At 58.2% G+C, this 119,393-nt stretch overlaps 9 protein-coding genes across 10 annotated transcripts; 3 read left to right on the top strand and 6 right to left on the bottom strand.

Moving 5' to 3' along the window:
* Positions 1 to 11,247: 11,247 nt before the first annotated feature.
* On the bottom strand, positions 11,248 to 12,345 carry LOC141471896 (chemerin-like receptor 1). The gene has a single exon (XM_074158627.1). It carries the CDS (start codon positions 12,331 to 12,333, stop codon positions 11,248 to 11,250), a length of 1,086 nt encoding a protein of 361 aa, XP_074014728.1. The 5' UTR covers positions 12,334 to 12,345.
* Positions 12,346 to 15,167: 2,822 nt separating this feature from the next.
* Positions 15,168 to 20,331, top strand: SHMT1 (serine hydroxymethyltransferase 1). Its single transcript, XM_074158282.1, has 11 exons — positions 15,168 to 15,286; positions 15,820 to 15,965; positions 16,284 to 16,399; positions 16,488 to 16,648; positions 16,810 to 16,891; positions 17,124 to 17,336; positions 17,607 to 17,723; positions 18,079 to 18,201; positions 18,474 to 18,590; positions 18,774 to 18,884; positions 19,402 to 20,331. Exons 1-11 carry the CDS (start codon positions 15,185 to 15,187, stop codon positions 19,569 to 19,571), a joined length of 1,458 nt encoding a protein of 485 aa, XP_074014383.1. The 5' UTR covers positions 15,168 to 15,184; the 3' UTR covers positions 19,572 to 20,331.
* Positions 20,332 to 24,674: 4,343 nt separating this feature from the next.
* SMCR8 (SMCR8-C9orf72 complex subunit) lies at positions 24,675 to 29,664 on the bottom strand. Its single transcript, XM_074158712.1, has 2 exons — positions 27,311 to 29,664; positions 24,675 to 25,128 (listed from the first exon to the last, which is right to left on the bottom strand). Exons 1-2 carry the CDS (start codon positions 29,662 to 29,664, stop codon positions 24,675 to 24,677), a joined length of 2,808 nt encoding a protein of 935 aa, XP_074014813.1.
* A 489-nt stretch (positions 29,665 to 30,153) lies between these two features.
* On the top strand, positions 30,154 to 41,883 carry TOP3A (DNA topoisomerase III alpha). Its single transcript, XM_074158613.1, has 20 exons — positions 30,154 to 30,237; positions 30,620 to 30,873; positions 32,062 to 32,121; positions 32,544 to 32,617; positions 33,218 to 33,293; positions 33,828 to 33,936; positions 34,243 to 34,386; positions 34,927 to 35,097; positions 35,325 to 35,425; positions 35,563 to 35,637; positions 35,752 to 35,834; positions 35,948 to 36,155; positions 36,328 to 36,513; positions 36,954 to 37,083; positions 37,489 to 37,602; positions 37,683 to 37,848; positions 38,284 to 38,427; positions 38,705 to 38,827; positions 39,144 to 39,880; positions 40,955 to 41,883. Exons 2-20 carry the CDS (start codon positions 30,688 to 30,690, stop codon positions 41,131 to 41,133), a joined length of 3,066 nt encoding a protein of 1,021 aa, XP_074014714.1. The 5' UTR covers positions 30,154 to 30,237; positions 30,620 to 30,687; the 3' UTR covers positions 41,134 to 41,883.
* A 1,174-nt stretch (positions 41,884 to 43,057) lies between these two features.
* On the bottom strand, positions 43,058 to 47,551 carry MIEF2 (mitochondrial elongation factor 2). The gene is made up of 3 exons (XM_074158555.1): positions 46,935 to 47,551; positions 46,244 to 46,421; positions 43,058 to 45,411 (listed from the first exon to the last, which is right to left on the bottom strand). The coding sequence occupies exons 1-3, from the start codon at positions 47,079 to 47,081 to the stop codon at positions 44,357 to 44,359; spliced, it is 1,380 nt and encodes a 459-aa protein (XP_074014656.1). The 5' UTR covers positions 47,082 to 47,551; the 3' UTR covers positions 43,058 to 44,356.
* A 243-nt stretch (positions 47,552 to 47,794) lies between these two features.
* FLII (FLII actin remodeling protein) lies at positions 47,795 to 58,232 on the top strand. Of its 2 annotated transcripts, XM_074158658.1 has the most exons (30): positions 47,795 to 47,857; positions 48,575 to 48,685; positions 49,867 to 49,938; positions 50,111 to 50,191; positions 50,688 to 50,773; positions 50,892 to 51,053; positions 51,159 to 51,262; positions 51,367 to 51,542; positions 51,629 to 51,786; positions 51,925 to 52,009; positions 52,310 to 52,457; positions 52,600 to 52,733; positions 52,850 to 53,062; positions 53,144 to 53,323; positions 53,398 to 53,480; positions 53,560 to 53,634; positions 53,888 to 53,971; positions 54,038 to 54,209; positions 54,293 to 54,397; positions 54,599 to 54,790; positions 54,941 to 55,129; positions 55,230 to 55,369; positions 55,487 to 55,712; positions 55,911 to 56,065; positions 56,194 to 56,254; positions 56,344 to 56,472; positions 56,576 to 56,682; positions 56,942 to 57,047; positions 57,160 to 57,225; positions 57,400 to 58,232. In XM_074158658.1, exons 1-30 carry the CDS (start codon positions 47,795 to 47,797, stop codon positions 57,532 to 57,534), a joined length of 3,798 nt encoding a protein of 1,265 aa, XP_074014759.1. In that variant the 3' UTR covers positions 57,535 to 58,232. The 2 variants fall into 2 exon arrangements, with proteins under 2 accessions (XP_074014759.1, XP_074014760.1); XM_074158659.1 differs by lacking the exon at positions 50,892 to 51,053.
* A 1,475-nt stretch (positions 58,233 to 59,707) lies between these two features.
* On the bottom strand, positions 59,708 to 70,590 carry LLGL1 (LLGL scribble cell polarity complex component 1). The gene is made up of 22 exons (XM_074158657.1): positions 70,510 to 70,590; positions 67,705 to 67,802; positions 65,526 to 65,607; positions 65,308 to 65,438; positions 64,754 to 64,912; positions 64,514 to 64,676; positions 64,280 to 64,415; positions 64,148 to 64,202; positions 63,895 to 64,039; positions 63,584 to 63,820; positions 63,401 to 63,468; positions 62,935 to 63,088; positions 62,424 to 62,528; positions 61,918 to 62,210; positions 61,675 to 61,828; positions 61,443 to 61,596; positions 61,059 to 61,342; positions 60,555 to 60,819; positions 60,329 to 60,443; positions 60,152 to 60,222; positions 59,893 to 60,058; positions 59,708 to 59,786 (listed from the first exon to the last, which is right to left on the bottom strand). Exons 1-22 carry the CDS (start codon positions 70,588 to 70,590, stop codon positions 59,708 to 59,710), a joined length of 3,195 nt encoding a protein of 1,064 aa, XP_074014758.1.
* A 1,495-nt stretch (positions 70,591 to 72,085) lies between these two features.
* Positions 72,086 to 90,338, bottom strand: ALKBH5 (alkB homolog 5, RNA demethylase). Its single transcript, XM_074158391.1, has 5 exons — positions 90,277 to 90,338; positions 89,192 to 90,032; positions 82,989 to 83,069; positions 78,376 to 78,531; positions 72,086 to 76,689 (listed from the first exon to the last, which is right to left on the bottom strand). Exons 2-5 carry the CDS (start codon positions 89,914 to 89,916, stop codon positions 76,506 to 76,508), a joined length of 1,146 nt encoding a protein of 381 aa, XP_074014492.1. The 5' UTR covers positions 89,917 to 90,032; positions 90,277 to 90,338; the 3' UTR covers positions 72,086 to 76,505.
* A 1,012-nt stretch (positions 90,339 to 91,350) lies between these two features.
* On the bottom strand, positions 91,351 to 115,474 carry MYO15A (myosin XVA). Its single transcript, XM_074158321.1, has 64 exons — positions 115,307 to 115,474; positions 111,683 to 115,243; positions 110,680 to 110,762; positions 110,395 to 110,458; positions 110,179 to 110,288; positions 109,868 to 109,942; positions 109,557 to 109,647; positions 108,973 to 109,076; positions 108,405 to 108,468; positions 108,205 to 108,318; positions 107,841 to 108,002; positions 107,623 to 107,736; positions 107,460 to 107,518; positions 107,068 to 107,191; positions 106,884 to 106,979; positions 106,662 to 106,793; positions 106,098 to 106,223; positions 105,841 to 105,918; positions 105,293 to 105,447; positions 105,109 to 105,154; positions 104,874 to 104,998; positions 104,520 to 104,637; positions 104,262 to 104,437; positions 104,108 to 104,192; positions 103,770 to 103,823; positions 103,503 to 103,584; positions 103,283 to 103,413; positions 102,456 to 102,551; positions 102,130 to 102,365; positions 101,405 to 101,583; positions 101,209 to 101,281; positions 100,839 to 101,030; positions 100,588 to 100,682; positions 100,382 to 100,470; positions 100,164 to 100,287; positions 99,943 to 100,004; positions 99,740 to 99,803; positions 99,500 to 99,638; positions 99,149 to 99,239; positions 98,973 to 99,069; positions 98,581 to 98,702; positions 98,395 to 98,454; positions 98,146 to 98,221; positions 97,617 to 97,732; positions 97,414 to 97,532; positions 97,189 to 97,330; positions 96,836 to 96,947; positions 96,613 to 96,687; positions 96,030 to 96,235; positions 95,825 to 95,958; positions 95,679 to 95,745; positions 95,456 to 95,528; positions 95,145 to 95,218; positions 94,981 to 95,063; positions 94,627 to 94,757; positions 94,421 to 94,515; positions 93,911 to 93,988; positions 93,552 to 93,648; positions 93,311 to 93,471; positions 93,084 to 93,217; positions 92,846 to 92,979; positions 92,030 to 92,163; positions 91,560 to 91,700; positions 91,351 to 91,452 (listed from the first exon to the last, which is right to left on the bottom strand). Exons 1-64 carry the CDS (start codon positions 115,472 to 115,474, stop codon positions 91,351 to 91,353), a joined length of 10,500 nt encoding a protein of 3,499 aa, XP_074014422.1.
* Between the last annotated feature and the right edge of the window lie 3,919 nt (positions 115,475 to 119,393).

Here is a 119,393-nt window from a genome sequence, read left to right as displayed (position 1 = left end):
CCAATCCATCATCATCCGCTTTAGTATTATGTAGGAGACTGAAAATACCAAATACAAGTGGCATAATTCAAAACAAAGTAAATAGAAGTTTGGATAAATCAGTAACTTCCTTTCTGGCAAACTTCTCCCTGCTGAGAAACATAATTTGCTAAGAGTCACACATAATCTGTTACAAAAAATTGATGGTAAATCAACTATTAAGTACTCCAATAGCATCTAAAAGAAAACCAACAGTTTTCATACTTACAGGAACAGCTGTGTAGCCCTATAAAGAAACTCATTCAGCCCACCTTTGAAACTAGACGTACTCTTACTCAGTTTGACCTCATCACAGAAACTGTACCTGACTCACTCTCAACTAAGAGCCAAAGTCAAGTCAGGAACTTCCTAACATCATCTTCCTGAAGCATCTATGCTATGCTCAATTGCTTTGTACAAAAACCTGCCTGCCGTTAAAACTTTCAAACTGTGCAGAAAGAGAGCACAAATAGCAACAATTTCAGCAACAGAATTTGAACACCTAGATGTTTTGACTCTGCTAGAACCTGGTGTGCCCCTCTATACCACCAAAGCAAGACCCCACCCCTTCCAGCCTTTGCCTACAGATAGGAAGATTATTTTTAAAAAAAAATCCCAGAAGGCAGCATGGTTACAGACACCCTGTCTAAAACTCAACTACATTCCTCCCAAAGTAAGTAATCAACAATTTAAGCAGAACTAAAAACCTGTTTCTTAGCTGATACTTCTTCCTTTGTTCTGCTGTGCACTTACTCCCAGCTGTTAACTAATGGCCATCATCTGTCACATACTCATAAGTGTTAAAGATACACCTTAAATTCAACAAAGTGAGCATGACTAGAAATGCTTTTAGGTCTCTAACACCACCTGAAAACACTCTGTTTGTGTGACTGGATGGGAACAATGCAGAGGCAACTTTCAGTGTTACTAAAAATATCCACATGGCGTCTTGAAGACATAGGGTTTTTTCCCCCCAATTGTGTTACCTTCTTTGCTCCATGGACTAGGAAATGAGGAGCGTTAAGAAATCAGCTGAAAGTTAAGAGTTGTTGGTTCACGACTATTGTTCATGGTGCATTTCACACCACAGTAACATACTGACATATTCACAAGCAACACTGAACACAGCTCTCCACATAACCATAGGTCAAGGACTTTCTTGCAGATGTACTTTAACAGCAACAAGTGCGCTACAGAGTGTGTGTCACGGGAGAAGCTGCATTTGTAGAGTAAGATTGATGTCTCAGCCTTGAAACAGGTGTTGGGATGACACAAGCTCACAAAACTTTATTAGATGTGTAAAGACATGACTCCACAAGGGTACATGGGACTATAACCCCCTGGCTTGAGGCGGACAAGTCTTCCAAGCCTGCACCAGATTTGGGAGAACACACGCACCACAGTAGGATGCAGCCCAAAAACCCCTATCCTTTCTTTTGGGCTGAACACAATTACACAGACACATCATGATGAACACAACAATTACTGGAATGGGTACACATGATGCCCTGCTCCCACTGGCTTTACACCTCCACGAACTGACCATGTCCACACAGAAAGCAACAGAGGCAGGAACAACTATGGGATAACCATAGTGCTAAAGAATTGATCCCCCCGGGCTGGAGGGAAGCTGAACCCTCTCAATCCATCTCCCCACAGGGAATTTCCCCTGCCCTCATGGGCCCTCCACACTAACCTGGGCGAAACGGCTGAGGGTCGACCCTTCCACCCCACGCCTCCCTAACAAGTCCTTCAGCTGCTCCAGGTAGGTTACACACGCCCTGGGAGGGGAAGCCCGCCCAGGCACTCCAGGGTACCTGAGGATCCCTCCTCTCGGGGGAGAGGCCTGGGCACGCCGCAGCGCTCAGCGTGGCAGCGGGCACGCCGCTCCCCTTCACCTGTCGGGCTGGCGGATGGAGAGGAGCCCCCGGCAGCCCAGGAAAGGGGCCGCCCAGGAGAAGCCCCCTCCGCTCTCACAGGGCCCCTGAGGAGAGGGCGACGAAGCCCCTTCCTCAGGCGGCGGCACCCTATGTGGGGAAGGGGAGAGGGCGCTGGGGAAGGAAGAGGGGGATGTCCTGCCCTCACACAGCCGGCTTGCAAGTGGGCTGAGCGGGCGGGCTTGCCCCTTTCTGAAGGCCTTACCTGCCGGCTCCGGCCCCCCGGTCCCGGGAGAAGGCAGCCCGGCCGGAGGGGAGGGGGAGAGGCAGAGGCAACGGCAGAGCTCAGCCCCTCCGGTTGTCCGCTGGCAAGATGGCGGCGCCGAGCGAGGGAGGGAGGGAGGGAGGGCGGGCGCGCGAGGGGCGGGTGCGAGGCGACGCCCTCCTCCCCCCGCCCCTTGCCTCGCGGCACGGCTGAGGGGAGTCACCGCCGGCGCCATCTTTCCCCCCGGCCCCAGTGATGCTGGGGGGGGATACTGTGAGGACCCCAGTACCAACGCTGGATTTCAGCATTCCTCCCCCACAAAAAAAAGAAAAGGAACACCATGGGTGGGTGACGGCCCCACCAGGGTTGCGAGAGCTCCGGTGTAAAGGCCACAGGGCATAAACCAGCAGGTGTCTGCGTGGTGCCAGGTTTGGGAGCTCCTGCACCTCCATCCATGTCAGAGGGACAGAGAGCTGCTGTGCTGCTCTGGGCACCAACACCACAGCGGTGGGTCCTCGCCATCCCTGCCGGTCATTCACCTTTGCCGTCGGACCAAGCAGTGTTTGTAGAGAAGGAAGCTTTTCTGGAAAGTAAATAAAAAAAACCCAAACAATTAGTGGTCTCTCAGTTCCCTTATACTGTCAAGACCGTATGCTATCTGTCCAGGGTCCCCTATTGGGGCCCTCCTTGCAACATCCACTTTAACCTATGTATGAGGATGCATTTGGCATCTGCAGGCAAGATGCTGATTTTAGCCACCCGCTTTAAAGCCCAGCTTTGCCACAGGACAGCACCTGTGGCAAAAGTTGTGTTCTTTCACTGCTCTGACAAAGTTACAGTCATCCTGCACAGACTCAGGAGGATGAAGCTCTTGCCAGGTACCCCCCCCGCCCAGTAAATAAACAAGCACCATGTTTTCCTACTAACTGGGTAGCTACAAGCTGTTTTAAATTAAGCTTTTAAGTATGCCCCAAATCAACAGCATTTTATGGATCAGAATTTTAGGGTTTAGCATAAAGGTACAAATCATTTTTCCTGCAGCTTTTGTCATTAAAAAAAAAAAAAAAAAGCAATTAAACTTAATTATTCCTGGACCACAGGGTGCATTGGAGCAAGACCTTGAGCACTCCAGCGGGTACTTGTGGCTGTGCTGTCCTTACCATGAAAGAGGAAGAAAAGCCACAGCTGCCGGGATGGCTCACCAAGCGTGCCTGCAAAAGGATGACATGTAGATTCATATTTCTGCCATTACGAGGTGTATTTTTCCATTTTAAATATCCTCAGGCGCAGTGTTTCCCTGTATTTCACAACATTTGTGTATTGCATTCCAACGCTCCATCGATTGTCTCCTTTTTCCCCCCATTCTTTTGACAGATACGGAGCTGGGGAAGGAGAGCGATTTAACCTGGAGCCGCGCAGCAGCTGCCAGATGTAGAGCACTCCACTGGCAGCCCTCCCACAAAGCAAAGACATCTGTTTGAAATATGTGACCAGAGAGGCCATAAGCCTGTTTGTACCCTCACTGAGATGCAGCAACGTCCCTCTGCCTTTCCGAGAGTCCCTTCCGAATTACACTTAAGCATAAAAGAATAAACCTCTCCTACCACCTCTGTTCAGTCTGTATTTTTCTGCTTACAGGCTGGTGCTTCCACAGTTGATTCAGGGGTCGTTTACCCTACTGGCTTCTTTCTTTTTTTTGTTTTGTTTTGGGGCTTTTAGGACAAAGGGGAAGTGGGTTTTGAGCTTTTTGTTAGCTCCTTGGCGGAGCAGCAGAGATTTCTCCATTAACACCAGCGTTCGTCGCAGGATTTCACTACAGGCTGGCGGGGCAGAGCAGTGTAAGGCAGACCAGCTAGAAACAACACATGGTGAAGCACTGACCCATATTGCAATGAGCAGCCTTCCCCAGAAGCATTTTTCAATACCCCAGGGCACCCAGAATTTGCTGACTATTTGATTTGTGCTGCCCCAAATTCCTGACATTGCTTAAGCAAACCACAGGACCAGGAACTAAAAGATTCTGTCTTCCGATCCTTTTTATAAGGCTACTGCCTTTGTTTTCTTAGAGCAAATCAATTTCTTTCCCGCCTCTGTTCTCCTGGTCAGAGGAATGTTAAGTTTAAAGCTCAGCTCACAAGGGGGAGGGATTTGTTCATTTTACAGTATGCTATCCAAATGCTAAGAGTTTAACAAATAGTTGCTGCAAAATGAGCACCCGGATCTCATTTCATTTACAGTGATTCAATTAGCAGTCGTCTAAGCAATTCTGAAAAACTGCTGGGTGTGAATATACTGGCTCTCAGAGATTTGTTGTTCTTAATCCAGATGCAGCCCTGGCAAGCAGAGATGAGCAAAAACAACCCCACACCTAGTCCAGCCAAGGTGAAGGGCGCTGCTCATCCAGTGTTTGGCGGGACGACAGCCTGCATCCATCACCTGAGAGAAGACAAATGCTGCTGTCATCCAATCTCCTGAGCTCCATCCATCACTGCTCAGCCAGGTTGGCTTTTTTTCTTTTATTTTGGGTTAGGGTTTTTTTTGGGGAAAAAAAAATGGATGTTAAAACTAACCTGCCAAACTACCTGACAGGGAGAATTATCAGAAATGGTACACCAAAGAAGACTTTTGATTTGATCCCAGCGGAGCCCTGTGAGTAGTTTTGGTCTCTCCCAGTGGTTGGTCCTTCGAGGCATCACAAAAGCATCCTCTAGCCTACATCCTACAGCCCCTCTGAGCCTGCTGGGAGGTTCTGCAGTGCACAGGCACCTCCACACCGAGCACAGCCTCAAGGCCACCACCTCCATCCCCTGCCTTCAGCTTTACTGCCTTGGGAGAGACTCTGTCTGATTTCCAGAAGATGCTGGCTTGGATATTACCCAGCTAGGAAGGGAGGATTCAAAACAGCTGTAAATGCGTTTCAGAATCAAGGGAAGGGGGAGTCATTTTATCATTTCTTAGGAGCGATCTGGAAAATAACATTCCCCATGTCTGGGAACCAAATTGCCTTAAAAAGGCCCCAGAGCAGAGAACATGTCTTATCTATGTGAAGGGCTATGTAAGTAGAGAGCACTCTGTTATTGTTTTATCAAATATTACTGCCGAGCCACGGCTTGGCTGTCTGGTGGAAATAGGCACCGACTCATTTTGTTACAGCCCTGTTCATCCTGAGTCACGAAGCTTTGACTGAAAGACTCACTGGGTTCAGTTTGTTTTCCTGTTTCTAACCACGCTCTCGGTTCCGGGTCACTCTGCAATGACTCACAGATCTGCCGCATCAGCTTTGGCGTGGCGTTATCTCCAACCAGCCCTCAAACAAAGAGATGGGCGGCTTGTTGGAATACACAACATTTAACAGGCCACTGCACAGACAAACATCTCAAGCTGGATGAGAGGGCGAGGGTTCGAGCAAACACGAAACAAGAACCAGCAGTGGCACCTTTTGCTTTGTTTCCAGATTCCCTTTGCTTTGCTGTGTTTGCGTGCAGTTCTGTCCTGCAAAGCCTGCCTAACATCCAGTTAACATCCATCACCGCCTGTTTACCGACGTGGTTTGCCCTTCAAGTGGCCTTTAGACAAAAGCAGTTGAACTAGACGGGGAAGTCCTGTCATTTCAGGGACTTTGAACACAGTTAGTGCCAAACGACCCATTCCTCTCCATCCTACCTCCTGGGTCCTAGCTTGACTTGCTATTTACTGCACTAAGGTACAGCTCCTCTACAAACAGAGAGAGAGAATATGCATCATACCCCATACAGGCACTTAGTGAACATACAGGAATGGCTTGAGTTAGTCACAGGTCACTACAGAGCAGGCTTGCAGAATTCAGTACAGGAGAAAGGATCCCATGCTTGGCATACACAGCTGCACAGGGATAGACTGTGGGGGTGTAAAGAAAGATATGGTACCAACCCTGCCCCATACAGCTAAGCAGAAGCTGGGAGAGGTGCAGGGAAGGACCAAAGTGGAACCAGCAAAGAGCACCCTGTTCCCTTCCCAGTTTGCTGCCCATCAGGACAGACCCTGGATCAGCAACAGCAGGTTAACTCCAGTGCTGGGTGGGACCCTCACCCGGCTGCTACACCAGGAAAGGCTGGGGAGACCCGGGTAAGGCCTGGCCTGCACCACTTACTAACACTATTAGCAATACCTCTGCTTCACAGAGAAACTTTTACCAATACCAGTCCTCTAACTTGTATTGTTTCCTGCCTGATTTCAGCAAGCTCTGGAAGAGGTTCTGCTGTCAGACTTCCATGCGCTGCCTTTTGCTTGACCTTGTCTAACAAGTCCATTCCCAAGAGTGGCACACAAAAATTTTACTCACCAGGGAAGTTTCACCAGAGGGAAGGCATTAGGACTGCTAGGTTTCACGGAGGCTTTTATTGTCTCATTAAGCTCTCCTTAATGAGAACTTCCTCACCTGCTGCAGTCTCCCTCCCATTTGTTTGCACCCACCATCATGCTTCTGGTACTTTCAAGCCTGTCTCAGCTCCCACTCCTTCCTCCCTCTTTCCTCTCATCTATTCTGAGCCCAGTTTCTATTTCCATGCTCTTATCCAGGTCCCAAGGAGAAAATATCTTCTGCTCTTGAGCTACTCCTGGCCACATCCTCCTTGGCTAGTTTACTCCCTGATATCCCTGCAGCTTCTCCCAGTTCCAGAGTTACCTGCTGTACTTTCTCCTCCAAAGCAAGGCAGTGACAGCTCCTGTTGAGATCCCTGACTTACGTGCTTGCTAAAACAGTGTAGAACTGCCGGGCATAGCAATAATCCACAGCTGTCGAGGACCTGCTGTGTGCTGCAGTTCACCCCAGGCTTTAACTCCTTGAAACTCTTGATACATCTTCGTCTAAGATCCTGTCTTCATTACAGAAGCAGCTATGTCACAAGACCCAGTTACACCATGGCTGTCCCTCAGCATGGTTACAACACCACAGTTATTTTCTCTTGCACTCAAGATATAAGAACATCTTACCATCCTGCTAGACCCTAGTCTGACCAAAACCATAACGCTGACCCAGTGCCACTTTAGACCTGTGACTGAATAAGGACAGGACACAACCGGGCTGCAACTGGATTCTGCCAACTCTCTTTCCAGCACACACAGGTCTGTCATCCCTCACCCAAACTGTCCCCATGGCATAGTGCTTCCCATCCACACCAGCTGGTGAAGTATCACCGTTCCTTGCTACTTTCATTGGAGGGCAGCTCTGGACCACAGCTCCAGCCAGCACAGTTTCTGCACACGGAAGGCACAGCCTGTGGCAAAACCTGTAGCCAAAAATCACCTGCCAAGTCTTCCTGAGCTCTTCACCAAGATGTTTTGGTGATTCCGTATTTACCTTGCCCAACACCAAAGTATTAATGACCTCATCAGACTGCTCACCCTGCTCTGCTAATTCATACCAAACGCTCTGACTATCCAAACTTGCTTATTCTCTCAGCTAAGGCTACCCCGTGCACAGCCTGAACCCCACACGCCCCAATGGCTCTGCCCGACCCAGCCCGTCCCAGTTTGTAGGAGCGGGGCTGTCGGATCGGCCCCTCTGCAGGACCAATGAGGGCCTCACGCCAGCGGGGCAGTGGGGTCAGCACCTTTCTCAATAACTGCAAATACTGCGGGGTTCAGGCTGTTCCTCCCATCCCATGGCATTTGAAAGAGCCTTGAGAGCAAAGCTGCGTCAGAGGGGGACACAGCTGCCAAAAGAGTCGTTCAACCTCTTTGGATTCTTTGCATGCCTTTGGATAAAAATTTTCCTTAGCTTTTTTTCATTCAAGCTTTTCTAGATAAACGCATGACAAACACAAGTGTCCAGAGAGAATGAACAGCCTGCCTCCTAGTTGGGAATGAGGGACTATAACAATTAGCGCTGTGATAATGAGATAGTCTGAACATGAGGGAACTCGATACAATGGGAGATTTATCTTGGAACTGGTCCCTTGGCAGCCTGACCCCCTGTTGATGTCAGCGTGGTTTCTCGTTGCAGAAAGAGTAGGGACCAGACTAGGGGAGTTGGACTAGATGATCTATATGGTCCCTTCCAACTCTAAAAAAAATTCAGTGAAATTCAGTGAAATTCAGACCCAGAATGACAGACCCATCTCTATCTCAAGCTCATCCTGTTGTAACACAGCAATGGCCATTACCATCGATAAAACATTCACTTCCCCCTTTTTTCGCCCAACAGTATTTTGACAAGTATTCTCAGGAATGGCTGTCTGAAAGCTTTCTCAGCCCCTTCCCCATTATGCAGGGAGACGTTCAGCTTTGTAAAAACACACTGTAAAGACTCGTAATAACACGCTGCTTAGAGTGGAAGCAACTTCTGTGTGGGATATTGCAAGAGAGAGGGAGAGAAAGAGAGAGAGAGAGACAAGCTTTGTCTTGGGTCTGGAGTTGAATGGTGTTAACTGGTGAAACAGAGCTGCTATGCAAAAGGCATGCTGGGCTTGGCTGGGATATCAGGGAGGAGGTGGTGCTCTGTGGGTTAGTTACCTACTGGTATTCCAGTGGTAGTTCCTTAGGTCACCCAGACACTCTGCTTCACTTAAATTGTGTTGTCCCATGGCAATCTTTTACCCACTTTGGATGTTCAAATGACCCAGAAAATTGCTTTCTTTCCTACCACAAACCAGGTCAAGACTTCAAATCCTGACCTTCAAGGGTGCTGGGGTGATGCGAGAGGCATGACAGGAGTCCAAGGCCTTGGTCCAACACTCTCGGAGACTCTTGTCACAAGGAATTACGTGGGCTCTGCAAACAGATAAGGAAAACCATAAAGAGCAAACGCCGGTCTGCACAACCTTGACACTGCAATCGATGCCGTAGTTTACCACCAGGAGCAAGTCAATAGCCCCGGAGCTGCGTGCTGCATAGCAAACATTGCAGCTTTGTCTGGGTGACAGACAGCAATCTGTGGCAAAGGGCAAATCTCTCTGTTCGCTCACGCTTGACATATGGATGGTGTCGTTACATTCCCTGTTCTCGGCGGGTTTATGCATGGATTTAAGGTTAAGTACATGCATGCCTGTAGGATCACGACCTTCATTTAATATTGCATGGCCCAGCAGACCCATAATTAATCCCTAACATGTTTAAGTGACAGCTCTCGCTTGGTAGTGTCATCCATGCGGAATAGTGAGGTACACGTAAATTTGTACGTTCAGGCTGGGAGTCAGAGATTTTCCAGCCATTGGAGCAGTGGGGCTCCAAGGCAGGTTTCTGGCAGGATGAACGGGATAAATGGCAGCTCAGGCCGTTTTGCAGGCTAACTGGGCAGGCCAGGAGAGGGAGGTGTGATACACTCACCTGCTCGCTCAGCTGCCTAGGATGGGCTGGGAATGACGGCACCTCAACGCTGCCTGTCCCTTTTACGTGACCAACATTTTCTACTGATGAAAATTAAAGTGACTCAGAGGCTGATCAAGCCTGGGAAGAAACCCCCCACCATCTTCATCCTGGGCAGTTTGCACATGTGAAACTTGACCAGACCCAGCTCAGCCCCACTTGCTCTTCTTTCTACTCCAAACCACTGGTTTTCAAATATACCAAAAGGTCTGAAACCCAACCAGAACTGCAGGCTGGCAGTCAGATCCACAGGGACAGAGTGCCCCAGGCGAGTCCACACACCCAGGTCAAGTCCTGTCTACTTCAGTGATGAGAGTGGCTGCTAATGCCAGTGGTTTGTTTCCAAATTCTGGGTATTTAGTCTTTTTATCTAGTTGTCCTTTTACCAAAGATGAGCATGTTTGGTCAGGTTGGATGAACAAGTGTTTTATCACACAGGCAGCACAACAGGCTGGGTGTGTTTTATGTAAGTTTATTGAGATTTAATATTCATTCAACAACAGTACAAAATTTCAGATCTCCACTACTTAAGGGCCAGAACCACGTCAAACATGACCACAGACAAGCCTTGCTCAAAGACAGTTATGCTGTACCTCAAACCTGAGTAACTGGAGCACAACCAATAATTTGTCCTGCCACATATCTGGGGAGAGAAAAGATGAGTGTCTCACCAGCTATTCCACACCCTATAAAAATACACATAGCCATTTCATTTAACCCTGTTTCTTTGAAAGATGCATGTGTAAGAGTGTCTCTGGATGGATCCCACTGCGCGTTCAAGCCGCTTTTTGTGAATTTTTTTCTCCATGAGCTTTAGGAGCCCGTGCATCAGATTGGAGTGATCCATGGGAAAGGACCTTTGTATTTTCTTTACTGTTTTAATTACAAGGGACTTATGGAGTAGCTCACCCCTCCCTCGTTTTCTCCCCTGGACAGACAAAATGCTGGCACAGCCATACACCCCTGGCACAGCCGTACACCTCCAGCACAGCCGTACACCTCCGGCACAGCCGTACTCCACTGGTGCAGCTGCACCCAATTTTGCTCCCTGGTGGAAGCCCAGAAAAGATGAGCTGCCAGGAAAGTCTGGCAAGTGCAGGGAACAAATTCTCCCCTCGGCTCGCCATGTGGAAATGCACTGCAGGCAGGTGAACCCAACAGAGACGCAAACAGGATTTGTCCCCAAATGCCTCCCCAGGGCATGTACAAGGTGACCTTGGGCTGGGCGGCAGCATGGAGAACACCTGAGAGCTCCCTCCTTGGGAGGCAGGAAGAGACGAAAGTAAAGGAAGCTCTGCCAGCGGAGTCACAAACCCAGCAAATTTTATAAAGGGTCCCCTGTTAAAAACTGGAAGCTGTAACAGATCAGAAGTGCCGAGGCAGCCAAGTCTGACGACTGGCAGCCACCACCCAAGCTGTGGTCACCCTCTCAGCCCATCCAGCCAGCGAGACGTTTTGCCAGGTATGATGGACCATAGGAGATGGAAAAGCTCCAGGGAAACAAGGCAGCCAAGGAAGGGGCACAAGGAGCAAAACATACTTTGACTTTCCCACTCTGCTGCAGCTCCAGATGGTTGTTTAATTTCCGTAGTATATTAAATCATAGTAGGTTTGAGATACCTCCAAAAGGTCAAATCACACTTCGTTAGCACAACCCTTTGCAGCCCCCCATCCTGCGATTATAGCTGTGAAACAAAGGGAAATATCAGAGAAAAGAACTTCCTCCTCCACACCAGGACCCACTCAGATCCTCGGAACCTCTGCTTCCGAAGCAGACCTGGACTTTCGCCTGCTGGTCAGGCTGCCCAGGACCGACTCCTCGCTGAAGGCCCCTTCGAAGGTCGACAGGATGGACTGGCGAAACTTCTCCTTGAAATCCGGCCCCACAAACACGTACAGGATGGGGTTGATGCAGCTGTTGAAGAAAGCGAGGCTGGAAACCAGGGGGATCCCTATGTAAAGGGCCATTTTCATCTCATGACTGGTGGAGTTTTTGGATATTTCCAGCAAGGAGAAGACGTGATAGGGGAAGTAACAGAGGAAAAAAGAGACTGTGACAGCAATGATAATTCTGTATGGTTTGGCAGAGTTGGCTAACTGCCTTCTCTTCAGCTTGACAGCAACGATGCTGTAGCAGATGAGAATGACCGTGAAAGGGATGAGGAACCCGCATAAGAATCGCGTTATGATCATCGCTTTGTGCCGCATCCTCCACAGCCTCCGCGTTGCCTCGGAGGTGTAGTCATCGGAGAGTGCAAAATTATTATAGCAGCTGGTTACGTTCCTGGAACTGACCACAGTGTCCCGAAAGACGAGGTACGGGGAGCTGAGGAGCAGAGCCAGGACCCACGTCCCCAGTGCAATCCTGGTCGCCAGCTCCGGACTCCTGCGGTTGTGAGACCAGACGGGAAAGGCCACAGAAACGCAGCGGTCCATGCTGATGACCGTCAGGAGGAAGACGCTGGCGAACATGTTGAGGAACGCGATGGTGCTGTTCAGCTTGCACAGGAGCTTCCCAAACGGCCAGTGGAAGCCCAGGGCGGTGTAGGCGATGCTGAGGGGCAGGAAAAAGGTGAAGATGAAGTCAGCAATGGCAAGGTTGAGGAACCAGATGGAATTCACCGTCTTCTTCATCTTGAAGCCTGCAATCCAGATGACCAGGCCATTCCCTGTCACCCCCAACAAACAGGCAATGCTGTACACCACCATGGAGAGGACGTGCATGCTCTTCTGGAGGCTGGAGTAGTGGTCGTGGGCAGTGCCGTTCTCAGACTGCACGGTGGGGAAACTGGTGGAGAAGGGCCACGGGGAAGAAGAGACGCTCTCCATCACCAGCAAGCTGGAGTCTTGAAATCCTAACAGCACACCCCGCGGTGACCTGCAGCTCCTGCGGCTCAGGGGAGGTGAAAATCTTTGCTAGCAGCTGTACACAAAACGTGGATGCAAAGCCAGATTATATTAATTAATATACAATTAATATAAAGTCCTTCTCCTGCAGCATCTGCATGTCACAGAAACCACCGCAACCAGAGAAACCACCCCGGGTTTTGCTGCTGGTGTGGGCGCTGTCAGAACACCACATCCCTGACCGGCCTACAACAGCGATCCGAGGTGGACCAGCAGCAGAACCACGGGAACCCAGATCCCACAGCTGTGACGGGTCCTCTTCGGATGACCAACCACACGTTAAAAGAAGCCAAAACCATCTAGACCGATAAAGATTAACTTAAAAGATGGTTCGACAAGTACCTTCCAGGGCCGAACGGTGCCCGAGGTGTGTTCCGGTGTAACCCTCAGCCCGTTACCCACCACCCACGACCCACCTCGACCCGCTCCCCGCCTCGCCCCGGTGCCGGCAGGACTCACCGCCGGCAGGACTCTCCCTCGCCGCTCTGGCCGACCCCCTGAGAGACGCTGCTCTTCTCCCGTGAGTGACTCACGCCGCCTCGTTCCATTTTCCCCTTGGCTCGGGATCACGAGGAATTTAGTGGGATCCCTTATTCCCTAATCTTGTTCCTTAATCTGCAGGGCGTTGGATTTAACCCCTGAGGCCCCAGCGGTCACCGTGCCGCCGCCTGGCACGCCTGCTCCCCTGGAGACATGGCTTCGGCCGCCCTGGGGAGTGATTGGAAGCGCTTCCAGCCGGGTGGCCGGGGGGCTCCTCTCCTCCGGAGAGAATCCCCCCCTGGATGGTGGGGGTGCTGGGAACACCCCAGGGCTGGGGGAGAGGACCCCTGGGGAGCAGGGCGGGGTGACAGCAGGGTGATGGCAGAGGAGGGGTGAGGGCAGCATGGTGACAGCGGAGGAGGGGTGACGACAAAGGAGGGGTGACGGCAGAGGGGTGACGGCAGAGGAGGGGTGACGGCAGAAGAGGGGTGACGGCAGCGGAGCCCCCGCCCAGCCTCCCCGGCCAAGGTCACCCGCGCCCCGGTCGCCACGTGCTGGCAGCGCCGCCGGCCCCGCCCCGGCGCGGGCCAATAGAGGTGCGGGGAGGGGAAAGAGCACGGCGCTGATTGGACCAGGCACTCGGAGCGTGTTCCCCGCCGCCGGCCTACCGAGGCGCTGATTGGGCGGTGCGTGGAGGGGTGTGTCTGAGCAGTCTATGCTAGGCGCGCGGGCTTCCGCGCGGTGGCGGAGCGGGACCAGGACCGGGACTCGGTGCGGCGGGTGAGTAGGGGCCGTGCGGGTCGGGGGAGGTCCGGGCAGGAGATGCTGCGGGGCGAGAGTCGGGCAAGCAGCGCTATTCCCCACCACCAGTGTCAGGGGAGGAGGAGCGCGACAGCGGGAGCCTCTCAGGGATGCGGGAGGCGATGGAGCCTGTGTGTGTGTGTGTTTGTGTGTGTGTGCGCGCGTGTGTGCGTGCAGAGCCGGGATATAGGGGTGTGAGGGGGACAGTGTGCAAAGCCAGGTGAGGATGGAGCCTCAGGACTGGGGTTCATCCCTACAGCAGGTGAACTGCCAGGTTGTCCCACCACAAGGGTGGAAATGGGAGTCTCATCTTGGGCAGGGAACAGGGTGCTCTCTCCCCCCTTAACCCTTCTGCAGGTCTGTGAAAGCGCTGGGTGCAAGCACCACTGCCACCCACACAAGGGGGACACGCCGGACCCAGCTGTCCTGCCCAAAGCCAGAGCGCTGCACCCTGCCCTTTCTCTATCCCAGTCCAGCTTTTCTGACAGTGGGGTTTCCCTCCCTGCCAGTGAAGCCCCGGGCTCAGGGAGGAGAGCAGCCGGATGTCCCTGCTCAGCAAAGGCAGCGCGCAGCAGGCCTGCGCTGAATGGACTTCAGCATCTTGGCACAAGCAAACCAAGTGCGATTGCTTAATAACCTGCTCACGGCCCTTTGCTGGCCTTGCAGGGTTAATGGGTAAAAAGATGCATTGTTTTCAGCCAAGGCAGAAGCTGGGCTGTCACGCCTGCCCAGGAGCTTGTGCTCTGCATTATAATGCAAGCAGCAGTTGCATGGATGGGGCCAGAGGGCTGCTGCCAGGCCTGGGCATCACACGTGCTGTGGAGTCGAGCTGAGGCAAAACTGCTGCCTATCGGGGCCCTGATCCACAAGCCATGCTTGCTTCAATTAAGGTTTGGGGCAGGACTCCAACCTGCTGGTACTTTGCCCTCATGGCTACACACCTCATGGCTATGCACAAGGGAAAGCAGCCGAGAGGTCTAAGCTTGCTGGTGTATGCAACTCACATTAAAATTGAGATCTTGTGGGTACGAACACTTCACTGAAATTAAACAGCAGTTTTAATGAGACACCCTTGTGTCCATGAAGGCATTTGCTAGCATTTCCTAGAAGCCTAAGACTCACGGATACATGGGAGTGAGAAGGAAAGACATTGCTCGTGTTGCTGATGCAGTTTGGTTCATGTGCAGGTTCACCACATCCAAGTATCTGCCAGGCACTGCAGAGCTGGGTTGGGGGAGCCCAGGCAGGGCAGTGATGGGAGACTGCCAGAAATGATCAAAGAACTATAATTAATGAACTGGTCTTAGTCAGTGGGGAAAACCTGAGAGCTGTTGGTATTTTCCTCACCTAGTGGGCCCCAGTCCGTGGCTGGTCCCTGTTTCCAGGGAAGACATGGGATAGGAGCAGGCAGGGTGTAGAGAGGCACCCAGCCCCGCTGCCATCCCGCAAACTCCCTTCTCTGCTGGCAGGTGACATTGGACCCAGCAGGAGGATGGCAAACTCAGTGCAGGGTGACGGGGCCCTCCCCAGTGCAGAGCTCTGGGCCTCCCACAACAAGATGGTAATGGAGCCTCTCGACAGCAACGACCCGGAGGTGAGACCCCCTTCCTGGCCCCAGCCCAGCAGCTACGGGGATGCTGACCTCCTTGAGCTAGGGATGTGGCAGGGAGATAGCCCAAGGCTGAGCTTGTGAGGTCCATCCATGCTCCATGCCCTCTCTGCCTGCAGCAAGAGGTGGAGAGGGAGGGCGTCTTCCAAGCGTGTGCCCATAACACGGTCATAACTTTGCATCTATTGTTCATACCCCTCTGCTTGAAGCTCTACTGCCCACACCAGAGAAGCTGGCCCATGAGGCCACGTGGCAGTTGCTTTTCACTCCAGCCCAAATGACAGCTGAGTTATCTGGCAGCTTTCTGCCAGGTAGAAACCCAAAACCTGTGACTAGACATGAACATATGAACAGTTTGGGGTCAGCTGCACAAAGAAGGGATCTCTCTCCCTTCTCTACCACCTTTCCAGACCCCTGTCCGTGCCCTATCCCCTCTGAGGGTGCATCCCCTACCATAGAGCATCCATGTCTCCATGCAGAACCGGCACGGGTGAAGCTGTTTCTTTTCCCTCCCAAAGGTATACAGCATCATCAAGAAGGAGAAGCAGAGGCAGAGGCTGGGGCTGGAGTTAATTGCATCGGAGAACTTTGCGAGCCGAGCAGTCCTGGAAGCCCTGGGATCCTGCATGAACAACAAATACTCTGAGGGCTACCCAGGACAGAGGTACAGGGCTGGGGCTGAGTCCTACCCAACCTTGCAGGGAGTGCGGAGGAACCACCCACACTGCCAGACCTTACCTCTGGAGAGGAAGCAATGTCCTGGTGCTGGCAGCCAAGGTCCTCCAGGGCAGGATCCGACCTTCTCAGCTTCTATCCTTGGCCACATATGGGACAATCTCAGCAGGGTCACATCTGTTGCAGCTGCTGTCCTGGTGGCTGCCGCAAACATGGCATCACCCCAGCTTCTCCCCAGCTTGGTCACAGGGACTGTTCTCGGAGTAATGAGTTTGGTTTGAACCCCTGCCCTGTCGTTTACCGGCAGGTACTATGGTGGGACGGAGTTCGTAGACGAGTTGGAAAGGCTGTGCCAGAAGCGAGCCCTGCAGGCATACCAGCTTGATCCCCAGAAGTGGGGCGTCAATGTCCAGCCCTACTCAGGTAACGGGGTGCTCAGGAGAGCCAGGCCATCTGCCTGGCCTCTGTGCATCCCAGCACCCATAACCGGCCCACTGTGGTCTTGCTGCAGGGTCACCCGCAAACTTTGCGGTGTACACAGCCCTGGTGGAGCCCCACGGCAGGATCATGGGGCTGGACCTGCCTGACGGGGGCCACCTCACCCATGGATTCATGACGGACAAGAAGAAGATCTCTGCCACCTCTGTCTTCTTTGAGTCCATGCCCTACAAGGTAGAGACCTGCTCCAGCCAGAGCCATCATGTGGTCATCATGTTGGTGCCTCTTAAAGTTAAAAGTACCGGCAATCCGGCTCCCGGCATCCTCACCTGCAGGATGGCACTGCGGCTGATCTTCACCCACGCCAAGGTGGCTGAATCCTCTTCCTCTCCCAGGTCAACCCCAAGACCGGTTACATCAACTATGACCAGCTGGAGGAGAACGCCCGCCTCTTCCACCCCAAGCTGATCATAGCAGGTAAGGATCAAACTCTTACCAACCTTCCTGGGTTGTGGTGGCTCCCTGAAGCCAGTAGCACCCTGGTAAGCCCATGGGCACTGCAGTGGCAGGAGACCTCAAACACATCCACACTGGCAAAGCTTGTGTGCTGTCCCCAGCTGGGCTGTGCCCGTCACAGGACTGGACCTGGGTCTGTCCCAAGGTCCTTGAGCATCTGCTCCTGTCCCCTCCACGTGCCATCTCCCTGCAGGTGTCAGCTGCTACTCACGCAATCTGGACTATGCCCGCATGCGGAAGATCGCCGACGCCAACGGTGCCTATCTCATGGCTGACATGGCCCACATCAGCGGGCTGGTGGCTGCCGGTGTGGTGCCCTCCCCCTTTGACCACTGCGACGTCGTCTCCACCACCACCCACAAGACCTTGCGGGGCTGCAGGGCTGGCATGATCTTCTACCGCAAAGGTGCCTGACTTAGCCAGGGAGCCAGGAGAAACACTCCCCCCAGGATGGGAGGCTGCAAGTTAAAGCTCCTTCCTGCTCTAGCTGGGAAGGAGGGAGGGCAGGAAGGTCTGAGGCCTCCTGGGAGCATCTGGAGAACTTCCCAGGGCCAACTGTGACCCAGATTTGAAAAGGAACAATTAGCATCCCTGAGAGGCCAGGGGCTGAAAGCAGCTCATGGGAGAAAGGAGGCTGAAGCTGCCTCATGAGTGACCCTACCCTTCCCTCCCACAGGCACCCGCAGCGTGGACCCCAAAACGGGCAAGGAAACACTGTACAACCTGGAGAGCCTCATCAACCAGGCGGTCTTCCCTGGGCTGCAGGGAGGCCCACACAACCACGCCATTGCAGGTACACGTCCAGGCTGGTGGCCAGCTCCAGGATGGCAAAGGGAGCCAGCAAAGGTGTTCTGGCTGAGTCTGACCCCCAGAAGCAGTGAAGGGGGCTCCATGTGCCACAAGGGTCTTGCAACCTGGAGATAACATGGCAAAGAGCAGCCAGCTTGATCCAGCACTGCTTGAGAAGCAACCAGGCTTGTCCCGTCCTGCCTTTTGCCTCATGGCACTACCACCAGCCTGGTTAGGGGAAGGGACTGTCTGTCAGTTTGCTCAGCTTCCAGGATGATTTCTGCTGGCGGTGCCACATCCCCAGCAATTCTCCTGGTGGGAGCCCCCAGAAACTCACCCTGGTCTGCCTTCCTCCCCAGGGATCGCCGTGGCGCTGCGGCAGGCCATGACGCCCGAGTTCAAGGCTTACCAGCAGCAGGTGGTCGCAAACTGCAAGGCACTCTCAACGGCGCTGATGGAGCTGGGCTACGACATCGTCACTGGTGAGGACAGGTCTTGGCTGTGGGATGGGGCTGATCCCTGGGGTCCCAGCCAGGCCATGAGGGCAGCAAGGGCAAGGCTCTGCCACCACAGTTCCTCAGGACATCCACAAAACTATTATGAGGCAGCCCTCCCTTCCCAATGGCAGGTCCCCTTCTGCCCCCAAAACTAGGAATAGGCCCTGGTGCAATCCCAAGCTTTTTTTGCTGAAGTCCTGCGCAGGAGCAGCATTTACCCCGATCCCACGTCCTTCACCAAACCCCTCTCTTCACAGGGGGCTCTGACAACCACCTGATTCTCCTGGACCTGCGCAGCAGAGGCACGGATGGTGGCAGGGCTGAGAGAGTGCTGGAGATCTGCTCCATCGCCTGCAACAAGAACACATGCCCCGGTGAGAGATCCCACAAGCTCTGCTGTGTCCTGCCCCACATGCAGGGCATCTCCCGTGGCCTGTACAGAGCTCCTGCACGGCTCCCAGCTCCTGGTTCACCCCAGGCACTGGGAACCACACCAAGTTCCCACACGTGGCAGTTTTGATACCTGGTTTGGTCATGCGTGACTTGTTCTGGTGCAGGTGATGTCAGCGCCCTGCGCCCCAGTGGCCTGCGGTTCGGGACACCGGCTCTCACCTCCCGTGGCTTCCGACAGGATGACTTCCGCATGGTGGCTCGGTACATCCACAGAGGTGAGGCTGGGGGGTGCGTGTGGGGCCCAGCCTCAGCTCCAGCAGCAGCCTGGGGCCAGGGTAGGTCCTCCAGGCGAGGAGGCACAAGCTGAGAGGCTTCCCCAGCAGCTGGCGAGGGAGCACACACACACAAGTGAGGAGGAACTGTCCCACCTGCACATCTGTATGTGGGAGAGGACATCTGGCCACAGCTGGGACCAGCCAAACCCTCCCCACTGCACTAGCAGCAGGTTAAAAGCCTGGATTAAAACCCAGCCTAGTTCCAGTTGTCCTCAGGGGTCCCACACTAGTTTCCTGGGACAGCAAGTCCCTCACAGCCCTGCTCCTACCCTCCTATGTCTCGGGGAGCAGCCCCAGCGCTGCTGTGGGATGTTGCGGGGCTAAACCCACAGCGCAGCCTCGCAGGCTCCCCGCGGCAGGGCTGGGAGAGGTGCGGGATGCGGCAGCTGCCAGCTGCGGGCACTGGCAGAGGTGCTGCAGCCACCAGGGGTGACCACCACATCTCCCATCCTGGCAGGGATCGAGCTGACGCTGCGCGTGCAGAAGGACATGAGCCCCAAGGCCACGCTGAAGGAATTCAAGGAGAAACTGGAAGAGGAGAAGTACCGGGGGGAGCTGAAGGCCCTGAAGGAAGAGGTGGAGGCCTTTGCAGCGACCTTCCCGCTCCCGGGGCTGCCTGTCCTGTAAGGGGAGGTGCTTGTGCCCGCTCCCCGAGCCATGAAGTACCCAGGATCGTGGCACACTCGCACCTCCAGCCCGAGACCAACGCCCCAGTGCCTTCTCCCAGCACCTCCCCGCTGGCCCTGGCTGTGGTGCTCACCTCTTACCTCTCCCTTCCCATTTGGGGCACAGGACCCCCTGAGCACGCCCCCTCCGTGAGGAAACCAGCCCCTTCACCACTCGGTGTCACAACTGGCACCGAAGCACCAGGGAACCCTCAGCCTCAGGGCCAGGCTGGGGTTTGATCCAGCTCTGGCTGTGGCAGCAGCAGATGAGGTTTAAGCAGCCCTGCCCATGGTCACCCCAACACCCCTTCCCACAGCATCGTGAGGGACCTGGAGGTCCCACCCCCCGTGGCCAGGCACGCTGTGAGACTTCACAGTCGCTAAAAGCCTCCCTGGATTCTGCCTCAAGAATTTCCTTTTTGTACCTTCCAGCTTCCACAGGCTTTGAAAAGGCCCAGCCTTGTCCCAAACCCACGGAGAGCAGCCCTCTCGGGATCACCATCCCGTCCTACCCAGCCTCTCCGGAATTTTCTCAGACCTCTGAGTACAAAGCTTAGGTAGAACCATTTTTTAATAAGCACGGTAAAATTAAGAATTTAACCACAATGTATGACAAGAATTATAAGCTTTAAAAAATACAACCAATTTTTTTTTTTTTTTTGTATTTCAAAAATATCTGAACCCAAATAAATAATTTTTTTTTTTTTTTTTTTTAAAAGTACAATTCTCAGACTAGTCATTTGGTGTTAACATCTGTTAAACTCTTGTGCAGTAACACTTACGGCACGACACTAAGACATGCTTCTTGGGTTTCTCCCGGTCACACTCGCCCTAACTACTGACGCAAGCATTCGGCACGCACAGGCACACACACGGAACTCAACATGCAGTAATAGGATACAGTGCTTTAAAATAAGATGAGAATCCATCGCAGCCTCCTCGCAGCCCTCAGAGGCAGCTCTGAGCCCAGCCCCGGCGGCCAGCGGGGCCGGGTACCCTGTGTTTCTGCCTTCCAGTTAAAAAGTGTCTCGGGGACGGGTGGGTTTGTCACCCCTCCAGTATCGGGGTACTGGTGCTCTGGCGTTGTGCTCCTGGGGCACCGCGTGGAGCTCCAGCTCGGGCAGCTCGCCGTACTTCCCACCCCACCTCACCACAGGAGCCTTCTCACTGCGCTGCCACAAGCCCCAGCTCCCGCCCAGCTCTCCGAGATGCTGAACTGGCAGCGTCGTCACCAAACCGGGGGGCTCAGCGCCCCCCACGCTCGGTGAAAACCAAAGAACAGGCCTGGGGGCACAGAGCCATCGGCTCCCCCTTCCCCTCAGCACCTCTCCCACCCCTGACCACCGGTGAATATTGCTAGAGTAGAGGCAGTACTTCCCTAGGCAAGGCAAGACAGCTTCGGAGCTGCTTGGAAGTGATTGCTACTGGATGAAAGTAAATCCGAGCACTATTCTCTGAGAAACGAGACCTGTGTAGGGTTAATATCACCTACTCCTATGGCTGACCCTCCTCGGGGTGGTCGGGATCGGGAAGCGCCGGGCTATTGCAGCGTAGAGCAGGGGCTGGCGGTTCGTCTCCCAGCGCAGGAGAGCGGAGGAGGAAGAAAAGGGAGACGGCCAGGGGAGACCTTCGCTCTGATGAATTCTCCGTCAGGCTTTAATGCCTCCTCTCCCCGACAGTCAGAGACAGAGAGAGAAGGGAACCGGTGCCACGGTGCGGGAGGTGGGGACGTGCTGGCAGCGCTCACGGAAGCAGGTGACGGCCACGCACAGCACCGCCGGCTCCGGTGCGGGAGGGCTGGGGCGAGTATTGCACTGTGGCTGCGAGGAACCTGCCCTGCTCCCGGTGGAAAGGGATGGCTGGACGGCGGCGCTCGGGCGGCGCGGTGCGAGGCGACGGACACACATGCCAGGGTTGGTTGCGGGAGCCGTTAGTGCGAAGATCGTAACTTGCTGTAAGTCTGCCAATATCAGAAACTAGTGAGGTAACACAGTGAAGATGAGGAAGAAAGTCTTAAAGTGCCGATATAGGGATCTTTACTGTACAGATGCAGATCAGACAGAGAAATTATTGAGCGAAGAGAAGTTTAGCTCCCGAATCGTCAGCTCCACTCAGACTCCCCTCTAAATTCTGCCGCCGTTATGGGTGCCACAAGCAGCGAGGGCAGGCTGGGCACCGGCTGCACCAAGATGTCACAGCCCGATGTCATTACCCCTTTCCTGCAGTCCGAGCTCAGAGGTGACCTTGCAATGACTTTCGGAGGACGAGTACTCCAAGGTGCGTTTCCCCACAGCTCCTGCTTAATCACCGAGTGGCAGATAGTGTAGAGCTCCCGTTGGGAAAGAGGTGAGGGTCCCAGCCAAGCCCCCAGGGCATCCTCCCAAATCAGAGCTGCTCTGTGGCAAAGATGAGGCAGGTCAGACAGGTGGTAGTGCAAGTATTGCTCAACACAGCCTGGAACATCAGATACTGCAGGTTTGATAGAGGGATCGACGAGAAGCGAGTTATTTATCCATTTATGAACGCAGCTGAAGGCCACAGGTAGAGACTGCTGTGACTAAGAGATTGGCCAACACTCATCGTGGGTCCTGCTCCACCGCTCTGCGCTGTCAGCCCGGAGGAAGACGTGAGTGAGTCAGCAGGAAAAAAGTCTGTCCCTCCCTCCTCAAACCCAAACAGCATCAGGTTGTTTTCCAGCAGGAAACAAGTTCCTGCACCGAGCATTCCTCCAGAGCCACGGGTCAGGCAGGACGCAGGGAGCTTCGCTCTGCCTGGTGTCGCCTGCATTACTCCTTCACCGAGGTGCCTCGTCCTCCGGGGAATCTCGCCTCAGCTGTAGAGTGGAAGCCATTCAGGTGCACACACATCGACAAGGGGACACCTCATCACTTCAGAAAACGGGCGTTTTCGATGGACGCCGAAGTCTTTCACCAGCAGGCCCAGTTCACATGCGACAGGAGGGCACAGTTAGGAAAGGAAAAAGCCTTTACAGGCGTGCAGCCCCGCGCACAGGCACACCACACACCTTCAGCGAAGGCGACGCCACGCTGCTTCCCAACTGCGACCTGAAAACACCATCACGAGCAACCCCTGACCTCAGAAATCCCTCTGGAGACTACCAGGAGCTCAGCAGGCCCAGCTGAGCTGGCCCCACTGCCAGCCACCAGAAGCAACACTGACATTTAAAATGGCCTTTCTGCCCTCTTGGTTTACGCCTCCCGCAATACCCCAGAGAGCCCTTTCCAGGCAGTGGTACCGAAGCGTAGATGCTGGTGCCAGACGAGAGCCTCCCCAGGGAGCCTCCTCGCCTTCGGGACACAGGTTTCGGAGCAGTGTGGTTCTCGCAGCAAGTTTCAGGGGGGTCTCAGCCACGCTGACGAACCCCAGTCCCCACACAGAACCTTCCCCAGGCACAGAAGGAACGTCGCATTCATCTCCAGCACCACCTCACACCAGCACAATAAACAGAGATTTAAAAAAAGCCCAAACCAAACAACGCTTCAGCTCATCTTGTAATAATCAGAAGAGTGATAAAAAGAAATAAAACCAAGGCTATCTTTCCCAGCAAGGTTTTTCTTGCTTAGAAGTACCACGGGGGCTGCTACTGCCACACAGCACCGGGCAGAGCAGCCGGGGCCCGGTGGCCAAGGAGCAGCATCTCCTATGAGACTCCGGAGGGAAGCGCTGTGCCCGAGCACAAAGCTTTTGGCACTAACAGGAACAATCTGGGAGTGTCACCACGCCAGCGGCACAACCTTTATGGCACAGGCAGCAGCGTAGAAACTTTGAAAGGAAAACTCTTCGGCATCCAGGCTCAGATTGTGGCAGTTCTGCCCCGTCCAGAGCTACCCAGGGGTGCCCCGGGAGAGGTAGTCGAGACACGACAAAGGCTCAGCCAGAAGCAGCATGCAGTGACGCTGACCCTGCTTTACTGCAAAGCACAAAAGTCAACTACCCAACAAAAAAAAAACAAAAAACAAACCAAAACCAAAACAACTGAATTATTATGGATACAACATGGAATCCAGTACATTCATCCCCGATCTCTCCTGAGCGCTAGTAACCCCCCAGCCCGGCAGCCTGCTCCAACGCCTTGCTGTCTCACAGCGTAACTTCAGCTGAATTGCACTGTTCGTTTCCCCATGACAAAAAGCACCCAAAAATGAGGGTCCTCTCCACTCTGTTCAGTTCCCCTCGCTCCATAAAAGGCCACCCTCGACCTCACGTGATTTGAGGATTCCCAGTCTCCCTCCCACCCTTCTCGAAGGCCGCTCATTCGGATGTGACAAATTAACAAGGCACAGTGCTCTACATTCACAGCAGGGGGTGGGCCATGGTGCTCGCCGGCGTTAAGGAGTCCTTCCACGTTCCAGATTTTAACAAAGCTGAGAGAAACCAGCAAACGCTTTTTGGAGAGAAGCACACGTGCCTCCACTGCTCTCCCACCCGCCTGGGGACAACCCATCCTGGAAAGCCCCAGGCAACACAGAAAAATGCAGGAAGGGTCACCATCCACTACCACTGCGCACAGATGGGTAACTGCAAGCTGCCACCCTGCCAGGGAGCTTCTGAGCTACACTCACACGAGACACTGGTGGGTTAAAAAACTTCATCTGGCCTTTACATCTCCCCTCTGGTCTCAGCCCTGGCTCCAGGGAAGGGACCAACAGCATTTAGGGCTCTGACAGAAGCGTGTGGAGCACTGTGTTATTGTGGGGGCTGCACACTAGTAAGTATTGATCCCCAAGACAGCCCAACTCTCTCCCCATGCCATAATCCCCCTGGGATGCTGCCATGATATGCTTTACAAATTTACAGTGCCCCTTCTAACATTTAAAAACAGAGTGCCCAGTGTTTTATGTGATGGAACATCTATGTTCTTGGCTACAGGGAACCGCACAGAAATCCGGCCCCTCAGACACTGATTTTTGTGGAGCAGAGACAAAACGCATCGGCTTCTTCGCCCCTTCCCGACGTATGAGAGCTACTGCAGACAGCATCAATGTCAAGCACGGATGAGCTTTGTCAGACTCTGAGTACGCAGGCAGACAGCCCACACGCCAGGCTAGATTTTGTACAAAAAGCTGGGGACATAGTCAAATCTGAGCAGAGGGTTCACCCCCTGGCCGGGTTCCTGAATGTACTGCAGCTTCAGCAGCTCAGCTAAATACTGCACGATTTTGACATCTTCATTGGCAAGGCCCAGCTGGAGCTTCAGAAAGTTCATCCTGCGATTCACCACGGACTCTTCCGGTTCCCTTTCACTGATGGGAAGGTGCAAATGATGGCAGAAGGTGAAGAGGAAGGCTTTTGAACACAGCTGGGTGAGGATACTTTGGACGTGCATATAGTAGGTGCTTCCTCGTTTGATCTGCGTGCGGTGGTCTGCCAGCCGGGACACCAAGCTGCCTTTGTAAAGCGGGCAGCGGAGAGTCTTACTGTCGGCGTCCAGAATGCTGACATACCGGCTGTATCGGCTCAGGGCGTGCAGCACGTTCACCCCGGCAGGCGACACCGTCCTGAAACAGCAAGGAGAGAGGTGAGGGCTGGAGGGGACCAGACAGTTAAGCAGCAGACTGTGTCCGTGCCCCTGTATCACACGTACTTTCCCTGTAGTTGACGAGCTGGTACAAGAGCCTCTGTGGGCAAACAAAGCCTGGCATGGAAGAGAATGGCTAAATAGTCTCTCCAGCCTGCCAGATCCAAAAAAATCCACAATCCCCTGGATCCCCACACGCACCGATCTGCTCCATCTGTGCACTACTTCACAAATCACTGTGCTGCAGGGCAGCTTCCTCCCTCGGTGACACACAGAGGGAGTGACAGGACATCTTTGGTGAACAGAAGCAACCCCTGCAGCAGCTGGTGGCTTCTGGATGTGACAAGAAGAACCCAGAAACTCAAACTAGACCCCCCTTGCCAAGAGCTCCACTTTCCCCCCATATCGCTGTTTTGGGAGGGAGCTGCCCTGAGGTGCTCAAAGCCCTGAGCAGAGCAAACCCTTCTGCCCCTCCTTTAAAAAGGGAACCATTCTTAAACCAGAATATTCCCTACATGAGCCTGGACATTTTTCACTCAGCTGCAAATCCACAGCACATTCACAACACACAATTAACCAACAAGCCTAAATTAATGTTATTTAAATGCAAATTACAAGCCTACGCAAACTCTACCTTCTGCTCCTCGGTTCTGCGTGGTTAAAGTCGCTCGGTTGAGATACAGCTCCCACCCTCAAACCAGGAGCCCCAGCTGCTGGTGTCAGGGCTGCCCCAGTGCCCAGGCAGCGTCTGGCCGTAGGAGACACAGCACCCTTAGTAGGATAATTAATTTATCCTCTAAACTCCTTCCCAAAGCCCTTGTACAAATGGTTTGCTGAGAGCACCCACATTAAACTCAACACTTAATTAACATTCCGCGGAGGAGAACTTACATGACTGACACGTTACAAGCAGTTCTTAAAAAAAAAAAAAAAAAAAAGACTTCTGTTTATAAAATTTGCCTCTAACCACAAACATTGAGCAAGGAGTAAACACTCGGAGCTTTTAAAAGCCTCACCGACAGACAGAGAAGTCTGGGAGCAGCTGTTGGCGGAGCCGTCATCCTGCCTCACGAGCACAGAAATAAACTCACAGCTTCGGATAATTTCATCATCCACAAACCCAGCAACACAATACCCAGCAGCCCAAAAACAACAGTTCTGTATTTTGATTTTCATGCTGCTCAGAAACACTTTCAGGAGCTCTTCCAGCTCGCCTCTAAGCAATGGGCTGCCACTCTGACTCATGTTTTCCATGTTGGTGACAGCAACAGCCATTCCCTGTCATACCTGAACCCAAAGCGCCCAACACATCCTGGTAACACACAAAGAAAATCCTTCTCATAACAGCATCAAAGGCAGGGCCAAAATCTTGAGAGCTGAGCAAGCGCTATTTGCTAATATAAACTATGAAGCCACATTTCAGGACCGTGTGTCACCAAAGGGGTGCTTGCTTTTGTGACGGTCCTCACCCTGAGCCGAAGTCTCCTTTGCATCTGAAATGTAATTCCGACACCACAGCCTGCTGAGCTCCGCAGACCCTTTTTCCTGCACTACGGCTGGTTATGAATAAGTCTCTGTCCGTCTGCACCCTCCTCTGCAGGCTCCGTGCCTCCACCCTTCCCCGCAACACCCGGCGGGCACTCCCTCCCCAACACAGCCCAAGGTGCTGGCACTCCAATTTCTGACCTATCTATCTCATCCACAGTGCATCAACTCTTCATTAGGGTCCACAACAAAAAAAAACCTTCCCCATATGAAAGCATGCATTTAAAAACCAAATTTCTAGCTACAAATGTTGGAAGAGTTTTGGCACGAAACGGGGGAAAGCACACAAGGAACTCCAGGAGCACTCTTATCAAATCACAGGTGACTTGGGTGTTTGTTCTCCACTTTTCCAGGCTGAGACCTTAACGAGTGGCCAAATAACTAGTATAAGCCAGGCAGGAAGCGCCCAGCAAATGTTTTAAATATTAACTCTCAAGTGAGGCTAGATATAAAGAGACAGACAAATCTACCAGCCTTCCACAAATACATCCCCTAAGCAGAAATTCATTAGACAGAGACCTTCCCCTTCCTCCCATTCCCCTCTGAAATTCCTGCTTAGGAGAAGAAGTTTTTATCGTACATCTCGACCCCAATAAGCAAACAGATCCTCGATTTACCTCTGGAGCCCGATCAGCTTCCACTTCTGGAAATCCACGACGTGGAGAGGGGAAGTGACCCAGTGCTTCACAGGCTTGGCGTAAAGGCCGCAGTTGGGCACGAAGATGGAAAGCGCCGTCACAAGCTTCTTGACTATCGCTTCCTCTTCACCCAGCACGATCAGGGTCCTCCCGCTGAGCAGGGAGTAGATGGCGGGGTGAGCGAAGGGGTATTGCCTGATGAACCGCAGGGCGTTTTGGCCAGCCTTTTTTTTGTGCCTTTCACTCGCCTGGCAGGCGGGGTGAGCGGGAGAAGGGGTCCTGTCGGAGCAGGTGGAGGCAGCGCTGCTGATATAGCTCGTGGAGTCCGAGCACTCATCCAGGCTGCTCTTACTGACCTCCCTGCTGCCCGTCAGGTAGCGTGAGTCAAGCTCGTAAGGAAGGAGCCCCCCTGAGATGCTGTCGTGGGAGGGGAAGCCCCCGAAGCTCCCACGCAGCCCCGGCTCGACCTGCCGGTATGGCTGCGGGGGGATCCTGACCACCCCATCTTCGTCGCAGGGCTTCTGTCCCAGGTCAGGCAGGGGCTCGAGGAAGCTGGGACTCTCCTTCCCGATACAACAGGCAGAATCAACCTGCATTAAGTTTTCCTGTTTTGAAATGTCTTCCTGCTCGTCGGCGTCGTCCGGGTTTAGTTTGGGGGTGAAACGAAGACCTCCCTCTTCATCATCCAAGTAAGGTTCCTCGTTAATGGCACTTGGGTAGCTCGCTTTAAAATCTTCTGGGATGAGTGCCTCAGAGGGACACGTGCTGAGAACCTCGATGCTGTCCTCGCTGACGGTCCGCCGGCTGCCCACCTTGCTCCTGCCTGCCTGGGGACTGGGGCTGACGGGGAGACTGGTCTGGCTCTCCGATTTCGTCAAGCCAGATGCAGACTTCTCCGTTCCAAGAACCTCGATGCTCTCACCACTGCTGATGCTGCCTTTAATATCTGCATCGAGATAGTCCAGGTTCTCCTGGTGTTCGAACGTGACGGACTCGGCCATTTTGGGTTCTTGGGAGTCCTCAATTTCCTGTTCCATCTTGATGGGCACGGACTCCACACTGGACTTGTAAGATCCCAGGTTGATAACCACTTTAGGAGCGGGGGACTCTTCTAAGCACTTTCTATTGACGGCATCTTGACTGAGCCCCTGGCAGCCTCTGTACTGTTTTTCAGGTGGTTTTTCATCCAGAAAAGACAGGTCCTCAAAGAGGAAGTTAGTTACGCTTTGTTGCTTTAAGAGCGCCCTGCTGATCTGGTCTGTCAGGAGGTAGCACACGTCACCTCTGAAAGTCCTCTCGATCTGATGCAACTGGTCAAGGGTTTGGGTGAAAAAATAAATATCGCAGAGTTCCTCCAGCGTCTTCAGCTTCTTGTCAAAGCATTTGGCGGACTTTGCTTTGATGAGCTTGGGGGTATAGGACGGCACGTGGGCGTAAAGGTGTGTTTCGCCAGGCTCAACCAGCTCGGAGGTAGTCGGGTCCTGATCGCAGCCCGTGTTGGCCTGATCCGGCGCACACTCTGGCTCATAGGGGTGGAAGTCAGACCCCTTCAGCTTCCTGTAGGGATAGGACCTGATTTGCTTCAGCAGATCTTGGTGCTCGATGATAGACTTTTCTACGCTGGCCAGCTCGTTGGCCTTCTCGATGGCTTGGGTTGTGTAATACCCTTTGTCGTTGGCTTTCTTCTGTATCTCAGTTTCGTTGTGCAGGACAGTCCTGGTGTAGTCGAGATCTTTCAATTTCTTTTCCAGTTCGTTAGCAAAAGCTTTCCTGTTCCCCGTTTTTAGGCATTCGGAGGCTTTGGAGAACTCTGCAGAAAGTTCCTGAAACTGCTGCATGATTTTGTGCTCGTCAGCAGAAATGTAGGCCATGCAGAAGGGCCTCACGAAACCCCTGGCTTCGAGGTCGTAGAGAGTCAAGTGGTGCACGTACGCAAAAGCCCCTTCCTTCGAGTCCCCCAGCACCACTTTAGAGTCCTCCACAAAGTTCAGCTTTGGGTAGGCAGAGCCGGGAGGATGCCCCACGAAGGACGCCTGGTAATCCACAGACATGATCCGAAGGGAGAAATAATTGAGATCAAAAGTGCCCGACACTTTGGCGTCATCAGGGATGGTCAGGAGGGGCTGGGGCCCCACTTGCTCGGAGAACTCGGAGATGAGGATGAAGTCCCGGGTGAACTTGGAGCTGGCGACCTTGGCCCAGGGGTTGGCGCCGTGGCTGGCGAAGGGGAAGAGCGGCACCGAGTACTCCTCGGGCAGGGGCGGCTCGCTGTACAGCTCATCCTCCAGCTCCTCCTCCCTGGTGAAGGCCACCACGTCAGGGGCGCTGATCATATTTCCCGCAGGAGGGGACCGACATGGAGCAGCGAGGCCCCCCCGCTATCCCGCGCCACCGCCACCGCCGGGCCCTGCGGGAGGCCCCGCCGCAGCCCCGGCCCCGGCCCGACCGCAGCCGGGCCCCCGCCGCAAACCCTTCTCCCACCGCCGCCGCCGCCTCACGCCTCCGCCATGGCCGGGAGCCGCCGGGCCCCGCTCAGCCGCCTCCCCTCACGGACGCCGCAGCCCCGCAGCCATCTTGGGGTCACATGACGTTGCGACCTCTCACCCCGTCACCCGGAAACGGAGCCGCCGCCTCCCCCTCGCCTTTTGCGGTTTAGTTTGTTTGTTGTTTTTTTTAACAGCCGCCGCCTCATGCTGTTATTTATCCCGGGGTGAGCCCGGCGGCAGGGAGAAGAGGCAAACCGGGTCGGGACTGTGGGCCAAAACTGCTGAAGGGCGCCGCGTGGCATCTTGGGAGTTGTAGTTCTCTCCCGCCCGGACGGCTCTTTACGACAGGACGTAATGGTGTGGGAAAGCGCGCCGCGTCCCGTCGCGCTTTGCGACAGAGCGAGCGCGGGAGTGAGGGAGGTGGGTGAGGAGAGCCCGGCCGGGGGGAAACCCTGGGGGTCGGGGAGGGGGGTGCCCAGGGTGAGGGAGAGCCCAGCCAGCAGGAGAAGGGGCTGCCCTGGGTCGGGGAGTGCCTCGGGGCTGGTGTTGGGGCCTGCCTTGGCCCGGCCGCGGCGGGCGGGGGGGCAGCCCAGCCTGAGGGAAGGCCTTGGCAGGACAGGAGGGGCCCGGGCGGCACCCGCCGGGCAGGTGCTTCTGGCCGGGTATAGGAGCCTTCTGCAGCTCTGAGGGGGCAGCCGGGCAGGGGGAGCCCTGGGCCCTCCCGGGGTCGCCGGTTAAAGGCCGAGCGCGGACATTCTCCCGTGGCGGGGGACATTCAGCGATCGCTCTCCATCCCCAGCAGGATCCGGCCACAGGGCAAGGACGCAGCAGCATGCCTTAACCCCCCGGGAGCTATTGCCATCTCTTGTAATGAACTTTCAAGCAAGGCTCTTTGCTAGCTGCGGGGTCAGGATGCTGCCGCAGCCCTGGCGTTTCTTCTCCCGGGCTGCCGAGGAAATGGCATTACAGAGGATACGGAAGGTCCTGTGTGTGGCTGAGAAGAACGATGCTGCTCGAGGGATTGCAGATCTGCTCTCCAACAGCAGAATGCGACGGGTAGGAGTACACCGCATCTCCTTACTGCCTGCAGGTCTGCCTTGGCTGGAGAGGGTCAGCTCAGCAGGGCCATTGTGCAGCACAGTGAACTCACAGCACAGTCTCAGGTGTAGGCTGTGTCTTGTGTGGTAGCCCCAGCCCGCTCTGCCTGCTTGGCACAGGGCAGTTTGCATCAGCATGTGTGACATGTTGCACTGTTTTTCTCTGTCCACTTCTAACTGTGAGGATTATAAGAACAGTTTTCTTTGGTGGACAAACACCACTTGCCCAAATGTATTTGGGAGTTTTAGACCCTTTTTTCCTTGTGACTTAAGTCTTGTTGAAATGTAGCTCCCCAGCTGTGCTTCCTCTGTCCAGACTGTCTTCTTGGGGTATTGAGCTCTGCGGTGAGGGCTCCCTGTGTTGTTCCTAGCTTTGCAGGGTACATGAAAGGCTTGAGGAACTGAAACCGTCTGCTGGCATGTATTTTCCAGTCAAAAAGCACCTCTTCAGCAGCATCAGCAAGTGTCGGGTTTACTGAAGTTCACATAATAAAGCAAAGATGGTCTGTGGTCTGGAGAAGAGGAGTTCAAAGACCTCTCCTCTCTGCTGCGTTGTTTCGTGACCTTTAACAGTTCGCTTAATTAGTTGGTATTTCCAAGCTCAGGAACTAGAAAATCCTTCTAGACCAGAATTACATTTGAATGAAAGGTGTTATTGAGAACCTGGGGCGCTGGCAGTCCCAATCAAGGAAGATACCATTCTGCTTCTGTAGAAAAAAAAAAAACAAATAGCCAATCTAGAAACTTAGACGAGTCTCAGTTAGGTGGAGGGTAGTCTTGGGGACCGGGAGCTGGCAGAATAATTGTCATTTGCAGCAGGACAGTTGTTTGTCAGGAATATAATTATAATTAGCCAGCCCCATTAAACAAATCTGTTCTTCACTGTTATCACTGTCCATGGGGAGATAACCCTGGCATCCCCTTCAGGCATGGTTTAAAATCCTCTTACGTTGGAAAGCACCGTCTCAATGTCTCCATAAATGATGCAGGCAATTTCCATTCGCCCCACCTTGCCTTTGTGTTCTGGCTACAGTACCTGGTTTTCACTAGCCCTGTGCTCTGCCGTAGCAGCGGGTATAAAGCGAGGCGGAACGCGTTTGGTGTCCCTTAGGAGCCAGAAACTCAGCAACTTTCCTTTTCCTTCTAGCGAGAAGGGTTTTCCAAGTTCAACAAGATCTATGAATACGACTACCAGATGTTTGGCCAGGTAGAGTTTTCTTTCATTCTACTGCTGAATCAGAAAAGTGCAAAATACTAATTACTGAAAGCCATGGGTCAGAAGTTACGAAACACATATCCAGTGACGGGGACGTTTTGTCCAAAGATGAGGAAAAGTCAGATGTTCTTTTCTTGGCTCAACCACTGACTTGTTTTGTTGCTTTAAGTCTTTCAACTTTTTGGTTTTATATCAGTCAAAAATATGTTGCTATTTAGAATTGGGAGCTTTCTACAAAAATTGAGGAAAAGGCCATAGATTTAGCTGTCAGTAGGAGAAGAACTTTTTATGATCCATTTGCAGGAGGGAGGTGTCACTGATTGTGTAAATTGAGTACTGCATCAAGATCTTGGGGTTCTGGATGGTTTTTAGAAAGCAATAGGCGCTAATTAACCTTGCTCTGTCTCTTGCAGAACGTTACTATGGTGATGACGTCCGTGTCAGGACACTTACTGGCTCACGATTTTAAGCTGCCGTTTCGCAAATGGTAAATGCTTAGTAACCCCTGGCAGGAAGGGGGTGTCATCTTCTGCGTCCGACCCTGAGCTGAGTGGGAGCAGGGAGGGTCTCTGGCACCGCCTCTTTGAAAGAGCCACGCAGAGCAGGGGGACGAGCAGCAAATTTTATATAGAATGGCTAAAATACTGTTCCAAATTACTGTCTTCAGAGTGCTAAAAATCCCCCAAATGATAATACTGATTAAAATACATCAAGGCAGATACAAGGAATTAAACTGATTCCAAAACTTGATTGATGTTTTTGTGTCCTTCGTTCAACTAGGATTTGTCCTGGGAAGTGAGCTGCTTTGTCTTCCCTCCTCTTTGTTCTCTGTGCTTGAAATAAGAGAAGTTGCTTGTTTAGGGCTTCCAGATTTGTTGTTTCCTCTGGTTGCTTTTAATTCTACTGCTTTTAAGCGTAACTCAGCATTTCATGTGAGCTCTGAAGTTGTCTAAGATGAGGCCCACAATAAAATTTATTATTAATTCCAGTACTTGAATAGCACTTCCTCACATGACGGCACCAGTTAGCGTCTCACAACATATGTTTCAGGTTTTGTTATGCACACCTTTTATCCTCTGTTTACCAGGCATAGCTGCAACCCTCTAGCTCTTTTTGACGCTGAAATCGAGAAATATTGCCCTGAAAATTACATGGATATCAAGGTAAGTTGTTTTTAAGAGTTTCCCTGAAACTCTGAGCTCAGAGATTAGTTGTACAAATATTGTCTCTGACAGAAGGAGGACTGTACCTTTGTCCTTAATGTCTAAGTTCTAGAGTTTAGCAAATTCCTCCTGCATTTCTCAGGACTATGCGTGTTGTGACATTGAAAGTTTCCTTTTCATGTACAATTAGTGCAGTAAAGGAACGACTGATTTTCTAAAAGTAGAAACGTTTTTCCAATAAGGTGGAATCGGTAACTGCATCTCACTTTTACAAAAAATGACATTTTCAGAAAACAGCCTGTGGTACAATTCGATTCAAGCCATGCTTTTTAACAGAGTTAGATGTAAATAAATGACTCAGTTCTTTTGAAAGCTGCCTAATCTCATGAGAGACACAATTACAAAATGTTATTGCAACAATCTGTCTCTATGGATACACGTCGCATTTCGTGTTCAGTTAGTGAGTCATTCTAAAGTTAAAGGACAAAGCAAGTGGCCTGGTATGTCTCACTCTGGCTTGTTTTCTTACCTCAGAGAACCCTTGAGCGAGAAGTCCAGCAGTGCCAAGCTCTGGTGATCTGGACCGACTGCGATCGAGAAGGAGAAAACATTGGCTTTGAGATAATTCACGTTTGCAAAGCTGGTGCGTAGAGCATCTTCTTCATCAATCTGAGTTCCATTAAAGTGCTGATTTAACAGGTAACGCTGCTCGGAGATCTCGCAACAGAGGCGTATTCTCAGTCTTTCTGTGTCCAGGTGAAATACGTTGAGTGTAGTTCTGATAAATATGTGCCTCTGATAGATCATAAATACATTCAGCTATTGGAAAGCTACAGATGTTGACAGAATACTGTGTTAAAGACAGCTGTTTATTTGTTGCTCCTTTACATTGGTGTTTGAGTCGCTCTTTGATTATTTGGGTATCTGGTTTTTTTTTGGTGTGTGACAGTAAAGCCAAACCTCCAGGTTTTCCGAGCCCGTTTCTCAGAGATTACGCTTCACGCTGTCAGAACAGCCTGCGAGAACCTCACCCAGCCGGATCAAAAAACGAGTGATGCCGTTGATGTCAGGCAGGAGCTGGACCTCAGGATAGGTACGTAAAAACCTGCTGGAGATGAGAGCAGGCTGCCAGGCCTGAGCCACTGCCTGCACCTTTACTGAAGGCAGGTGAGCAAGAGTGTGGCAGGCAGGGAACAGCTTTGTTATCAGTGTAGAGCTTATTATAAATACTTGAACTCCCTCAGACTGCTGTACTGAGAAGACAGCCGGCCATCGGGCTCTTCCTCGCTTCTCGTCTAACCGTACTGAATACACATTGTTAAAGCCCTGCAAGGGGTGCTTAGAAATCATCTGTTACTGTATCCTCAACACAAGACAGAAATGCCCTCTGTAGTGTCATAAATCTGATTTTTCGATCAGATACAACTAAATCACATCTCATGTTTTACTAGAAACATGCTTTTTGAAGCAAATGTTAGGTTTATAGCTCATGCAGCACTGACAGGCAACTGCAACTGAGTATTAAACTAAAGTAAAATTAATAATCAGAGTATTAAAAAGAGTCATCTGAAGTGTTGTGATTATTATTCAACGTTGTTATATTCAGTTCTGGTGTCCTTTTGTGTTTTCTCAGGTGCTGCCTTCACCAGATTTCAGACACTGAGGCTCCAGAAGATCTTCCCTGATATTTTAGCAGATCAGCTGATCAGCTATGGCAGCTGCCAGTTCCCAACGCTGGGGTTTGTGGTGGAACGCTTTAAAGCCATCCAGGCCTTTGTTCCCGAGGCCTTCTATAAAATAAAAGGTATGTCTGGGGAAAGCGAGTCCTGGGCTCCGTCTTAAAGGGCTTGACGAGTATAGAAAGGAAAAACGTCAGGGCAACAAACAAATAACGCTGGAGAGGTGGTTTCCTCTTCCTTTGCCATGACCACTAAGCAGAACTGAAAGATTTCCCAATAGCATGGCCCCTCTGCCTCTGGTGTATTTCCATTGTATTACTACTGTATCACTCAGATCTGTTGTTGAACACAGTGACACACGATCATGAAGACGGCAGCGTGGTCTTCAACTGGAAGAGGAACCGGCTCTTCAATCACACAGCGTGTCTGGTCCTTTACCAGATGTGTATGGAGGTAAGAAAGCTTGTAAATAGTTGTATAATCCCGTATCAGCCAAACATTTCCTGCATCTGTCTTGCTCAAGACCTTTAAAGAACAGTTTGTGTAAACTCTTAAAGGAGATTTTTGTGTTTTCCTTACTCTGTGTTTAGGATCCTGTAGCAACTGTTGTTGAGGTTGGGAGCAAGCCAAAAAGCAAATGGAGGCCCCTGCCCCTGGACACCGTGGTATGTTTGAACTACGCTGAAAGGACTTATTTCAAAGCAGCTTTGAACAGATACTTTACTCACCCCTCTGAATTATGCGCAAATACATTCTTTTTCTGGCTTCTCCCAACGCAGGAACTTGAGAAGTTGGCTTCCCGCAAACTGAAAATAAATGCAAAGGAAACCATGAGAATAGCAGAAAAACTCTATACTCAAGGGTAAGAAAGCAAGACTTGGCTTGTTAATTCTTTCAAAAGTAAATAGTGTTTAGGCCAAAATAGGAACCATCTTGGAGCACCTCTTAAAGTGCTCTTCTGTCTTCCTTTTTAAGGTTCATTAGCTACCCCCGAACTGAGACCAACGTTTTCCCCAAGGAGCTGAATCTCTCTGCCTTAGTGCAGCAGCAAACCCAGGACCCAAACTGGGGAGCGTTTGCGCAGAGGATTTTGGATCAGGGTGGGCCAACCCCTCGGAATGGAGCCAAATCAGATCAGGCTCACCCTCCCATTCACCCCACCAAATACACCGCTAACCTGCAGGTGAGCTTAGCAAAGGCAGAGGTAACTGGATGGTTAATATTGCTTGATAAATAAAGATAGAAGTCTCATTAATATGGTTGTTAGCACAGTATTGTCTAATGAGATGTCACTCTTCTTGACATCTCCTTAATGCTGGAGGAGACTCTGACCTTCTTTTTCTGTTTGATGTCAGGGCAATGAGCAGAGACTCTATGAATTCATCGTGCGCCATTTTTTGGCTTGCTGCTCTCAAGATGCCAAGGGACAGGAAACAACTGTGGAGATCGACATTGCTAACGAGAGATTCATCGCTCAAGGACTAATGATCCTGGCCCGAAATTATCTGGAAGTCTATCCATATGAGAAGTGGAGTGATAAGGTAATGCCCTTGAATAACGTAGACGGGAGAGGCTAAAATACCTGAAGTTTAAAAATCACACTTCACTGCGGACTTCAGACCCCTCTACACAACGTCCTTTGATGATTTCTGGCCCACTGGCTGTTTTGCTCAGGGCCACCTCTGCTGAAAACCTGTGCAGCTTTATTGTGCTAGCTTTGGATAGATGCTTCCCCTTCTGACCCCACAGCAGAGACCGTACAGGGCTTTGGGGTTGATTTTACTCACCCAGAGGAGCTGCAATTGGTGTTCAGCGGTGTCTCTGACAGCTCATTACTTGTTAATCCTGAGGACCCTGAGACTGGATCTCCTCTAGAACAGGGCGCTGGCTCTATTGCTGCACTGGCCTGCTGTTAGTCTGACATTTTGTCTGCAGTGAATGGACCAGAAGGCAGTTTCAAAGAGATTCTCCTTCCCTTCAGGTTATCCCACTGTATCAGAAAGGGTCTCGCTTTCAGCCCACTACAGTGGAAATGGTGGATGGGGAAACCAGCCCTCCATTGCTCCTCACAGAAGCGGATCTGATTGCTCTCATGGAGAAACATGGCATTGGTCAGTATTGGCAGCGTGGCCTTTTGCTCTGGGGAGAGCTTTGTTCATAAGCTTCTTCTCAACTTGTCTCATACCAGTTCTGTCCCACCCTTAGAATAGGGAATTCTTTAAATGTCACTTCAGATAAGAAATCACTTAAATGTACAGAACAAAAAGGATAGTAGAGACCTGCAGGCAAAGTCCAAAGATCCTAAGGAGCCTGCTGCACCCAGGGAGATGTGCAATTTAGGGTCCAGGGTGTGCCTGCCAGCACACTGTTGGCCTCAGTGCCAGTGGGACGTGAGGACAGTGCTGCTCCTGACCATAACTTGTCTCCCTGTCTCTTTAGCGCCTTGCACTCTGCAGCAGGCACAGGGGAAGTCACTTCTTGGCACCTAGTTCGACTAACGACCTGTCTGCTTGCAGGGACTGACGCCACTCACGCTGAGCACATCGAGACGATTAAGACGCGGATGTATGTGGGCCTTACAGCAGATCAGCGCTTCCTCCCAGGCCACCTGGGCATGGGGCTGGTTGAAGGTAAGGGCAGGACCTGTTAGGAAGATGGCAGGTTCCTTACCTGCTCCTTCCTTTCGCTTACCATGTGGTGCGTTCCTCAGGCTATGATTCCATGGGCTATGAGATGTCCAAGCCCGACCTTCGAGCTGAGCTGGAAGCTGATCTGAAACTCATCTGTGAAGGAAAGAAGGACAAAGCTGCAGTGTTGCAGCAGCAGGTCCAAAAGTACAAGCAAGTCTTCATTGAAGCTGTGGCCAGAGCCAACAAGTGAGTCCTGTCTTTGCCCTCTTCTGTTTCCTTTGCTGTTCTGGGAGGTGCTGGCTTTCTCATCTGGGGCTCAGCCTGGAGCGGGATCCTGTCACACTCTTTCCCTGGAGCTTCGCCCGGTGCATGTAGGCATTTGCAGGGGAAGGGATGACTCGCAGCCTGGCACACCATCATGAGTTGGTGCCAACAAACAGCTCATGTTGGTTTAAACCCTGAAGATAAAATTCAGAGCTAGCCGAAGGAGACGGCAACGTGCACTGACCTCTTTCATGTTGTACCTGCACCTCTCCTGTTCCAGAGGCACGTTGCTGAATCGACATACTGGTGAAGAAGCTCAGAGCGGGTGTGTGGAGGGCAGCAGGTGCTAATTCACTGCAGTGCTTGGTTCCTCTTTGCAGAGGAGACACACGGGATGCTCTCCTTGTTTCTTTACAGGTTGGACCAGGCCCTGGCTCAGTATTTTGGAGAAGCCACAGAAATTGCTGAGCAAGAGGAGGTCTACCCGGCAATGCCTGTTTCCGTTCGGAAGTGTCCACAGTGCAACAACGACATGGTCCTGAAGACCAAGAAGAATGGCGGGTTGGTGATCTTCCCTGTTGTAGGAAGTAGCCTTTGGTTTGTGTTGGTTTGTGTTTTTCTAGGCGTTGTTTGTTTACCTCCTCTCTGCAGCAAGCAGCTAGCTAACTCCACCAGCTATGTAAGCTGTGTGGACTCAGCTGAACCTCTCTCTCAAGTACATATTTGCCCTTAAAAATTGTTGTTTTGACAATTTCTGATGGCTGAGAAGTCAGGAGAACAGATCGCTGTCCATCTTGACTTTCCCTCCTCCTCATCTGGTGCCTTTGTCCCACGACAGGTTCTACCTCAGCTGCACGGGTTATCCAGCTTGCAAAGCTGCAGTCTGGTTTCCTGATTTCGTGCTGGATGTGGCCAGGGACGAGAGCGTCTGTGCCATGTGTAAACCGCATCCAGTTCACAGGTAGGTCATACGAGTTATCCCCTGGGGAAATGCAGCCCCTCAGACATTACGTTTCAGCCATCAGGGCCAGAGGACTTCCATGGGCTGGGCTGGGCAACCATTTTCCATTCCAGTCTTGGAAAGCTGGAGCAGGAGGACTCTCATGGTTTGGGGATGGAAAGAAGAGGGGTTGGGGAAACCGGTGTGAGTATAGCAGAATTAAAAAAAAAAACCAAACAAACCACAAAAACACACTATAGAAATTCAAGTCCAAATTTAGGTCTGTTGATGAGAAGTTGTATGAACCAGGACACTTTTATTCTTCCTTTCCTTTTAGACTGAAGTTTAAGTTCAAGAGAGGCAGTGTTCCACCCATGATGCCCCTGGAGTTTGTTGGTTGCATCGGAGGCTGTGATGAGATGCTAAAAGAGCTCTTGGACCTCAAGTATTTACACAGATCATCCCAACCCGCATTGTCAGCCGGCCAGCAAGCAAACCACTTGCAGGTCAACAACTCCTTTAACAGAGCTAGTGGTGAAAGCAGGCACGTGATGGGGACGACCACAAACCTGGCCCCAGGACATCTGCTCTCCTTGAGCTCAACGAGAACACCCAGGCCTGCTCCTTCGGCTGCTCCAGACGACGGGAACAACACAGTGGTGTGCAACTGCGGGAACGAAGCCCTGCTGTTAACTGTGCGCAAAGAAGGGCCCAATCAAGGCAGGCAGTTTTATAAATGCAGCGCCAGTACCTGCAACTTTTTTCTCTGGGCTGATCAGCAGCCGGAGGACAGAAGCAACACGGCCCCGCGGGGCTCTGCGCTGCCCCAGCCCTTTGCAGCAAGGGGCCCAGCAGGATTTCAGCGGCCAGGAGGAGGAGGGAGAGGCCCAGAGGTCTTCGGAAGCAACAGCTCCGATGCAGGAGGCAGCATGGTCTGCAAGTGCGACCAGCCAGCTGTGACGCGCACCGTCCAAAAGGACGGGCCCAACAAAGGGCGGCAGTTCCACACCTGCTCCAAACCCCGAGAGCAGCAGTGCGGCTTCTTCCAGTGGGCAGATGAAAACGTGGCACCGGGTAAGGCTGGGCTTGGGGTGAGACGCAAAGGTTGGAGGCTGTTCTTGAAGCTAAACTGAACACATTTCTCACACATGCATAGTGCTACCACAGCGTGACAGCTCTTGTAGCAACTCATACATTTGACAGGTTTGTCTTTAGAACATCTGTCAGCAGCATTATAGCACTTCAAATGTTGCTTATAACAACTGAGTCTGGCTTACCTTTCCGAGTGCTAGCAGCATATGTCCTCTTAGCACACATCTGCTGAGCTCTGGGCAGGATGCTTTGCTTCTGCCTGCAGAAAGCTCAAGGTTCTGTCTGTCCGTGAGGCGTTGGATAAAGCCCAGGACTCTTCCCAACAGTCTGCTTGGGAGTTTGTCCTCCCAAATTATGGTGCTCAGCTGTGTGAGAGCTGTTACCGACTCGGTACAGATTTGAAAGCAGTGAGACCACTTTTGGAGATCTGAAACCCCATTCTGTCATGCCAGGGAAACCGTGTTACTCCCTCTGCCCTACTTTAGGAATGCAGTAAAAGGCCAGATCTTTCTGAAGCTTTCATCAGAGCTGAGAAACTGAGTGGGGCTGCTGTGGAAGGATGCTGAAAACAAGTACCCATAAAAAAAAATAATCACAGAATAGGGCATATCAGAATAGGCAGATTTTGATCACAAAAGAAAGAGCACCGACCCAAAGGGACAGTGAGCAAACAGAGGTGGAGATGTGGTCTGAGAGAGATCTTCAACATTGGCCGCCTCCTCCTCAGACATTTGGGCCTAAAGGGGTAGAATCAAGTTTTCAGAACTACTTAAGAACCAAGTTCTCCTCTGGAATGTTTTGCTTCTGCTTCAGCTGTAGACCAGAGCGTGCAGCCAGGCAGAGCAGTTTCCCCTGTTCTGTTCCCACATTTCTCTGATGCTGCAAGACAAATGGGTAACACTTAACTGTTCAGAGAGAGCTGAAACAATTGTCATTTCAGGAACGATCTGAGTGGCTGGGAGAGTAAAATCCTTGATCTGCCATTTTGAACTTACCTTCTGTTTATCACCTACTTGTATTTTCAAAGGTACTTAACTACATTTTGTTTCTCTCTAGGGCCTTCTGGAGATGTCTCTTTGAACCACTTTGGCAGCGGTGGATACTCAAGAGGGGTGGGAAGTAAAGCCAAGAGACCAAGCAGTCTCTCCTCAGAAGCCACTGCCAAGAAACCACGGACCTGTAGCATTTGCCACCAGCCTGGCCACACCAGGAAAACCTGCCCTCAGAACCGCTGAGCCTGGATGGACACCTGGAGAGCCTGAAAGGTCCAGGGTTGGGAGCTGCTACAGGAGCAACTACTGCTAAAAGGAACTGGAGTTTAGAAAAGAGCCTCCTGAGTGCTTTCTGGAAGGGCTCCTGCCGAGGGATATCATCCTCCCACACGCAGTACCTGCCTGGGCAGCAAGGCCTCGAGCAGCTTTGAAAGGTGGCCCCGCTACTGGTGTCAGCCATCGTTTCCATCTGCTCTTCTGCTGAGCAGATGGGGATAGTCTAAACATTTCAAGGAAGCATTGGGAAACTCAATCTGCAGATAAAACAGCACCGGATCTAGTCCGCCTGCAGCTCCCACCACGGTGGTGGTTGTATGTAGCCTTTCTGCACAGAGAAGAGCACCAGGACAGACACCAGGGGTCCTTAGTGCTTCTCAGCCCCTGGCTTTCCACAGTGTGCAATTGTATTTTAAGTTCCCTTCTAAGCTGATGTTACCTGAGCAACATTCCCCTTTCTTTTTTGTCACGGTGCCCCTTACCGTGGTTGTCCCTGCCGGTGAAGGAGGGCCAGCTGTAGAGAAGCTGGATCTGGTGCTTGCCCTAAAAAGGGAAGCTCAGCTGCAGTGCTCAGGAAAAGCCTTCATTTTAGACAGTTCCTGAATTTGAAACCGAGTTCTTCTTCAAACCTTGACACGTGCCTCTGTGATGCTGCTAGCTAATGGAAGTTATTTTTGTCAAACTAATAAGTTTCTTATTAAAATATTATTTAATTTTTAAATTTGAAAGAGTGACATCTTAACTCCGCCTTATTATTTCTTCCTACTTAAAATAGTTACACTATGACTGTAAAAGCATCCACCCAAATCTCTTTTTCCACTCACTCACTAGAATAATACAGGAGCTTTCTTGGCAGAAACTCCCTGCAGTTAAATGAAATGAGCTCCTGCAGAGGGGCAGGGAAGGTGGTTTTTATCTCACCAGCTGCATCTGCTGTGGTGTTGCTGCCCAGGGACAGACAGACGGACAGCTGCCTGAACAGAAGGAAGGTTGTTTTCCTGCACTTCGTTTAGACTGAGCTCCCTGGGAAGCCAGGCTACCTCCTCCCTGTCTGCTGGGGCTTCCTCTGTACATCAAAGCAAGTAGATCCGCAAGACTCCGGTGTCCTCTCCTGCCAGAGGACAGCATTCCCTTTTTCCCCCCCAAGGCCCCCGATGCTGCTCAGGACCCTGCTCCTTTGGGACATGGGGGTCAGTACTGAGGTGACACGGAGCACACGGAGCAGGGCGGGCGGGAGGCGGAAGCACTTTCTACAGTCTAGCTCGAAGCAGAGGAGATCCCAGCAGCACAGCTTCGCTTTGAGGTCTGCACGAGAGAGAAGAGAGCCTTTAACTGCAGCCATCCATCGCTGTCGGGCCTAAATCTACAGAGTAAGGTCAGGAGAACTCAGGTTGCTTTTCCCTGTCCCACTCACTCCCACGATTAACAGCTGTGGCCTAAAAATACTGACCTGCCGGCTAAAATAACTGGATTATGAGGCTTTGTAATGCAACCACTGAGCTGGCAAAAGCACGGGAGAAGCCCGGGCAGCAGCTTCTGAACGGCAACGGCAGCAGAAAGCATCGGTGTAGCACAGAGGCTGCAGGTGAAGCGTTGCTGGTGGCATCAGCCGTTACCAGCTTTACTGGTCTAACCCTGGCCAGCGTTCAGGCAGCTGAGCCACTGGGTAAACTGGCACAAGCTCAGTGTCCGGACAGCTCACTCTGCAGGCACGGGGGTTTGGAAGAGCAGGAGAAAGGGCTTGCAGGATGGGGTCTGACCACCGCCAAGCTCTCTCCGTGCAGGGGAGGAGGCTGCTGGGCAGTTCTCGGACCAGCCACCGCAGCTGGAGGACAGCTTCAGCCCTTATCACCGGAAAGGAGGCAACACAGAGCTGACACAGGAGAACCAGTGTACACAGGGAAGGTTTATTCTCATCGCTGACACCTGGGAAGCGGGTTGGAGGAACAAACTTAAGTAATCTTCAGACTGGGAGGAAAAGCACAGGTTTGGGGTTTTTTTTTTTTCCCCCTCCCATAAACAAGATGATAGCTGTAAATAAAACTAAACCACAACAGCTGCTCACATTGAAGTCCACAGGATTTCTCCATCTCCACCAGTGTGCAAATAAACAGCTCTTCCCATGAAATATAAGAATATATTACTTTGCTCTGGGACTACGGCCAGAACCAAAGCCTACTAGCAGCCACTCAAAGAAAAAAAGAAAACAAAACAAAAACAAAACATACCTTCTTAATAAAAAGCATAAACCACTTCAGTTTCTGCAAGCGCTCTGCTCAGAACATCACTCCCGTCCTACCCTCCTGCCCTGTACCACGGGGCTCTGGGGAAACGGGACCCCAAAAGAGCAGCAATACATAGGTGAGGTCACTGGACAGACTGGAAGGGGACTCACAGCCCTGCTGCAGCCTCCACCAAGGGACCAGTACCAGGAGCCTCCCAGGAGTCAGCAGCTCTCTTCCTGCCACCGCCTTTTCCAGGACATCTTCCAGCAAAACACTGTGTGGGACAAGGGCCCCTTCCTCGGGGCAGAGCCGATACTGGCAGGACGAGGAGATGGGGCTGGGCTCCCCCCTTTTGGCGGCTGAAAGGGTTTCCGAAGAATAAACCCAAAGCCCTGTTTGCTATGGCTGTACCTTCAAGTGCCCAGACAACCCCCCGGGTCATCGCTCGGGCAATATCCAGCGGAGGGATGAGGCTCCCAGCCTGTCCCAAAAGCTGACTGAGGGCATGGCACAGTAAGACCAAGGGGACACTGCGCCCCATGGGGTCTGCAGGACACAGCAGCAGCGAGGAACTGCTCCCCTCCAGCTCCAGTTGGTGTTGGAGTGTGAGGGGAGCCCAAGAGCTGTGACAGCAGGCTGTGACAGGCAGAGGACACTGGGAACCAGAGACCAAACATGCTTGACATTGGCTCCCAATGCCCAGCGGACGGGACTCACCTGTAGGTACTGGAGGTGTGGGCTATATTTGCCCCGGGTTCGGCAGAGCCTCCCAGCCAAAGGCTCCTTACACCAACACCCACCTCTGCTCAGGCACGTTTTATTCAGACAGGAAATATTATTTTTCTCATAAAGTGCAAGAACTTCGCCTCTTACTGGCTAGTCAACTAGAAGCATCGCAACCCTCACAGCTGGGAGCAGCAGATGGGTGAGGAACACCCTATGTTCAGGAGCTCCCAACCCACTGGTCATTTCTCCTTCAGCAGGAGCTCCGGCTCAGAGATGGCCCTGTAGAGCATGAAGCCCATCTCATCGATTTCATCTTCCGACAGCTCACAGAAGAGGTTGATTTTGTGGTTGAAATAGGAAGGCAGAACTCCTTTCTCCAGGTAGCCTACCAGCTCCTCAAGCACCTGCTGGAATCTGTCACCAAGGCTTTCTTCTGCCCAGTCCGAACTGGTGGCACTGAGGTGAAGGACAACGTGGGTCAAGGGGCCGGCGCTCAGTTTGTACAGGGCGGGATGGCTCTTGCAGACACCGTTGAGGATGCGGAGACACTGCTGCCGAGCCCCAGAGTCACCAGCATCCAGCTCCTTCACTTTTGAGACCTCTGCCCTGTAAAAGCTCTCAAGCCAGAGGTTTTCCACCAGTCCTTCAGGAGGAGCAGCCAGAAGAACCTTGTCCTCCATTTCCACCACCGGGAAGAGGATGATGCTCAGCTCAACCTGATCGTGTTTGACTTCCAGCTTCAGCTCCTGAGAGGCCACGACTGGGTGGATGATGCTCCCCAGAAGGCTGCCTATGGCAGGCCAGTTGATGGAGGCCACCAGCATCTTGTGGAGGGTCTCATTGAGTGCGTTGGAGGAGAGGTACCGGCCCACAATGAACCTGTCCCAGGGGCTACACCCACGAGGGAAATACTCCAGATCGGTCCTCTTGATCATCCAGTATTGGGGGTTCCTCACCACTGTGTCCTCTCCCGGGATGAGGCTCCAGAGCATAGTGTCAAGGACCACCGGCAGCATGAGGTGGATGTGGTCGGCTGCGAGAGCCTCAAGGCCATCAAGCAGGGGACCGCTGAGGAAGAGGCTGCCAAAGGGCAGCTCCGGGCACTTGCTCCGTAGGAAGTTCTGCAGTTGGGCGCAGATGCTCCTGGCCAGCTGCGGGACAAGGGACACCTGCACCTCAGGCACAGCCAGTCGGCTGCTGTAGTGGGAGAGGAGCTTCTCCTGCAGTGTGAGGCAGCGTGGAGGGGTGGATTTGACCCGAGGGGTCTCTGGAGGGGCAGAGCAGACCCTGGGCTCTGTGAGAAAGAGATGGGACAGAGGGAAGGGAGAAGTTAAAGCTCTGAGGAGAACGTCTGCAACCTACAACAGCAGCTTCTCCTGCCGCAGTCAAGGGGGAGGCGCAAGCTGGGTGCCCAGCTCTCAGCCCACCTCTCTGGACACAAGGCTGACCTTGCCAAGAGGACCACCACCGAGTCCTCTGATGCTTCTCAGCCAAGGCAGAGCCCAAACTAACCTCAAAATCCATCAGTGCCTAGTCTCACCCCCCAGCTAGGGGTGGGTAAACCAGGCTACGCGCCAGCAGCCGGGCAAGGGACTCATGTGCCAGGGTCCCCAAGAGTCTCAGCCCCACCGAGGCTGCTCAGGCAGGTCCAGCCTGCCCCGACACCGAGTCCTGCAAATGATCCCGCTCCGGGTCCAGTATCTCAGGACCTGCCCTGCACCGAGCTGGGCTGCTTTCCCACTTGGAAAAATGCCGTATTTGTAGGCAGCCGGACAAGGCAGCCTTTGTCTGCGGCAGCTCCCGAGCGCACCTTCCTCTAGACAGGGCTGACCCAGAAAACGAGCGCAGCAGCCACCACTCCAGAGGAAACAAAGCCCCGACAGACTCCGCCACGACATGGTGGCCGAGGCACCCAGGACGTTATCGGAGGTGCCGTTACCACAGGCATTGCCTAAAAAGGGGCCATGGCTTGGAAGCATCCCAGGAGGGAGGGCACAGTCGGGTCGGCTTTCCGGACACCGAGCTAAAAATAACATGGAGCTCCCAGACCGCGGGGAGCAGCGGCACAGCCAAGCCGGAGCACACCAAGGTGATCCTGCCAACCATGGCCACCATGAGAGCCTCACCTGGCACCGGTGGCCGAGCCGGAGAGAGCAGAGGCTCGCTAAGGTCTTCCCTTCTCTGCTTCTTAGGGGCTTTTGGCGTTGCTTTGATCAAGGCCAAGTCCTGCCAGCTCTCCTCCAGGGTCTTCTGCTCGGCTTTGGGATCGCCTTCGTCGCGAGGGCTGGTGGCTCGGTCGATCAGCTGGAGGGAAGGAAAACCCACACGGACACATTCTTATCTCCGTACGGTTTCCCTGTGGTGACGCTCAGAGCTGAGGGGGGGACAGCAGCCCCGCTGGTACGCGCACGGGGAGACACAGCCCCACGCGGGACTTCTACTAGCCAAAATATCCAGTTCAGGGGGCCACAAAGGTGCACCTTTTCTTCCCGCAGGTTTTAAGTGGGGGGAAAAAAGTCAGGTGTCCAAATATGAATTAAGCCCAAGGTGCCTTTCTGGATGGGATACTGTATCCCAAACGGACAGGTGTTGCTCTGGGCAAACGGGGGGGGGGGTGGGGGGGAGAAGGGGGCTGTGTGTGTCCCCACAGGGTGGGAGCAGGCAACACCATGCCGGCACCGGCAGCGTTTTCGCCGGACTCGAAGGACCAGCTCGGGAGCAGCCAGCGAGGTCTGTGGCCCGTCTTTCTCCCCCACGGAATGGCCGGTCGCTCCCGTTCTCCGAGCCCCAGCGGCAGCCATCCCAGCCTTGCCTTACCCGCTTGACGGCCAGCGTCGCGATGGCGAGCACGGCCGCGCCGGTGACCCCCAGCACCAGCCTGGCGTTGGCCAACAGCAGGTCGAGGACGCTGCCCAGCCCGCTGTCCTCCTGCCGCTTGCCCCGCTGCCGCCCGAACTCGGCCATGGTCGCCCTGCAGAAGGAGAGGGGCAGCAGGGTGTCCCGTTGGACGGGGGTACCCGCCGCCCCGGGGGAGGCGGAGCCCGCAGGGTGGCGGTTTTTTGGGGGGGGAAACCGGAGGTTTCTGCGGCGCCCACCTCGCCGCTCCCCTCCGCCTCCGAGGCAAAAGGCTCCCGCCGCTGCCGGGACTCCTGGGTGCGGCGGAGGAGCAAGGGTCACCCCGGAGAAAGGTCACCCGCCCGGTCCTGCCGTCGCCACCGCCGCCTCGGGGGGGACCCGTCGGCGCTGGAGTTGGGGGGTACCGCGGCCTGCGCCCCCCGGGGGAGAGGGGGACCGGGACGGAGACCTCCGCGCTGCCGAGGCGGGGAGAGGCGGCCGGGCCGCGGGCACCGCCGGGGGCCGCCTCCGAGCCCCGACCTGCTCAAGGGCAGAACCGGTCCCGGTCCCGGTCCTCGCCGCCTCCCGCCCCTGCCCGCACTCACCCCCGCGCGCGGCGGCGCGCTCCGCAGCCCCCGGCGCGGCCCCAGCCAATGAGGGCGCGGCGCGGGGCGGCACCGCCCACCCGCACGCGGAAGCAGAACCGAATTCCGCAGCCCCACCCGCTCCGGCAGAGCGTCATGGCTGGGGGCGTGGCTTGAGGGGAAGGGGGCGTGGCCTGGCGGGGCGGGGCGGAGCGGGCCGCCGCCGGGTCCCCCCGCCCTTCCGCCGCCAGCGCCGCCATGGCGGCCACCGGGGTCTTGCCCTTCGTCCGCGGCGTCGATCTCAGCGGCAACGACTTCAAGGTGCGGGGAAAAGCGGGGAAAAGCGGGGGAAGGGAGGGACAGCCCGGCTTCAGGCCCCGAGTGCCGGGCGAGACCTGGTCCGGCCCACCCGGGCTCTGTCAGGCCCGGCTCGGCCCCGCAGGCTCAGCTCGCCTCCCCCCGGCCCAGTGCCCTGGGGCTGGGGGATGTCCCCAGACCGGGGGTGCTTGTACAGGGGCATCCCTGGTCCCTGACCCTATCGACACTATAGAGCCTGGCGATCCCTAAGCCCCAGCCTCCCCGGCTGAGCCACCGCCGCCCCCCAGCCCATGGGGCGGCAGAGAGCCCGGGGATGTCGGTCTCCCAGTACCGTAGCACGGAGCGATCCCAGCGCTCCAGCGCCCTGTCCCGTATCACTGGGCGAACCCAGCTCCCAGTCCCATTGGACTGGGCAATCCTGGCCTCCCAGCTCCCAGTTCCATAAGACTGGGTGATCCCAGCACCGCCCCCCCCCCCCAGGTCCCAGTCCCATAGGACTGGGCAGTCCTGGCCCCCCAGTTCCATAGAACTGGGAGATCCCAGCCCCTCCCAATCCCATAGGATTGAGTGGTGCTGCCCCCCCCAGATCCCAATCCCATAGGATTGGGCAATCCCAAGCCTTCCTTTGACCACACAGGCTGGGTCAGACTGAGGTCTCCAGATCCTCAACCCGCGGGGCAGGTGGTTTTCTCACCCTCCTCCTCCTCTTCCTCCTCGCAGGGTGGCTACTTCCCGGAGCATGTGAAGGCGATGACCAGCCTGCGCTGGCTGAAGCTGAACCGCACGGGGCTCTGCTACCTGCCCGAGGAGCTCGCCGCCCTCCAGAAGTTGGTGAGCAGCATTTTTTGGGCAGGGAAGGGATGGGGCTCGATGGCTCCCACTGGGGCTGCGGGGTCAGATGGGCCCCTGAGTGGCGGTGCCAAAAGCTTGGTGCCTGCCAGCCTCATGGCTCATCGGCTCTGGTGTCTAATAATAGGGCTGAGCTACGACGTGTGGTTGAAATTGGATGCAGGAGATGCTAGGAGTGGGGTTGAGGCAGACTTGTACTCGGTTTTACCTTGTTTTCCTAGAAAACCAGACTAAAAACCATGTTTAGATCCTCTGCCCTTTAATAGAAGGGAAGGGTGAAGGTTTAGTATGGGGAGGATTAAGATTTTGGGGCTTTTTTTCCCTTCTTCCTTTGCTAAAAGATATAAAGAGCAGTAGCTGGCAGCTGCCTGGCTTTGTTTTTTGGGCGGCTCGAGTTTTGTGCACAGCCAGGCCCTCGGTGGAGTCCGTGGCTAAGCTTTGCTTTGGCGGTGTCCTGCAGCGTGTTGTGGACATCGTTAAATCGGTGTCAGCCAAACACGACGCTTTAAACGCTGCCAAAAGTCCTCGTCACCGAGCCGGGTGCGCCCTGCTCAGGCGCAGCGAGCGGGGAAACCCTCCACGCTGCTCGGAGCCGCGCTCCTGCCAGTCCTGACAGATGCTCGGGGGCCACGGCGAGACTTAAAACCTGGCATCTCGTCCCCCCCACCCCCCGCCCCCAGTCTGCCAATTCCTCATTTCCCTCAGCAGGTAACAGCCGGGCTGTTAGAGGAAAACAAAAATTTCCCCTGGGTCCTCCTCTTACCCTGCCGGTCCCCACACATCTGCCCGTTTCCAGATCACCCAGTGAGAAGCGTTTCCGAGAACTGGGGTCTCTTTGCTCGGGGGCTGTGTGGCACTGCCGCAAACCAGCTCGGTAAAAGCCCAAGAGCACCCCAAACCCTGCAGCAGGGGCTGGGGTGTCTCAGCCAGGTCTGCCCCAAGGAACGAGGGGTGCTGAGGCAGCATGGGCACGCTGGGGCCCCAGTTTGAGACTGGGGACATCCTATCAGGCTCATGTGGGTCAGGGCTGAGCTCAGCCTATGTCTCTGCGAGACCCCGAATCTCCTGGGATTGAGGAGCCCCCACATCAGTGCAGGGGCCCAACCGCTGCCCCACGCAGCCCCAGCTCCTTGCTCTGCTCACTGTCTGGGGCTTCCCTGCAGGAACATCTCTCCGTGAGCCACAACAGCCTCACCACGCTCCACGGCGAGCTCTCTGGCCTGCCCTGCCTCAGGGTAAGTGTCCCCCTCGTGCGTCCCTCCTGCATCAGGGCTGGTGTCCCCAGACACCTCTTGGCCAGCCCCTGGCTCTGGAGGCACACAGGGACCATCTGTGGCCACTCCAGGGGGCTCAGCAGGCGTAGGGCCGGCGGGTGGCTGCAGTTGTGCCTCTTTCTCCCCTTTCAAGGCAATTGTGGCTCGTGCAAACAGCCTGAAGAACTCGGGAGTCCCTGATGACATCTTCCAGCTGGACGACCTTTCAGTGCTGGTAGGTGCAGAGTCTCCTCAGCTAATGCAAGAGCCAGCTCAGGCTCCTGGGTCCCCTTCCTGCACCTCAGTAGCCCCTCATGGTCCTTCGGGAGCATGCTGGGGCTGAGGAGCATCTGGGGGAAAGGTGCAGGGAGTCAATCGGGGCACTGCTGAGCACTGCCCAGCTCCCTTCAACTTTTGGGTGTCCAGGCCATAACTGGCTTCCCTGCAGCAAGAGCTCCTGTGCCATTTCAGTGCCAGTCCTGACGCCGTGCCCAAGTGCCGGGGAAACTGGCTGTGGGCAGGATAACCCTATGGTAATGCCTCCTTTAAAGGCTGATGCTGCAGCCCCCGTGTGCTCATCCAGCTCCTGGGCATCAGTTGGAACAGCAAGGCCCAGTGTGGCTGTAGGCAGGCTGTGCCCCCAAAAATGCCCCTCGGTCCTTGGGTTTGGGTGGTGGTTGCTGGGTGTGGGGCAGAGGGTGATGCCTGTTTTGCTCTCCTGTTCGCCCCAGGACCTGAGCTACAACCAGCTCACGGAGTGTCCCCGGGAACTGGAGAATGCCAAGAACATGCTGGTCCTCAACCTTGGCCACAACAGGTGGGTTCAGGCCATGGCTACCTCCATCCGTCACCCCCCTTCACTCTGTCCCTCTTTGAGGGAAACCCAGGGCTGGTACAGGTCCCAGGCAGCTCTGAAGATCCTGATGTCCCCACAGCATTGAGACCATCCCCACCCAGCTCTTCATCAACCTGACGGACCTGCTCTACCTCGACCTGAGCAACAACAAGCTGGAGAGCCTCCCACCACAGATGAGACGCCTGGTCCACCTCCAGACCCTCATCCTCAACAACAATCCCCTCCTGCACGCACAGCTCCGGTAAGGCCCCATTTTCCAGGCTGGATTCCACGATGCCAGGGCTGGGCCAGGTGCCTGCTCCAGCCCTGATGCCGTCTCTGCCCCATGGTTCTCCGTGATCCACAGGCAGCTCCCAGCGATGACGGCCCTGCAGACCCTCCACCTCAGGAATACCCAGCGCACACAAAGCAATCTGCCCACCAGCCTCGAGAGTCTGGTGAACCTGGCAGGTAGGGCCAGGGCACCCAGGCCCATGGTGCACAGGGACCTCCAGGAGCTCTCTCAGTGCTGGCGTGGGTCTGGCTGGTGGTGTCACCCCGTTGTCTTTCCCCAGATGTGGACCTGTCCTGCAACGACCTCAGTCGTGTCCCTGAGTGCCTCTACACCCTGGGCAGCCTGCGGCGCCTCAACCTCAGCAGCAACCAGATCACAGAGCTGTCTCTCTGCATTGACCAGTGGACCCAGCTGGAGACCCTCAACCTGTCCCGCAACGAGCTCACCTCCTTGCCTGTATGTCCCTGTCTGTAAACGGTGTCCCTGCCCATGCCTCCATGCCACTGGGTTCTCCCTTACCCTTCCATTTCCTCCTTCCCCAGTCGGCCATCTGCAAGCTGACCAAGCTGAAGAAGATGTACTTGAACTCCAACAAGCTTGACTTTGATGGGATCCCCTCGGGTATCGGCAAGCTCACCAACCTTGAGGAGTTCATGGCAGCCAACAACAACCTGGAGCTCATCCCCGAGAGCCTGTGCAGGTAGGGCATAGCCCCCAGCTGGATCTGCTCTGTACTTGGGAGAGGACATGGAGGCTGTGTGGTAATATGGGGTCTCTGAGTGTCCATGAAAGATATGTCCCTGGCTTGGTCCTTCACCAGCATATCCATGTCCCACAGGTGCTCCAAGCTGAGGAAGCTGGTGCTGAACAAGAACCGCCTGGTGACGCTGCCAGAGGCCATCCACTTCCTGACGGACGTGGAGGTGAGAGCCTAACACCCCATCTGCCTCGGGCTGGATGCAACACAGCTCCAGTGTGTCCCTGGGATCCCAGGGCTGTAGGGTGGGATGGGGCAACGTGAGGACAGGAGGTCTCAGGGCTAGTACGTGCAGCATGGCACATGATTCAGCCCAGGCAGGTGGTGAATTCGGGGCTCCCTCCACATCCTCTCACCTCACCGAAGCCCAGGGTGCTCCAGAGGTCTCCCATCCTACCCCACATCCTCAGTGTCCCTGTGAGCCTGTGCTTCAGAGCAGTGAGGTCTCCTGTCCTCTCCTTGGCAGATCCTGGATGTGCGCGAGAACCCCAACCTGGTGATGCCCCCGAAGCCGGTGGATCGGACGTCGGAGTGGTACAACATCGACTTCTCCCTGCAGAACCAGCTCCGCTTGGCCGGAGCCTCCCCGGCCACCGTTGCCGCTGCCGCAGCAGGTAAACGTGCAGGGACATGGGGGACAACCCCTGCCTTGGGCAGTGCCCTGGGAGAGGCTGGGAAACAAGCCTTGCCCCACGGCGTGTCCCATACAAGTCATGGGTGTCCTGGCTGCCTCTCACCCCATCCCCGTGTCCCCAGGGAGCGGCACCAAGGACCCGCTGGCCCGCAAGATGCGGCTCCGCCGGCGCAAGGACTCTGCCCAGGACGACCAGGCCAAGCAGGTGCTGAAGGGGATGTCAGACGTGGCCCAGGAGAAGAACAAGAAGATAGAGGTAGGGTCTGGGGTGGGAGAGGGGCCTCAAGCAGCACCATGGTGCTCCTGGCCCACCCCGGGTGCCGCCGGGGACCCAGTTGCCCCCAGCTTAGTGACCTGTCCCTGTCCCCGCAGGAGAGCGGGGAGGCGAAGGCGCCGGACCTGAAGACGCGCCGCTGGGACCAGGGCCTGGAGAAGCCACAGCTGGACTACTCGGAGTTCTTCAGCGAGGATGTGGGGCAGCTGCCCGGCCTCTGCGTCTGGCAGATTGAGAACTTTGTGCCCACGCTGGTGGACGAGGCTTTCCATGGCAAGTTCTACGAGGCCGACTGCTATATCGTGCTCAAGGTACACAGGGAGGACTGAGGGTCCCCCACAGCCCCAGCCCAGGGCTGCAGCCACTCCATCTCACACACCATCCTTCCCCAGACCTTTCTGGATGAGAACGGCTCCCTCAACTGGGAGATCTACTACTGGATCGGGCAGGAGGCCACGCTGGACAAGAAGGCCTGCTCCGCTATCCACGCCGTCAACCTCCGCAACTACCTGGGAGCTGAGTGCCGCAGCATCCGGGAGGAGATGGGGGATGAGAGCGATGAGTTCCTCCAGGTGAGGCTGACCCCTCCACCCCCCCACAGCCCCCAGCCCTGCTTCTCCCACCCTCATCCCCTTCCTGCCTCCAGGTCTTCGACAATGACATCTCCTACATCGAGGGTGGCACGGCCAGTGGCTTCTTCACCGTCGAGGACACCCAATATGTCACCAGGTACCCCTGGGGCCAGGGCCTGGGGGGATGCGTGGGGCAGGCACTGCCCCACGTCCCACTGTGGCTGTCTCTCCCCCAGGCTGTACCGTGTCTACGGAAAGAAGAACGTTAAGCTGGAGCCAGTGGCACTGAAAGGGACATCGCTGGACCCCCGGTGAGCAGGAGGAGTGACCAGGGGACACAGGGTCACTGCGGAGGGATAGAGTGCTGGCAGGGTCCACCTAAGACATCATAGCTGCAGCTCTGGGGTGAAAATTGGCTGTCCTTCTACAAGGGTGTGGGTCCAAACTGCACTGGGCAGCCCCAGGAGCTCTGGTGCCCTGCTCTGCAAGGACCCCTGGGGTGGGGAGGGCGCTTGGTGCAACCCCGCTCTCTCCTGACTGTCTTCTCACCTCTGTATCCACCAGCTTCGTCTTCCTCCTGGACCATGGCCTCAACCTCTTCGTGTGGCGCGGGAGCCAGGCCACACTGAGCAGCACCACCAAGGCCAGGTAGGACTAGTTGGGGGTCTGGGGAGGCAGGGAACCCAACTGCCATCTCACCCGCCCCCTCTGCAGGCTCTTCGCCGAGAAGATCAACAAGAACGAGCGGAAGGGCAAAGCAGAGATCACGCTGCTCACCCAGGGCCAAGAGACCCCTGACTTCTGGGAGGCGCTGGGGGGGCAGCCCGAGGAGATCCGACCCTGTGTCCCCGATGACTTCCAGCCCCACAAGCCCAAGCTGTACAAGGTGAGGAGCTGCCACCTGCAGGGCCGTCAGTGAGGCCAGGGGCCTGCAACTCTTCCTCACCTGTGTCCCCTTCTCCTCTGCAGGTCGGCCTGGGCCTGGGCTACCTGGAACTGCCCCAGATCAACTACAAGCTCTCGGTGGAGCACAAGAAGAGGCTGAAGGCTGATCTGATGCCGGAGATGCGCCTGGTAGGATGGGGCGGGGAGGTTCTCCCAGTCTGACCAGTGAGACGGGTTTCATGTCCCCTATGCTTCCAGCAGTGCCCTGGGAGAGGCAGGTTCAGGGCCCGGGTGGGGGATGCTCTTTTCTTCCTGGCTGTCTTTTGGGGAGCGTTTTCCAGCCAGGAAAGCCTGTGGGTGTGTGACCCTTTTTTCCTGCGGTGCCCTCAGCTGCAGAGCCTGCTGGACACCAAGAGCGTGTACATCCTGGACTGCTGGTCTGACGTCTTCATCTGGATCGGGAGGAAGTCATCGCGGCTGGTGCGGGCAGCGGCGCTGAAGCTGAGCCAGGAGCTGTGCGGGATGCTGCACCGGCCCAAGCACGCCATGGTCACCAGGAACCTGGAGGGCACCGAGTGCCAGGTAGGGCAGCCCACGTGCCTGGGAACGGGCACAGACCCCCTGGGCAGCAGTGCCAGGGAGGAAGATGGGGAGCACAAACCCCTCAGATGGGGTTCTGGGTGCCAGGGAGGGTACTGTGGCCCAGGGTGCATTACCTGCTCCCCGATTTAGGTCTTCAAGTCCAAGTTCAAGAACTGGGATGATGTCCTGCGTGTGGATTACACCCGGAACGCTGAGACAGTGCTGCAGGAGGGCGGCCTCGCTGGCAAGGTCCGCAAGGACGCCGAGAAGAAGGACCAGATGAAGGCTGACCTCACAGCGCTCTTCCTGCCCCGCCAGCCCCCCATGCCCCTCAGCGAGGTAGGGCTGGGGACTGTCCTGTGTGTCTCCCGTGGTGCTGGTCCGGGTGGTGATGGAGGGGCTGGGTGGCCACTGGCTGACAGAGCATGTGGGGCCACAGGCAGAGCAGCTGATGGAGGAGTGGAATGAGGACCTGGACGGCATGGAGGGCTTTGTGCTGGAGGGCAAAAAATTTGCTCGCCTGCCCGAGGAGGAGTTCGGCCACTTCCACACTCATGACTGCTACGTCTTCCTCTGCAGGTAACACCCGGCTTGACCCCTCTCTGGGGCTGCTGGACCACCTTGTCCCCCCATATCTCCCTGCCCAAAACCCCAGCCTGCCCCATCCCTCACATCACCCCCTGTTCCTGCCCTCAGGTACTGGGTGCCGGTGGAGTACGAAGAGGAGGAGGAGAAGAAGAAGAAGGGTGAAGGCAAAGGGGAGGAGGAGGGGGAGGAAGAGGAGGAGGAGAAGCAGCCTGAGGAAGACTTCCAGTGCATCGTCTACTTCTGGCAGGGCCGGGAGGCCTCCAACATGGGCTGGCTCACCTTCACCTTCAGCCTCCAGAAGAAGTTCGAGAGTCTCTTCCCTGGCAAGCTGGAGGTGACCCCATTGCATGCTCCTGGGGGGTGAGACAGGGATCCCCCAGCTTTGCCTCACTTCTCCCCCATCCCCTCTCTGCCCCCAGGCTAAGGGCAGGGGATAGCAGCAGAGATGGGAGCGGGCAGGGGGGTGCAGCTGGGGCTTGGGGTTGTGTTTGGGGGGATCCCCATGGCCCTGCTGACACCCACCCCTGGCCAGGTTGTGCGCATGACCCAGCAGCAGGAGAACCCCAAGTTCCTCTCGCACTTCAAGAGGAGGTTTGTCATCCACCGGGGCAAGCGGAAGGACAGGGCCAGCCCGCCCCAGCCCAGCCTCTACCACATCCGCACCAACGGCGGGGCCCTCTGCACCAGGTCAGCCCCCCCAGCAGATGCTCTGGGCCAGGCAGCACCCACGGGTGCTGGTCTCCTGGCAGGGTACATGCCGGTGGGCACAACTGCCTCATCTCTTGCTGACGGTGCCTCGTGGGCTTCATTTCTAGGTGCATCCAGATCAACACAGACGCTGGTCTGCTCAACTCAGAGTTCTGCTTCATCCTCAAGGTACCGCTCACAGCTGAGCATCCTCACGGATGCTTGGCCACTTGCCCCCCTCCCCTCTTGGGCAGCCCTGACTCTTTGCGCTCCCTCAGGTGCCCTTTGAGAGCACAGACAACCAGGGCATCGTTTACACCTGGGTGGGCCGGGCAGCTGACCCTGACGAGGCCAAGCTGGCCGAGGACATCATGAACCAGATGTTTGATGACTCCTACAGCAAGCAGGTGAGCGGGTGGGGGCACGGCGGGGCTCGGCACTGGCTTACCTGGGTGGCAGCGACCACCAGGGAGGGGATGGCCACACTCAGCCACATCCCTGGCCTCGCAGGTGATCAATGAGGGAGAAGAGCCCGAAAACTTCTTCTGGGTGGGCATTGGGAGCCAGAAGCCCTATGATGAAGACGCTGAGTACATGAAGCACTCCCGGCTCTTTAGGTAGGTCCTGACCCAGGTGGGGCTGCTCAAGTCTGTACTGGTCCCCTTCCTCATCCTGGGTGCCCTGGCCTTTACCAGGTGCTCAGTCCTCCCAGGATAGCCAGGGCACGATGGGCAAAGCCCTTCTCCCGACTTCTCTGTCCATCTCTGGGCATCAGCCAGCTGAAACAGAGCTGCTCCATCATGTGCCTTCCTTCTGCACAAGCTGAGTGCTAACAAACTCATTTCTGACGCAGTCCCCTTCTTGCTGTCCCCGCAGGTGCTCCAACGAGAAGGGCTATTTCTCTGTGTCAGAGAAGTGCTCCGATTTCTGCCAGGATGACCTGGCCGATGACGACATCATGCTGCTGGATAACGGGCGGGAGGTGAGATGGGGGTATGAGGCTGCCCTGCGTCCTGTGTCCAGGGGCAGCACAGCTGGGGCCGGATTTGCCAGTGGCTTCATCGGCTGAGCCTGGTTGCCTGTCCTTCCTGCAGGTCTACATGTGGGTGGGCACCCAGACCAGCCAGGTGGAGATCAAGCTGAGCCTTAAGGCTTGCCAGGTAGGACCTCCTTCCAACTGGAGGGGGAGGACTTGGGCATCTCCATCTCCCCTTGGAACCCTGATCCTGCCTCGTGCCTGGTGGTGCAGAGCTCCCAGCACCTCCCAGGCTGGGGACCACCAGCGTTGGAGGTGGGTGAGGGCTGGGGACCCCCATGGCTGTGCTCTGCCCCAGGTCTACATCCAGCACATGCGCTCCAAGGACCCCACGCATCCTCGCAAGCTCCGGTTGGTGCGGAAAGGCAACGAGCCCTGGCCCTTCACCCGCTGCTTCCATGCCTGGAGTGTCTTCCGCAAGCCGCCCGCCTAAGGGCTGGTGGCACCCAGTGCTTGGGCCATAGCCCCCACGGCATGGCCGGACCCCCAGCACCCTGCGCTGATGCACGCTCCAGCTCCCAGCCAAGCTCGACTTGGAGCCCCTTCTCCCCAAGCTGGGGCCAAGTGGGGAGCACAGGGGCTGAGCCTCTGTCCCCCCCACCTTCTCTCAGCATGGGGTGCAGCTCAGCCCCTTCCCCTCCTGGTGGGGAGGGGGTGTCTATGGGGCAGCGTGGGCCCCTGGTACACCCTGCTTGGGGACACTGCTGCCCCAAACCAGTGTCGAGCTCCCCCCGCAACAGGGGGAACAGGAGTGTTTCCCAGTTTGGGTGGGAGGATGCTTTGCTATAGAGCACTGGGGCTGGGGGGGCTAAGGGGCTCTCTACCCTGGGCCTTACACCTGACTCCGCTGTCTGGGGTGGGGGGAAACAGCCCCCCAGCAGGAGCCAGCCCCTTGGTATCATATCAATAAAGGCTGCACTTCTCACCCTGAGGCCGTGCCAGGCTCTGACTGCGCCCATCTTGCTCCAAAGCGGGGTCTCACACACACCCCCCCCCCAACCCCCGATCCTGCCCCTCTGCGGCTCAGGGTTGGGGACCCAGCATCCACCCGGCTCCTCAAACACCTGCAGCCTGGCCAGTTGATATTAAATGCTTTATTTTCAATATTAAAAACCAGTAATTTTAATAACTAAACAATGCTAAATTCATCTTACCAAAAAAAAAAAAAAAAAAAAAAAAAGAGGGGGGGGGGGGATGAGGTGTTGGGGGAGGGAGGGGGGGTTTCTACCAGGGACACTACAGCCCCGGCCCCGCCAGGCAGCGACGGAGCCCAGGGCAGCGCTGCCTTGCCCGGCCCCCCCCACCCCCCCCAGCCACACACGTACCGCAAGAGAGCCCGGAGAGGGGGTCCAAAATGGCCCCAGAGCCCTAAAAGGAGAGGGACAGGTACCAGGCTGGGCCCCGGAGCCACGCAGGGCCAGCCACTTGGGGACAGAGCCAGTGTCACCGCAGCCCCCTGTGAGGATGAGGATGAGCTGGGGAGCCGGCAGTAGGGAAGGAGGGCGGGCGGGATTTGGCACAATGAGACCCCCCCAGGATGGGGCAGCTTCATACTGCATCTGTGTCCCCCACTCCCAACCCAGCACCAGGCCCCCACGGTGTGTCCCCTGCAGTGCGATCCCATCCCAAACCCACCCGTGGCAGGAATTAGTGTCAGAAAGGAGCAGCAGGCACAGAGCCCAACCTGGAGAATAGCCCTTGGAGAAGCCGTGAAGAGAAAAAAGGCCACCTGTGACCCCCCCCCCCCCACTGCCGTGTACCCCCACTCTGGGCTGCTCAAGCCCTCCAGTGCCCACCTGGGAACCAGGGGGGTCCACGCTGGGATCCCCAGGGAAGGGGACAGTCCCCAGGCAGGGGCAGGGGACAGGGCTGTAAACTGCAGGGAGCCGGACATGTAAACACAGACCAGGGGGTGGGGGGGCCGTACCCAGGGGCTCCTGGCCCCCCCACCTCCCCAAGGGACCAAAACCAGGAGGGATGAGAGGGGTCCACAAGCCCCAGCCCTCCCCATGGAGCCAGGGAAGCAGCAGCATCCCCCCGGGAAGGGGGCTCTGGAGCAGGGGACAGTGACACTCGACTGTGTATAAAAAACAAAATTATCTTCCCCGGGAAGAGTTTGTGCACCACGACCCCGGCTCGGGGCCGGCGGGGGTGGGGGGGGGGGCCGGGCAGGGAGGCGTGGGGGGAGCGTGCCGGAGCTGGGATGCAGCGGCGGCCGGCATGGATGTTAGAGAAGAGGCGAGTCTACGTTATGCAGGGAGGGGGCGTGGGGGGGTCCAGTCGAGTCGCGCGTCCCGGGAATCCGAGCACTGAGATGGGCCGGGGAGGCCAGCGATGCCTGTGGGTGACACAGACCCTGAGAAGGGGACCTGGGGGGGAGCCCAAGGACACTGTCCCACCCCTGCTCCCCACCTCTCTACAAGCCCCAGGGACCACAGTGCCATCGTGCCCAACCACAGCCCCCGACGAATGGGGATGCTGGGGCACTGCATGGGGATTCCAGCTCCAAACCCCATGGCACCCCAGGGTTTGCAGCCAGAGCCATGTCCCCACCATGGCACAGGGGCCACACACCCCCATATCCACCCTGGGGACCACTGCACACCTCACTTGATGAGGATCCCTGTGGGCCGTGCTTCATCCTCGCTGGCGTTCCTCAGGTTCCTCTCCACTTCCTCCGAGGACCTGGGGCAGAGCGGAGTGAGAGGCAGCCGGGGCCACCCCCACATCCCCTCAGTGCTGGTGGCAGGGGCTGTGGGCACTGCTTACACCATTTCCCCCCGCTACTCACGCCAGGAAATCCTTCACTTCCTCCACGGTGATATCCCCAGTGGTGTCCAGCGGGTTCTCCATGCTGCTGTTGGGGGAATCGATGGTGCCAGGCGAGGAGGTGGCTGGGTGCTCCTCGGGGGACCCTGGGGAGCCATGGGGATGGGAGGGCTTTGGGGCAGCCACGACACAGGGCCAGCCCAGGTCAGGGCACACGGGGACACAGTGCACACGATGGGGACAGGGTGATCACTCACGGTCACTGTCGGTGGGGGAGGATCGGCCCTCAGGGCTGCATGGGACGTGGGTGCCATTCGCCTGCGGCAGCTTCGGTGTTGCTGTCAAGCTGTTGCTGGAATGAAAGATGGGGAGAAGTTGCTGCCGAAGCCAGTGCCAACGGGCAGGGGTACAGGGGTGCTGCCATAACAAAGCCCCAACATCCCTGGGGTACATCCCACCTGAGGCAGGAGGTGTCCTGGAGCCGGGCAACCTCCAGCCGGCACAGTGGCTCTGTCACGTTCCTAGCGCTCAGCGAGAAGCGCTCAAACTCGGATGGCGAAATTAGGTAGAAACCTAGAAGTAGCGGACAACAAAGAGCCTCAGGGACCCTCTGTGAGGCTCCAGCCAGAGACAATGTCCCATCTACAAGGGACTTCACCCCCAGTGCAAGGCTGCTGTCCTCACCCTGGCCATGCTTGGTGAAGACGCAGGAGGCGATGCCACTGATGTCCTCTTTGCGGATACAGCCATAGTGGACCTGGGGCCGCAGGCCCGGCACGGTGAAGATGTGGATGTCACCCAGGTTGGTGAGACAGGCCAGGCAGTTCTCCATCCGCTCCTCGGAGCCAGCGCTGGCCAGGCTCACCAGGGCCACTTTCCGCACACGGCAGCCCTCGTGCGCTGTCAGCTTGAACTTGGTCTTGGCACTCACTTTGGGCAGCGTGAAGACCTGAGGGGGGCAAGAGTAGCCAGGTGCCAGGGGGGAACAGGAACCTGTGGGGTTTCGGGGGGCACTCGAGCAGCCTCCCACCAGGGAAGCACTTCCCCCTCAGAGCCACCACCCTGGGAACAGGCATAGGAGTGCCCCGGCCAGTCATCTCCAGCCCCATCCCTGCACCCAGAGAGATAGAGATATGCAGAGAGGACACGGGACATGTTGTGGGTGGTGAGTCCCATCCTCACACTCACCTTGAACTGCTCCTCGGAGGAAATGAGCATGGAGTGGCTGCCCTGCATGTCGGGGGCCTTGGCCAGGTCCCGTGAGACCTCGTAGGGCTCAGGCAGGGGGTTCCCCCGCCCATCCAGCACCGCAATGGCCACCACCGGCGCCCGGTGCATCAGCTGGATCTCCTTCCCCAGCACCGCCTCCACCGCCCGCTCTGAAAACTTCTCCTGTGATGGCACCTCCAGGGCATAGGCGAACACCGAGCCAGAGTTGGTTCCTGCCCACATCGTGGGGCCGTGGTGGGCAGCTGTGGGGACAGAAGCAGCGTCAGAGCCCCCTCCCCACAGCGTGGCACCAGCCAGGTCCAGACTGGGGGCTTTTCCCAGGAAATGGGGGGAGGGTCTCACCGTCTCGGAGGAAGGTGTCGGCAAAGTAGAGACATCGCACCACCCCTGAGAGCGAGTCGTCAGCCGAGCGGGGCTCGATCCGCCGCTGCACAGGCGTCATCTCTACCTCGGGGGGTCCCGCCTGCTCAGCCAGCTGCGCGTTGGCCTCCTGCACCTGGGGAGGGGGACACAGGGGTCAGCCCCTGCCCAGTGGGGACGAGGAGCAGCCATGGAGTCCCTGCTCCCTGCCCACCTTGCTGGAGGGGCTGCTGGTGTTGAGCCTCTTCTTGCCCGACACCCGGCTCTTGCGGATGCGGCGGAAGGACTGCCGCAGGGACTTCTTGAGGGACTTCACGCGGGACAGGGGCCCTTCCATGGCCAGAGAGTCGTTGGGGTGTAGCGTACACCTGTGGGCACCGATGTCACTCAGTACCCGGACCCCCACCACATCATTCCGAGGAGGAGGGGTTCCCCAGCACCAAGATCTCCCCCATACCTGGCCAGCACGGGGTTGCGCCGGTAATAGTCGAAGAGTCCGAAGCCATGGCTGGTACCGAAGGCCACGAGGTTCCACTCGGAGTGGAGGGTGACAGCGGTGACGGCGGCGGGGGGCACGCACTGCACCAGCACGCTGGGCTGGAAGCCAGGGGCAAAGGGCAGGGGCCCGTTCCTGGGGGCCAGCCGGTCGTGGCCCTTCCAGGTGAAGCCCTCACGGTCCTGCAGCAGGTCCACCGTGGCCACGCTGACCGCATGCTCCGACTTCTCGTCACTCAGCTCCATCACCAGCACCTGCAGGGGACAAGCACAGACGGTGGGGGATGCGTGCCAGCCCCCCCCGGGACAGCCACCCTGCTGCAAGCTGGGGGCAAAACGCAGCAGGTAGGAGCCCTTCATGGACACAGATGGGGGTCTTCAGGGTCTGAAGCCACCCTGTGTGGTGTCTCCTTGAGGGGGGAGCAGAGAAGAGCTCAGCAGCCCCCACTCTGTCCCTTGCTGCCCTACCTGCCCCGCTGTGCCGGCCACCACCATCTTTGCGGTGTACTTGCAGAGAGCGATCTTCTGCACACCCAGGCGCGGGTCATCACTGTAGGGATCAAAGCAGCCCACCTGCGGGAGGGATGGGAGGGCTGGGTGCCTTCATAAAGCTGTGGGGCAGCGCCCCATTGCACCTCCTCGTCACCCCCACCAGCTGGCGGGTAGCAGCTGCGGTGCACAGGCTGCTCTGGGCATCACGCCCAGAAAAGGTCTGTCCCCACGTGTCCCCCAGTTCCCCCCTGATACTGGGGCAGACCCGCGAGATGGGGGCATGAGGAACAAGCGTCCCTTGTGTCCCCACGGGGCGTCACACAGCAGCTGTGCCCCGAGACGGAGGACACGTCCCCAGGGTGCAGCTGGGATGGCTCCAGCGGGTGCATCCTCCGTGCCCGCCTCTGGGCTTGTCCCCTCTGCTGCTGGGGGAGACAGGGGGGTGCTGGGGTCCATAGCAGTGTCCCCCCCACCCCGGGGACCTCACCTTGCGGAAAGGTGGCCACTCCTCCTCGCCTGCCTGGTTGAGGCTGTCGTTGTGCTCACAGTCCGTCTGGAAGATGTTGGCGGTGCCCAGCTTGTAGAGGGGCTTCAGGGAGACCCCCGAAGCATCCCAGAACCGCACGGTGCCGTCCTCGTGCCTGGGGGCAGGGGGGGACACGGGGAGGCCCTGTTAGCGCAGGGCCCTGACATCTGCCTGGCTAACAAGAGCCGCCTGTGTGCTGGGAGCCACCGTGCCAGAAGCCAGGGGACAACACAGTGGGTGACACACTCCTGTCTGGCCATCAAGCCAAAGGAGAAAAGGGGCAGCACCCCCCCAGTAAGAGTGGTGGGACGCCCACCACCACCCCATCCCACTCACCAACCGCAGGAAGGGGTTGAGGATGTGTCCCCACACCCCCTGGCACATTTCAGGTTTCCCAGGGCCCCCTCCCCACTGCCAGGCCACTCACCCAGTGAGGAGAAGCCCCCTCTGCGTGGGCTCCTGGGCCAGGTTCTTCCCCCCGTCGATGGGCCAAGCCTGGAGGGAAGGATGGAGGACGGGATCGAGGCCACCCATGGGAAGCAGGAGCCAGTGTCACCCCTCCACCAGCCCATCCTGGGGGCTCGGGGGCCTCCCTCTCGCCATCACTCACCGCAGAGGAGAGCCGGGGGCTCTGCTGCTCGCCGGCGCTGATGATTCTCTCCCAGAGCTTGAGGGGCACGTTGGAGACATGGCAGGAGCAGGTGATGGCGGAGGAGTGGAGCGGCGCCAGGTACGGGGCAGGGATGGTGGGCCAGCCTGGCGTCTGGAGGTCGATGGCCACCAGCTCTTCCTCCACCAACACCACAAGGGCACGAGGGTTCTCAAAGCCTGGGGAGGGGGGAGATGGCTGCTACTAGTGGAGACCCCCACCACAGCCCGCTCCCTGGGGCCACCTCGGTGGGACATACCTCCCTCAGCCACCTCAGCACTCTGCACGGTGAAGAAGTCGATGACACGGGAGGTGAAGTCAAGCGTGGCCAGGGTCTGGCCCTGTAGCACGCTGACGCAGTGCCGGTCACCGTAGCTGGCCCGTGGCATTCCCCCACTGAAGATGATGAAGGGGTTCCTGGGGGGGATGAAGCAGCCTCCATCAGACCCCGCAGAGCATCTTCCCCGCAGCCCAGGTCCCCCCAACCGTGCCCACCACCAGCCCAGCCCGCTACGGGGGACGTACCCTGACTCACAGGTCCGCCAGAGAATTTTGCTGATGGCTTTGCAAGGGAACGGACCTGAAACAAAAATATCAACCCTGTAGCTGCAGCATCGGCACCAGGATCACCAGCCCTCAGATTTGCCCCCCCCGTACCGTAGGGGATGGTGGACATGACAGGCTGCTGGGTCCTCTGGCTGGTGCTGCTCACCGCCCACACCATGTACCCGCCATCGCTGTGGGAGCTGACGATGCTCTTCCCACTCTGCTCCCAAGCCAGGCTCTCAAGCTGCTGCAGGGGCACACGGGGAGGGGGCTCGACATTCAGGACAGGATGGGGAGAACACACAGGAGGCTGCAGCCCCGCCAGCCCCCCACCAGTCCCGGTACCTGGTTCCCCAGGAAGAGGTGCTGGACGGTGCGGGTGCTCTGCTCCCAGAGGACCACCAGCCCCCGGCTGTACCCGATGAGGAGCCGACTGCTGTCGCGTGGGTGCTCCTGGATGGACTCCACCGGCCCCAGCGCCTTCCCGCAGCGGTAGTCATCAGGAACGCTGCAGTGGGGGACAAACAGGGGAGTCAGGGGGGGCTGGGACTGGTGAGGAGGGGGCACAGGGCCGGCAGGGCTCACCTCTGCAGGATCTCATCTGGGAAGAGGGTTTTGTCCTCCAGCAGCACCAGGGCGGGCAGGGCGAGGAAGTACATCGTGCCACCCTCGGTGCCCAGGCAGGCCACCGCACCGGTGGACGTTGGCAGGACCACCGTCACCCGCGTGATGCCGGGGGAGCAGCTGGAAGCGGGAGCAGAGGGGCTGCGTCAGCCCTGTGCTGGGTCTGGGGGAGCAGCAGAGAGAATCCAAACCTCCCCCGCCCCAAGGCTGCATCCCCATCAGCCCAGGAGGACGGGGACATCCTCAGTACTAATAGCAATTAGCACCATTAATCACCCCCAGGACCTGCCAGCACCTATAAAAAGCCCAGGGCTGCATTTCTCTCCCCCTGCAGCATCCCAGTTGGGATCAGAGGAGCATCCCAGCAGGGAAACCACTGCCACCAAGGGGACCTTGGCTGCCATCCCGCCCTAAGTGGGGATGGTTGCTCCCACGCACCGTTCCCAGCCGGCAGCGGTATCGCTTCCAGCCGCAGCCCCACATGGGGGCGGCTGGTGACCCCCCCAGGCAAGTACTTAGCACTGTCGGACCCTGGGCGTCCCGGGAGGCCGAAGCTGTGGGTCTCTTCCAGGTGAGAGCAGCCCTCCTTCTGGCAGACCTCCCAGAGGTGCAGCGTGTTGTCATCCAGCAGGGAGAGGAGCCAGCCCTGGTGGGGGGTGGGGGGGGAACACACAGCAGGGTGAGTGGGGGGTCAGAGGGGCTGCCTCCGGGCCCCCCAGGGACACCTACCTACCTGACCGGGGAGGAAGTGCAGCTGGGTGACAGTGGCCGTCTCCTTGTGCAAGCCTGTCAGCTCCACGCCCGGTGCACCATATCTGGGCGAGGGCCGTCAAAGAAGCAACGAGGGTAGAGAATGCCCGGACCCCCCCCAAAATTCCACCCCCCCCACCCAGGTCACAGTTCTGCGAGCAGGAGCCAGTTTAGCCCCACGGCCCCAGGGAGAGCCAGGGCTGAGCATCCCTGGCAGCACCCCACGCTGGAGCCAGCCTCAGTACCATGGTCTCCAGAGCCGGCTGGGATCCACCAAGCACTTCCAACCGGGACGCCCCGGGTCAGGATGCAGCCGGCACGTGGCCGGGGTGGGTGTGAGAGGGCCAGGCCGGCTCCTGCCCTCTGTCAACCCTCTTCTTCCTCGGCTGCAGGGCCGTGGCGGTGCAGAGGCACCGGCAGCAGGGTGGGGTTTGGCATGCACCGGCACAGCCTCACTCACCCGACTGGTCCCGGCTCCTCCACCGGCAACGCCGCTCGGCAGGAACCGGGGCAGGACCCGTGGGGCAGCTCCAGCACCGCACGGTGCACCCCGACCTGGCGTCTCCCCGACACCCCTGGACCCAGTGAGCCCCTTCCCCCAGCCCGGCATCGCTGGTGCAAGGCGCAGCTACGGTTGGGCACACACTGTGTTCCAGGGGTTTCTATCCACCAGCCCCTATGGTCCTTGCTCCCGGCCGCCCCCCTGGTGCCCTCGGCACGGAGAACTGGCCCGGCGGCTCTTCCCAGACCGGCAGGCAGGAGCTGTCTGGCGGCGCCGGGCACAGCCGAGCTGGCAGAGCCAGGCCAGAGCCACAGAGGGTTTGGGGAGGCCAAAGGATGGGGCGTGCGAGGAGGAGCACGCAGGGGGGCTCTGGGTGCTGCAGTGATGGGAGATGCCACTCATCCTTGCTCCTCCTGGGGGCTTTGCCCACCCAATGGTGCCACTGGCATAAAGACAGGCAGCCCTCAGTGGCTGGGGAACGCCGGTGGCACCAGCTCACCACAACTGGGTTCTGAGCCCAGGGACCCCCAGTTGCCCATGGGGATCCCCCAGCCTGTGGCACCCCTCGATGCCGGGCTGTCTGCAGCTGGATCCACCCAGCCCAGCCGGGGAGCACCCATGGGTGCCCCCACTAACCAGTAGCACCAGTCAGGCCAGCTCCGGCTGCCACCTCGCCCGGCCCCAGCTTCCCCAGCACCCTGAACCTCCAAGAAGCATCTTCTGGGTGGCAAACGGAGTGGGGCTGGGTGGCCACCAGCTGCAGTGCCGCAGACAGGACCGTGCCACCCCACTGCCAGCCCCGAGCCGGGTACCACCCCAAAAACATCCCCGGAGAGGATGCGCAGGGCACCGCAGCCCCCTGCCACGGCGGCTCCACAGCCCCTGGGTGGGGTTCGACTGAGGGGTGGCCGGAGCCAGCACCCCACAGCGGGGCGGCCGAGCGGAGCGGCCGGCGACGTCGCGGCCGGGCTGGCACTGGCAGTGAAAAAAAAGAAAAAAAACGCCATCTTTGTGCTCGGGAGGCAGCGAGCCGCCGGCCGGGGCGGGGGGAGAAGAAGGAGGAGGAGGAGGAGGAGGAGGAGCGCGGCAGCCCCTCTGCCCCCCTCCAAACCCTGACCCCAGCCCCGATCTGGGCGCAGCCACCCCCGCGTCCCCCCCCCCAGCATGTCCCCCCCACCACCAACATTCCTGCGGCGCGGGGCCCCCCGAGCGCGGGCCGCATCCAGCCCTGGCCGCCCGCCAGCAGCCCTCTGAAGTCTCCCTGCACGCCGCCGGCAACAAAGCCCGGCCGGGCCCCGCGTCGTCGTGTCGTGTTGTGTCCCCCCCCCGCCCCGTGCCCCCCACCCCGACGCTGGGCCTGCCGGAGGCCCTGCTGCCCTTCGCTGGGTTGATCCGGCAGCCACCCCCCAAAGGTGGCCAGGAGCCCCCGCCGGGATAAGGGAGGTGACACCGGGAAGCACCCCCCCACCCTTGGCGTTTCAGGCGAGGCGGGGGTTTCCTCCGGCCCCCCCTTCCCGGCCCAGCTGCAGCCCAGCTGGACAGAGGGATGGAGGGACGCCAGCACGGCCATGTCTCCCGGCATCCCCCGGGATGGGGGCAGCTGGGGGGGTTGTGTACAGGGGGGTCCTTACCTCCTGCCCTCAGCGGGGGAAAAGGATACAGCTTCACGGCTCCCGCCTTGGTGCCGATGGCCATCACGCGCAGGACGGGGTCGTAGGCCAGGGCGCTGGGCTGGCTGGGGAAGCCATGCTCCACCGTCTGCCGTGGGGACAGGCAGGTCAGAGCTGGGACCCCCCACACCTCTGGACCCCCCCAATCCCTCCTCTTGCCCCCACAGCTTCCATCCCGCACCAGCCTGAGCTTCATCCCCATGATGGAGGAGCATGAGGATGCTGCCTTGTCCCCCACTGCCACCGAGGGGGTGTTCTTGGGGTGGTGGAACACCCCTTATCACCCAGCTTCCACCTGACACCCCAAGATGGACCAAAACCAACAGCCACACCAAGGGACAGGGTAGGTCTGACCTTGCACGAGCTTCCCCAGACGGCACCTTGGGGAAAGGACCCCCCACCCTAAACCCCTGCCCAAGGTGTGGATGCCCCAGGAGGGGTGAGCGGGGTCCAGCTCAGCCCCACAGGCAGGAGGGACCCCCACCACGACATCCCTGGGGGTCCACGGTGGCAGAACCAGGCGAGCAGGACCCACCAGTGCCGGGGACATCCCCTCTGGAGCCATGTGCCGCCCGCGGGCACCTTCCCAAGGAAGTCCCGGCCGGCAACGGCATGCCCGGGCTCGCCGGCCAGGGAGGGGTTGCCCGCCTGGCAGCAGGGGGACGCGGGGGGCACCCGCCGCCCCAGTCCACAGGGAGGGGATTGTGGGGCTCGCGGGGGAGCGGCCCTGGGGGCAGCTTGGCTGAGCGGCGACGGCACGATCAGATGATACGGAGGCGCCGGAGCCAGACTGGCCGGATCCTGACCCGCTCCCTTTGTCTGGGGCGGCCGAGGCGCACCGGGGTGGCTTTTCACACCCGCCGGCACAGCCACTGTCACCCGCTCCCCTCCAAAGGGCCACCTCCAGGGGCGTGCCAACGTCCCCAGCCCAACCAAAGGGTCCCAGCCTGGCTTGTGGGGGGGTGAATTAGTTGATGCCTGTGTGTCCCAGTCCCTGTGACAGCCCCACGCAGGGTCACCCTGAATCCCCCTGGGACGCACACGCCGCACTGGAGGATGGTGGTGGGAGCTGGGACGGCAGCAGCACAGGGACATCCCAGAGATGCTTTAGGCTGGGAATCGATACAATGACCCCAAAAAAGACCCCACAACACTCCCCCAAAAGCTCCCCTGCACCCTGAGCCCCGTATGGGGGACGTGGGTCCCAGCCCTTCCTCCCGCCCGGCAGCGGGGCCGCATCCGGCAGGCTGTGCCGGCCCGGCCAAGGCGCGCTCCCGGCCAAATTACAGCAAATCCCAGGCAGATCTGGAGCTCGGGAGGAAAAACAACCGTTAATGGGAGGCAGGTGGGCAGCCAGCAGCCCCAGCGCCAGGCCAGCCGGAGCGGGGCCACTCCCCGGCCCCCCCAGGATGCCCCACTGGGTCCAGACCCCCCAGGACGCCTGCTTGGGCAGGATCCGGCCATGGGACCATCTTGCCCAAAAGCGGGGGGCTCTGGTTGGGCTGAGCCTCGCACCCCAGCAAGACCCTCACCCGCAGGGGTGAGTCTTGGGGGACGGGGCTGTGCCGGGGCGGTGGGTGCTGGCTGTGACCCCCTCCACTACGGCGCACCCCAACACCTCTCAGCCCAGCCTTGCTATGGGGTGATCTTGGGGGGTCCCTCCGGTGCACCCCACATGGCAAGCACCTAACGCCGGTGCCAGGACGCTGCCAAAGGATGGACAGACGGACGGACACAGTCTGGGCTCAGCAACGGGCCAGGGACGGTGTCCTCCTGCTCCCGGGGCCAGGGCCGGAGGAGGATGGTCCCAACACCGTGGGGCTCCTGGGACGGGGTGCACCGAGCCCCAGGGGGCACCCACTGGCACAGCCCATCCTGCCGATGCGCCGAGGGAAGGGTCTGGTACCCCAGGGCTGGCGGGGTCCCTCCCCAGTGGTTTGAGGAGCTCGGGGGGCTCCCCACGCCACATAAGGGGGGCTAAGCAGGAAAGCTCCCCGGTGGCAGTGGGAGGGAGGGCAAGCTCTGGGACTCCGATGTCGCCGGTCCCCCTGAGACACAGCTTTGGGGTGCCAGGGGACCCCAAGCCCCCAGCCCCGGGGGTCACCACCACAGCCCTTCCTGCTGACACAGAGGCTCCAGCCCCCCCACATCCCATCCCTAGGTGGGGGGGCTCCCCCACGGGACATACAGACGGGGATGCTCCAGGGCCAGACGGGATGGGGGGCTGTGGGGTGCCCCGAAACGCCGCTGCTGGTGAGCGAGGCCTGGGGGGAACTCAGTGAGTGCAGGAACCAGGGTGCTCGGGGGAGCCCCCACCCAGGGGGGACCGGGGAAGGGGGATGTCGCACCTGCGGGGGAGTCGCATCCTGCCCCAGGGAGCCCCCCGGGTCCGGGAGGGGGTGTCCTCTGAGGCGGGGGTGCCCGCTGCTCCCCCGGGGAGGAGGGCAGCCCCCTAGCCTGCCCCCCCCGGGGTGCCCCCATAGCCTGCACCCGGGGGTCCCGCCCCACCGAGGGTGCCCCGTGACTCCCCGGGCGATCCCGGTGCATTGTTCACCACCGAACCCCGGCCCCCTCCCGAGGGGTGAACCCCGGTCCCCAGGGGGGCGGTGCCCCGTGCGCTGCTCCCCTTCCCGGAGGCGGCATCCCGCCTCGGGGGGGATGCCGGAGCCTGCATCACCGGGGGACTGCCCGCACCCCGCTCCCGGGGCCCTGCCCGACACCCCCGGTGGCTCCCGGTGGTCGTCCCCCCCACCACCGCCGGGGGCTCGCCGCCGCACCCCCCGCCCCGGGCGCACCTTGCTGAAGGCAAAGAGATCGTGCCGGAGGCGGTCGCGATGTGGGTCGGCGCCCTGCCGCCGGAACCGAAACTTCATCATGGTGGGGCCGGTGGCGGCCCGGTACCGGGCGCGGCGGGCGGGGCCGGCGATCCCGGGAGCCGGTACCGGGGCGGGCAGTCCCGGTGCCGTTCCCGGTTCGGACGGTGCCGGTCCCGGCCGGTAGGGGGACGGGGGAGCGGGGGCGGTGGCGGGTCCCGGTGCCGGTGGCGGGTCTCGGTGCGCGCGCCGAGCGCCGAGCGCCGCGCGCCGAGCCCCGGGCAGGCACCGCCGCGGCGGGGCGGGGCGCGTGCCACTGACGGACAACCCTCACCGCCAATCAGCGCACGGCCGCCCGCACAGCGCGGCGCAGCCCCGCCCATCCGCGTCACGCATGCGCGCCCGCGGGGGCCGATGGGACTTGTAGTCCTTCACTTCAGGCGCCCTCTGCGGGCGCTTTATTTATTTATATTCATTCCCCGCCCCCCCCCCCCCCCCCCCTTTTTTTTTCGTTTTTTCTCTCTGGGTTGGTTGGGGCACAGCGAGGGCCGCTAACCCATGTCGCAAGGTCTCCACGGCCATGGGCTGTCCTGGAGTCGGGGCTTCATCCTGGCCTACAGGCCCCACAGCCATGGAGTGCCTCAACGACATGGCGGCACCACGGCCACTGGGCCCTATGCTGGCAGGATGCACCCTGCCCTCAGCACCCTGCTGGCTCCTGCCAGTAGTATTTGGGACCTGTCCCCAGCTGGAGACTGATTGTCACTGCCATGGCATGGCTTGGGCCCAGAGTGAAGGGGGAGAACCCTGCCCTGCGCCCAGGTTTGGGGTGAGTCACCCCAGGCAGGGCAGGACTTCCCCTCCCTGCTGACTAACCGCAGCCATGGGGAAGATGCTGCATTGAGGTGACGCAGATTTTTTTGGGTGGAAAACACTCTGGAGGCGAGTGGAGGAGCCCTTCGCTCTGATGCCCCAGTTATGGGCTCCTGGATGGAGGGAAGGGGGTCTGAGCCCATGCACAGCCCCAGGGCTCAAGGGTGGGTGATGGAGAGAACGTCGCCAGACCCCAGGCAGAAGTTCATCTCAGAAGAGAAGGAGGAGGAAGGCTGCCATGTAAGGCCTACAGACCCCATCCATCCCTTCCCCTCTTTGGCACCACAGACCCATCCACCACCGTCTCCCTCTTGCATGGAGGATGAGGACCTGTACATGAGGCCAAAGTACTGGGGTGCAGCCCCCACAGGGCGCTAGGGCCATTTGGGGACCAGGCACTGCCTGTGGCATTCCTGGGCAGTGGGGCTAGGTGGGAGCTGGAGGGGGAGAGCATCCACATTTGCTCCCCAGGGATGGAGAGGAGGAGGAGGGCAGTGAGCCCCATCCCTGCTTTCTAGGGCAGCACAGGAGGGACAGACACTGTGTTTGGCTGCCCCGTCCCCGGGGAAACCAGAGACTCCCTTTATTTAGAAGCAGTTCCCTGCTCCCCGCAACCTCATTTCTGCCAGCGGAGAAGCGAGGCACACATCCCAGCCGCCGGCACCACCAAACAGGCAGGCAGAGCGATGCTTTCTGCTTTTATTCAATTAATGCAGCAATCTATACAAGAAAAATAATAATAATAATAATGAAACCATGAAATTCCAAACCCTGACAGCGAAGAACCAAATTCTTCCTAAGAATCAACCAGAATTAAAAGATTCCCCCCGCGTCAGACTGTACATAAAATAATCTCTGCCCCATTTACAGCGTTTCACACAGTACTTCTCGTATCTCAAACTTCAGAACTGTACAACTTTGTTACAAACCACGCTTTTTCCTAGGAAAAGCTTACAGAAAAAAATATTGCCACTTTCTTTTTTGTTTCTTTTTTTTTTTTTTAATTATTTTTATTTGTAACAAAAAAAAATTAGAATCTTTAAAAAAACAAAATTAAAGTCAGCCAGAACTCCTACGTGTGGGCAGGGGCACGGGAAGGAGCAGAGACACTCTTCTCAGCCGAACATTTCTCCTCCCAACCGGGAAAGGGAACGCTTTTGGCAGATAAAAGACTATTTGCCGCTGGCGGGGGTCCAGACCCCATCCCCACTGAGCCCTCCTCAAAGCACGGCAGCCGTTCTGACCCATGGGGCTCGGACCACATAGGTGCGAGCGCCAGGTACTAACAGCGCCGAAAGCCAAAGGTCTCGGGGCCCCCTCCCTGAATTCCAGGATGAGCCAAGACTCGGGATGGGGATCACAGCTCTCGCCTGACTAACAACTGGATGAGAGTTCAGCAGGTGCAGAGCCAGATTTGGCAAGGCGGGCTCCCCTGCTGCTTGCCCAGCCGGGCAAGGACCTGCCCACAGACCGACAGCCCCTCCCTGGGCCAGCTCACCTCCCACTGATGGCAAACAGCCCTCCCTTCTCTTCCTACGGATGCACGGAGCCCACGCGAGCAATGCAAGAGCTTCCGTTCAATGGCCAAGTCTTCTCGAGATACGGGTAGCAGTGACAAACCCAAATTCCTCCCGCTGCTTGAGGAAAAGCGGGGACAAACCCCACCTTCCTACCCCTTCCTTAGGAAAGACGGTTCTCACGGTCTGGGCTGTGGGTTGGGGTGCGTGGGACTGTCACATCGGACGTAGCCTTATTCCCAGTTTTGGGCTGAGCAGGTTACACGAACGACACGCTGCGGGTGGATGGAGAGGAGGTGGGACTGCACCAGACAAACACGACAAAGCCGAGCGGGTCAGGTCTGTGCATGAGCCCGTCCCGCAGAGCGGATGGGGAGAAGTTTTGCCTCCGAATTGGAGGTCACCACCCTCTGTCCTCCGCAGCAGACCCCTGCCACCGACCTGACCCGGAGCCTGCAGGCAGCCTGACACAGCCGTCGACAGAGAACAGGCATGGGCATCACCAGCATTTTTGAGCCACAGTTTTACCAGACAGGTTACAGTAAGGGATCTAGACATCTGGATCCACATCAAAATGCATCTTCTGGTTTCAAATCAAGGTTTCGCTCCAATGTTGTTCAGTGCAAAAGAGTTAAAAAACCATGTTATCTACACATATACATCCGTTGTGTATAGAAAATGTCTGTACAAGTGGGGAAGATGGCCTGCCTATATGCTGGGGACTCCTCGCCCAAGAGATGATACGGGTCAGACTGGTTGCATCCCACTCTCTCTTTCTCCAAGGTGTCAAGCCCCAACCAGTCAGGTTGAAAACCAAGCACATACAGATGGCGGCTGGAAAGCAGCTTGGGCGAGGGGCTCCTCCTGTCCCTCCAGCCACGGCCACAAGCTCAGACCCACCGCACAGATGTGGGGTAAGGGGAAAGGAAGGAGGGGAGAGCTCCCGACCATGGTACGTGGGAATACCAAAACAAACCGGGAAAGGATGGATACCTGCAGGCGTACAGACTGCGCGAGGACAGGAATTAGGCGATGGTTGGTACCAGGCTAGAGGCAAGACCTCAGGATGCCTTGTTCAGTGGAGACAGATCCAACGGGAGGGGAGCCCTGCTCTGGGAGGGCAGGTTGCCTCCAGCTTCATTTTGAGTTGAGACACCAGGGGGTACGGTATCCATATTGCAGAGGTAGGAGTAAAACTGGGAGTTGGTGCAGGGGGGAAGAAGGAGAGAGCAGCCTGTGTAGAGCCAAGACTTCTGGCAGAGACCACTGCCACCCACAGCAGAGCCTGACACTGAAGAGGGCACAGGGCACATCCAGGATGAATCCAAAAAGACAAGGAGAACCAGCCACTGCTAGGCACCCTGCTAGCAGGTCTCTAGCTTGCTGGAGACGTTTGCACCAGCCATAAGGAAGAGAAGGGATGCTGCCCCCAGCACGCGGTTTTGCTATCAGGGAAACGCCAAACTTTCCAAAACAGTGGGTTTGTAGCCAAGAGCTGGCCTGGATTCTTTGCAGAAAGCTAGGAGGGCGAGGAACACCGCTTCAAATGCTAAGCGTGGTCTGAAAATGGCCGTTTAAAAGGTTCAGAAGTAGCAGAAGCATGAAATTTCAGATCTCTGGGCCTCAAGGCTGTGCCTGTACCTCTGCACCGAGCCGACAGGGGCTCTCACCAGAAAAGCAATCGGATAAAGAGAATCAGAGACAGGCACTGGGGATCTCACCTTTGAACCCCTCGCAGATCAGCAGTGCTGAAGGTGATAGTAATTTCCTTCGCACTAAGGTGGCTGCTAGATCCAGCCTCAGCAGTAACCCCAACAGCGGGCGAGTGGCAGAAGTCAGCAGGGAAGGAAAAGGACACCGAGACCCAGATGTCAGCAAACGTGCTCGATCGCCAAGGAATGGCGCTCTGGGGATCAACACCTGGGTTTTGTTGGTTGGTTTTTTTTGTTGACTGTGAGCCCCTCAAGACAGCAGCAAACGGGTTTCAAAATATATTACATCTTTTTATTGCCAAGCGTGCAGACCATGAAGTGTGGGGGACATAACACTAAGAACTACAATTTGAAGGAGGGCAAAGCAGTAAAAATTTAAAAATAAGACTACTCCTTACAACCGCCAACACTTGGGTTTAAAGAATCAATTGGAGGAAGTTTCCTAAAAGTATGGTTCTAAATATGGTGTTAGGCCCCAAACTTTGAAAATGCCGAGGCTTCAGTCTGGGCTAACAGACCAGGTGGAAGGAGGAGGCAGACTTTAACGCTAACTCCGCAGGGCCGAATTCCTATTCCTCTTAGCATTTTCTGTAGCAACCAGAAAACTCCCAAGCCCAGGAATTCTAGCAGGAATAAGCCAGGAGGCGGCAGGCAATTTCTGCAGTAGTAGCTGCTGAATGCACTGAACTGGGGCCAAACCAGACCCTTGCAGCGTCCTCGCTCCCAGAGCCAGCCTCGGAGGGGACAGACCGCAGCCGAGCTGCCCGGCTTCCCCCAGGCCAGGGCAGCGCCTGTTCCTGCTCTGACAGAGCGTAGCCGGTCCCTTGGGATGGGATACTGTGCCATCTCAACACTCTCCACCTAAAAGGGGCAGGGGGCTGAAAGCCAAGTCCCCCATGCAGTGGAGAAGAGCTCTTCTCAGGGGGTCCCAAGGTGAGCGTCCCCACAAGCACAGTGTCTCTCCTACTCCTCTTTGCTATCTCCAACTCTGGGAAGCAGCACATACTCAATGCAATCGCTCACTCGGCAGCCCCGGAGCTCCAATATGGACCTCAGGTCAATGCTGGGCCAGCCTCAGTGAAGCCAGCCACGTTTCCTTCCTCCTCAACCAAAACACACCCCTGGTCAGACCAGCACTGAGAAACCAGAGCTCAAGTACATTCTTCTCGGAGAGGGCAGCGCAGGGACACGAGGCTGCGAGCCCACGCTGGTTTGGGAAAAGGGACTGGAAAGGAAACCTACGGCATTTAAAACTGGTACTAAAGTGCAACAAAAATGTCCTAAACCCTTTGAAATCAATTGCAGTAAGAGGGGTCTGCAAAGCTTCAAACTTCCAGTTACTGCAGGGCACCCTTAAAACAAACCCAACAACAACTACGTAAGAGCAGACCAAGGAGCCCTTTGGTGAAGCAAAGAATACGAGGCCACCACAGAGAATTTCAGCTCCTGGGGTCAAACATCATATTTAGAACATTTGGAAAGGAAGAAAGTTAAAGCAAAAAAAAAAAAGAAAAAAAAACCACAAAAACAAAAATACAATTCTTGAATCTTGCGCAATGAAACAGTTAAACTTTTTGGTGTTTTCAGAAGAAATCCCAACAGACAGCCTGGCATAACTTTATCTGCTTCCTAAGGGAGAGATGCCCGTTTGACCCATGACTCAGGACACCATGTGCACTGGACATGTTCCATCCTTACGTATGTCTCAGCATTCCTCCATTCATAAAAAGAAATCACTAGATCCTTCCTGTTTACTCTTCAGCCTGAAAGGAAAAACCAAAACTGAAGCTAGATGGAAGATAGCCAGAGGGAGGAGAAAGTTTTCACAGACTGGAGGCCAATCTCATCAGCTCCACGAGCCTGGAAAGTGCAATCCTCAGTGTCGCCTCATTTTAACTTTCCTGGCTGGGCTGCCATCCTCCTCTTCCTCGTCACAGTCCTCTGTATACTCGTAAGACCTTCGCCAATAGTTCTCGGAGCTGAAGTTGCTCCGCCTCCTATGTTTTGGTAAGAGGACTGAGCGCCTGTTTTCCTCTTTATCCATTTCTAGAATCCGTGGCCTATGGGGAGAGAGAGAGAGAGAGAAAGAGGGAGTGAGAGCACATCCATGACAGGATTCAGACGTTCCGTGTGAGGACACTGTCTGCAGTTTTGCATACTTTGAGCGATATGACTGACTGTTTCCACATTGCACCTCCCATGAGGAGGCTGAGAACTTCGCTTTTGACAGTGCAAGTCCTTCCCCTTCTCAGGGCAAGTTTTGGTCTTTACCTCCACCAGGAACACTTCCAAACAGCCCAGTCAGATCTTTTTAAGTGCAGCTTGTGGCCTCAAGAAGGCAGAGGGGTCTGTCTCTCCTACAGCAGAACTCAAAGCACAGAGACAAGCTCTTTTTTAAGCTGCTGGGATGCTCGTGGTGCAGGATCAAACCACAGCTCCAAACTCCTCTGTCCTCTCTAGTTCTCCCAAACGTTAGCACATTAGTGCAATTGTTATTCTGCAGAGCTGCCTCTGCTCTGGCCTCCAATCGCTTCATCGTAGGACTGGGCTGGTGGGCTGCACAGACCACTTATTTTTTTTATCCCAGGTGACAACTGCCGAGTTCCTCCAAGAGATACCACTATCTGATATCCATGCTATTTACATGCGTTAATCTGGAGTCACTGAGACCAAAGGAAGAGAAAAACATGTTTTTGATACCCATCTGGTGCAGAAGTTTATGCAAGCCCTCCCACCCCCCAATCCTGATAAGGTCACATCAGGCTGAAAAACAGCTCTCACGGATCTCCAGATTTGTCCTGCGTGATCGCTTCTCTAATCACACACCGGCCCACTGCGTGCTCAGAGGTAAGCTGTCATTTGCAGGCTGCCTTCTCTTCTCGATCTACCTTCCCAGTCACTCTGAGTCCAGGTGAATGAACACTGCTCATAAACAAGCCATCCCCACCCTCCTCCCTCCAGGACAGGTTGAAACACGGGCTGGGACCACACAGTGGCCAAGCCCTGAGACCAAGCCAACTTTTGGTTTTTACACCATGTGCAGAGAACACCGTCTTGATCCTCGGGGAGCTTTGGAATTGGAGAATACCATAAATATTGCAAGACAGCTGGCAGAGTGGCTATCGCTCATGGCTATCGCAGAGCACGGTGGTGTTTAAGGGAAGCCTTGCTGCAGAGCTCAAGCTGTCTGAAACCTCAGCAAGGAGCTCCACTGAAGGTCAGGTTTACGCATTCACACAGTCTGGTTACACACACAAAAATATACACGTGCAGCTCTGGAACCAAAACAGCTCTGAGAAGCTTCCCAAGAAGGCCTTCACCTTTCCCAGATAGCAAAACCTCACGTTCTCTCCCAAGACTGCTTTCATAATATAGTTTAATGCAGCTGCACAGGTTGCTTGGCAATAGAGGTCAAAAATAATTAGCTGCAGGGAAACTATTGTTCTGAATGACTGCATTATCAAGAGCCAGCCAAATCTATTGCTTCTTCATTATGCCACTCACAGGATAAACAATGTAAGCTGCTTACAGCCAGAGCTTAGCCTCCGCAAGCCTAGGAGGAACATATAAAGAACCTCATTCTGATAAAACAGATCTGTACACCACAGGAAGCACCTGGGAGGTGCAAACTAAGATGTTTTTAAGTGTGCTGTGTAGTCTCTCTCTTATCAGAGGCCAGGAGCCTCAAACATGCACCGACCTAGAGATACCATCCAAAACATCGCTCTCAGGAGAGATCATCCTACCTGTGAGCAGCATCAGGATCTGCTTTGCGATGGGACCGCTTTGGTTTCAGGATCTGGTCCCGGTTGCTTCCTGATAGACGGTCAGGGTTATAACCTGGTGGCAACACAGAGCTACTCAGGGATTTTGTTTCCAATCGAGGTGCATCTAGTCTTGTTCTGCAAATATTTAAAGAGAAGAGAATTTGCAAGGAGTTTGTACGGAACCGCTGGTGTGCTGCAGCAGACATCTGTCCTAGATGTGCTGAAGCAGAACCCTCAATCCCAGCCACACGGCTCAGGAAGAGGGTCAGGACTATTACGCTCAACAGCAGAACAAGCTGCAGCTTTCTGGTACTTGAAGCTTCAGGTTTAACATTTGCTGCCTTGGTTAGAGGGAAGAGGAAGGGCTCAGGAACAGCGTAGTCATGAGGTGAATGTGCATGGTGCTGGGCTCACTGCAATCCCAGTTACGGGATACAGAGTAGGGGCTGAGTGCTCTCAGAATGGTGCTGGGCTCACTGCAATCCCAGTTACAGGATACAGAGTAGGGGCTGAGTGCTCTCAGAATGGTGCTGGGCTCACTGCAATCCCAGTTACGGGATACAGAGTAGGGGCAACCCCGTGAAATCCGATGAAATCACAGTGACTCGTCAATAACTCGCAGCTCCAGTTACGCCACCTGGGAGATACCCTGCAAAATTCATCATCACCTACAACAGTAATAACTGCTTCTATCTGGAAACTCCCTACTGTCTCAAGATCTCATGGGGTCAGGCGTTTCTCAGCTTGAGTAAGAGTTGAAGTACAAGTCAGGAGAAGGTCTAGCAAACAGAAGCTGCACCACATCCCTTCCAGCAGCACAGCACCACCTTGATCGTGCTGGGATAGAAACAAGCTCAAGCTGCACCAGAGAGGAGGCACAGCTCTCCCCAGAACAGAGCTGTCACTGGCCCAGGGACAACTGTAGCCATGCACACGTGGAGGGAGGCAGCAGACTGAGGAACAGGAATGAAAACTCGATGGCACAGCACAGTTACCAGTCTCAGCTTACAAGCGCTGCTAAAGTCTATTTCAAAACACAGACTGAAGCATAAGAATGGGCAAAACACTAAAAGGTAGTGCTGGTGCTCCAGAGCTGCCAATTTCAGGAGGATCCAAGCCAATTCCCAGAAGGAAAGGCATGTTGATATTGTTGCTGCAGCCTGTTTCCCTCCCCGGGATTAGGGGCGAATACAGTAGGGGTCTGGGTGAAAGAAAGGGCAGAATCATTACTTGCTCTCTAGTGTTGAACTTTAGCTCCTGAGAGAGGTTTCCACGGGAGAATCCCAACCTAAACTCCTGTTAGGAAGCATGTCCAGTTGCCAAGCTTCCTCTCCGCCATCGGGGAGAGGCTCTTCAGTTAACCAGGGCGATGCCAGGCTGGCCCACGCGAAGCTGGGCATGGCAGCCCCAGTCTGCCCAGCATTCCAGAAACAAGGAACACTTCCGCAGGGAGTTGCCAGGCTGGAGCCCGCTCTAGGCCACAAAGCCGTCATCCTGAGCTGTTCTTGGCTCCAGGACTGGACCCAGTCCAGCTAGGAACACCAAAGGCATTGTGGATCCTGCCCCAGACAAGTTAGGTGGTTTAAATACCTCTCAAATACAACAGCAACTACAGGCCTGCAATTAAAACCAACAAACAAACCACTAAATAAACTGCAAGGGCAAGGGAACACCAGCCACGTTCTCTGTCCACAGAGCAATGCACGTATGAGCTGCAGGAGCAGGTATGAGGAGAGGCTGTACTAAAATGGAGAGCAAATTACCTAACAAAGTTCGAGTTAAATAGAATGATTCCCCTTTGTAACTGCTTACAAATGGCAGCATAAGCCCTCCAAAATGACTTTTGAGACCCAATTCCATAGGTCTCATTTCTATCCCCGACCTCTTTCAGCATTTCTTGAAATTGAGAGCATCGTTCCTCTCCCCCAGCCTCTTGCTCAAAGCGCTTCCCAAGCTCGCTGTCTCCCCGCCATCCTGCTCGTCGATAGGCAGGGAACACTGTAAATATCCTCACACTACAGCACTGGAGTGTTTATGACCTACTTGGTAACCACGCTGCTCTCGAGCATCCTGCAAAACTCAGTCACTTCTCCAGCTCGCACAGCTTTGTTCTGCCGCTGCCAGCAAAAACCATCTCTAGAACCACACGCTCGGAGCAGAGGCAAGAGCAGATCCAGCCTCAAACGTCTGGGGCCCGGCAGGCTCTGGCAGCCTATTCAGAGCCAAATATCCCAGTTCCAAGCTGCAGCAAAGTTGGTGCTGCCCTATGACCCAACATATCTGGTCCCGCTGGAGAGTTCGAGGCTGATTCTTTGCACGAAGAGGAGGAAGAGGAGTTTTACCAGGCCGCTGGCTGCTCCCAAGCCTCTCGTGCTAACCGGCTACCAGTGGAAGGAGCTGTTTTCCTGCTTGCATAACACGCTATTTCAGACTGCACAAAGTCGCATGATCCGGGACGAGGGAACGACACTCGCTGCAGCAATAGATGCCGCGGGGATGCGAGCGCAAACAAAGGTCACCGCAGCCCTGCTGTGCATGCATGCACGCACACGGGACTCGGCGAGGAGACGGCCGCCGTCACAAGGGATAAGCAGCAATTAATAAGCTCTATTTGGCAGCAATCAGCGCGCACCCTTTGGCAAACAGGCAATCGCCATGTATTCACCAGGGCCGCTAAGCTCTACGGAGATTACACAAAAATAATTACCAGGGGGTTTCCACTTTGCTCAAGAGAAAAATCCTGTTGTGGTTTCCTTCAGCCTGCAAGTCAAGTCAGCCCATCGCCGTCTGCGTATGACTGGGCAGAGACGCTTCTGCTCTAACGCTAAGCAAATCAGGCCCCTAAAATCAGGGGAAGACGGAAGGACTCGCTGCTACAGAAGGATGGCTAAGCAAACACAGCCAATTCGGCTCTGCTAGGAGCTAAAAGGCTTTGTCTCTCCAGCAGCAATGCACCAGGTCAGCCAGGTACATCTCAGACAGTTAGGTGCTTGCCCAGTTGCACTTTGAGGGCAGTCAGGCTGGACTGAAATAACTCAGCACCCTCAGCTTACAGAAGCTGGAGAAAGCAAGAGGTAGAACCAATTTGAACAAATATGTTAGATATCTGCACCAATTTGGGCAGCTTTAGCTTACTTAGCCAAGTCTGTCTTTTCTAGGGAACAGCTTCACAGCCTAGGGAAGGCAGCTCCTCTATCCCAAAGCCCTGCAGGATTTGGAGATGCCTTCCACTGGTGCGCGTCAGCACTCACACTGCTTTGTTGGCTGCAGTAACCAGTAAGGCGAACGTAACGGCCTTTGAGTTCTTATCGCAACCTTCTCACCTTAAACCTCATGTGGCAATAACCAGCTATGGGATGGTTTGGTTCTAATCTGTCTTCCTTTGATCCCACCTGCCACATCCCATCCTGCCTCCCTGGGTCTGTGCTGATTTTGCTTGGCTCACGCCTCAGGGCTGCTGTTTTTCCTGCCTTCATTTCACAGATCTCTCTAACCAGATGTCCAATTCCACTCCACTGGCTTTGTGCCGTATCTTCACAAAGTTGCCAGGCTTGTTTTGAAACCAACTAAGCTGTCCAAAAGCTCAGCAAGTGTGAATCCAGACCGCTTGACTGCTAGCCTTATGCCAGCCCGGGCCACAACTGCAGCCCTGCCCTCATGCCCATGCTTTCGTCTTGAGTTTACAGTACTCCAGTCACGTGTGTTTCCACTTGCAAGAAGATTTCTTGACAGCAGAATTACTGCTAACAGCTTCTAAGGTACAATCAACACGGGTGAACATGTGGCAGTCACATTTTTTGGTCTCCTCGTAGAAGGAACTGAGAAGAGAGGACATTTCTGAGCACAAACAAAGGTTATACAGAGGGAGTTTGGGGTGAGGTTGGTTTATTTTTTCTCCATTTTCTGAAGAGCTTTAGAACAGGCATTGGCTGATGCAATGCCATCAGCTGACCAGGACAGTGTATTTTCTAAAATAGGAAGCGTGCAATACAGCTTAGAGAGCTTGGCTTCCCAACACCGACTCAAAGGACAAGCTCTGTAAATTGATCACTAAATTCACTGCACCCGTTTCCCTTCAAAGCCAGTATCTTCCTCCCTCTCCCCAGGAAATGAAAACCATGCTGCCAAGAAAACTTTATCTGGTTTATAGGAGATTCTTCATCACAAGCAGCAGCTTCAAAGAACTGTCCAGGTAACTCACACGTGTGGGTATCATACGATCAGACACCTGAATATGCAGCCCAAGACAAGAGAGTTTGAAATCCTAGCTGTTTGGAGTTAGGAAGCCGATGAAAGCCAGGTGTTTGGAAACGAACAGGGCTTGCAAACACAGACATTACAACGAAGAACTGCTGCACAGAGCCAAGAAGTGATTAACTCTGCAGTAACAAGTTCCATCTACTTCCACCAGCCAAGCGATGGGTACGGCAAGACACAAACGAGCATCAGAGTGACAGCTAATCAAGATCTAAGATCAAGCCAACAAATTAACAAGCAAGGCAGTTTTAAAGTGTTTCTTTAAAAGCACCTTAGGAAACATCCCAACACCACATACAAGTTTATCTTACTGTCCAGAGGGCTTCAACACTTACTTTCGAAGGATGATGACAGCTCTTCTCTCCTTGATGTCCTGTGGTCGAATACAGTGTGTAATTTCATCGGCTGCATATCCACTGACAACAAAAACAAAAAGCCACTGTGAGAAAGATGACGGGCAGAAGCAGAAAGTGGTTGCCAGCCTCATCAACTCGGTTTGGCCGGTCATTTCCTAATTTCCACCAGGAATTCCTCCTCCAAACACCATTCCCCAGGCATAAGGGAGCTAGACTTATAGGAAGGAAGAAACTTCAGAAAAGAATGAGGACCGTTGGGGCTCTTTTTTTTTTTTTTTGACTCGATTTTTTAGTGTACACCAGAGGAAACTGCCACCTGCCACAACATTGTGAAATAAGACACGTAGAAAATGAGTTTATGGAGTGTAAATTCAGCCAATTCATTTATCAAGAAATTAGAGAGCAACAGGGGAAAAAAATCAGCACATGGCTCCAAAGCATCTTCTCATGCATGTCCCCGAGAAAAACCATCTCTCATGTTTGACATGTGCAGCAAACCCAGACACAGACGCGCACCAGAGTCGATGACAATATTTGTTAGTCGAGGAGGGGGTGCGGTGGTGGTAAGAGTCGAGTGTCTCACCCCCACCTCAGCTGGGCACAGACACTGCCATCTCGCCGCTCTTGCCTTCTCTGCTACCCACCATGTGGCACCCTGGCAGGAGCATATCTCATCACGGGTGCTAAGGAGCAGGTCCGAGAGGTGGGCCTGCCCTCTACCTGCTGTTTGGAGAGCGTTCACAAAAGAGCCTTCTAGAGTCCAATACAAGGAAAAAAGAAGGTAAATGCCTTCAGAGCCTTCAAAAAAAAACTGGCAAGGACAAGATGACCTCTGAAGGGACTTGGGTGAAGGCTGCTCACGCCACACAAAGCTAGCACACCCCCAATAGTTTAACCTGAAGCAGAAATCACCGAGCCCACTCCCCCAAGAGTCTTGACCATAAAGTTGCTGCCACACCAGCTGTCAGCCAGCCCTCCAGGAGTATGGCCAGGGCTATCGGCTTGCAGGTTATCCAGGACACTCAGAGCAGAGAACAGATCACGCACACACAGGTCTTCTCTGAGGATGGGACCAGGCTTTCTTTATCTGGTTAGATAACCCACCCACTCACCGAGAAAAAACACACCTCAAAGATGGATTTACTGCTTTGAGAAGAGAGTTAAGAGTCTAAACCCTGATCACTTAGAACAGGGGTTGATGTCCATCCCCCCCGTCCTCCAGGGCATTGCAGAACAAGACAGCGCTATGCAAAAGGGCTTATAATGATGCTCTATTATGTTCCAGGAATCTCTGCGTCAAGCTCCAGCGAATTCATTAATATCACCCACGTTAAAATTCAACTCAGCACATCCTCAGTGACATCCTGAACATCAGGAAAAGGTCTGCTTCCAGACCTGAGCTCTCCATCATGAGATACCAGCCTGGCTGCCCATTCTTGCTCCCCAGGCAGAAACCTGCTTCCCAGCTCACTTTCAGGGCGGCACGAGGCAGAGCTCATGGTCCCAGATGCACGTGGGCAGCACCAAAGCAACAGCCTCAGTACCCCCGCCCAAGGCCCTAATGGGGACCCACCAGTCTGCCCCAGTGCCATGCTGGTGTGGGAAAACTCAGCTTGCACCATATCAGATATAGTGACGGTGTGTCCCTGCATGGTCCTCCAGCAAAGGGATGGAGACACAGGTACCAGGCTGAGAAATGGAAGAAAAAGATTATTTGGTTGTGTCACACTTGTTCTGCTTTGTGCCAGCACGAACTTCTCACCCACTGCCTGGCCTTGCTGCATCCTGCTGATGGGTGAAGGGGCAGATGCTGGAACGAAACACCCATAATGATATCAAGGGTCTACCCAGAGATTTCTTGCCCAGAAAACAAAATCAAAGCATGAGATAAGAGATAAATTGGTAAGGAAACCCCTAAATTGCTGCCTACAAGAACACCTGAGCATGACATCTCCAGCCTAGAGCATCTTCCAGAAGAACATAGGGAGGTGCAGATGCTGTCCACACACTCTCCCAATTAACACTCCAACTGTTAACTAACCTGTCAGGTCTTACATCCTCAACTCCACCCCGAGTCTCTTTTTTTCCCTCCAGAAGAGCTGCTGCTGAGCCACAACATAACTGATTCACATGGAGATGTGAGCAGATTTTTTTTGTACAAACATCACCAAACATCATCAGAAAGGAGGCCCTGAAGTTCTGCAGAGTCTCTAACAAGAAATATTACTAGGGGTTGACGACAGCCAGGCCAGCTCAGGGGCAGAGGGACCTCACACACTGGCCCATCGCAGGCTTTGAGCAACTCGAAGCTTTACTTGTGGTTCAGGAAAGCTGCTGCCACAAACCACAAATGTGACAGCGACCAGTTCAAGCAGGGCCTGAACAAATCTATTTGCCTCATCACCACCGGTACACACAGAACTTCCTCCGCACCAACGGCCTGGTCTCAGGGACCAGATTTTTCTGGAAAAGCCTCTAATCCAGGCAGTTGCAGAGAGATTCCTCCAGCTGGGGAAAGCAGGTTCACCCTCCGGAGACTCCAACCAGCTCCAATTCTGCTACCATCAGGCAATGCCTCGAGACAACAGGAGAGACAAACATCACGATGTTTCCACTGCTATTACAAACAGCAGGGAGACTACTTGGAGCACTCACCAGCTGCAGAAGGGAAAAGCCCGTACGGCATACAAGCTCTCAGAACTTCGGAAATGTTACCTTTGGTCATTTATTCCTTGGGCTAATGGCAACTGCACTATTTCCACCCACAGTGCTGAGAAGCACCACCCAGCAGCTAAACAAAAGCCGGCTCGGTGTCAAGATTTGTTCCCCACGACAGCAGCTACAGGGCACGGTGTAGGGTTCCTGCACGGTGCAGGGGTCTGGCTGCAACCACCCACCCCAGCTGGCACTGCACCCCCTGGCTTCCACCCTTTTTTCCAGGCTAAGCATTTTTTAAAGCGCGTGTTCCCCAGATGAATGGGCAAATTCCTCCACCTCCTCCCCACCGCTTCTATCATTGGATGCTTATCAAATTATTGTTAAAAAAAAAGAAAACCTACGAAAGTGGTCCAGCCAGCAGCCCCCAACAGGCAGCTGATATCCAGCTTCACTCCAAATGCCCACGAAGAACAGCACAAACCAAGGTGCTGCTACCGTTTTCACCTGGCCTGGCTTGGCAGCAGGACAGACCTGCAGGAGCAGCCACTTCCCGGGGCTGTGGGAGAAGAGGGGACTGGAGGACGTTTTCTTCTAGATGTCAAAACTTACAAGGGGAAATCTTCAGCGCAGGTGGGAAAGAGAAGAAAAAGTGCCTTGCTGGAAGAGCAAAGGGCTCGTTAGCGGGTCGTGGGGTGGCTTAACCTTTGTCCTGCTGGCAGAGGTGCCCAGGCCAGCCAGGAGAATCTCCAGTCCACCTTTTAAACACTAACCTGTCGTCTTGAGATCTGAATACTTCCCAGCGAGTTTGAGGAAGGTTCAGTGTTTGCAAACACCACAGCCTGCTTCACAGTAGGCAAATTAAGTCAAGGGAGGGATACGGGGAAAGCCCCTCTAGGGGCTCCCTGTCAGGTAGGTGCTACAAAATCAGGAGGGCAATTTGGAATAAGCTGCTGAGAGCGGGAATAGGATGCGGGTGATCTGGGGAGAGCCAGAGAACAATGTGGGGGCAAAGAGACATCTGACAGCTTTCTTTAGATCCTCATGATTTCCACACAGTAACCAAACACACGCAACTACCCTGGCTTCCCTGGACAGGCGGCACGCCAGCAGCAGCCACTGACCCAGCAATATTTGAATCACAGACATTACAAGCATGCCATTTCTATCTGCGCCGTTTCCCTATCTCCAGGGCAACTGCCTTCAGCAACTGTTTACCGGCAGGAGAAAAAGCCAAGTTTGGGAAGTTGACTCAAACACGAGCAAGGGTTGGATTTCCGAGATACACCCCAGAGAGCCTACCGACAAGTCTGCACCTCTCCCCACCCCTCCCAAATTGCTGGGGTTAGAGGGGAGACAAGGAGATCAGCAGGAGACAAGGACATCTGCCTGAGTCGAGGAACTTGTATCCAGCCAGGATCATATCATCACAGAACAATCACTTTGGCAGAATCTCTCTTAAGTGAGTGCTAAGTATCTGCTAACTGCTGTACCAAAATTGAAATAATCCCTGGTTTAAAATCTATTATTTGCTGGAAAGCAGAACATCTAACCATGGATTAAGCTAGTGAACGCCTGCGGTAGGTCGGTCAGAAAGCAACCCTTCTATTTGGAGGGAAAAAGATATCTTCGTTTGCTTTGTACAATTGCTTCAGCCACGTTAATAAACTGATTACAGCACCCAGGTGACGCTGGCCAACAACCCAAACTCACATGCCTGTGAGACACCCCGCTCCGGTTCCGGGAGCCCTGAACCAGATGCCTCTTCCTGGCAGTTTTGGGGAGAAGAGTGAGAGACCTCTCCCTTCTCCTGCCATCCTTCACTGCAAAGTCCTGATCCTCCTTCAGACGTAAGGCCACGAGAGTTTCCTAGTGGCATTGACTACAAGACTACAGCCTGACCTGGCGTTAACAGCTCTGCCAGCACACTCCTAAGCAAGGAAAAAAACTCTCGCTGTCCTTCAAAAAGACCTCTGGCTGTGAAAGGACAGACAGCTATTTACTCCAAGCTCCCTCTCGGGAAAGGCAGCACAGGGGTTCTCATCACCAGCAGGAAAATTAGGGTAGAAAGTTTCTCTCCTCCTGTCTAAGAGGAGGAGACGGGGAGCGGAACGGCTGCCTCACGCCCGGCAGTCTCCATCCCCAGGGATGGAGCTTGCTCTGCGGTAAAAAGGACATGTGGCAGGTCAGGTCCCCCCTCCGGTCCCGTTTCATGGCATCACCCTGACCTCTGCCCCTCCCTGACCCACCAGGAAAATGTCTTCAGCGCCATTCCCGCTTCCCTCTGCAGTCTCCCTCATCCCTCGCTAATCCACAGGAGTTACCTAACGCGGGGGGTACAGCGAGGATTAGTTAATGTTTGTGCAGCTTTTCCGAGATAAAAGCTACGCGAGATCTCAGCATTTATTATTGATGCACTAGTCAACGGTGTGAGGCTGTGTGTATGGGGCGGGGGGGGGGGAAATTCCTTCCCGAACCCTGCGGCGATCACTTTACAAGCCAAAGCAGAGGATTGTGTTACAGCCTGGGAGCCCTGAAAACCACCCTGGACCTTCACCACTCCAAAAAAAAAAAATAAATATCAAAACCCCAAACAGGGATACAGTTGATTGCTCGGAGCACTGCTGGCAGAGTCCAGCGATCCCTGCAGGGAGCACTCTGACCTTCAGGGACACCTCACCGAGTCAGGCAGCTCCGGTGCTGGGCTTTGGGCCACCCTTCCCAAAACCTGGAGGCCGGTGTTGTCCGTACGCACCGGCCTGCGCACACCCTGCCTGTCCCCTCACCTGCCTGCCCAGCGCATACTGGGAGGCAGCGGGGATTAGGAAGCAGGCGTTTCCCAGTGCCAATCCCAGCTTTACTACCGTCCGGCTGCGTGACCTTGGGCAGGTCATTTCACCTCCACAGCTTTTCCCCTGCTTGCAAGAACGCACGTGAAGTCCTTTCTTGCACCCACGACCCACCGCGTTTCCAAGTGACAGTCCCACGAGGGCTCTGCGCTCCCGTCTCCCCATGGGCATCGGACAGGGGAGGGTTTAGCATTCCCAGTTTACAGACTGGGAAGATGAGGCCATTCACACCACACCTCCTCTCCACGCTTAGAGTCAGGTCGGGAAGGCACCGGCCAAGCTAAGAATAGACCCAGCAGCCCCATCCCAATCAGCTGCTCCGCTCTGACCGCTCTTGGGCAGGGGATCCATTTTGCGTCTCGATGTGTTATTTTAACCGTTTACGGGAACTATGGCAAAGCTCAGCTCCGCAAGTGGCCACGCTCCCGCCAAGACGTGCCTCGAGCCCCGCGGAGAGGACACCCCACCCACCCACCCAATCCACATTCACCACGGCGGCAGGAAGCCCCCCAGCTCTTTCCTTCACCCTTTCCACCGTAGCGAGACCCTGCACGCCTACAGGCGGGCGAGATCAAGCCCGAGCCGCCGTCAGGGTGTGCATCCTCGTGCCTCGTGATTAGCGTTACACAACCCAGCCCCGGCACGTTAGCGGAGGCCTCGGCGACGCGGGCGAGTTACCTGAGCACCGTGACGCTTCCCCTCTTCACGGGCAGGAAGAGAACGGGCTCCGAGACCCTGATGGGTTTGAACTGGAATTTACACCCGAAGCAGAGGGCCGAGTCGCTGAAGAAGGAGACGGAGACGATGGGCCTCTCAAAGATATGGATGGGGTCCACGTGGGAGACAATGCAGCCCCCCGGCTGGTAGTCGTTGATGACGGCACTGTTCACAAAGCCCTCGGGAATCACCCGGTGCTCCACCAGCTTCCTGATCACCAGGTCGTGCACCCACTCGGGGATGGCGTCCACTTCCCCCCGCGGGTACAGGCGCTCCTGGCCGGGGCCTCGTCTCTGCAGCTGAGACCCGTAGGTGTAGCCCTCCCCGAAAAAATACTTGTTCCGCAGAGGGGCCCGATCCACCGTGTGCTCCTTGTAGAGCCCCTTCTCCGCCCGGGACACCACCTCCTCAATCCGCGCCTCGATCTTGGCGCACTCCTCGGCGCTGAAGAGGCGAAGCTGGCGGATGCCGCTCTTGACTTTCCGAGCTTCTTCCTCCTCCTTCTGCTCCTCGTAGTCGCTGGGCTCGGAACCGGAGTCCTCCTGGTGCCGCCGCTTGCGATCGTAGGGGGGCTCGGGGGGTTCCCGCGGGAGGCTCCCGCCGTTGCTGCCGCCTTTGTGGCCGTCCCGGTAGGGCATCATGGACTTGAGCTTCTCCCGCAGGTCCGTGTAGCCGCTGCCGGCCATAGTGCGTCCGCAGCCCCCGCCTCTATCGATCCCGGCGCTGCAGGCGGCGGCGGCGGGAAGCGGCGGCGGCGGCGGCGGGGGGGGACGCGACGCTGCTATTCATGGCACCCGCCGCCCTGCTGGGGAAGAGCACCGAAGGGACGGGGAGGTGAGGACGGGGAGGTGAGGACGGGGAGGTGAGGACGGGGACCCCCCCTCCCGCCACCGGCCGGCCCGTGCCCCCCCACCCCGGGGAGATGGGACCCCACCACCGCCCCCCACCCCCCCGCCTCCCTCCCGGTTCCCTCCCGCCGTGCCGCTCCTCCCGGTGGGAAGGGGGACGGCCCGCCGAACGCCACACTCACGGCTTGGGCCCGGAGCGGGCGCGGACAATGCTGCCGGTGCCGGCGGCGGCGCTCACGCGGCGGCCGGGCCTGGCACATGCCCGGCGGCGGCCCCGGGGCGGCGCGGCGCCCTGCCCGCTCCCGCCGCCGCCGCGGCGGCGCTGACCATGTCGGAGGGGAGGGGGGGCACGGAGAGGTACGGTGGGGCCGGGCCGGGGAGGAGGCGGCGGACCGAGGTGGGGGGGGGGGGGGGTCTAGCGCGGCCCTTCCCGCGGCGCGAGCGGCGCGCTACGTCACCAGCAGCCAGCCCGACATCCCGGATCGCCGCCGGGGCCGCCCACCGAGCCCGCCCCGCCCCGCCGCGCACGCGCCCGGGCCGCCGCCACCGACACCCGCCGCCCCCCCCTCCCCCCCCGGAGCTTCACCTCCAGACCCCGCCCCTCGCACGCACGCACCTACGTACGTACGGCGACGCCGCGGTCGCGGTCCCGCCCCCGCCCGGCCGCCGCAGCCGCCTCCGCCCTCGCCTCGCGCCCTAACGGGTACCGGGGCAGCGGCGCCCCGCCCCGCCTCAGCGCTGATTGGCCCGGGTGGGGGGGGCGGGCGCGAGCGGCCCGAGCCGGCATCTGATTGGGCGGCTGGCAGGAGGCGCGGGTGGGATGATGGGAGGGGGGGCCTAGCGGGCGCGCGCGCGGCGGCGCGGGGCGGGGGAAGGAGGAGGGGTTGGGGTGGCCGCCCAGGTGCCTGCCGGCGGGCGGGGCGCGAGCTCCCCCTGGCGGGCGGGCGGAGCGGGACAAGCGGCCCGGGGTCACCGGGGGGCGCCGCGCTGCCGGCAGCGGACGGGAGGACGAGGACGCCGCGGGGGGGGACACACCGAGGGAGAGGGCTGTGTGGGAGCTGGTGTATGGGAACAGGGGGAAACTGAGGCACGGGGGGTGGGGGAAGCACGCCCCGCAGCAACGAGGGCGGCAGGAAAGCACGGACGCCGAGTCGGGCCGGGCTCACGGGCGTGTATAAACCCCAAGAACAACAGCGACGGGGGGAACAACAGGGGGACAGCCGAGCTGGGGACACCCCGGGGTGGATGCATCCTCTGTCCCCCGCGGCGGGCTCAGAGCAGGGTGATCTCGCTGGGCGGCAGCGTCAGCCTCTTCTCCCGGGCTCCCAGCAGCCGCTCCATGTGCGCGGCCACCACACGGCACAGCTCCAGGCCCTGCCGAGGACGGGGTGGGGGGGGGACACGCTGTTGGTGGCCATGCTACCACGGCGGGAGCCCCAGCAGGGCACCCACACCCACCCACACCCCCAGGTGTCACCTACCTGCTCCAGCTGCAGCTGGGTGATGCCCTGGGCCAGGAGGTCACCCAGCGTGATCTCCACGTAGGGGTAGCTGGATCCGGCCGTCGGCCGCTGCGTCCGCGTCGACTGGATCTCCTTCAGCGAGAACTTGGCGATGGGCTCCTGGAGGGACAGGACAAGTGGCCCACGAGACCCGGGAACCTCTCCCCGTCCCCCCCCTCCCCCCCCCCCAAGGGGACCGAGGACTGGAGCGGGTGCAGACAGGGACAGGATGGAGGTGTTGGGGGGGGGACGGGCTGCATCGCTAGCACAAGGTGGGCACGGGCAGGAAGACCTGGTCAGCTGAGGCCAAACCTGGGGACACTGCCCCCTTTGGAGAGGGACATCACCCCCCACCTGCCTTCACATCTCATAGTGCCACCAGGGTCTGTCCCTGCACCAGGAGGAGGGGGGCTGGGTGGTGCCCACAGGCCTTTGTGCCCCCCACCTACGTGGGTCTCCTTGCTGAGGAAATTGAGGCCATTCTGGTTGACGGCCAGGATGCAGGGTGAGACAATGGCGTTGTTGCTGCAGCTCTGGATGTAGAAGAAGGACGAGCCAAACATGGGGTAGGCACTCAGCAGCCCTGCGGGGCAGAGGATGGGGTCTCAGCACCCGCTGCCACCCCCTCCCGCCCAGACCCTGGGGTGACTTGCACCCGCGGGAGCTCTGCCAAGAGTCCCAGCCAGCCCCATGCCTGGCAGGAGCTGGGTCAGCTCCCAGAGCTTTGCGTGGCTTCAGGCTCTGAACCAGGAGCAGCCAAGGGGTCCCGTTGCAGGCTGCTGGGAAAGTGGGTGGCCAAGCGTGGGGCCTGGGAGCAGCCTGCCCTGCCCTGCCATCGCAGTCCTGCCCGCCATGTGCAGCACCCCAGGCTCCACGCAGGGCCAAGGTCTGCCTGTCCCAGCCTCCCCAGGGAGGAGCCACCCAGCAGCATCGCATCCTGGGTAGCATCTCATCTTTGGCAGCATCGCCTCCTGGGCAGCTTTGCATCCTCAGAAGCATCATGTCCCCAGCAGCCTTGCATCCCCAGCAGCCTTGACTCCTCATTAGCATTGTGTCCTCGTTAGGAGGACGCAGTCAGCATTGCATCCCCAGCAGCATCACATCCCCGGCAGCCTTGCATCACCAGCAGCCTTGCATCCTCGTTAGGCTGTGTCCTCATTAGCATTGCATCCCTGGCAGCGTCACCTCCCCAGCAGCCTCACCTCCCCGTTAGCATCGTTTCCCCGTTGGCATCCCCTCCCCATCCCGGTCCTGTGCCCGCTCACCCAGGAACTGTGCCCTGGCCTGGTGGGCGCTGAGCGCCTGGGCTTGCTGCATGTGCTGGGTCACCATGTGGAGCCAGGACTGGGCCTTCAGCAGGCGGAAGAGCTGTGGGGGGACGTAGTCCTGCACCTCCCGCCTGCGGGGAGCCGGAGGTCAGGGCCAGCGCTGGCCAGCGAGTCCTGCACCCCATGGGATGTCCGTCCGTCCCCCCCCCCGCGACCCCTATGCCCCAGGTCGTACGCAGTGGGGACGTGGTGGTGGTCCTTGGCTCGGTGCTGGAGGGCAGCCAGCTTGGCCACGTGCGGGAAGTGCTGCTCTCCCGCCCTCACGGGCGGCAGAATGGTGAACAGCCCCTTGAGGTAGTCGGGGAGCACCTGGGGGGGGGGACAGAACACAGGGACATGGCTTGTGAACACGGAGGGGGGACAGGGAGGTGGCCCCAGGGGAGCCTGGTGGGGTGGCCCAACCTGGTTGTAGTGGACGGTGACGTAGAGCTCGTTGTCGAACTTGAGGGGCTGGCTCCAGACCACGCGGCGGCACCAGAAGGTGTAGTTGGTGTCCCGGCGCTCCGTCTCGACAGCCACGTCCAGGATGTATTCCCGGCGGGTCAGCGGCCGCACGCTCTGCCCTGCGCCGCCCCGGGAGCCTGAGCGTGGCCACCACACGTGGCACCCACCAGCGGCACAGCTGTCCCTGCCGGCCCCTCACCTCTGTCGGTCACCACGAAGAGGATGTACTCGTCAAAAGCCTCCGGGTGCTGCAGGCCCATCTCGCTGCACAGCTCCTCAATCACATCCAGAGCCACCTGGGCATGGGGACAGGCAGATGGGACACCACCACATCCCCCCTGCCACGCTCTGGGCCACCAACGCGTCCTGCATTGAGGCTCATCCCGTGCGGCTCCCCTGGGAAGGGATGTCCCTTTCCCAGAGAACAAAGTCCCCCAGCTCAGGGACAGACGAGGGGTGCAGCCCCACTGCCTCGGGGTGCCCCCAACCTGGGGGTCACCACAAGCCTGGGTTGCACCAAGTCTCTTGTCCCTAAGCCTGTTGTCCCCTCCAACTCACCGAGCACGTCTTGATCTTGAGGTGCCTCTCAATGCCACCGGGCAGGAGGAAGAGCTGGCGCTTGGCACTGCGTCCAGCCTGCATGGGGGGGGACACAGTGGGGTGCGGGGGGGACACAGTGGGGTGCGGGGGTGCCCTTCGCACAGCAAGACCACAAAAGACACCCCAAATCCCCAAGCTATTCCACGGGGACCATCATATGGGGATCATCCTGTATCTGGCCCGGGTGAGCCATCGTGCCCCCACCCCGCATGCACAGAGCTGCATCCCTGCTGGGGACCCCGAAAGCTGAGGGCACCCCCAAAGCGGTGCCCAAGGAGAGCAGCCCCCACAAAGGACTAGGCTCCCCACCCCAGCAAGAGGCCATCAGCTCAGCCCCAGGGCAGTGTCTGGGGGAGGATCCTGAAGCCATGGTGGGGATCCTGAGCCCATGGTGGGATCCCAAACCTCCAGGGTGAATCTCAAGGTGACATCAGCCCTGCTCTGCGCCCCATGGGCACCCGTTCTCACCACCATGGCCTTGAGCTCCATGCTGCTGGGGAAGAGGCTGCGGCCACCAAACTGCAGGGTCTTCCGCAGGTTTTGCTCACAGGCTTTGGCTATGCCTGGTGGGGACGGGGACCAGGGTGAAGGATGGGGCAGAGCCACCTCTCCAGAGCCCTGTGACACCCCTGGGTGTCCTTCCCCACCACGTGCTGGGTGTGCACAGCCCCTACCCTGGAAGGGCAGCTCCGGGTGCCTGCTGGCATCCTGCAGGAAGGCCAGGAGGAAGGGCCTGAGCACCTCGGAGCACTTGTAGTAGGCGGCGAGGATGTAGAGCAGCCTCCAGCCCTTCTGGCAGCTCTCCCTGCCAGGAAGAGCCAGGGCTGAGCCCCCAGGGAGGGCAAGGGTGCCCACAGCAGCTGCAATGGCACCCACCACCCTGGGGAGGAACACAGCCCTCTGTGAGGTTGGGGTGCCCGAATCTCCCCCCACGTTGGGCTTGCTCAGCCTGGCCGGGGACGCAAGTGTCCCTTGAGCCAGACTATGCTGTCCCAGCTGGGGTAGATGCCGTGGGTGCAGGGACTCACGGCTTGGAGCTGGTGTTGTTGGTGACCTGCTTGACGATCTGGCAGTACACCTCATCCCGCAGGACCTCGTGCTCTGCGCACAGCTGGGGGACAGGCACATCCCCTGTTGCCACCCTCCTCCTCAGGCCACCATCAGGATTCACCCGCCCCAAAGGGGGATTTACCTTGAGGATGGTGCAGATGGCATCCAGCTCCGTCTGTCCCCGCAGAGGGTGGTCACCCATGAACTTCATCACGGCTGGGGAACAACCAAGCCACACAGTGACACAGCTCACCCTGTCCCTTCCCTTCCCCAGGCACGTGCTCCACTGGGTGTGGGCAATATTCCAGGCACTTGGGGAAGTGGGACCAGGATCTAAACCCTTCCCAGGCCACCCCATCTGCCCACCCCAGTCCTGCCCCCATCCTCCTCCGAGGATGGGGCTGGGGATGGTTGTGGTGCAGGGGGTCAGGGTGCTTGTGTCCCCTTGCCTACCTTGGAAAGCCTCAGTGGCCAGTTTGCTGATGCCACCATCCACAAATTCAATGAGTGACTCCTGGATGGGGATCTGGAGGGGGAGAGGGTCAGCTCCCAGGAGCAGCCAGGGGGATGGGATTGGGGTGGCATTTGGGGTGCTTCCAAGCACACCAGGACTTTGGGAGGGACCCACAGGTGACAGCAGAGCAGGGGCACCCCGAGGCACCCTGCTTCCCTGTACCTTGGTGAACGTCAGCATCTCCATTACATCAGGCACATCCCTCTTTGTCCTTGTCCCGCAGGATTCCCTAGGAGAGGGACAAGGGAATGGGTGAGCATGGGTCTCCCAACGGGATGGTTGTCCCCATCCTGTCACCAGGCACTCACGTGGTCCCATGCCGTGCTGCGCGGAAATACTGCCGGGCGAAGGCCAGCATGGGGCAGGTCCCCACACCGGTCCCGAGCCGCGCGCTGCCATCTCCCCCTAGACCCTCCACAAAGGCGGTGCTGGTGGGGGACACCTGCAGAGAGGGACGGTGGGTGTTGGGCACAGCCAACACCATGCCGGCAACAGCCCTGGGCCAGCACCCACCTCGGTTTTCCGGTCCAGCTCCTGGGCCACAGCGGTGGAGGCCACGGCCACAGCCACGGCCGCGGAAGATGCCACCTTGCCCTGCTTGTCCCTGGGCTCCTCTTTCCTCTCCGCTGGCAAGTGGACGAAGTCAGGGGCTGCGACGGGCTGGACGTACTCGGTGGGGAAGAGCCCCAACCTGCCATGGATGGCCCCGAACTTCCACCCTGCACCGGGCAGATGGTGGGGATGGCCTCGGGATGGCAGCCCTGGAGGTGACCCACCAAAAAGTCTCTTTCCAGGGGGGCTGGCTGCGGGTTTTGGCTGGAAGCTGCTACGGTTTGGCATTGCTCAAGGTAATGGCACAGACCGGAGGCCACAAAGCCCATCCCTCAGGGATGTGAGGCAGCACTTGGTGACACCCAGGGTGGGAACTGCAGGGGAGCATCCCCCTGCATCAGCTCGGTGCCAAAAAGAGCCCAGACCATCCTGCTGGGGGGTGGCAGAGGCAGGATCCTGCCCCGTGCCCCAGCCTCAGGAGGGGACACAGCTCAGGGCAGTGTATGTGTACTGGGGACATGTACAGGGACGTCATGGCACCCACCAAAATCCTGGGTGCCTGTCTTCAGCTCCTCCAGGTACATCACCTTCTTGCGGACCACGCAGCCATAGTAGTGGTCTGCAGGGACATCATGGGGACACAGGGTGTCACAGGATGCGAGTCTAGGGCATGGCCACCTCCAGGGCCAGTGAAGCCATCAGTCCTGCTGCCCCCATACCCCTCATTGAGGGTGTTTTGGCATGGGGGGCTGTGAGGGGCCACTCACCTCTCTCGGGGCAGTCCAGCGGCTGCAGGTGGATGATGTCCCCTTTGTGGAAGCTGAGCTGGCGCCCGTCCTCCGGGCTGTAGTTTCTCACAGCCACCACATACTGGGAGTCCTGGGCACGGGGGGGGGTGGCACAGCCCGTGCACACAGGCACACCCATGCACACCCACGCACACCCAGCACAAGGGCTTCAACCACCCACGGCTGCAGGACCACCCCAGGGTGCTCCCCTCAGCTATGGTCCCATTTGCAGGGTGCCCTTCACTGCCCACCCCAGCCCCCCAAACACAGGCAGAGCTCAGCCCCCAGGACATGCACTCACTGCCCCCCCTTGGCCCCGGGGTACCCCCCACCTTCCTGAGCTCCGTGATGAAGTGGTCGACCATGGCTTTGACCTGGGGAGCTTTGGGGGAGAAGAGGATGAGCTTCTCGCTGCGCAGGTTGAATTCCAGCATGTTCCTGGACGGGGTGGTGACGAACAGCAGGTCGGTGTAGCTGGGGCAGGGCGACGGGAGACTGAAACACCCGGCACCCACAGCACCTATCCCACCCCGACCACCCCAGCTCCTTGACCCTACCTGTACGTCCGCAGCACCCGCAGCTGCTCCCCGGGGACGTTGGTGCCCTTCACCAGCCGCAGCAGCTTGATGCCAGTGTGGGACACGGCCAGGATCTGCACGCCTGTCCCCACGCTGCCCTGCAGGGCCAGGACGCTGCCTCAGCCAGGGGCATAGGGCTGCAGTGCCCCCCACACCGACCCACCGCACGGCCAGACCCTCACCGTGGCCGGGAAGAGGCGTGAGAAATACACCTCGCAGCCATCGCGGGCTGCAGCAATGATCTCCCTCTTGACGCTCTCGGTGGCCACGGGGCTGAAGGAGTCCAGCTTGTTTTCCGCTGCAGGGAGAAATACCCACTGGTGAGTGTCCCCCCTCCCTGGGGAGGATCCAGATGCGGGGTTCAAGGGGAGAGTGGGGATGCTCATCCCCTTCCCCAGCCTGGCAAGACTGTGATAGAGAGACAGGTGCCCCCCCCCGCCCCCACCCTGGGCAACCCCTAATGCAGCAATCCTGGCTGAGACCTGACACAACTCGTCACTTTGTGGAACACTAAATGACAGGGGACTTGTTGAATTTGGAGGCAAAACTACCCCGGCTTCAAGCAGAGCTGGTTGTGACCTGGAGATGCCCAGGAGATGAGGATGGGCAGCGGAATGGCTGGGTGTGAGAGACCCCTGGGTTTGGCCCCTCCCAGCATGTGAGCCCCCCAGCACGGGAGCAGTGGGATGCAGGGGTGTGGGCAAGGAATACCGAAGAGGGATTTCAAGCGGAGCCGCTCCTCCTGGCTGATCCGGATGCAGGTGTCGGAGAGCGTGTCGTTGAAGATCTGGGGAAAGGGGGTGAGGACCAGCAGGGCCGTGCAGGGGGAGCGGTGTGCCCCCCGCCCCTGCAACTCCTCTGCCCTGCATGGTCCCTGTGGCTTGGGGCAGCCAAGGTGAGGCGATACCCCAGTTCCCAGGGACCCCCGAGGGGAGCTTTAGGGCCAGTTCAGTTCTTCACCTGCCGGAAGATGAGGTCGAGCAGCAGTGGGTTGTTGATACTGTCCTTGGGGTAGAAAACCTGCCAGGAGGGAGACCAGTACAGCATCACTGGTATCACCCACCCTGCAGGGGCTTGGACTCAACGAAAAGCCCCCTTTATCCCCACAGCACTTTGGCACCAGCCTGCCCCCCGCCATCTCCGCACCTCCTTGCGGATGTATATTTTCCAGGGCACGTTGTGGTAGGTGTAGAAGTCCTCGCTGCAGTTCCGGTGCAGCTGGGTCTGGACCTGCTGCCCCTCAGATGGGAGCTCCCGCGAGATAGAGACTGCAAAGGGATGAAAAGCCCTGCACATCCCTGGGGGTGGGGTGGAGGGGAGGGGGCACCACTAACAACCCCTCTCCTCCTGGGGAAACTGAGGCACAGACCACAGATGTGGGGTGGGAAGGATTTAGCTGAACACAGCGGTTATCCCCCGAGGATGCTGTGGAGCTGGATCTACGTTCAGCTGTATTAGGCATCACCTGGTGCCGCCAGGGAGGATAAGGTGCCCCACTCTGCCCCAGCCCCCCCAGGGGACAAGGTGCCCTGCAATACCTGGGGGTCTGGTGGCCACCGGACGCCCCATTGGCGCTCGTGGTGGGTACCTGCCAGTGGTGACCGGCTTCACTGTGGCCACCACCTCCTTGGGGCCCTACAAGGCAGAGAGCAGATTGCAGTCAGGGCTGGTGGCTCCCCCAGCCTAGTAGACACGGGGGCAGCCGCATCCCTACCACAGCCGCTGGTACCCGGGCTGCTGAGAGCTGCTCCTTCAGGATCTGCATGGCTTCCTCGTGAGGGTCCAGCTTCTTCCCAAAGAGCTTGCTGTGGAGATAGCGCCTCAAATAGCCTGCACTCCAGCATCACCTGCACCCCAGTATCACCTGTACCTGGCGTCGCCTGCATCCCGTTATCACCTGTGCCTGGAATCACCTGCATCCCAGCATCACCTACATCCCAGCATTGCCTGCATCCCAGCATCACCTGTACCTGGCATCAGCTGCACCCCAGCATGACTTGCACCCCCAGCATCGCCTGCACCCTGACATTGCCTGCACACTAGCTGGAGAAGCCGGGGTGGGTACCTGGGGGGCTGGGAGCCGCGCGGGGCCGGCTGGCACTGCCGGATGATGTTGCGGATGTCGTGCGTGGGCCGTGGGAAGTGCTCCGAGTTGAGCCGGGAATGCCGCACCAGCTCGCCCGGCCAGCGCCGGCCCACGGGTGCTGCGGGGCCAAGCAGGTGGCTCAGGGGGGGCTGGACATCGCCCTCACACCTGGGACCACGAGTCTCCATTGCCCCCCCCCATTGCACTGGGACCCCTTACCAGCTTTCTGCAAGTAGGGCCGGGGCTGTGGGGCACGGACTGGTGGCCCCTCCACTGCTCTGCCCTGCAAGGGACACTGCCATGAGGATCCGACATCCCCCCAGCTGTCTCCGTCCCTAGGGAGCTGCCCAGGAGAGCTGCCCCACAGCAGAGGTTGGGCAGGGCTCAACCCCTCCCAGCCCCCCCAGCCCTGCCCCACTGACCAGGGGTCCAGGTGGCTGGTTGGCATCTGCCCGGCGCTGCGGGGACGGGGCTGGCTCTGGGCCTGTGACAGCAAAGGAGGAGAGCTCAACATTCTGCAGCCCCGTACTGGAGCTGTGGGGTGCTGGGTGCAGGGATGTCCCCCGCAGGAGGGACCAGGGACCAGGTGGGGAAACTGAGGCAGGGAGCTGGGTCGGGATGCAGGAGCACTTTGGGTGCTCACCCCTCAGTTGACGCGTCTCCGCGGGCGCTGGGGGGCCACTCCGCTCAGCGCCACCGCTGTCCCCCCTTCCTGTGCCACCTCCTCCTTTCATCCTCTGTGAGACAGCGGCTGGCTTCTCCAGCTCCTGGGGGGCAGGCATCAGGGGACAGAGGCCAAGCCACCTGCATCCCCAAAATGCTGGACCCTTTCTGCCTTGGGCAGGGGGATGTCCCTCTCACCCCATTGCCGTAGGAGAGCACAGGGTCGAAGAGGCTGTCCAGGTACCGGTCCAGACCCTTCTGGCTCCGGGGCTCCCCAAATTCCCCATCTGTTGGGGTATGAGGAGGCATGAGCCGCCAGTGACAGGGCTGCACTAGCACGACAGGACTTCACCAGCACGGCCCCACCAGCAGCTCTGGGGGGGCCAGGGGAGAAGATGCCCTACCATGGGTGGGGTACGCCTCCGTGGATGGCAGCGTGGGGGCTTTCACGGCTGGAGGAGGAGGGACTTCATCCAAATCCAAGCCGTGTCCCAGCACCCTGCAGGGAGGGAGGATGTGCTCATCCCACACCCACTGGGTGCCAGACCCCCACCCAGGACCCCAACCCACACCTCTGCCAGCACCCATCCAGCCCAGCATCAGCATTTCCCCACTAGCCCCATGGTGGGGGACCCATCCCTGCCCAGGTACCTACGCCCAGCTCTCCCCGCCACGGCTCTCAGCCCCCTCCCATGCGACGAGGAAGCAGGACTTCTGCTTGGGGAAGCCCCGGAGCAGCTCGAGGTCAGAGATGAGGTCCAGGACATAGTCATGGCCGGCCAGCTCAGCCCACTGGGCACCTGCCTTCATGGCCACGGACCAGCCACGCCAGCCCTCCACCAGGCCCCTGCCAACAGGAGGACATTGGGGATGGTGACAGGCTGCCAGCAGTGCCCTGGCTCCATGGGGACACCCTGCCCACAAGCTGGGCATTCCAGATCCTGAGGTCACCTGAAGCGGCCCCAGGGTGATGCTGTGCCCCAAGCTTGCCCCGCTGGCTGGGGAGGTGCCAAACTGGCAGGTACCTGTGCTTCAGGACATCCCCTGCCAGGTCCTCGCCTGTGCTCCAGGAGTGGATGGGGCAGGAGAACTGGTCGCCTGGGGAGGGATGGGTGGTGAGCAGGTCCCACCGGTCACCTCCTGCCCATGATGGTAGCAGGGTGGTCAAGCGGGGACTGACCCTCCCCACTGCCACGTCCCCAGCCCTGCGCCGCCCCGCACCGTTGAAGCAGTGGAGGTCGAGCGCCATGCTGGCTTGCTGCCGGTTTGCTGTCCACTCCAGCAGCGAGGGCGGGAAGGCGCGGGCGGCCTCGGCACCCAGCTGCGACCGCGCCATGGCGTGCATCAGCTTGCGCTGGCACACCGGCTTGTAGCCAGCAAAGGCGTAGTCAGAGACAAACCTGCAGGGAAGGGAAGATGCTGCAGGAGGGACCTGGGCAGCATCCCCAAGCATGTGTGCCAGGCTGGCCCAGGGGACCACAGAGGGACTAAGAGCATCCCTAGGCACATGTGCCAGGCTGGCCAGAGGCATCCTGGAGGGACCTCAGCATAATTCCTGGCCACGTGTGCCAGGCTGGCCCCGGGGACCATGGATGAACCTCAGAGCATCCCTAGAGGGATCTGGGCAGTGCCCCTGGACGTATGTGCCAGGCTGGTCCAAGGGATTCTGGAGGAACCTGAGCACAATCCCTGGCCATGCGTGCCAGGCTGGGCCCAAGGACCATGGAGGGACCTTAGAGCATCCCCAGCGGGACCTGGGTAGCATCCCTGGGCACATATGGCCCAAGGGATCTTGGAGGGACCTGGTAGGATCTGGGCAGCATGTGCCAAGCTGGTCTGGAGAGCCTCTGGAGAGACCCAACAGTGTCCTCAGGCATGAGTACCAGGCTATCCCCAAGGGTCCCAGCCAGCCTCAGTCCCCATCCCCGTCCCCAGCCCTGGCTCACTTGAGAAGGTACTTGTCGAAGGCGGCGGAGGGGGGAAAGGCGCTGAGGCAGGCGGCCAACAGCAGCCAGCCCCGCTCCTCGTTGTTGACATTGGTGTTACGCCAGACCTGGTTGGCAGCTTGTGCCAGGAGCTCGTCCCGCAACCCTGGTGCCGACAGCCCCTTCTGCACGATGTAGTTGCCGAAGAGGGTCTCCTGTGAGCCGCCCAGCCCTGGGTCCCCCATGAACCGCAGGATCTGCCGCAGGGACAGTGAGGTCCTCCCTCCAGCCCCAGGAAGGCAGCGGGCAGGGGACTGTGGTGCCAGACCCTGCACCTTCCCACCTACCAGCTGGAAGAGGCTGAGAGCCTCATGGCACAGATCCTCATCCAGCCGGGTGAGGGGGGCTGCCAGCGGGGCCGTCAGCATCCCAAACGCTGGCTCCTGCAGTGACACCCGCACCCATGGCTACCCAGGCCCTGGGGACAGCCCCATACCTTGGGGGGCCAGCCCCATGGCACTGAGCATGGCATTGATGCTGGATGGGGGCTGTGAAGGGGCTGGGGTGCAGGATGGGTCCAGCAGCCTCCCAGAGGTGGGACAGGGACGGGCTCAGGCTGTGCTGGCAGCACCAGAGATGCCAGCACCTTGGAGAGGCTGAGAGCGAGATCTGGCCCTGGTGCTGTTGTTTGGGATGCCGGGAACTAGGAAACATGCAGCAAAAATACGGGTCGAGGAGGAGGAAGAGGGCAAAGTGATCGGAGATGGGGCCAGGGTCCCGGGAGCAAAGCAACCTGGTCTCCCGCCCCAGCGTTTCCGAATCCGCCCTGCGCCGGGCATCCAGGAGGGCTTGGTGGGTCTCTCTCCGATAACCTCAGTGGGGTCCCCCTGGGCTCTGGAGATGACAGGAACCCAAGGGGAGGGAAGGAGGCGGCAGCCGGCTCCCCACAGCACCGCAGCCGCCCCGGATCCGGCCCCTTCTCACACCCTGTGGCATCCCCAGGGCCGAAGCCGGGGCAGAGCCCGGTGGGATGGTGCGGGGAGCCGCCGGGCAGAGCTGCCATGGGGACCCTGAACCTAACTGCTCAGCCACGACCAGGGCGCCGAGGACTCCCCGAAAGCCGGCTGTCTGCCGGGGCAGGCTCCCCGCCACCGGGCCACAGCGCCCACCTTACCTGGAAGTGGCCCCGCACGTACTTGGCCATGGGGTAGTCATTGATGTCGAGCGGGAGGGTGAGCTTGGAGTCGGGCTTCAGCGCTGGTGGTGGCACCAGGACCACACAGCCGGCGTTCACCTCCCGGGAGGCTACAGTACAGTGGGAAGCTATGGCATGGCCATGGGGATGGGGACAAGGGGCTGGGAATGGTGCCAGTGGTGCTGCAGGACCCACTCACCTGCAGCAGCTTCCAGCAGCCCCATCAGCTCAGCTGGGATCTCCAGGTGGGTGACGTCCACCACCTCCCTCCTTGTCAGTTCCTGCCAGCCCAGCACAGGGATGTACCCACTCACCACGCTGCTCCCTGCCCCAGCACCCATGGGTGCCCTGGCCAGCAGCATGGGGACGAGCAAGCACATGGCAGGGATGAAGGCACAGAAATATGGATTGCACAGACATCACACATGGACGTTCCCTCCACCAATGCATGCCCATGTACCATTACCTGCTTCATCCTCTCCCTCTCCTCCTCTGCCCGCCGGCGAGCATCCTCCTTCCTCTGCAAACAGAGCAGCTGTGCTGAGCCCCCACCAGCATGGAGGGATACCCAGAGGCAGCAGGACCCCTCCAAGGGTGCCATCGCCCCCCCCAGAATCACCAGACTTTCACCCCAAGGAGGTATTGCCCACACGCCACGGGGCATGGAGGATGTGATGGGGATGGGATGTGGGGGGCCTCAGGATCTAGGGGTGCCGCTGTTCCCTCTCCAGACCCACCACTGAGCATGCAGCAGGATGGGAGCTGGTGCCTGGGACCCCCAGGATGTGTCAGCCCCCACCTCACCTTGAGGTACCGCCGGCGGTTCACGTAGATGTGCACCAGCGACCGGAACTTGATGAGTGTGTGCCGCATGCGCCGGTACCGCTGCCTGCGGGAGGGCACCCGTCACACTCTGCCACCCACTGGCACACACCCGCCATCCCCCTGGGACCCCCACCTGGCCAGGTAGCCCCGTGCCCGGCTCTGCAGGAGGACAATCTTTCGGCGGAGGGAGCGGAAGCGCTTCTTGATGAAGAAGGTGCGAGCGTAGCGCTGGAGCGTGAGGGCGGCCAGGTGATGGGCACGGGTTCGCTTGCTCTCCAGCGCCTGGTACAGCTGCTCCTTAAGGAAGAGCTGGGAGGGGGGGTGATGTTGTGAGTCCCCCACCTCGGCCACCCTCCCCAGGGCATCACCAGAGCCGAGACCAGGATGGTACCTTGGTGACACCGACGTAGTACATGCTGGGGTTGACAGGGCAGAGATTCCTCAGCATCTCCACGCAGTTGGCCCCATTGGGAATGACATTGGACCACATGTCAACGAGGCAGCGATACCTGGGCAAGTCCGCAACACCATCACCATGCAGGACTCCACCAGGATACTTCACAGACCATCCCCGTGGTGATGAGCACCATGCCTGGGAAAGCAGCTCCTCCCAGTGCTGTGCATCACAGCAGGGAGCTCCCAGTGGGGGAGATTCCTAGGCCAAGCACTGCCCCACAAAATACCCACAAGCTTTGTGGTCTCCCCTCACTGGGATTGTGGTACCCAACCCACAGCCCCCAGGCACCTGTCGATGAAGACGAGGAAGGGGATGCGGATGGGGAAGCCCTCCTTGCGGATGCGGATGGTCTCCAGGATCCCCGAGTACCGCAGCTGGCTGCTGACCACGTCAGCCTCGAAGAGCCCCGGCTCCTGGGGGTGGGATGGGGAGAAGCCTCAGTGGCCGTGCAGGCCCACCATGCTCCACCATGCTCCTGCCACACCCCCCATGCTGGCGAGGGCAGGCAGCATCGGCATCTCACCTTCTTGTTGTTGGGTTTGAGGCAGCGCACGAAGAAGGGGTTGCACCTGCGTTGGACAGACCCCATCAGCAAGGGGGTACAGGGGACAAAGCCAGCCTGGCCACCCCCCGGCTCAGGTCTGGCTGTCACCCTGCTCCCAGAGCATGGTGTGGCTGCCTGCCCTGCCTGCTCTGTCCACCCTGACCTCTCCATCTTCTCCACCAGCTCCAGGAGTGACTGCTGGAACCGGGCGGCCACAGTGGGGGCCTTGTACCTCCGTGTCCTGGTACTGCTCCTCCTGATTAGGCTCCTCTGCCGGGCCATCACCTGGGCATGGCCGAAGAAGAGGTTGGCCACAACCTTGGGGAGATGGGAAGGGTTAGGGAGGAGGAAGGTGGCCAGGATGGTGCAGCTCTGCTGGATCCTCTTCCCAGCCCAGCCACTGCCTTTTTGCCTGGCCCCGAGCGAGTTGCATCCCCTGTTTGTGGCTGGGTTTCCCAGATGGGGATGGAGGAGCACAAGAGCAACCTGTATGCCCATCTGTGCCCATGTTTGAGGAGTCAAAGCGCAGAAGACCCAGTGGAAAGAGGGCACGGGGCAGAGCTGGAGGCATCCTCTGCTCATGGTCCCCCTGGGCTTCACCAGCCACAGGGGCATAGCCTTGGGGACATGAAAAGTGGCATGTATGGAAGGGGGCTACCCATGCCCCATGTCCCTCCAGCACTGTGGAGCCAGGGCCAGGCAGGGTCCTACCTTGGTCCTACTGCTGATGAACAGGTCCAGCACGTCCTGACGGACCTGGTCATAGTTTTTGTCCAAAAACTTGTGAACCTGACAAAGAGCAAAACGTCATGGTGAGGGGCGGGGAAGGAGAACCAGGTGGTGACCAGATGTGTGGCCCCCAGCCAGACGTCCTGGGCTGTCCCTCACCTGCTGGTGCAGGATCAACCCCATAAACCTCCTCTTTAACCCTCCTTAAAATTCTTGCTGGGCATCCCACTGCCACATACCTGGTAGGTCACCTTCCCCGCATAGTGCTTGATGGTGAACTCAGGCAACGGCATCTTCGGCTTGGTGTACAGCGGGTTCATCCCGTGGTGGTAGTGACACTTCTGGAGGAAGGTGTGGTCGGTGGCCTGGGGACAGACGCAGGGGTGAGACATGGCTTGGGCTGTTCAGCAGTCCCGGGGATGTAGGCACCAAGATGGGGATGCCTGGACAACAGCCAGACCCCACTCTCAGCTCTGCCACCAAGCAACTGCACAGACATGGGCATCTGCTGCTGTGTGCCTCAGTTTCCCCATCGGCAGAGAGGGTGCAACCACCCTTCTCTCTTTTATGGGGCAGATGGGAGGGTTTTTTCAGTAATTCCTGCAAAAGCAAGTCCTCTGGGAGAAGTTTCTCCAGTGGCACAGACCTGGAACCTCTCAAGGCTTGTCCAGCTCTCATAAACCCAGGAGGTCTCCTAGGTTGTCCAGGACAGCCCAGGAGCAGAGCAGCCCTGGGCCATGGTGTCACCCTGGGCACAGTGGCCACCTGGTGCTGCCGTTCTTGCCAACTGGGCAGCCCCTCACCTGGGGGAAGCAGCTCTGGTCATCGAGGATCCGTAGGATGCCGTAGGGCTTCTGGGAGATGAGGTCAATGCAGGGCTGGTTGTCAGTGAAGGGGATCTCCTTCCACTCGATCTGCTCCCGGATATACTCCTCCTGCAGGGCCAGCACTCCGTCAGCCTCCTGGCCCCGGCCCCATGGTGATACGTGGCATGGGCCAGAGCCCGCCACCACTCGCTGGCCCACCTGCTCCTCCTGGAAGATGATCTTGTTGAAGAAGAACTGCAGATACTCATTAGCATAGTTGATGCACAATTGCTCAAAGCTGTTGAAGTTGAGGTCCTGCAAGAAGGAAGGTCAACAGCACCTGAGACCCCACAGCCCTGGGGCTGGTGGCCTGGGGGATGGAGCCAGGGTGGATCCTGCTCACCTCGAAGCCGTAGATGTCCAGGATGGCGATGGAGAGGGCCTCCTGCCGCGGGTATACCCGCTTGTTGATGCGGTCCGTGAGCCAGCCAAAGAGCAGGGAGTAGAGAGTCTTGGCAATGGCATCCCTGGGGAGGGGGACAGATGAACAGAGCACTGGAGCTCTGGCATGACACAGCACGGCACGCATTCCCACCACCCTGGCCACCACCCATCACAGCCTCACTTTGTGCATAGGACAGCCCTGGAGGCTGCAGTTTTAATCACCGGAGAGCCTAATTGCACTGGGGGACTCGACTGTCCCCTTTCCCAGCCTGGCATCTCACCTCTTGCCCCGTCCCCAAGGGCCAGACACCCACCATGTCCCCACACAGCACAGTTCCCCCCTCCCTCTACCTGGCATCCACGGCACTTTCTACAGTCAGGGGTGTAAAAATCTTCTCCCGCTGCGTTTCCTGGTTGGGGTACACAAAACCAATATCATGACAGAGTTTTAGCAACACCAGTCATGGTCCCCAGGGACCCCCTCTCCCTGCCTATGTCCCCACTCCACACTCACCGTCACCTTGAAAGTGATGGCTTTCTGCAGGCCCTCAGGGGAGACCTGCAGCAGCTCAGCCACCGTCCGGATCTCCGTGGCGCTCACCACCGTGGCAACCTCCTGGCAGTCAGTCTGTGGGACACAGTGAAGTGGTGGGATGCGGTGACACCCCCCACACACCTTCACCGCATCCCAAATCGGGCCCAAGGAGCGTAGCTTGGCTCCCCTTGGGGTACCTCGTATTTTTCAAAGTAGACGTTGCCCAGGTGGAGGACGGAGGAGAGGATGCGGAAGATGCTGTTCTGCTCCTCCACGCTGAAGCTCAGCACCTCCATGGTGTTGAGCAGCCGACGGAAATCCTCCGCGTCATCCTTGCCGGGGATCTCACAGTTCCCACCCTGGCACGGACCCCTCGGTGCCATCAGCGGGTCCCAGAGGGCAGCACCCAGGGGTGGGGGTTGGGGGTGACACCCTGCCCTGAGCACCCTCCCCATCTGCACACCAAATCCAGGAGGACTCAGGAACCCACCGGCACCCCAAGCTTGGCCAGCCACCCAAAAAGCGGGTGGGGGGTTGGGGTTCAGGCAGGGGGCGCGCTACCTGGTTCAGGTAGTAGTAGGTCTCGGCGCCCTGCAGGCAGTACCGCTGCCGCTGCTGGGTGGGCAGCCCTGCCAGCATCTCATAGAAGATGTGGTAGTTGCGCTCGCTCTTGGCCTGGGGAGCAGAGGACCGTTCTGGGGTAGTGGTGGCGGGGAGAAGGGGCGGGGGGGGGCAGAGCCTGGGACCCCCTTGTCACCCACCTGGAAGACCACACGGGACTTCTCCAGCAGGTACTGCGAGGTTATGGCACCGCAGATCAAGCCGCTGCAGGGGCGAGAGCGGGCACACGGCTGGCAACCTCAGCACGGAGGGACTGTGCCCCCGCCGCTGGTGCCCACTCAGGCCCCAGTGCTCCCGCAGCACATGGCGGGGTCAGTACCAGTCCCCAGCTGCCCCCCACTGGGATACATGGGCAAGGAGAGTTGCCCACACCAGAGTCGTGAGTGAGGGTTGGAGCCGCTGCACCCTGGGGTGAAATTGGGCACACACACCCCCCTCGTTGGGATCACTGGGACTGAGCAGGGTGGAACCAGCCATGGGGACAGGGACAGGGACCAGGACGGGGCAGAGTGCCAGCCCAGGGCGCAGCACCCCTGCTTCTACACAAGGAACAGCAAACGCTGCCTGTCTTCAGGTGACATCGCCTTTCTCCCACCACAGTTTGTCCCCAAAAGGATCCCCATGTGCATCCCACCCCAGAGCTGAGGGGCAGGGGGGGACACAGGGTCTGGGGCAGGTTACCTGGGAGTGTTGCTCAGCATTACTTACTCCTCCAGAAAGATCTCCACAAACTTCCCAAACCTGCTGGAATTGTCGTTCCTCACGGTTTTGGCATTGCCGAAGGATTCCAGCAAGGGGGTCGCCTCCAGGATCTGCCGCGGTAATGGGGAGAGCCATGGGGTCAGCCTGAGCACCCCAACACACCACAGGCTGTCCCCATGGTTAGGGGACCCCCCTTGTCACCCTACCACCCATGCTACCCTCCCTGCCACCTCCTGCCCTGTGCAGACGCCCATGGGTGCCAAAATTCAAGGTATGCACCGTGGCTGGGCTGCACAAGGGTGCAGGAGAGCACAAGGACGCCATGCACATGCATGCACCGAGCTCCTGCTGTCCATCCCTGCCATCCCCCCCACTGCTGGGGTGACATGGCAGAGATGCCACCATGATGCTCAGTCCCTTTGAACCGTCCCAGCCCATGTGTCCCCCCCCGTTACCTCTATCTGCCATGGTCCAGGTGGAAGCGTGGGGACAAAGAGAGAGCAGCAGAGCCATGAGCAATGGGTGGAGGACAACACAGGGAAGTGAGGCAAGGGGATGGGGACAGGGATGTCCCCAGGGCAGTACCCTACCTGCGGGGTAGTGCTGCGTTTCTGGCTGACGGCTGCCAGGTAGCGCAGGATCAGCTTGGTGGCTTCGGTCTTCCCTGAGCCACTCTCCCCACTGAAACGCAGAGAAGGGGCACAGCCGGGGCCATCACTAGCTGAGCAGGGAGCCAGAGGGGTGTGCCCACCCCAAACCCACCCAGCACCCCCTCCCCAGTGGCACCCATTGGCCCCAGGGACGGGTCAGGCTGACAGCATCATCCTGCAACCATTAATTATGGCAGTGCTGATGAGGGGCCATCCCGGGGGGGCTGTGCTGGGGAACAGCTGTGTCCCACCTGATGACGATACACTGGTTGTGTTTGGCATCCATCACTTTGGAGTAGGCGACATTCGCGATGGCAAAGAGGTGCCTGGGTGGGGAGGAAAGCAGAGGTGGGGAGTGCAGTGCCACCTCATCCCAGCATGGGGACCCCCACTGCACCCCAAGCATCCCCACGCATGGACACAGCTGCTCCAGCACTCAGTAATGGAGGGTCCTCGGAGCCGTGGGACCATCCAGCCCAGGAGCTGCTGTTAGGGGGTGGGTGATGGGGGGTAGAGGTGCCCCTGTCCCCCACAGGGTGTTCAGGAACACCCGGGTACTCACGGTGGGTTCTCGCCCAGCGCTCTGCCTTCGTACTGCAGCACCTGCTCTGTCCCGTAGATGTTGTAGAGCCGGTACGGGTTCACTGACACCAGGATGCTGCCGATGTAGGTCTGTGGGAGAGTGAGGTTTGGGGCTATGAGGGCTTGGAGAGCGATGACCGCCCTGAAGAACCCACACCCAGGGTCTCTAGGGGATGCTGTGCACCCCTAAGCTTACGTAGATGAGCTGCCGTTCGAACCGTGTCCGGATGTTGCTCAGCACCGCGGCCTCCTGGAGGTCCCTGGCATGGAGCAGAGGCTGCGTTAGGGAGTGGTGGTGGGACAGGAGGTGTCTGCTGTCCCCCAGCACATCCCCACGCCCAGGAGGCTGGAGTAGACCCTGTGTTGGGGTGGGATGGGGAGCAGTGGGAGTAGTGGGGTGCATGGTGGGGGGTGTTTACAGTCCTGTTGGTCCCTGCAACACTGGGTCACAGCACGTGGAGAAGGGGATGGGGACACTCACTCCAGCTGGGTCATGTCCTCCAGCCCGTCCTCTTCCTGTGGCTCCTGGTACCGCACGATAGGCAGGCTGCACAGTGACTGCATCTGCATGGAGCAACCCAGCCCAGCTCCATCACAGCAGGGCTGTGCCAACCCCCTCTGGTGACCCACCCTGTCACTGCCACCACCCCAAAACCACCATCTGTGACCCCAAACCATAGAGCCTGCAGCCAGCGATGGCAGGGACAGGAGCAAGCATCCCACAGCCCTAAAACAGGTCCCCCAGCAAGAGTGTCGCAAGTTGAGGGAGAGCAGCAGCGCTGGAAATGGGGACATGGGGACACCAAGGCATCCCTGGGGACTGTCCCAGGAAAGGCTGCTTCCTGCAGAGCTCCGGTCCCACTTGCCATGGGCAGGCAGGAACAGGTAGAGCTGGCTGTGCCGCCCCCACCGCAACACCCCACGGTTCACCCAAACCTCCATGGGGGCTGCAAAGGGTGGATGATGGAGACCCCTGGGCAGGGTGGCACCTCCAGGGGAGATGATGGATGGGGGCTGCAGTGGTGGCTGAGCCTTGGGGCTGGGGGCTGCTCCCCATGGCCATGTGGGGAAGGTGGCGCACAGGAGGCCATGCTGGCAGCCAGCCAGCTGACAGGCAGAAAGCGGACACCCGCCGGGTCAGCGTGTCACCTACACCCATCCCAGCCGGAGATCAGGTCTCAGCATTTCCATACATAAGAGTCAAGTGTCCCCAAGGGAGCCATGCACGGGGGGGGACACACACAGCGGGTGATGACCAGCCCCCCACCTCCACCCTGGTCCCCCACAGCAGGACCCCTGCCAGCACCCAGTGTCCCCATAGCCCCCCATCCTGGGCACTGAAACCCCTCCGGCTCTGGTGGCTTCATGCCCCAGTGAGCTGGTAGCCATCTCAACATCCCATCCCGGGTCCCTCCAGCTGCCGGCTTGCCCCCCCGGCTCCGTCCCACCGCCGGCATCCACAGTGGGCTCCCCGCTGGCATTACCTTGCTGCGCCAGGGCTGCTTGGTGCCCAGGTAGCCGGCCACCCAGGGGTGCCTGTCCCTCCAGCCACCCGCCGGCGAGCGCTGGCTCAGGTATCGGGCGATGTTGGCTCCCCGCTGGCTCACCCACCGGCGGCCACGCTGGCTGGGCTGCCGGGGGAGACCCTGCTCGGCCGTCCAAGCGTCAGGCATCTCCCGCACCCGCACGACGTGCTGCGTGGACCAGTGCTGCTTGTACATGCGGGAGGCCCGGCGGAAGGAGCCCAACCTCTGCACCTGCGGCGTCACCACCGCGTAGCGTCCCGCGCCCTCCTCCCCGGCCGCCCCGTCGCCCTCGATGGCCTCCGCCGGCCCCGGGGTACGGGCACCGCGGCGGAGGGCGGCCGGTGAGCCGGGGGCTCGGCCGTGGGGTGCCGGGAAAGCGGCACGACGCTGCGGCGAGGGGCTGCGGTCACCACGTGGGGAGGAGGGGGTGACGGGGCGGCCGGTGTCAGCCCATGTCCGGTGACCCGCCGGTGGGCTCGGTGATCTGCGGGTGCTCCCGTCCCACCGGGATGGGCGCTGGGGCAAGGAGGGCAAGCGGGAGGAGGGACGGCGGGTGGGTGGCGAGGATGGAGGGGCTTCGGTGGGGGCCATGCTCTCCACGAGCAGTGACGCCAGGGATTGCCCCACAGAGCGCCCTGGGGAGGGGGTGCGGGCCCCCACTTCAGCCGGAGTTGGCCTCGCCGTGGAGGAGCGGGGGGCCATCCCGGCAAGGGGCTGCCCGATGCGCTGGATGAAGGTTTTGGGGGTGCTGGGAGCAGGGCTGGGAGGTGGGGGTACCCCGGCGAGACCCCGTGTGGGACCTTGCCAGGGGGCCAGATCCGCATCCCAGGAGGGACCAGGGGGGCTGAGGCGGCGGCTGCTGGGGCGAGAGCTCGGTGCCAGGAAAGGGGTCCTCTGCAGCGGCTTCACTGCCTTGGTGGGGGGCTCAGGAAGCCGGGGCCAGGCTTGCGGGAGCGGCAGCCCGGGGGGGCTGCTCCGCCGTGAAGGCCGTGGGGACAGGGGTCTCCCTGACCCCACCACGGGAACCCCCAAACGCCTCCCCCCCACCGGCCCTGTTGAGCGGGGGGCAGCTGGTGGTGGGGTGGGGGGCTCGGGGTCGAACCGCCGAAGGCTGGCCCCTAGGGAGGGGGATCGCTGTGGCCCCTCGCCCTGCATGCTGCCGGGGGGCTGCCGGGATGGTGGCGGTGATGGGGAGCGCCCGGGGTTGGCGAAGGGGTTACGGAGTGACAGCCGCCGCACAGCCCCCACCTCTCGGGGAGGGGGCTGTTCCCAGGGCCCCGCCGTTGGGGAAGTGTCCCTGGCTGAAAATGATCGCACTGGGGGCTCCCGGCCCCCCGAGTCGGCGCTCTCCATCCCTGCCAGCCTGCGGCTGGAGCGTCTGTAGGAGGGCTGGGGGGTGCGGGGGTCCCGAAATCCCCCTGCCCCCCGAGGCAGGTGGCTGGGGGGCTGCGAGAGAGAGCGCTGGAGGAACTGCCCCAGTGGGCTCCCGCACGCCCGTGCTGCCGAAACCCGCCATCCCGGGGGTGCCGTGGGGTTGGGGGCTGCCGGTGGTGGAGGTGGCTCGTACTCGTCGTAGTCGTCCTCGTCACGGGCGGCGGGCAGGTGGGGGGACGGTGGGAGGGGGACGTCCAGGCGGTCCCTGCCGAAGAGCTTGACCTGGGGCCGGGGAAAGAGCCTGAATTTCCTATTGAGGGAGAGCTTGGAGGAGAGCGTCTCCCTCATGCCCCGGAGCGAGGAGGCACTGAGGATGGAGAAGGGATATTCCCCGTCCTCGTCCTCCTCTTCCTCCCACTCCTCGGGCTCCTCGGCCTCAGCGATCTCCTCCAGGGCCAGGGCGTAGGGGTTGCAGGAGGACTGGGCATGCGGCGCCCACCCCCCCTCGCTGTACTGGATACGATGCTCGGGGTAATCGCCCCCCGGGTACCCCCCTGCGAGGGGCTCCCCGAAGTCCTCGTAGGGTTCCCCTCTGTAGCCAAAGGGCCCCTCCGCCTCCTCGCCATACTCTGGGTCGCTGCTGTAAGGGTCGTAGAGGGCAAGGGGGGACCTGCCTCCAAATGGTCCCTCGTCCTCGAGCTCCGCGTAGCCATAGGGGTGCCCTGGTGGGTCACCCTCCTCCCAAAACCCGCCGTAGAAGCCATAGTCCTCATCTGCCTCGTAGCCAGGGTAGTCAGCATAGGAGGTTGGCACCGTGTCCTCGAAGCCGTACCCTGCAGGGTAGGCTGGGTTTTGGATGTAGCCTTCCTCCTCCTCAGCATAGCCGTGCCGGGGGCCGTAGGCTTCATCATCCCCCTCAGAGTAGCCACGCCAGGGCCCATAGGCTCCATCCTCCTCAGCATAGCCATGCTGGGGGCTGTAGGCTCCCTCCTCCTCCTTGGCATAGCCATGCCGGGTGCCATAGGATCCATCTTCCTTCTTGGCATAGCCACGGCGGGAGCTGTAGGCTCCATCCTCTTCCTTGGCATAGCCACGCCGGCGGCTGTAGGCTCCATCCTCCTCCTCGGCCCACCCATAGCGTGGCACCGGCATCTCCGCAGGCGTGCGCTGGGAGCGCCGCCGGGACGGGCGCCGTACCATGCTGCCCTGCCTCTCCTGGCCGTGCCGTGCGGCGCTGGGGGCCGACAGCCCGCCGCCGCCAGGGATCCGCTTCATGTTGGCCCGATGCCTGAGGATCTCGTCTTCTGCGGGGAACGGCAGCTTCCTGGCACCGATACGGGTGAGCCAGGCTGCGTCGGCTGCCCGGCCGCCCCCCACCAGCCGCCCACGCCGGGAGAGAACCTTCCTGGCCAGCCAGCTCGTGGCGGCAGCCGCCTTGCTCAACACCTGTGCCCGTGGCTTGAATTTCCTTTCCGGGCGCCGGCGGAAGAGGGATGCGCTGTCCTCGGCCACCTGCCCGCCCCGCCGCAGCAGCAGGAAGGACGGCTTTGCCGGCGGGGAGCTGCTGGCTGCCTCCTTCCTCTTCTTGCCCACGCGCTTGAACCGGACCATCAGGTTGGAGGTGGACTTGAGCACCGCCTTGTTCTTCTTCTTCTTCTTCTTCTTGGTGCTGTGCTTCTGCAGCCCCCAGAAGAAGCGGGATGTGTTCTTGAACTGCCCCTTCTTGGGCCGCCGTAGCCCCAGCTTCTTGAAGCCCAGGAAGAGCTTGGAGGTGCTGCGGAAGCTCCGCTTCACCCGGGCCTTCGGCGCTGCTGCCGCCTCCTCCTCCTCGGCCAGACCAGGCTCTGCGGATGCTTTGGGCTGGCCCTTGGCCTCCGCACCCTTGGCCCCCGCACCCTTGGCCCCTTTCTTCTTCTTGGCATTGTCAGTCGCCAGCCCCATCACCAACTTGGAGGTGCCCTTCAGGTTCTTCTTGGTCTGCGCAGCATCGCTCTCACCCTCCTCCTCTTCTGTCTCCACCTGCACCTTCTTCCCCCGGCCTGGCTTCTTCATCCCCACCCCTTTGAGCATCCCCTTCTTCTCCTTCCCCTTCCCCTTCTTGGGCTCCTCCACAGCTGCCTCTTCCTCATCCTTATCCTTCTCCTTCTCCTTCTCATCCTTCTCCTTCTCCTCCTTCTCCTTCTCATCCTTCTCCTTCTCCTCCTCCACCACCTCCGTCTCCTCGCTCTCTTCTGCCTTCAGCAGCTCCGTGTCTGAGGTCTCCTCCGTCTCGCTGGGTGCATCCTTCTTGCCCTTCTTGCCATCCTTCCCTTTCCCTTTGCCCCCCTTCCCTTTGGCCTCCGCATCCTTTTTGGGCTCTCCCTTCTTGCCGACCATCCCGGTGGTGGCGGGCACTCATGCTCTGGCCCCAGTGGGGCCCTGGGAGATGATGCCCCGCTCCAGCACGAGGTGGCTCCCGGTACACTGTCCGGCTCCCAACCCTGCAGCCTGCCCCGGGGGGGTATTTACCTGCACCCAGTTTCGGCGAAGCACGTGCCCGTGCGTGGCTCCCTTGGCCGCTGGTGGCCCCCAGCTTGGCATGTCGCTGGGGTGGCGGGACGGCAGCCCCGGTGCAGCCCGGTGGGAGCTGCCGCCTGCCTCCTGCAGCACCCGGCGAATCGGGCAGCACGGTGCTGCCAGCTGGGCTCCGGCTGTAACCCAACCGCCGGGGCTCGCAGCGGCATGAATAATGTAAGGGATGCGCCACTCCGGCCCCAAGACTTTTCCGAAGGAGCAGGAAAGGGCCCCCACAGTGGGTGCAGGGAGTGCCTGGACCCCCGTGGGAGAATCCCCCAGTGGGACACTGCAGGGGACAGCACAGAGCACCGTCACCACCCCAAAAGTGGCCCCTGCCACCTCCCCGCACCTTGGAGCTCCCTGGGGAGTCAGCCTCTTCCTCCGACCAACACGGAGGAGAATGAAGCACAGGGATGCAAAGCCAAACTGTGGCACCAAGAGAGAGAAGACAACTTTGCAGAGCCCAAGGCACACAATGCCCCAGCACCAGGAGCACGACCAAGGGGAGCACCGCAGAGGAGGAACCCCAACATCAGACCAACTCCCGCAGCCCCGCTGGGAAGCAGAGAGGAGCCAGGAGCCCATGGGAGCACCTCCCATGCTGTGCCAGGCACATTGCAGGTGCACGCAGGGCGCCACGTGTGCCCACATGCAGCTGGCAATGGTGTTTGCATGTGCCACACGTGTTCCCCACGGGGGTGCCAGCAATGCGTTTGCACACGCACACGTGCCCAGACGCAGGGTGACCACATCAAATGTTAATGCCAGGGCTGGATTCCTGCGGCTGCAGGTTCATAAAAGTTTAAGCAGCGGCGGTGGGAAACTTGCTGCCCTGCACAGATCACCTGCGGGCAGCAGCAGGACCCCCGCAGGCAGGGGCAGCACCTGCTTCATCCCTCCACAGGGTGCATTTGGGGAGACCCAGAGGAGGAGCAGCATCAGCATCCAGCTGTGCAGCAGCTGGGGAGACCCAAGAACCAGCAGCAGTCACTGGACCAAACCTATTGGCCTCCCCCAGGACCAGAAAAGCCCCATGGCTGGCACCCCATGGTGCAGTTTACTCCCCAGCCTGGTCCCTCCCTGCAGCAGAGGGGGTATCAACTGTGACCTGATGGCTTTGGCCCCTTCCCTGCATTAATTTCTATGCCAGAGACACCCCGGTGGGGTCTGCACAGAGGGAAGGTCACCCCGGAGCTGCAGGGAGAGCAGAGGGCCAGAGCAGGAGGGGAGGTACCCGGCAGGTATCAAGAGAGGGTCTATGGGGTGACACAAACACGGGATCAGGGGGAAAGAGCATCAGCAGAGCCCAAGCCACATGGGGAGCACTGCCTTGCAGGACCCCCACCATGGCGCTGGTGTGGTCCACGTGCAGGTCTGCCACTGTCACTGTGCTGTATGGGGTCGATGCAGCCTGCCCTGCCCACAGGACAGGAACCTGACCTGCACCACCACGCCATCCCTCCTCCTGGCACAGGTGCATGGAGTGACGCCTGGGCACCACGACGTGGTGGGGAACCACCACGGGCATGGCCCCTCCCTTGTCTGCTTGCAGCAAGCAAGGGGATACCCAGCTGGCAAGAAGCTGCTGCAGGTCCCCACCTCCGTCCTGCCACCCTCTGCTGTCCCCACCTCTATCCCACCACTCGTACAATCCCCACCTCCATCCCACTGCCCTCGGTGGTCCCTACCCCTGCCCCCACCACCCTTGGCCGAGCTGAGCAGGGCAGAGGAGGGACCGGTGGTGCTGGCAGGGCTCCCCATGCGGTTGCCATGGCTGTGCCTGTGGTGCCAGCCCGCAATAAAGGGCTCTCCAAGAGGAGGCACAGAGGAAGGGAGAGCAAGAGAGAGCAGGCAGCCTGGCCGGAGCCCAGAGGGCTTCACCCCACACATGGGCTGCCTTCCACGGTCCCAGCCCCCATACTGGACCCACACACACTTCCCCAGCTTCTTCATCCATGGGCACAGCATTCACCATCTGCCTTCAGCACGGCAGAGCTGGGGAAGGGGCATTTGTGCCCAGGCACAGCGGGATGCCGGGGGTCAGAGGGGACCCCACTGCCATGAAGCCCAAACCCACACTTGGCAGCTGCTTCCAGGGTGTCTGGGCACGGCCACATCCAGCAGCAGGACAGGGGAGGGACCCTGGGTGCAAAACCTGGCAGTGAGGGGTTCCCTGGGGTGGCCATGGGGACCAGGACTCTGGGAGAAGATGCCCAGAGTGTCCTCTGACCCCATCATCCCTGAGTGGTTCCAGCCACATGGCTGAGGCAGGGAAAGCCACCTCACCCTAGGGACACAGCCCTTGTCCCACCACCGCAGCCGGGGGCTGTGCCAGGGCTGGGTGCAGAAAGGGGAGGGAGGCTTTGGCCACCGGGGTCCTGCTTCGCCCGCCCCAGCCCGGCACAACGCGCGGCTGCCCAGGACTGTACCTTCGGAGCACCGGCATCGGTGGGGCAGAGCTCCGGGGGCAGCAGCTCCGCTGTCTCCAGGCAGGTCTGCGGTCACCGGCTGGCCCCGGGTCCCCTTACAGCCTGTTTCCAGTTACAGCCGGAGCAGGTCCCTGTGCCACTGCACCGTGCCACGCCGGCCTCACCACACTTTGCCACACCAGCCCCCCACCATTGCTGCACCTCAGCCCCACGGAGCCAGCCCAGCTGGCCAGGCACCTCCCGGCTGTGGCATCCCTCATCGCATCTCCTTCCCCATCATCAGTTCTATGAAGTGCATCCACTTTTAAACACCCGTGTCTGTGGGGAGCAGCCCTGCCACAGTTCCCGCTGCTGCAGACACGAGCCCCAGGGATGCCGGGAGCATCAGAACAGGTTGGACCCTTCCAGCAACGGGCAATGTGAGAGTAGCATGGTCCCCCAAGCCCCCGAGGGACCGGGGGGGGGGGGCTCTCCTTGCCATCCCAGGCACCCATCCCACCCCTGAACCGGCTGCTAATTTCCACCCCTCCAGTTCCCTCCCCCAAACCAAGGATGGGGACCCAGCATCTCCTGGGGGATGCGCACCGTGTCCCTGCCTGCTGGCTGCTGCCTGACACTGAGCCGCCCCTGAGGGAGGTGTTATCGGGAGGAGAGAGGCTAGAGCAGATGCTGGAAGCAGAGATCAGCTGGGCATGAGGTGTCCTGGGCTTACTCCTGGCATGCACCCAGGAACGCCGGCTGGTGGCCTTGGAGCCAGGTCACAGCCCAGTGCCATCACATCGGTGCCGCAGCTGAGCCCAGGGTCCCCGCAGAGCTCGGCGGCGGGGCCAGGCAGCTCTCCCGGGGTAAAACAGCCCCAAGGTACAAGGAATTTGGGGAAGAGGTGGTAGGAGACGTGGAGCAGAGGCTCCTGGGGAAGGAGGGAGTGCTCAGGGGAGGACGCTCAGGTCTGGAGGGCAGCAGGAACGTTGGGACTGTGGGGAAGGTGGAGGCAGAAGGTGAGATAAGGGGGGCCAAAGGCAGTGAGCAGACAAGCAGGGACAACCAGAGATCAGAGGACACCATATGCCCCGACCCAGAGGAGCCAAGCTCCACGCCACAGCATCTCCATAAGGACCAACATGGCACACAAGGGTCCCTCCCTGGTCCTTCCCATCATGGCCTCCACAACCCCATGGAACATGCCACCCAGCTGGGGGTCTCACAGCCACTCACCTGGGGTAGCCTAGATTGCCCGCATGGCACTGGGCTCTGCCTGAAGCCCCCGGCTCTGCCGGCGTCGTGCTTTTGGCCTTGCTCTACAGCAGGGA

The sequence above is a fragment of the Numenius arquata genome, chromosome 14 (assembly GCF_964106895.1).
Source record: "Numenius arquata chromosome 14, bNumArq3.hap1.1, whole genome shotgun sequence".
In the NCBI taxonomy this organism is placed as follows: domain Eukaryota; kingdom Metazoa; phylum Chordata; class Aves; order Charadriiformes; family Scolopacidae; genus Numenius; species Numenius arquata.
The sequence above is the reverse complement of the archived record's forward strand: the minus strand, read 5'-3'. Positions and strand labels throughout refer to the sequence as shown.

Coding starts and splice junctions, on each gene's coding strand:
- LLGL1 (XM_074158657.1), bottom strand. CDS start 70,590: ATGATGAAGTTTCGGTTCCGGCGGCAGGGCGCCGACCCACATCGCGAC. Junction 64,040..64,147: donor TGGCGGACCTGTGAGTCAGG/GTACGTCCCCCG, acceptor CATCCCCCCCAG/GAACCCCTTCATCATCTTCA. Junction 60,444..60,554: donor CTTCACCAAGCATGGCCAGG/GTGAGGACAGCA, acceptor CGCTACTTCTAG/GTTTCTACCTAATTTCGCCA.
- MYO15A (XM_074158321.1), bottom strand. CDS start 115,474: ATGGTCGGCAAGAAGGGAGAGCCCAAAAAGGATGCGGAGGCCAAAGGG. Junction 108,469..108,972: donor GTGGAGATCTTTCTGGAGGA/GTAAGTAATGCT, acceptor TCGCCCCTGCAG/CGGCTTGATCTGCGGTGCCA. Junction 104,438..104,519: donor ACTACGTCGGTGTCACCAAG/GTACCATCCTGG, acceptor CCCCCCTCCCAG/CTCTTCCTTAAGGAGCAGCT.
- SMCR8 (XM_074158712.1), bottom strand. CDS start 29,664: ATGATCAGCGCCCCTGACGTGGTGGCCTTCACCAGGGAGGAGGAGCTG. Junction 25,129..27,310: donor AAGCTGATCGGGCTCCAGAG/GTAAATCGAGGA, acceptor TTGCTGTTTCAG/GACGGTGTCGCCTGCCGGGG.
- SHMT1 (XM_074158282.1), top strand. CDS start 15,185: ATGGCAAACTCAGTGCAGGGTGACGGGGCCCTCCCCAGTGCAGAGCTC. Junction 15,287..15,819: donor TCGACAGCAACGACCCGGAG/GTGAGACCCCCT, acceptor TCCCTCCCAAAG/GTATACAGCATCATCAAGAA. Junction 16,649..16,809: donor TTGAGTCCATGCCCTACAAG/GTAGAGACCTGC, acceptor TTCCTCTCCCAG/GTCAACCCCAAGACCGGTTA.
- TOP3A (XM_074158613.1), top strand. CDS start 30,688: ATGAACTTTCAAGCAAGGCTCTTTGCTAGCTGCGGGGTCAGGATGCTG. Junction 30,874..32,061: donor CCAACAGCAGAATGCGACGG/GTAGGAGTACAC, acceptor TTTTCCTTCTAG/CGAGAAGGGTTTTCCAAGTT. Junction 32,122..32,543: donor ACTACCAGATGTTTGGCCAG/GTAGAGTTTTCT, acceptor TGTCTCTTGCAG/AACGTTACTATGGTGATGAC.
- LOC141471896 (XM_074158627.1), bottom strand. CDS start 12,333: ATGGAGAGCGTCTCTTCTTCCCCGTGGCCCTTCTCCACCAGTTTCCCC.
- MIEF2 (XM_074158555.1), bottom strand. CDS start 47,081: ATGGCCGAGTTCGGGCGGCAGCGGGGCAAGCGGCAGGAGGACAGCGGG. Junction 46,422..46,934: donor CGACGCTGGCCGTCAAGCGG/GTAAGGCAAGGC, acceptor CCTTCCCTCCAG/CTGATCGACCGAGCCACCAG. Junction 45,412..46,243: donor GGCTCGGCCACCGGTGCCAG/GTGAGGCTCTCA, acceptor TCTTTCTCACAG/AGCCCAGGGTCTGCTCTGCC.
- FLII (XM_074158658.1), top strand. CDS start 47,795: ATGGCGGCCACCGGGGTCTTGCCCTTCGTCCGCGGCGTCGATCTCAGC. Junction 52,010..52,309: donor ACTTCCTGACGGACGTGGAG/GTGAGAGCCTAA, acceptor TCTCCTTGGCAG/ATCCTGGATGTGCGCGAGAA. Junction 56,683..56,941: donor AAGCACTCCCGGCTCTTTAG/GTAGGTCCTGAC, acceptor CTGTCCCCGCAG/GTGCTCCAACGAGAAGGGCT.
- ALKBH5 (XM_074158391.1), bottom strand. CDS start 89,916: ATGGCCGGCAGCGGCTACACGGACCTGCGGGAGAAGCTCAAGTCCATG. Junction 83,070..89,191: donor GGAAGCGTCACGGTGCTCAG/GTAACTCGCCCG, acceptor TTTTGTTGTCAG/TGGATATGCAGCCGATGAAA. Junction 78,532..82,988: donor GCTGTCATCATCCTTCGAAA/GTAAGTGTTGAA, acceptor AAATATTTGCAG/AACAAGACTAGATGCACCTC.